We start from the raw sequence: 144,179 nt of genomic DNA on the forward strand, positions 1-144,179 counted from the left end.
CCAACAATGTCCAGTGCCACAAATAGGCAAAGTAAGAACTGAAAATGTCCACTTAAGTGGATAGTTAGGTGGTTATTAGTAATCCTAGCTGAAGCAGATGTGACAGAGATGTGAGAACAGTACAGTTAAAATACAGTAGATGAGGAATGAAAGGGGGTGACAAGGGGAGTTAGTGAATGCAGATGAACCTTAAGAGAGATAGCTTTGAGCTTCCCTGGTGGCGCAGTGGTTGGGAGTCCGCCTGCCGATTCAGGGGACGTGGGTTCGTGCCCCGGTCTGGGAAGATCCCACATGCTGCGGAGCGGCTGGGCCCGTGAGCCATGGCCGCTGAGCCTGCGTGTCCAGAGCCTGTGCTCCACAACGGGAGAGGCCACAGCAGTGAAAGGCCTGCGTACCGCTAAAAAAAAAAAAAAAAAAAAAAAGAGAGAGAGAGAGACAGCTTTGATGACACTTGGTTATGAAGTTATGAAGAGAAGACAGACACTGTAGTATTAAGGGCCTGAAAGAAGATGCCCTTAGTAAGGAAGGAGCAAACAGGATGCAGTGAGAGCAACAGAGGCAACATAGGCAGGATACAAAACCAACACAGCTGGTCCCTTGGCTGGAAGGGAGGGAAGAGGAATCATATAGAATAGTGAAGCTTTTACAGAAAGATGTGCCACATATGGGAGAAGAAATCATTAGAGGAGGAAGGTAATTGAGAAAGCAGGTGATGAGTCTCATTTGAATAAGCTCAACCTTAGGTCCCTTGGAGTCTTATTTTGCAGATGAATGGATTTCTAAAGGGAAGCCCGTGCATCTTAAGAGATTCAGGATACTTGCTGTTCATTTACTGGGCCACCCTGCAGTTTATGTGCACGTGTTGCCAGCAGCTAATTTTATAAAAACTAGAATATTTATAATACTTTGTAATGAAATTGGAGTCACAAAAAATTGTTTTTACTACTCAGAAATACAGAGCTTATCTTGCAATGTAGTAGTTAAAAGAGTGGTAAAAATTAAGATATGTTGCATATTTATCTTTAACAAAAAGATAAATATTCTAAATTTGTTGACCTTTTCTTTATTGAAGCATTTTCTTCCCTCATATGACAGGAGGCCAAGCACAATTGGTTTTCCCCCTGCTTTACTACCCTCTTTTCTTAGCCTTCCTCCCTGGAGTGCCCCCATCTTGTTGATTCCTTAACATTTCTAAGGGCCTCTTCTCTGTTGTTACTTACTCCCTAGGAGGTCTCATCCAATTTTATGACTTAAAATGTCACCCTATATGACTCCCAAATTTGTATTTCTAGCCTGGATTTCTCTCCCCAGACTTGAGTCTTAGATATTCAACTGCTTATTCAACATCTCCACTTTAATCATCCAACAAATATTTTTTGAATATTTATTTTGTACCAGATGCTAGTTTCAGCAGTTGGAATACATTAGTGATCAGGCAAAAATCTCTGCTGTTATGGACCTTCCATTCCAGTGGAGAGAGACTGAAAATAGACAATATGCATAATAACTAAGTAAACTATGCAGAATGTTCAAAAGTGATAAGTCTTAGGTAGTGACAAAATACGATGATGGCTTAGGAGTGCTGGTAGGGCAGATGGCATCAGGTTGCAATTTTAAGTAGACTAGATAGGGTTGGCCTCATTAAGAAGGTGTCATTTGAGCAAAGATTAGAAAGAGTGAGTCCAATAGAAGAAACAGTCAGTGCAAAGGCCCTCAGGTCAAACCATGTCTGGTCAAATCAAGAACAGTCTGGGACTTCCCTGGTGGCACAGTGGTTAAGAATCTGCCTGCCAATGCAGGAGACACAGGTTCAAGCCCTGGTCCATGAAGATCCCACATGGGGAGCAACTAAGCCTGAGTGCCACAACTAATGAGCCCGTGTGCCACAATTACTGAAGCCCAGGCACCTAGAGCCCGTGCTCTGTAACAAGAGACCCACACACCACAATGAAGAGTATCCCCCACTCACCACAATTAGAGAAAGTCCATGTGCAGTAACGAAGACCCAACACAGCCATTAATTAATTAATTAATTAATTTAAAAAAATAGTCTGAATTGTCTGGTAGAGCAAGTGGGGTGAAGAGACATTCATTTTCCACCTCCCTTACCTTCTTTTTCTCCATAGCACTTCTCATCACCTGGCATATTATGTTTATATATTTGTATGTATTTTTTCATTTGTTTATTTTATATCTCTGCTCACCTATTCTGGAAGAGTACGAGCTCTGTGTGGACAGATTTCATTATTTTTGGTTCACTGCTATATTTCTTGTTGCTAAAAAGTGCCTTGCTTCTAGCAGAAATGCAGTAAATATTTGTTGAGTGAATAAATAAATAAGAATATGACAATATGGTAGGCCTATATATGCGCCTACATTTGTGCATTTTGTGATTAAAGACAGCAAATATTTGGGTATTACCGTAGTCACAGGCTATTGAGGCCTGGGAACAAATAAATTGCATATTTTTATAATAACATGAAAGTATAAAGTCTAGGAGGCTAAAAGTAAAATAATGAATGTATAAATATTATTAAGGAGTATTTCTGGATAAAATGATTTTGGTTATTTTAAATTCATTTTTGTTTTTTTCTATAATTTTTTTCTCTCTATATATATATCCTAAAGCTGTGGTATTTGCTGAATTAACTTGAACTTTTGAAATAGAGAGAGGAGGTCTGTGTATATTAAAGCTTCACTTTGGGATCTTATTATAATTTTTGGTTCAATGGACTATAATTGTAGTATAACTCCAAAAGCTACAATTTAATGAACCTGGAGCTTCATTTCTAGGACCAAAGAGAATTGGGAAACCTGGAGCTCGATAATGCTGTTTTGTTTCATTAAATGTTCTCACTGTCTGTGTGGAAATAAATGTGACTCGTCCCTGACAGATGATAAAAGGCAGCAGACATCATTAGTGTCCATCATATGACTCCTGACACCTTCTGGAGAGAGGGCTTCTGTTCGTTCATGATCAGAGGTAAAATCTTTCTACAGATTGATTTGAAATTACTTCTTAACTTTGGTGTTCAGATCTAGCCATGAAGCCAAGAGTAGCTTCCTATTCCAACCTTAGAAACCTTCTTCTGAGGTTTTAAATCATTTTAGCTCTGTATTTCAGGATGTTTCAAGGGGCAACCATGCTCACAAAGGATGAGGGCTCTGTGGAATGCTTTATTAGAATTTCAAAAAAGTGCCATCTCTTGAACTGCTCATTACTAGGAACAACCTGGTACCAAGCAATTTATGATTAAAACATACAATTTGCATTTAAATTAAATGAATTAATAAATAGCAGAGATTACAATAATGTGTTATATTTTCTTATTGTTTGCTGATTTAATTTTTATACATGTTAAAATGAACAAAGTTTATGGGTTTCCTTTTTTTTTTTTTTGCAGAGAAATTATTGAGAAAAATATGAATTGGAGAAACTACTTAGTCTATTATTTCCAGTTTTATAATGAGAACATGTTCTCATATTGGTGCTTCTCTTAAAACGTGGATTCTTTTTAAGAAACTGAACTACATTTTAATGGTTTTAGGAGATACTTCTCAATATTTATCTAAGTATGAAATCTTTTTAAAAAGATATATAAATAACCCAAATATTTTGCTTACAATTTCTTATATAAAAAGTTTTAATAACTAAATAATTAATATGTATTGAGAAACTATTCTGTGTATGTTAGTATACCAGGTACTATGGTGAATATGAAAATTACAAGATCTCTCCCCTCAAAGTGTGGTGTCCATTTAGGGATATACAGATTAAAGACACAAAAACATTTTAAATTTCAAAATATAATAAGGTCTATAGAAGACAAATCCAAAGCAGCTTTATACATTTAACCTAGAAAATAAGCAATTTCAAAATCTATTTAAAAACTGTGGGACTGGAGATAATGATATCCTCCTGAACCTGAGTCTCTAAAGTCCTCCACCCAATGATAATATCAAAATAAGAATGCAAATATAATCACAAATGGCTCAAGTGTTTAGCCTTATTAGGAAGTAGAAAACACCAAAATCAAGTTACTGTAAATAGAGATATAAACACCACATTTCAACAAACATCTTAAGCCTGTAGGTGCCAAAATTAGGAAAGGGGACACTTAAGACACACCATTAAAAGGTGGAACACATCAACAAGTCAAAGACCCCAGAAAAAGGAAGTCCAATACTAAGTGGCAAAATTTGAGGTCTGGTATTTGGCACTTCACAGTACCAGCTATAGGAAAAATGTTTGAAAATGATTAATACTGAGGAAGTCAGCAGCCTCAAAGAGCATTGCTTCTTAGTGAGAATCATAAAAGTAGAGAAAAGATTATGTTCTTGAGAATGTAGCAGAAATGAGAAAAAAAGGTAAGGGAAAAACTGAGGATCTTTCAGAAATGAAAGAGACAAGGCATGCAATATTTTTTGTCTCCCCTACCACTGAAAGCATTCATTAAATAAACTGGCTTCACTAGGCTGTTATAAGGAAGTAATCCTGAACTAGAGACTCAACCCCCAAAATAACTAAGAATAGAAAAAAAATGAAATCAGCTACATACAAAGTTAATGGAAGAAGAAAACAGAAAATTCAAATCAAAATACTTCAGCTGATGAAATGGTCTGTACCAAAAAGCTACAACAAAAACAAACAAAAACAAAAACCACAAACCAGAAGAATATGCTTACACAATTTTTAACTGAATTAAAAATCCTCAAATGAGCATTTGAAAATTAGATATAGATATGTAGAGACACAGATATGGATACAGATATAAACTAGAAACAGAAAATTTAAAATGAAGGCCACAATGGGAAAATAAAAGGGGAGTGATGGAGTAAGAGTTGATTGATCTCAGCAAAGAAACTGTAGAAAAAAACTAGCCCATCTCAGAAATAAAGAATAAATTGAGAGGTACCCAAGGTATAATAGATTCTAGTGAAATTTACTAAGGAACTTTGAAGAAAAGCAGGATAAAAGGATAAAATGAGATAAAGTATTAAGTAAAAGGGTCAAAGAGAAAATGGTTGAAATTGAAGACATGAAAAGAAAATCCAAAATACATATAATTGAAGTCTCTGAAGAAGGAAAACAAAACGTGCTATAACTGATATGTAAATGTATAATCAAAGAAAACTTTTCAGAAGTAAGAAAAACCTTTTTTAACATATTCAAAGGGCCCACTGTGTGCCTAGAAAACTCAAAAATAATCAACTCAGAGGCATGTTCTAGAAAAACAATTAGAATTCAGGGTATACCGGCAATAACATCATGTTGCTTATGCATAGAGGGGGTCTAGGAAAGACTGGCATCAAGATTTTCAAAGGCAACACACAAACAAAAAAAGCAATGGTGGAACAACATTTTGAAGAAATTTGAGGAAAAAAAATTGCAAGTCAAGTGTTCTGTAATCACCCAACTGTCCCTCAAGTGTCAAGACAATAGAAAAACTATTTTAAAGGTTCATGAATCAAGGCAATAGTTTACACATGAGCCCTTCCTAGGTTGGATGACCTTCATTCAACTAGGAGATAATCTGGAAAATTTTGGCAAAATAAATGATGATAAGCATTTTATATATTTTTAATTTTTGAGTTAAATTTAAGTTTAATTTTTGAGTATTTTAAGAGTTAAATACCTAAAAGAAGGGTAGTGGCATAAGTAGAAGAATATACTCTAGAAAAGTAGAAAGAAAACAACTAGAAATGGAAGAAGGGAAAGACAAAGGAGAAAGCAGACTAAGATTATTGACTGTTTTATAGGTAACATAGTATATATAACTAAATATATTTAGTGACTGTAAAATAAAATTATAAAATTATATGCAGAGTTGATACCAATATATCAGCCACATTGGAAAATGTGAATGGGCTTAACTCATCTATTACAAAAAAAATCCAAATTGGCTCATAAAGCAAATCTGAACTCTGTGATTCTAGGTAAGGGACACACCTAACATACAGTGTTTCAAAATGTTGAAATCATAGGTATGGGAAAGGACATATCAAAAAAGTGAAACTATAAGACAGCAGGAATTGTGATATTGATATAAAAAAGGTAGAATCCAGTCCTAAAAGCATCAAGGGCACTCTATAATGCTAAAATCCAAAACTTATAATCAAGATATAATAACTATGAATATCAATACACCAAATAACAAGATACCAGATAACAAAGCAGCCATGTTCAAAATGCAAAAACCACAGAAGATATGAGAAAAAAAAATTACTAATACAAGACTTTAACACACCAATCTCAGTAAAAGGCAAGTCAAATGAATGAAAAATTAGAAAGTAAGAGATGAGTACATCTCTGCACCTGCTGTCAGAATCATAACATTTATATAGAGTCCTTAACAGTCACGTGCACAGTCCAAATGATTTCCACAACACATTGCCCTCCAAAGGTTGTGTCCTTGAAAATGGTTCTCACTGTGGAAAGAGTGGGAAGAATATACATCCCAGGGAAGGGGCAAGGAACCTCCCATTGCCCTGGTCCAACTCATGGGTCAACCAGTTTTCACATCCTCTTGATGACATCCTCCAACAATAACTGGGGCAGGAGGAGGTTCTACTGGCAGCTAGTTGCATACTAGCATCTAAGTATGCTGCTAAGCATCCTCCAATGCACAGGATAGGGACCCACAACAGAATTATCTAGTCCAAGATGTCAATAGTGCCAATGTTGAGAAACCCTGTTCTAGGGAATGAGGTGTAGTATTTATTCACTCAAAATATTTACTGTGGCAAATGCCATGGGTCTAGAGGAGTGCTTGACATTTGAGATACAGCAATGAAACCCAGAGTTCCTTCCTGAAGGACCTCAGAGTCCAGTTGAAGAATTATATAAATGAATAATTGTCATGAAATAAATTCTAGCCTTGGGTTGGAGGTGTTGGTGGCTGGAGCAGGGGAAGTCCAGGAAAATCTGGGAACAGATGGGTCTTAAAGGATAGATATGTAGGCATTTTCCAGATTAGATATAAGGAAATGATTTTAGGCAAAGGAAATAAAGGTGACGATAAGTACAAAGGGACATTAACAAACAACCTTCTCACTCCACTTTACCACATACACTCTGTGTTCCAGCCACTCTTGGCTGCAACAGGCCAAGCACTCAAGCACTAATATGTATTTGTACTCTTTTATTGGTTTTCTCTCACTTCAGAATACCCTTTCCACGCTTTCTTTCTGTTTGATGAAACCATCACCATCTCCATCTCTCAAGATCATATGTCATGAGAGCAAGAGTATTGTTTTTTTGTTTGTTTGTTTTTTAATGTTCATGGATATGTTGCAAGCACAAAAATAGTTCTGGCATGTAGCAAATGTTCAATTAAGTTATTTTTGAATGAACAAATAAATAAACCCAAATACTGTTACTGAGTCTAAGCTCGTACCACTCGCCACGTGACAGGCCAATAATCGAGAGACGAGTTGTTGGCACAAGGAATAATGACTTTATTTAGAAAGCCGGCAAACCAAGAAGATGGTGGGCATGCCCCAAAGAACCATATTGCCTGGGTAAGAATTCAGGCTTCTTTTATACTAAAAAGGGAAGGAGTAAAGTCAAGCATTTTCTGATTCCCATCAGCCTCCAGAGGGGATGTATTAATTTCTTCCTCCCCGCAGTCATTCACAGGTGGGCCTGGTCAGGATGTTTCCTGTGAGCTAAACAATGCTCATTACCTGGGAGGCAGGGTTCCCAGAGATGAGCCATTATGTATAATTTAAGCTCATAGGCAACATGCCTTGAGTTATTAGCTTGTAATAGGATACAAAACTTCTTCCCTATTACAATATCAGTTCTCTTCTGAAGCATTCTTAAATTTCTCACTGTAAAACAAACAAAAAACCCAGAACTGCCTTTTCCCATACTTCTTACATTGCATATAGATGGGTAAATGTAAAAGATGACTTATTATAATACCTAATAGGTGCTTAATGTTGATTAAATGAATGAAAAATAGAATAACATAATGGGAAGAAAAAAAAAAACCCAAACAGATACATCTGCCAGGTGTCTGGACCCATGATGTAGCTCAGTAAAACGTTTCCCTTCTAGTCTTTCCTGAAGAGCAGAGACTGAAGAATTCTCTCAATATAGAGAAGTAAAAATCACTTATAACTTAATATCCAAAGATAAATACTCTTTAGTTCTTGCTAAATATTCTTCCAACAGACTCATATAAACACACACATATACAACACACAGACGTGTATATACATTCGAACAAAAGAGAACTGTATTACATGTAATCCTTTATGACTGCTTTTTCACCTCTCTCCATGTCAGTTAAGTATAAATATGTTATTTTTATAAATACATCACATTTTATGTTATAGATGTAACATGACTCATTTAAAAAGACTCCTACATTGGGCATTTACATTGCTTTCATTTTGTTTGCTTGCTTGTTTGTTTTGATGTTACGAAGAATGCTGTGATTAACTTTGTGTATTTACACACTATAGGCATTATTATCTTGAGATAAATTTCTAAAGTACATAAGAAATTTAAGACTTTTAAAGTACACTGCAAAACTCCCTTCCACAAAGTGTGTAAGATTACCATTCCCCCAAGCAGTATATGAAAGAGACTGTTTTCTCACATCTTTAATTAACACTGGGTACCGGGTTATGTGTTAGATTTTAATTTAATGTGTTATAAACCAACAGTATTTCCTTTATGGTTTCTGACTCATGAATCAATGCCTAGAAATAATTTCCCTACTATAATTTTCTTAAAATGTCTACAATTTCTTCTAATACTTTTTATGGTTTCATTTATTTCCATACAGAAATCAAATTCCATCAGAAATTAATCTTGTTTTACATCATGATAGGCATCTTTTAATTTCAAAATGGACACTCAATTGTTTCAATACATTTAATAAATAACCCATCTTTCCATCTTCATGACTTACAGTATACATTAAATGAATATCTACATTTGAATATATTTCTGGACATTGCACTTTTTCTATTTGTTTGTCTACTTTTCCTTGACAATGATATTATTTTATGTATTATAACTTTATAATACACTTTAATATCTGATAAAGGTTCTCTTTTCTATTTCCAGATTAGAAGAAAATTTATATTTGTACAATACTGAATGATCTCATTCAGGGATATAGTTGGTCCCTTTTTATTAAAGTTTTATTATGTTCCCCTGTAAAGTTATTTTTCCAATGAAGACTCTTCATATTTCTTGCTGATTTTTTTCTACATAATTCTATAGTTTTGATTGTAATTGTAAAAATATTTTTGTTATGATATTTACCTAATTATTGTATAGGTAGATAGATAATGATTTTCACAGATATTTTGCTAAAAGAGCATGTTATATAAAACTTACTATTTTCTTAGTTTTCTAGTCGATCATATAATATGAAAAATATTATACTTTTTCCCATATTTACTACTTATTCCTTTTGTTTTTAAAATCTGATTGGACTGGCTGTCACTTTCAGAATAACTTAAAATAGTGTAAAAGCATAAAACTTTCATGATTTTAAAAATGTAAAGCATGATAATGGAATTCTCCTTTCAGTACTGAAAAGAGCAAAGATTACAAAGGATTGAGCCACACCACATAGGTAAAATCTATGCCTTTATAATGATAATAAAAGAAACAACAGGAACAACCATGACACATCTTCATTGGCCACAGTTAGAGAGTGCTAAGCCATTACTCTGAAATTTGGATTTCAAGTATTTATGCTTCCTTCTTGTTATGAGCTGTGTAAGCTAACCAAATAGTTGATAAAATTGTTTTTAATAATTTCACTTAACATATGGTAAAGGAATGATGGGAAATCACCAGTTTGAAATGCCTAATGAGATAATGAACTGAGGAAACAATTATGAATGGATGCTAAAAGCTTTAGGTAAAATGTTGATGTAAAACCTCATTTTGGAGGGAATCATGTTACTAGCACATGAATCCACTGTTAAATTTCAGCATCACCATAAGTGAGACAACCAGATATCCTGTGTCTCACTATGAAATACTCTTGCCTTAAAAACAAACAAATGACAACAACAAAACTGTCTGGATCTAATCTAACTTAAAAGTTAACTCCTAGTTTACAGAAAATAGGAAAATTAGAGGAATAAAATGAATAACAAAATGAAAAAGCCAAATCTAGAATGTTGAACATCCAAAAGGACAAATAACTTGGTTTCTTCAACAATCAATGGCATGAAAGCAAAAGGTTTGTTGCAGAATACAGTTGACTCCTGAACAACATGGGTTTGAACTGCATGGGTCCACTTATACGTGGATATTTTTCGATAGTAAATACTACAGTACTACTACATGATCGTGGTTGGTTGCATCTGTGGATGTGGAGCGACCAGGGATATGGAGGGCTCACTGAGTTATAAGGAGATTAATTCCCACATTGTTCAAGGGTCAACTTTAAAAGAAATTTAAGAGACATACAACCAAATGCAGCACAGATCTTGATTCAAAACTTATCTTAAATAGGTATCTTGGAGGCGATTAAGGACATCTGAATATTGACTTGGTATTAAGTGATAACAGGAAATAACTAATTCTATTAGCTGTAATAGTAGCTTCTTAGTAACTCAAAAAATAATACCTAACAAATAACAAACAAACAAATATGAAAGTTCCTCCAGGGATGCAAAATGAGATATTTACAGGTAAAATGTAAGCATATTTGAGTTTTGCTATAAAATACCTCAGTTTACAGAAAATGCATGGAGTATATAAAGCAGTGGCAGAATATGGGTAATTGTTGAGACTAGGTGATGGGTAGATTGAGGTCCATTGTACTATTCTCTCTAGTTTTGCGTAATGCCTGTGGTTAGTGACAGATTAAAAAGAAAGCAGGTAAGAAGTAAGAGACAGTAGAAAAAACAGGTGAGGATCAATGATGATTCTAAGTAAAACAGTAGATAGAGACAGTTAATATAGTAAGCACAAAGTTAAGTATTATAAAGTACAAGTGAGGTTCACACAAACAGAGAAGGAATGTTCGAGATTGCTGAGAATTTAGAATTGAGGCACATAGGTGAAGAGTAGGAGAAGTGAGCAAGAGAACTCAAATAAGATGCCTAGAAGGGAACTCACTATCTGCATCACACATGTTTAGGAACTAGTGTAATAAATGAGTTTTTAATGTCTGGATTATTTCTCTTTGGTCCACCAACTTCTCCCACACTCTTGTTTTATGTAAAGCATACTAATAAGGGCTAAGACTATGACCTCCATCTCATGGTCATTATAGCAAGAGTCATTTGGCCATGTTTATTTATAAAATCTTCTTTTAAAAAACTGCAATTTAAGAGACTTTAAAAAATGTTTTTAACCTCATTTTATAAATATGAGAACAACAACGACAAAAAAACTCTGAATTTTGTATTATCCTAGGATGTACAGAGAAGGCAATCCAATAAGACCTGCCTTGTCACATTCAATAGAGCAACTGCAGAAGCAATTTGTTACAAGCAGATGGATAGTTGAACACTGAAAAGGATGATAAACTAGAACAAAATTAGATATTGAAATCAATTTCTTTTAGGCTCACCATGAAACTTCAGATTTACACAAACAATTGTATTTGAAGAAGTCAGAAAAAAATGCCATACTAAGATGGGTGCCCGTGAAAACAGAACTTTACACATGCTATAGCCTTTATAGCCATCATTTACTTGGTTGGTCCAAATATTTATAGTTCATTGTTATGACTGCCAAAACTGGCAACCACAAGGATTGTTGTCTCAATTAGGACAGTAAACAGATTGTCTCTTTTTTTAATGAAAAAATCTAAAATGTAATACTTCACAGTTTAACATGTTTATTCATCTAAACGAGCTAAAAAATAATGGTGCGACATCTGTTCGAGAGGCATTGGTACCTCAAATTTTGGCTGCCTCCCCACCATTTTGGTTGTTGTTTTAAAAAATGAAGAATAGGAGGGGGTACTGTCATCAAAAAATCTTCTGGCATGTAAAGTATCTTATTTTTCTTGAAATAAGGATCTCATGTCTGTTGCTAGGGCTAAAAAAAAAATTGTTTAACAAAGAGGCACAATGCTGAATGCGACAGCAGTTCAATTGTTTTAAATACATTTACTGACCCACTATAGATATTTCCACACTGATATAGTTCTTGAAGTGACTCTCCCAGTTCCCTCTATACTTACCTGTATAGCTAAAACCTATACAAAATAGTAAAGTGTTTCTGTAGGCAGTGAATTCATCTGCTATAATTTTTACTGTAGGTTGCACTGATTTTAGATATGGTGTCAGTTGAACAAAATCTAGAAAACATTCTATCCAGGCTGCATTGGAGCAATTCTAATAAAAGAAGGCAGTGCTGTTAAGGGAAAAGTGGTGAGAATCTCCCCAGAGAAGCCTCAGGTAAGTGTAAAGAAACCTAATTGTTGGTAAGAAAAAAATAAAAGTTTATCTTAGATAGTCTCTGGCTTAATAACTTTATGTTATGGATGAAATACATTAAAATTTAAGTTTAATTTCTAGAAGTTTATTTCTGAAGCTTATCTAAAGCATAACTTATCTACTGAATTATCAATGACCATATAATTTTAGAATCTGGAAAATATAACACTTTAGTTTTCACATAAATATAAGCATTATAATGAAAATTTAGTTTTATTTTTAATGGGAGTGAAGATTTAGACTAAGTTAAATTTAAAACAATGAGTATGATTTTTAATAATACTAAGGTGAAAATAGCATATTTGATTTCCTAGAAAAGAGCAACGTTTCTGTTCTGTAGCAAATTTAATGCTAGTTGTCTTGATCTTAAAGAGAACCAGGATTAAATGTATATGTGTCCCAATACAACCAAAGACCATAAATGCTAAATGCTGAGTTGATCAATATTGTGATTTTTAAGTTTTATTTATTAAATGCAAATAATTTTTGATCATCTGTTACATGCAAGAACTGTGCCAGGATCTGAGAGGACTGAAAGAGATTAACTTAAATTCTAACATGCATTTATTAAAAATGTGCAGACCACTACACTACTGGAATTACAGAAATGAGTAAGAACATATTCTCAGGATTTTGTAATCCTTGGTTGGAGTGGGAGTATTTCACTTACATTTACAAAAAATTGAAAAAGATTGGAAAATCTTCAAGTATTTTGTCACCTTAAAACAACAAGAAACCTCATTCTGGTACTAAAATAGGCTTTTAGCACATTTGTTTTAAAAGAAATTCTAGATGAGGTTATAGTTCTACAACATCGCCTCTCAAATGAATTTACATATTCTGTATTTTTCATGCAATATAAGAAACAGCAACCATTCAAGCTTCATTCAAAGTGTTCTATAGGCTGTATGTTAAGTCCAGCTGCATTAGTTGAAATTTCTTCTGCAGAAAGAGTATGTTAACAGATAGATTCTAACATTCTGAAAAGTCATTAATTTTTTTTGATTTTGTCTTCTGAATTACTCTGAGCAGTGAATTATTGGAGAGGAAAAACCCATGCCTAAAATTTGTATGGTGCAGTCTCAGATTTATGCAAAATACCACTCACTATTTAAAAGTGTAGTCCCCTGAAACTGCAGGCCAGATATTACCTCTCTGTCTTCAAAGATTTAAACCAGACTTCAACTTGGGATTTCTCTACAGAGGATTGGCTGCTTCCCAGTTAATGTGAGTTTGAAAAATGTGCATTTCACGAAAACATTATTTTGTAAACATATATTGTCTCACCTTACCTGCTATTTATTAAAATCAGAGTTTAGCCTTTGGAACTTACCATAAGTTAATCAGTTAAGTTAGTTATGCTGTGTTTAGGTTAATATTCATTACTATCAGAAACAACATTTTTCCTCCAAAGAATACCTCAAGAGTAGAACAGGATAGTAAAGTTGTTTTTTTCTTTTTTTTTCAGGGTAATGAATTTTCAAACATTTCCAAGAGTATAATCATCTTTTTTAAATACTGTAAATTCTGTTATATCTCACTTGGATAGGTATCTAATAGACAATTATTACATATCCTTGCATTTAAATTACCACTGAAATTAGAAATAATCTTTATTTTATATGACTGTATTTAACACCAGATGGGAGGGGAAATAACTAAATGAAGATTGTTCACATAAATGTGATAGGAGTGGGGGAAAGCAGTATTTCTTGACATGTGGCATGTCACTCAGGAAAGTAAAAGACCCATCATATCCAAAATGCCAGCTTGGATATTCTCTTGCCACCCACTTCACAAACAGACATACCACATGGCATTAAATGCTGCAACCTTTCCTAAAAATGCCACTTGGATTTGTCCACTGTGGTGAGTGTATAGGCACTCTTGGTCTGTCTCTTAAGTTTGTGATTTCAAGGGGAAGAATCCAGGAAATAGCACTGGCTAAATTTTGCCCTCAGATGTTTGGCATAAATGATCTGTGAGGATACTGGAACTTTTGGCTGTTTTCACACTGATGAAATAAGTTATGCTACTTGAAAAAATTCTACAGAACATAATGCTACACAACCACATTCAACTATCTGCAAAAGTCTCAAAGACTATCTAGGATATTTATCAATACTTTCTTCTCTTGGAGAGTATGGAAACAATCTTAACATTTTATTTACTCTTTATAAATACAACGTATTTACTATGAAACACCTTATGCATATGTTGCAAGCTATTCATTTTCTATACATATTTATGTAAGGTAGTAACTAACAACTCTGCTGTGGACACATAGTTTTCCATTTTCTAATCTTTACGTATTCATGTGTTATAAAATTATTTAAAAATTCCATACCAGTAAAAAATACTGAATACATTAGTCATTATACTCCAACAAATGTAAAATACCTTGAAAAATCATATAAACAAAAAACTCCATATGTGAGTAATATAAGACATATATTTTCTTCTATTATTTTCATGAAAGGGTTCTAATTGATTTAATTCCCAAGAGACAAAATACAATTTTGTAAAACAGTTTGTATTGTTCAGATATAAGAGACAACCCAAGAAAATGACTCTGAGTAGGTAGGACTTCTGCTATTACCGTTGTGTGAAAAAGACTGCACAATTAGACAACAGGTTGCTACATATCTCCTTAACAAGAGGGGCAAACTGATACTGCAAGCAGCCAGGACAACATAATTAAAATAGAATTCCAAGCTTATATTAATAGAGTAATAAGTTAATTAAAATCAAGATCAACTGAACTTTCTATTTACACCAGTTCAGACAGCCCAAGAGGAAAGCAACTCTATTTTAGAGACATATGTGACTCTTTGAGCTTCTGTCATCCAGGTGCCATTTCTGATGGAGCACATGTGCACTGAACAGTTGGCAAAGAAGGAAAAAGATTACTGTAGATGTATGTGCAGATTGTCTCTCTAATGATATAAACTACGTCTGGAAAGAAAGCAGGGCTTCTCTGTAAAATGAAAAATTTCCCATGACTTTTCATTCCTTCTTAGGCTCTGAATGTGACTAGAGAATGTTTCTATAAATGAGGATATATACTTTTACTTAGAATGTATATGGAACAAAAATAGATTTAGTAATCTGTAAGTGATGGAGTTATACACATAAATTGCCTAAGACATCTGAAGAATTTAGGATCTGTTTTTCACTTTATCTAAATGCACCATGAATAGGTTGCCTGTCAAAGTAGAAAGATTTATAAAAGTATCTGGTAGCACACATACTACATTACTAGGTAAGGTTCTTTTCTTGATATCATATGCAACATTTTAAAAGATATTTCTTCAAACTGAAAATACCAGCAGAAAAAATTCAAGATCTTGCTGTCTCAGTACTTCAGAAAGTATTGGTCCCTAGAGGTGCTTTTATAAAATTATATCCTTTTCATGCATTGATTGCTGCTCGACTAATCTTCATCTGGTTCCAGATCAGGGTCAACATCTGTGGACAGTCTGAGATAAAAGAAAGCATAGAAAGCCAGTAGGAGGGCCAATATAGCTGCAAGTAGAAGGCCAACTTCCTGAGGAAGGAAAAAAAAAGTAGACTTGAAATTCATGAAATGAGCGTGGTTAACGTTATCAGCTTCACGAGATAAAAAAAAACACAGTCTAGAATTAATAATCACATTCTTTTTGTTTAACACTTTCTGTCATTAAGCAAAGAAACTTTTGTGCTTGACAATTCCTAATATAATGGCAGGTACATCAGTGGGTTTAATGATAGATGTGTATTATTAATTTTATTTAAATTTGTATTTTTCTAATAGTAAAATTAGCATTTATAATATATTAAAATAATATATTTTCATAGTTTGGATATCAAACTGTTGGATGAAAGCAATGTAGTTTGTGCCTACACAGTTTATCTTTCTCTATTTGAGAAAGAAACAACATTTGAGAAAGAAATAACATTATTTCTTGCTTCAATACGTTTATTATTAGCTACAGCATTTGGACACAGATTCTTTTTTAAATTACCATTCCTTTTCTAATAGGAAGAAACTATTATAACCATTTTCTGATTATGTCTCTGTAAACATCCTTATTAAATATTATTTTTTAAAACTCATTTTTAAATTCTAAATTCTATAGTTTACAATGTGGCAGAACAAAACTAAGTACTCTTGGCTCATGAAGCATGACATGATATAATTAACACAACTATGAAAGATGGTCCTGGATACTTCATTTGATGATTTGATATGGATTATATTAATCAATTATGTTGAAATAATAGCCCAAAAATTACCACATATACAATGGCAAAAATCATATTATTTTTCAAAAAGTCTATAAACTTATATATATATATATATATATATACATATATATATATATATATATACACACACAAACACACACACACACACACACCATGAAGGAATTTTCTCAATATTAACATATTATTTGGCTAAACAGAAAGAAGAATAAATAATGCCAGTACAGTACCCTAAAGGGCTTAAATATTCCCTTGTAATTCTCACTTGCATATCACACCCCTTCCTGACATTATTTTATGGAGAAGCAATTTATTTGCACTTACACAAATGTAGTTTACATTTCAAAAGAATGCAAAATTAATAATTCAACCTATGCCACCTAATAAACTTTAAAAACATTAAAATAAGTTTGTTTTATAATCAACATGTAATTTTTACCTGGATGTTGAAATAACAAATGGACATTTTATGCAGATTTTTAGCTTTATAATTATATATTTTTAGATTTGCAAACTATAAAAATAAATATTAATAAAAAAACATGGGGTTGAAAGATTTAGTGTCAACTATTTTTGTAAGATTTGATTTCTCAATCTACTCTATCAATATAATGTTAAATTAAAGTGAATTTTTCTCTGTTGCAGTTGGAATACTTTGGCATCTCAAAAGGGCATGGCAGCATCAGACAGGTTTCATTTATTTTCTTGTATCCACAGCTGTGCTCCCAGACCCATCTGGTTACACAGCTACTAATTTTAAGAGGATGTAATAAACAAGTGACACACAACTGCAAACTCCATCTGTTCTGTACAGTGGACAAAAAACTGTTCAACAGCAGTCACCATTCCCATAAGCTTAACACAAGACTAAAGTTTTTACTCTTGATTAGAGTCTGTGATTCTCATCTCATTGATAATCACCTCTAATTGCTGTTTTTCAACTCCTTCTTATCCTTTCAAACAACTCTGTATCATGTTAATTGTACATTTTCAGAATATCCAGAGGCATGAAAAAGGGGTTTAAGGGTAGGAAGCAGAGAACATTCATAGAATACAACTTCAGAAGATACATTAATTCAATTAAGTCTATTCAACATACTATGGTGTGGGGGGTGAGGCTTCTGAAGTATTGGACGAGGAGGTACAGCAAATCATTTGTTTCAGAATGTCCCTATTCTGTTAAGGAGATAAGTATTGTGGGGACTGCATGCTTGGAGGGTTAAAACTATGGTAAAATTTGAAAATACTGCTTTCAGAATTCTGGTCACACTAACCATAACTTAGAGACCTACAGGCATTTATGACTCTCCCCACCCTTGGCCATTTTTAGTTTTAGATCAGGAATAACAAAGAGAACAAAAATAATGCTTCCAGCTAGCTCATCCCAAGGGGTCGTTAGCAGGATCTGGTTGCTATTTGAATATTTTATTTATGTAACAGATAAATCAAATTTCTGATCCTTATTTTTTATTATAATTATTTGTTTCAAATAAACTACTTAATAAACAAATATAGATTATCTTTTTCCTTCTAAATACTAGGAAACACAGGTTATTTGCATTCTAAAAAATTTTTCCCTGATGTTACAACTCTTGAAAAATAATCTTCAAATTGAACAGCAACCAAATAGCAAATAGTAGTTGTGCAAATATTTTTTAGGTGGTACTCATTACTGGGTCATAAATTATGACATTTTGTTTATATTGGTAAAAGACACAAACTAAAAGTAGCTTCTCAATAGAAATAATTCCACATTTTGAAGAAGTGATATTCATATCTTATTCTGAATCATTACTGTTCCCTGAAATTTTCTATCACTAAACATACATTTATAAAAAAAGCACTAGAAATCCCTGAGGGTAAGTACCCTATTGTGTAATTTTTATATCTCTAATCCATGATTTCTCAATCATGTGATTTCTTGTAGCAATTCCTCCAAGACAATTGTGTCTTATTCATCTTTTTTTCCACAGGTTCTACAACATTGTAATGCTCATAGCAATTTCTAAATGAATGAAGGATTGAGTCAGATTTATATAATTCATGTACAGGTATATTAAAATTATGTAATGTTTTGAAAACTTTACAGAAATAATATCCATAATACTATCTTCACAGCAAAACTAAAAACATTTTGTAATATGTAGTATAGTCACACAAAGCAGACTTAGTTGAAGTAGGGGATCTTTAGGCCAATGACAAACATCCAAGGACAGTCTTATTTATGCAAACCAGTAATAGCTAATTCAAAGAAATATTTATGTTAAGTGTATTATTTAACTCTTCTGACTATACTGTGAGGTAAATGGCATAAAATCCATTTTACAAATGTTCCAGTTTAGACTCAGCTAGATCACTGTAACAGTAAGAGGAGTCATGTGATTCTAGGCCTCTTTCGTGTTCAGTTTTATCATTGCTGTTATTTTTCTATTCCTTGCAGCTGTTCATATTTTCTGTAGATTTAAATTATTTAAAAAGCATAGCAATGAGTCATTCTAAAAAATAAGTAGTAAAGTGATAAAATATTACAACATTATGGTCATCCTGTATTAACTGGATAAGAGTCAAACATGTTTGATGTTCATTAATCCTTACTTGCTTCTCTGACATTATCAACATGGATAAAATCACTCACTGGGGAAATTAAATAGCATTAAATGGCAATTGCTGAAAGAAACTTCGTTATTTAAAATACTATGCTAAAATGACAAGGCAATCAAAGTTTGACAGGGCAAACTAATTAGTATGCCAGATTTGAAATGTAAAACACCTCCATGGTTCTGATTCTAAAAAGTTTCCTATTATTTTAATGGGCTCTTTACATAAATTTTCAAGCAAAGTAAACAGTGTTTAAAGATAAGGTTTTTGTTTTTCACAGGTTTACAAATCAAAATGATATGCTAGTTTATTAAAAAGGAGCTGTTTTTGATGTCAGAAACTTTTCTGTACATACTTTAAATCACAAATGAAATCTAAGAACAATTTTTTTCTCATAAAAGATAAACAAATTCTATATTGTTTTTAAAAAGACATTAGATTGCAGTATAAAGTAGACTTATACTAGGAATATGGTTATTTCCTCAAGTTAAAACCATAGCAAAATGATAAGAGCAAACGAAATAGAGGATATATACAGGAAAGTGGTATATATCAATAAATGCATGGCTGCACTATTTTTCAAATTCTAATTTGCAGCTGCTCATTATACTGTGCCACAAGTGGATTGTGCTACCCCAATATTCTTCTAACAAGACAAAAACAAAGCCCTGTATTGTTAAAGATAAAAATAAGTGACATATTGCTTTCCTGGAAAATGACAGACAGTGCTCTCATTACAAGAGACAATCATCAGGTAACTAACTGCAAAATAAGAAACTAACCACTGGTTTTAGAAAGTTTGTGTCATGGAAATAATTTTAAAGATGAATGAAATTTCACATGAAATTAGAAGAAAACTTCAAAAGATTAATCATCTCTCTTTCAAACAAAAAGGCAATTCACTTTTTTTTTTTCCGTTAAAAACTGACACACAGCACTAACTGAGGAGATTGTGCTGTGAAAACATACCGCAGCACACAGCAATGCTTGATCAAAATCAGTAATCAGGAGTAAAAAGAAGGCAGTGTTTCGTGATCATAATAGCAAATTCTGGAAGACAACCAAATATATCATCTGGCAGTTCAACAGCTGTTACAGCTTGGTAGTAACACCTTGGCATTTGCTATAAGCTATAACTTAGAAAAATTGATTTTTCATCTGCCAGATAAAACCCAAAATCTCCTTTTAACATTTTAATATTTAAATAAAATATATGTACTAGTCACTTTACTTTTGCACATTTGACAGTAGAGCCGTCAAATTAATTTTTCTATTTATAGTTTAATTTTACTCTAAACACTTGGCAGAGTTGACATGGGTAATAATGTAAATGTAATTTTGTTGAACTTCATTGTGCTAGCACATTGGATTAACATCTGCTAACATCATTCTCAGTTGCTTTTATCCCTCTTAAGCAGTTAAAACACTGGTTTTCTAAAAGAACAAGTTTGGGAAACATTATTAGAATTTCACCATAGAGAGTACTGACAACAAAAATAATACATGTGTAAAATTACATATATTAACGATCTAAGTATATATAATTAAAAGTTAAACAACCATAAAATGAAACTTATTGCAAGTGAGAAAAGTTTTTGATCCAGGCCACATATATCGCTGAAGTGTTTGAACAATAAATACAGTAGCTAGAGAAAAAGTAAATTGCAACTTTAAGTGTAACTGTTTCTCTTAAGTGACATTAGGTCTTATTCTAAGACCTAATAAAATCTTAGAATGGGAAGGATGTTTCTCATTAAGTAAATTCTCTTTTAAAAGCCGTTAATCCTGGCATTTGACTTAGATTTTGAAATGTCATAAAACATTTAGAATTCAACATTTATGCAATCCAGTTTTAGAAAATAAGATGGCATGCAATATATCAAATTTTAAAGTTATCAAATACAGGTACCTTTATGCCTATTGCTGTTTTCTTTGCTTCTGCTTTTAATTTGGTTGCTCGTAAAATAGGTTTGGTTTTTTTATAATCCTGTTTACCTAGAAAGAAATAATTTCAGACAATGAGCTATAATTTAAGTTTAACAGCCAACTGAAATGTCAAAGAACCTTTAAATGGAGTAAAACTGGGAGACAAAGTCGCAAAGTAATTCCCAGTTATGGAAACCATAAACTGGTCACCCTAAGGTCAAGTTTTCCTTCTCTCTTACTTTTTCAGGAAGAAGATTTGACAGACATCTTTGATTTGGTGTGCAGGGAATATCAACAAAGATAAACAATCTTTTAGAGAATAAGATGTTTAAAGCAAAGAGAGTAAACCTTTAGAAGCATTTGGAGACAAATGTGGAAATAAATGAAATTACATAAGATCCCATTAAACAGGTAAGGTTAACTCTATCTTCATAATTGAAGAATAACAGTTCATTAGAAATTTATTTTATTATGGATATATTAAGTATTCAATAATCAATCTGAGAAGTATCCTCAAAGTAAGATACTAAAGACTGATCTGTAAATAATTAACTTTCAGTTGCTGAATTCTTTAGAAAAAAGTATTTAACTTTTGTTTGCTCTCTGTGGAGGACAGAATAAATATGGCTAGATAAATGATGAAGGATAGCTATATTTAGACATTAGTTTCAATGTTCTTTACCGTATTTAACAACCAAAAATGAGCAAAACTGAGTTAGTATCACCAAATTTGCTTTTTTTGGTGACCCCACTAATGGGTAACAAAAGAGCTATTACACACCCTGTGAGGAAAACAGATTTAACAATAACAACAACAAAAGCATTGACTAGAATAATATACTCTTTTTGTTAACCAAACTGTTAGGTAAGAATTGGGTCAAATGAGTCTCAAATATAATCATATGTCATTCTGAGTGGGAGTTAACATTTGACCATATAATCTCTTCAACTATTTATATTCTCCTATTTGGCCTTATTGTTTCCATTTTATTCCCTTTCCTTTCAAAGATCAATTACTTTCCAAAACTTACCCCTGTAGTCTGTCAAAATAATACAAATGTGAACTTTAATTTCCATATCTTCCTCACACTGAAGTAAATCTGAAAGCAGTTTATCTAAAGTATACCATCAAAATTTAATGTGCAATATATTTTTTAATGTTTGCTAATGATTCAAAAGTACCTTTAAAATTCTATATAGATTTTTAGAATTAGAAATGCCAGGGAGAAGTGAGACAAATGGATGGGAGGATGAAGAAATGCTATATCTGTGTTCATTAGACACAGTATTTATTTGGCTGAAGAGCTTTTTTTTTTTTAAGAAGTGTGTATGCTATTTCCTTAACTGCAATGGTATAGCAATCATTCTGGATCTATGAGCATGCAGCAGCTTAATAAATATTATTTGATGATGGGGTTTAATGATCCAGAAATGAGCAATTGTAAAAATGTGTATCAAATGATCTAAATTTAAATTATGGAATGAACAAATACAGAAAAATATTACCCTGACCCATTTTAAATTAGCAACATTTAATTTTGCTGAAAAAATCTTGACAAGTGTTCACTCAGTTTCACATCTCAACAGTCAAACTATTCATGTCATTATTCCTGCTGAGATATAAACAGTTCAGAGCAATGAAACTGGTGACACATCAAATGTCTCCACTTAGGGTTACAAAGCAAATTTCTAAAAAGAACCTAAAATGAAATTTCAATATTATAGATTTGAAGCCAAGAAGTCATTTCTTATGTTATATATGCCCTATAATAAACTCTGGGTGCAACAGGGACAAAATAAACAAACAAAAAAAGATTATCTTAACCAATCTGCTTTTTGTAGACATATGCAATATTCTGGATGATGTGTCTGTCATAAAGCAGATTCAAATATGCTTAAAAGAGTCAATGTTAAAGTGAGATTTTATCATTCTACTTCACCTGCCATTGGTTAAATGATGTGTTCTATTTCAATTCAAGTCCTATAATCTCTTAAAGAATAATACTTCTACATTTATATTAAGGTTGATATGAACATTGGAAACAGTATTTATAATAAATAGACAGTTTTAAAAATTATTACACACCTCATACTTCTCCAAAAAGTGCATCTGTCATTAAGGTAGCATTCTCCTTGCTGACTATGATATCCAAAATTATATATTGCAAAACGTGGTTTCAGTCTACTAAGTGAAAACGTTTACAGGGGCATTTGTTAAGTTCTTTACAACTAAAACCAGATCTCTCCATTATACACAAAAAGATTTTTAACATTTTAATTTTTTATGGCTTCACGAAAAATACCTATGCCCACATGATTGTAAAAAATATATAAAATAAGAAGCTCCTGCCTTCTGAGTACTTACACCCAGGAAAAAACACATTTATGTAATCTAGATTTTATATGCAGACAGCTTTTTAAATACAATTGGATCTGATTTTGGTTATATCAATAATACAATAACAAAAGTAGCAATTTAGCAATTGCTCATTACATTTTATATGAGAGAAATTCAAGCCTACAAGGCCAATATGGGACCTCAGTCATCTCGTTTCTCTCTTCTCAATTACACCATTCAACACAGTTCTGTATTTTAATTTCCTATGACATAGTTTAAGTAACAAAAGCTTTCTCCCCCATCTCCACACTTTCTGATGGACTGATTTATGCTTCCTCCCTCCAATATGATCCTATTATATTAGTTCATTATATTTTATTTTTTACTTATCATACAGTGAATATAACTTTTTTTTTCCTTTTGGTGTACAGTTCTATGGATTTTAATGCTTATGTATAGATCATGTAATTACTACTATAATCAGGATATAGAAAAGTTATATCATTTCAAAAAACTCCCTGGCACTGAGTTTCTAAACTCACCCTCCTTCCACCATAATTCCTGGCAACCACTGATATACTGTCCATTTCTATAGCTTTGTCTTTTCAATAATGCAGCAATAATGTGACAAGGGCTTCTTTTATTCAGCATAAGGCCTTTAAATTTCACCCAAGTTGTATGTATCAGCATTTTATTCTTCTCTATTGCTGGTTAGTATTCCATTATAGGAAGGTACCAGAACTTGTTTATCCATTCACTCATTGAAGTACATTTGGGTTATGTCCAGTGTTTGGCAAGTATGACAAGAGCTACTATAAACACAGGTATGCAGGTTTTTATGTGAACATAAGTTTTCATTTATCTAGGGTAAGATTGCTGAGTCATATGGTAAGTATATATTTAACTTTGTAAGAAATTGCCAGACCATTTTTCAGAGTGTTTGCATTCTCACCAGCAATGAATAAGAGTTCTGATAGCTTTGCATCATCACTAGCACTTGGTATTATTGTATCTAGGTTATCTAATTTTTTAGTGTACAATTGTTCATAGTGTTCTCTTATAATCCATGTTATATGTGTAAGGTTGATAGTAGTGTACACTGTTTTATTACCGTTATTAATAATTTGTTCTTTTTTTTCCCTTAGTCTTAACTACAGGTTTTTTCAATTTCATTGATCTTTCTAAATAACAAATTTGGGGTTTTGTCGATTTTTTTCTACCATTTTTCTGTTTTGTATTTTGTTTATTTCCACTCTAATCTTTCTTATTTCCTTCCCTCAGATAGCTTTGAGTTTAGTTTGCACTTTTTTTTTCTAATTTTTTAGATAGAAATTTAGGTTATTGATTTGAAACCTTTCTCCTTTATTAATATAGTCATTAACAAGCATAAATCTCCATATAAGTACTGCTTTATCATCATTTCATAAGTCAGCAAGGAGAAGAAGAAAGTTATACACAAAAACACTTGTAGATATATTTACCTATGCAGTTACTTTTACTGGTGTTAACTTATTTTTTCTGTTTGTGGATTCTAGTAACTGCCTTATGTACTTTCATTTTAGCCTGGAGGACTTCTTTTAGTGTTTCTTATAGGGCAGGTGTACTACTGACAAATTTTCTGGTTTTGTTTATCCAAGAACATCTTGATTTCTCGCTTTTTTGAAGGACAGTTGTGCTACATGTAGAATTTTTGGTTGACACTCTTTTGTTTTCATCACATCATATATAATGAATTACTTTTTACTTTCTGCTTTCAAGATTTACTCTCTATGTTTGACTTTCAGCAGTTTGACTATGATGTGGCCAGGTGTGGATCTCTGAGTTTATCCTTCTCAAAATTTTGTGAGGTTCTTAGATATACAAATTAAAGGTTTTCATCATATTTCAAGAAGGTTTTTATATTTTAAATATTCTTTTTGACACTCTCTCTTCCTCTTCTCATTCTGGAACTATTACTATGCATAGACTGGTATGCTATATAGAGTCCTATAGGTATCTATGGCTCCATTCATTTTTTGTCATATCTCAATCATTATTTTTTATTCATGTTCCTCAGACTGAATAATCTCAGTTAACCTCTCTTCATGTTCCCTGTTTCTCCTATAAGTTGAAATCTACTGTGAAGCCCCTCTAGTGAAATTTTAATATTGGTTATTATATTTTTTCAAGTCCAGAATTTCTGTTTTTTATATACATAATTTACATTTATATAATAATATTTTCTATTTGTTGGTACATCATTCTCATACTTTAATTCTTTAGACATGGTTTTCTTTATTTTTTGAACATATTTTAAATGGCTGATTTAAAGTCTTTGTCTAGTAAGTCCAAGGTCTGAACTTGTCTAGAGATGCTTTCTATTCTTTTTCTGTGTATGGACCATAATTTGCTGATTTTTTTGTGTTTCATAATTTTTGTAGAAAACAGTTTTCTACAAAATAATGTTATGTAGCAACAGTTAAATAACGTAATGTGGCAACTCTGACAAACAGATCTCTCAGGATTTATTGTTGCTGCTCTTTGTTCTTCTTTTGTTGGTGTTACTGTTTGTTTGTTTAGTGACTTTTATGGTCTAATTCAGTAGAGTCTGTATTCTTTGTTATATGGAGTCACTTAGCTTAATATTCATCTAATAACTGGACAGGTCTTTTCTTAAATGTCTTTAACCAACAAATCTTCCAGATTTGTTGAACAGGTGTTCCATACTTTGACAGGACTTTATAGTTCTGTGTTAGCTTTCACTTCCTGCTAGCTTCCTCAAGGTCAGCAAAAGTGAGAGCTTATGGCCTTTCCAGGTCTTTACTGGACATGGCATAGTCCTGCACAGGTTCATGACTTTCTAGATTCCCAAGAATCTATGTCAGGGATTTAAAAAGACACTATGAACATATCATTGCCCAGTTTTAAAAACAATTTTAGGTCAGCCTTATGCTAGCCCCAACTAGTAATGCTGCCTCAGGTAGTCATGATGTTAAATGCTTGCCACTGATTGTTTTTGCCTAATGCCATCAGGAAAGGACTCTTCACACAGAATGAGCTCTAAGTCAGGTCAAATAAAGACAACTTCTGAGAATGGGGATTTTCAGTGAGCTCCCAGACACATCAAATAGTGATAGTTCTCAGAGGATGGGATTTGGGGTAGCTCCAAACACATTCTGCCTCTCCAGTGACTGCAGGCTGCTGTTTTTCATGACTACTATTGTTGCAAAGCTGAGGAGAGGAAGATGGGATTAAGGCAAGTTGAACAAAACAAAGCTTGAGGTTCTAACTCAGAGTTAGCTGTTTTTCTCAAATAAACACTCTTTGCACTGTTTTAATTTTTTTGAAAATTTGTAGATTTCTGAAAAAGTTGATTTTGACAATTTTTGTCATTGTTCTTGCTTTTATAGAAGAGCAGACTTTTGAGGTCCTTACTTTCCATTCAAGAAGTGCTTCTCTTCCATCCTTTTACCTTTAATCTCATTATATTTGAAGTTAATTTCTTATCTACAGCCTATATTTACATCAGTTTATAAAATTTCAACCTGAAAATCCTCTGTCCTTTCATTGGTATGTTTAAACATATATATTTAATGAAACTATTAATGTATTTTTATTTAGGTCTACCACTTTATCTTTGTTTTCTTTTTGTTTCCTTTGATTTGTTTCTGTTTCACTTTTCATGCCTTTTTAAGTTATTTGAACATTTTTTAATATTTTGTTTAAATCATATATTGTATTTTGATATATCTCTTAGAATAATGTTTCAATAGTTTCCCAAGAGATTACAAAATATACATTTAACTTTTAAGAGTCTAATTCAAATCAATATTTTATTCAATTTCCTATTTTTAAAGATATTCTACATTTAAAAAAAGTTTAACATGCACAATCCAATACATTTCACATTCTAATATAATGGAAACAAGCAGTACATTGCTTTGCAGTGCTAGTTTTACTAGTTCTTGTTTATCTCTTTTGACTTTGCTATACTTATATTTGATCTTCTTGGACATGTGTCATAGGTTAGGAAAGTTGTTTCTATACAGTTGACTTTTAATAATTCAGGACTTTAAATGTCCACAGACAAAGAATTATACAAGTGAATATACTATTGTAGCACAGATGCATTTTCCTTAAAAATGATAGACAAGACACTGGTGTTCCTATTTGATGCATGTTCTTATTATAGCTTAACTGTTTTGCAATAAAAAGTGAAAGGCACATGCATAGTTAGAAGGACTATTATACTTTGGTTACTGAAACTATATTCATGATAAAAACTGCAGGTTGTCCTTAGATAATACCTGTGTTTTAGTTCTGAAATAAAATTTCTAACTACTCTTCTCTAGAGTTTTGTGTTCAGTTTAGTTGAAGAGTAACCTTAAATTACTATATCTGTACTATTAAAAAGTTACATTAATATTTTAACTATTTGTATTAATATTAAAATTTTCTTGATACTGTAAAACCAAAACAAAGTACAGGAATAAAACAAAGTTCAGGTTGATAAATGATGACAAATGTCACTCTTAATCCTCAATCTCAATTACCTTCATCAAAACAGCCATACGATTCTGTTTGATTTTCTCTAACATAACTACATATTATATCTTAAACTTATGAGACATATTTATAATAATGAAATGTCACCTTTTGTATGTTTAAAATAAAGTTGCAAAATTAATATTCTAGTAAAAATTTCATGATATGGAAAACTGTTTTATGGCTTAGTAAGAATATAGATTCTATTATCCATTAGGTATAGATCTTAATAATAAATATATATTTAGATGACTGCATGATTAATATTGCCAATACAAATAGAAAATTTCTCTGAAATCATGACATTGAAAGTTAAAATTCCTTCAATACAATCTGAGATTCTTAATAGAGACTGTGTGTTTCTGTCAATATCTCATTATAAAGCTTCTCCCTTTGCATGTAAAATCCAATATCATTTTGGGGAAGAAATATAAATGGCCTTCCCCAAATATGCTAATGATACAGCTAGGAATGCACTTGGAACAATAAAACATATTAACTTTTGTGTTAATGCCTGGACTTACCATAACTTATATAAGGGAAAAATACACTTAGAATGTGTGAACTTTGCTATTTATTTTATAATAGAATTTAGTAATTTTTTTTTCAAAATTAATCTGGACTTAATGCTGAAAACTGGGCATTTCAAAATAAGAAACATTACAACTTGCATGTTCACACAGGAAATCTGTACTATAAAATTGCTCTTTGAACAAATATTAGCAACTGATTATCAAACCTCTATGAGTATATACACATAGTTATTGAGTACATTGTGAAATCTCTGACATAAGGTTACTTTGGCTAGCAAGTAACAAAATATTGTTATCCATAAGGAAACAAAAAAGTTATACCTATGTGTTTATACATCTTTATAGATATATTATTACTACTATTATTATTATTATTTTCACCTGTATCCAAGTTCTTAATTGCATGAGGCATTATTTTTTATGGTTAGCAGGTAGAGTGGCTAGAATCTCTGAGAATAGTATTGTAAATAGTGTAACATCAGGACATATCACCAATTATAATTTTTCTTAGTTAAACTTGTGCTTAAGCATAACTGAAAATGTTCACTTATGGTCATAAGAATTCTTATACCTTATTTTCTTAAACAGTGCTTTCATTCATTCATTAAAAATTATTGAGCACGTATACTATATAGAAACAGTGTTCAAGGTACTGAAAATAAAATAGTTTGGCAAAACAGACCAAATGCCTATTATCTTGAACCTTGTAAAAAGATGGATAATAAGCAAACAAAAATAATGGTTCAGTTTGCTAGGTAATGAAAAGCACTAAAAAGAAGAATACATTTGGCAAGCAGCAGAAAACAAAGGAGGGAGATGTATTGTTTCAGATAGAGCGGTTAGGGAAGGCCTTCTTGGTAATATCACTTGACATTATCATTTGATGTCACTTAACCAGATACTTGAATGACGTCAGGGAGGAAGTCATGTGGATAACTGGTGGAAGCAATTCCAAATACTGGGAACATATTAAGTATAAAGATTCAGAAAACACTAACTTCTGGAGGAGGCTAAAATGTCACTGAAGCCTCCCAAGTCAGAAAGAGAGCTTAATAGGTAATAAAAGTAAAAAGTTCAATTTCTGATGTCAGGTTCAGTGGTCCAGAACCAACTGTCAATATCTGAGTATATAGGCTCAAATGATAATCTTGGAAATAGGCAGGATCTTCAGCTTGGTTCCCTGATATGTGATGTGAGAGCTTTTGAAAGTAAGAGTGAAGTAGAAATATTAATCCCCTTGCTTACTAAAATGGTAAATCAAAGGGAATGCATATTCCTGGAGAAGTTTCAGAAACTGAGTAAATCATCAAAAACAAAATATGCAGGCTTCCCTGGTGGCGCAGTGGTTGAGAATCTGCCTGCTAATGCAGGGGACATGGGTTCGAGCCCTGGTCTGGGAAGATCCCACATGCCGTGGAGCAACTAGGCCCATGAGCCGCAACTACTGAGCCTGCGCATCTGGAGCATGTGCTCCACAACAAGAGAGGCTGCGATAGTGAAGAGGCCCATGCACCGTGATGAAGAGTGGCCCCCGCTTGCCGCAATTAGAGAAACCCCTCACACAGAAACGAAGACCCAACACAGCCAAAAATAAATATAAAAATAAATAAATAAAAGATTACTATAAAAAGCAAAAAAACAAAAAATGCAGTTACACTGATTATTTTCGCAGATCTATTTATTTCCTCACTGTGGCTAATTGGTCTTGGAGACTGAGTATAATTAAATATAAACTTATGGTAGAATTTTTTTACTGTACTTACCATAGCAGAATATAAATGTCCTTTGCACGTGGTCACAACTAGCTAAATAATCTAGACAATGCATTTTTCTAAACTCTGATCACAGATACCACAAGAGACTTTCTGCCTTTACTGGAAGGGACAGCAGCATACTTACAAACCTGCTTTTAAACTATATCAACTCTCCATCTAATGCTATAATCTGATTCCAATAGACTAACTGCCTCACCAACCTGAAATATATCACAAGGACAATAAGACATAAGCCCTGGAGAAGATATGAAAACTGCCTGAGATGCCTCATTCATATCTATATCTATATCTATATCTATCTATATCTATCTATATCTATATCTGGTAGAAGAAAGAACATTCTGTCAAAAATACAGAGACTTATCAACTAAATCTGATTCATGGAAGTCCATTGATTTAGAGCATGTCAAGATTATCTCCAAGAAGAAAAGGTCAACTTGCTGCGCTTTGTGCTCTATCTACCATTAAGAAGGGAACATAGGTACAACTTCTTAAGAAATTGGCATTACTTGATAATGTCACATATCCATACCTCTAATCCAACATTTTTCTACTGGGTATATACTGTAGAGAAAAACTCATGCACCTGTGAACCAAAGAACAGACATGTCTGAAAATATTTATAGAATCCTCATAATAGCATTCATAGGAAAAAAAACTGAGAATCATGCAATTGTCAAAATGAGTAGGATAGAAAAATATTGGTATAGTCATATAATGGAATGCTATAATGCATAGAAAATGAATGAACTATATCAACATTCATCAATAAGAATAAAACTCAAAAATATGTTCAATAAGAGCAAGTTACATAACAATATATACAGCATGATTTCATTTATATAAAATTCATAAACTAAAAAATATATTGTTTAACAAATATATAGGTAGAAGATTCATAAATGGAATTAATACAAAATCAAGATAGTGGTTATCTCTCACAGGTATAGAGGCATAGATGGTGTAATAATTGGGAAGGTGCATAAAGAGGCATCTAAGATACTAGTATATGTCTAATATTTAACCTAGATGATGGATACATGGTTGCTCATGTTGTTAATTTTCTTAATCTACATGCATATTTTATATATGTAAAGAACCTAAAAAGCTGCTAAGACATGTTACAATAAAAGGTTCTCCAGTAGATTGCTGTACAAGCTCTTTTAATTCTTAGAACTTATGACATGGCATAGTCAATGGAGCCTGAAGTGCTTTAACCTAACTGAGACATAGAAACAAGTCTTTAGCAGGTCCCAATTAAAAAGAAGTGGCAGTCTCTAGGGTTTTGGAACAACGCCATACATCCTTCAACAGGTAACAGCTGCTAAGAAACAACTCCTGGATTGCTACCAAGCTCTGATGAAGACTGACTACCTGGTCATGAGACTCAGGGACCATCTGGCCGGAGCTACCAGTCATGAATTGGGGGTTATCTAATTCAACAAACCATAAAATTGTGTGTACTGTTTTAGTAGTTAAAAAAATAATGTATGTGGATGGTTCATTATAATATGCTGCACCAGATGGAAGTATACTGATATCTTTGGAGGTGGTCCTAAAACACAATTTATAAGGGAAATCCTCCCACTGCCCAAAGTTTAAGTAGTACATTTTATTGTGTACTTTACCTAGAAAGAGAGGTAACCTAAAAAAATACAGAATATTAGTTTTCCTGAGTTGGAGGCTGAGTCTGCTACCCAGTCAGTTTGGATTATTCATGCCTATGAGTAAACAGTAAAATGGGGACTCACAGTGTTGGCTGGGATAATTGATGCTGGCTATCAAGGAGAAAATGTTTTTTTAATACATAGTGAGGGCCAAAAGGAATACAGAAAGTTGTGAAGGAACTCCTTGGTTAATCCCATGTACTGCCATGACCAATGGTAGAATTTAATGAAATTTATATACAGTCAACTGTAATATAGAAATGATTTAAAGTATACAGGAAGATGTGCGCAGGTTCTACACAAATATAGTTGACCCTTGAAAAATGCAGGGGTTGGGGCACTGACCCTCTACACAGTCAAAAATCTAGTACAAATTTATAGTCAGCCTGCTATATTTCCAGTTCCACATCCATGGATTCAGCTAACCCAGCATCTTGTAGTACTCTAGTATATATTTATTGGGGAAAAAAAGTGTGTGTATAAGTGGGCCCGAGCAGTTCAAACTCATGTTGTTCAAGTGTCAACTGTATTTCACCATTTTACTTACATAAGGGACTTGAGTATTAGGATTTTTGTATCCATGGGTGTCCTGGAACCAATCTCCCATGGATACCAAGGGTCAACTGTGCGGTATGTAAATATACATCTAGAAGAAGCCCCACTTGGAAGATGGCGGAAGAATAAGACATGGAGATCACCTTCCTCCCCACACATACATCAGAAATACATCTACATGTGGAACAACTCCTACAGAACACCTACTGAAGGCCGGCAGAACACCTCAGATGTCCCAAAAGGCAAGAAACTCCCCACGTATCTGAGTAGGGCAAAAGAAAAAAGAAAAAAAAGAGACAAAAGAACAGGGAAGGGACAAGCACCAGTGGGAGGGAGCTGTGAAGGAGGAAAGGTTTCCACACACTAGGAAGGCCCTTCATGGGCAGAGACTACAGGTGGTGGAGGGGGGATGCTTCAGAGCCATGGAGGAGAGCGCAGCAACACGGGTGCAGAGGACGAAGCAGAGAGATTCCCTCATAGAGGATTGGTGCCGACCAGCACTCACCAGCCCGAGAGGCTTGTCTGCTCACCCGCCGGGACGTGTGGGGGCTGGGAGCTGAGTCTCCAGCTTTGGTCGAATCCCAGGGAGAGGACTGGGGTTGGCTGCATGAACACAGCCTGAAGGGGGCTAGTGTCCCACGGCTAGCTGGGAGGGAGTCCGGGAAAAGGTCTGGAACTGCTGAAGAGGCAAGAGACTTCTTCTTGCATCTTTGTTTCTTGGTGCACAAGTAGAGGGGATTAAGAGCTCTGCTTAAAAGAGCTCCAGAGACGGGTGTGAGCCGCGGCTATCAACGTGGACCCCAGAGACAGGCATGAGACACTAAAGCTGCTGCTGCAGCCACCAAGAAGCCTGTGTGCAAGCACAGGTCACTATCCACACCTCCCCATCTGGGAGCCTGTGCAGCCCGCCACTACCAGGGTCCCGTGATCCAAGGACAACTTCCCCAGGAGAACACAGAGCATGCCTCAGGTTGGTGCAACATCATGCTGGCCTCTGCCACTGCAGACTCACCCCAAACTCAGTACCCCTGCCTCACACCCCACACCGGCCTCAGTGAGCCTGAGCCTGTGAAACAGCTGCTCCTTTAACCCCGTCCTGTCTGAGTGAAGAACAGACACCCTCAGGCAATCTACACACAGAGGCAGGGCCAAATGCAAAGCTGAATCCCAGGAGCTGTGTGAACAAAGAAGAGAAAGGGAAATATCTCCCAACAACCTCATTAAATACTAGCAGCGGATTAAATAACCACACTCAACTTGATGTTCCCTGTATCTGAGGAATATCTGAATACACAATGAATCATCCCAAATTGAGGAGGTGGACTTTGGGAGCAACAAAATATAAATATATTTTTCCCATTTTATCATTTTGTGAGTATGTAGGCAAATGCTTCTGTGAGTGATTTTCTCTGTACAGCTTTGCTCTACCATTTGTCCTGGATTCTGTCCGTCCATTTATTTTTGTTTGTTTGTTTTTTTAGTATAGTTTTCAGTGCTTGTTATCATTGGTGGATTTGATTTTGGTTTGGTTCTTTCTTTCTTTCTTTCTTTTTAAGTACTTAAAACATTCAAGAATTAATTTTTGTTTTTATTTTAATAAAATTTTAATTTATTTTACTCTATTTCATATTATTTTATTTTATCTAATTTTATTTATTTTATTTTATCTTTTTCTTACTTTCTTTCTTTTTTTCTCCCTTTTATTCTGAGCCATGTGGAGGACAGGCTCTTGGTGCTCCAGCCAGGTGTCAGGGCTGTGCCTCTGACGTGGGAGAGCCAAGTTCAGGACATTGGTCCACCAGAGACCTCCCAGCTCCACGTAATATCAAATGGTGAAAATTTCCCAGAGATCTCCATCTCAACGTCAAGACCCAGATCCACTCTATGAACAGGAACTTACAGTGCTGGACACCCTATGCCAAACAACTAGTAAGACAGGAACACAACCCCACCCACTAGCAGAAAGGCTGCATAAAATCATAATAAGGTCACAGACAGCCCAAAACACACCACCAGACGTGGACCTGCCCTCCAGAAAGACAAGATCCAGCCTCATCGACCACAATATATGCACTACACCCCTCCACGAGGAAGCCTACACAATCCACTATACCAACCTTAGCCACTGAAGGCAGACATCAAAAACAAAGATAAATACGAACATGAAGCCTGCTAAGGGGAGACCCCAAACACAGTAAGTGAAGCAAAATAAGAAGACAGAAAAACACAGCAGACGAAGGAGCAAGGTAAATACCCACCAGACCAAACAAATGAAGAGGAAATAGGCAGTCTACCTGAAAAAGAATTTAGAATAATGATAGTAAAGATGATCCAAAATCTTGGAAGTAGAATGGAGAAAATATATAAAACATTTAACAATGACTTAGAAGAACTAAACAGCAAAGAAACCTTCATAAACAACACAGTAAATGAAATAAAAAATTATCTAGAAGGGATAAATAGCAGAATAACAGAGGCAGAAGAACGGATAAGTGACCTGAAAGATAAAATAGTGGAAATAACTACTGCAGAGCAGAATAAAGAAAGAAGAATGAAAAGAATTGAGGATAGTCTCAGAGACTTCTGGGACAATATTAAATGCACCAACATTCGAATTAGGGGTCCCAGAAGGAGAAGAGAAAAAGAAAGGGACTGAGAAATATTTAAAGAGATTATAGTTGAAAATTTTCCTAATGTGGGTAAGGAAATAGTTAATCAAGTCCAGGAAGCACAGAGAGTCCTATACAGGATAAATCCAAGGAGAAACACGACAAGACACATATTAATCAAACTATCAAAAATTAAATACAAACAACAAATATTAAAAACAGCAAGGGAAAAACAACAAATAACATACAAAGGAATCCCCATAAGTTTAACAGCTGATCTTTCAGCAGAAACTCTGCAAGCCAGAAGGGAGTGGCAGAACATATTTAAAGTGATGAACGGGAAAAACCTACAACTAAGATTACTCTATCCAGCAAGGATCTCATTAAGATTTGATGGAGAAATTAAAAACTTTCAGACAAGCAAAAGCTAAGAGAATTCAGCACAACCAAACCAGCTTAACAACAAATGCTAAAGGAACTTCAATATGCAGGAAACACAAGAGAAGGAAAAGAACTACAATAACAAACCCAAAACAACATACATATCGTTAGTTACCTTAACTGTAAATGGATTAAATTCTCCAACCAAAAGACATAGAGTGGCTGAATGGATACAAAAACAAGACCCATATATATGCTGTCTACAAGAGACACACATCACACCTAGAGACACATACAGACTGAAAGTGAGGGGATGTGAAAAGATAATCAATGCAAATGGTAATCAACAGAAAGCTGGACTAGCAATTCCCATAGGAGACAAAATAGACTTTAAAATAAAGACTATTACAAGAGACAAAGAAGAACACTACATAATGATCAAGGTATCAATCCAAGCAGAAGATATAACAACTGTAAATATTTATGGACCCAACATAGAAGCACCTAAATACATAAGGAAAATACTAACAGCCATGAAAGGGAAAATTGCCAATAACACAAACATAGTAGGGGACTTGAACACCCCATTTTCACAAATGGAGAGATCATGCAAAATGAAAATGAATAAGGAAACACAAGCTTTAAGTGATACATTAAACAAGATGGACTTAATTTATATTTATAGGACATTCCATCCCAAAACAACAGAATACCCTTTCTTCTCAAGTGCTCATGGAACATTGTCCAGGATAGATAATATCTTGGGTCACAAGACAAGCTTTGGTAAATTTAAGAAAATTGAAATTGTATCAAGTATCTTTTCTGACCAAAATGCTATAAGGCTAGATATCAATTACAGGAAAACATCTGTACAAAATACAAACACATGGAGGCAAAACAATACACTAGTTAATAACCAAGAGATCACTGAAGATACCAAAGAGGAAATCAAAAAATACTTAAAAACAAATGACAAAGAAAACACAAAGACCTAAAACCTATGGGATGCAGCAAAAGCAGTTCTAAGAGGGAAGTTTATAGCAATACAATCCTACATTAAGAAACAAGAAATGTCTCAAACAAACAACCTAATCTTACACCTAAAACAATTAGAAAAAGAAGAACAAGAAAACCCCAAAGTTAGCAGAAGGAAAGAAATCATAAAAATCAGATCAGAAATGAATGAAAAATAAATGAAGGGAACAACAACAAAGATCAATAAAACTAAAAGCTTGTTCTTTGAGAAGATAAACAAAATTGATAAACAAGTAGCCAGACACATTAAGAAAAAGAGAGAGAAGACTCAATATTATCAGAAATGAAAAAGGGGAAGGAACAACTGTCACTGCAGAAATACAAAGGATCATGAGAGATTACTGCAAGCAACTATAGGCCAATAAAATGGACAACCTGGAAGAAATGGACAAATTCTTAGAAATACACCACCTGCCAAGACTGAATCAGGAAGAAATAGAAAACATGAACAGACCAATCACAAGCACTGAAATTGAAAATGTGATAAAAAGTTTTCCAACAAACAAAAGCCCAGGACCAGATGGCTTTACAGGCGAATTCTATCAAACATTTAGAGAAGAGCTAACACCTATCCTTCTCAAACTCTTCCAAAATATAGCAGAGGGAGGAACACTCCCAAACTCATTCTAGGAGGCGACCATCACCTTGATACCAAAACCAGACAAGGATGTCACAAAGAAAGAAAACTACAGGCCAATATCACTGATGAACATACATACAAAAATCCTCAACAAAATACTAGTAAACAGAATCCAACAGTACATAAAAAGGATTATACACCATGATCAAGAGTGGTTGATCCTGGGATGCAAGGATTCTTCAATATATGCAAATCAATCAATGTGATATGCCATATTAACAAATTGAAGGAGAAAAAACATATGATCATCTCAATAGATGCAGAGTAAGTTTTCAACAAAGTTCAACTTCCATTTATGATAAAAACCCTCCAGAAAGTAGGCATAGAGGGAACTTACCTCAACATAATAAAGGCCATATATGACAAACCCACAGCCAACATCATCCTCAATGGTGAAAAACTGAAACTATTTCCACTAAGATCAGCAACAAGACAAGGTTGCCCACTCTCACCACTATTATTCAACATAGTTTAGGAAGTCTTAGCCACAGCAATGAGAGAAGAAAAAGAAATAAAAGGGATCCAAATCAGAAAAGAAGAAGTAAAACTCTCACAGTTTGCAGATGACATGATACGATACACAGAGAATCCTAAAGATGCTACCAGAAAAGTACTAGAGCTCATCTATGAATTTGGTAAAGTAGCAGGATACAAAATTAATTCAGAGAAATCTCTTGCATTCCTCTACACTAAGATGAAAAATCTGAAAGTGAAATTAAGAAAACACTCCCATTTACCATTTCAACAAAAAGAATACCTAGGAATTAACCTACCCAAGGAGACAAAAGACCTGTATGCAGAAAACTATAAGACACTGATGAAAGAAATTAAAGATGATATATAAAGATGGAGAGATATACCATGTCCTTGGATTGGAAGAATCAACATTGTGAAAATGACTATATTACCCAAAGCAGTCTACAGATTCAATGCAATCCCTATCAAACTACCACTGGCATTTTTCACAGAACTAGAACAAAAAAATTCACAATTTGTATGGAAACACAAAAGGCCCCGAATAGCCAAAGCAATCTTGAGAAAGAAAAACGGAGCTGGAGTAATCAGGCTCCCAGACTTCAGAATATATCACAAAGCTACAGTAATCAAGAAAGTGTGGTACTGGCACAAAAACAGAAATATAGATCAATGGAACAGGATAGAAAGCCCAGAGATAAACACATGTGTATACGTTCACCTTATCTTTGATAAAGGAGGCAAGAATATACAATGGAGAAAAGCAGCCTCTTCAATAAGTGGTGCTGGGAAAACCAGACAGCTACATGTAAAAGAATGAAATTAGAACACTCTCTAACACCATACACTAAAATAATCTCAAAATGGATTAAAGACCTAAATATAAGGTCAGACACTATCAAACTCTTAGAGGAAAACCTAGGCAGAAGACTCTATGACATAAATCACAGCAAGAACCATTGTGACCCACCTCCTAGAGAAATGGAAATAAAAAGAAAAATAAACAAATGGGACCTAATGAAACTTCAAAGCTTTTGCACAGCAATGGAAACCATAAACAAGACGAAAAGACAACCCTCAGAATGGGAGAAAATATTTTCAAATGAAGCAACTTACAAAGGATTTATCTCCAATGTATACAAGCAACTCATGCAGCTCAATATCAAAAAAACAAACAACCCAATCCAAAAATGGGCAGAAGACCTAAATAGACATTTTTCCAAAGAAGGTATACAGATTGCCAACAAACACATGAAAGAATGTTCAACATCATTAATCATTAGAGAAATGCAAATCAAAACTACAATGTGATATCATCTGACACCGGTCAGAATGGCCATCATCAAAAAATCTACAAAAAATGAATGTGGGAGAGGGTGTTGAGAAAAGGGAACCCTCATACACTGTTGGTGGGAATGTAAATTGATACAGCCACTATGGAGAACACTATAGAGGTTCCTTAAAAAACTAAAAATAGAACTACCATATGACCCAGCAATCCCATTACTGTGTATACACCCTGAGAAAACCATAATTCAAAAAGAGTCATGTACCACAGTGTTCATTGCAGCTCTATTTACAATAGCCAGGACATAGAAGCAACCTAAGTGTCCATCGACAAATGAATGGATAAAAAAGATGTGTCACATATATACAATGGAATATTACTAGCCATAAAAATAAATGAAATTGAGTTATTTATTGTGAGGTGGATGGACCTAGAGTTTGTCATACAGAGTGAAGTAAGTCAATAGGAGAAAGAACAAATACTGTATGCTAACACATATATATGGAATCTAAAAAAAAAAAAAAAAAAAAGGTCATGAAGAACCTAGGGGCAAGACGGGTATATAGACGCAGACCTACTAGCCTCAAGGGCACGGGGATGGGGAAGGGTAAGCTGGGACAAAGTAAGAGAGTGGTAGTGTATATATGGATATATATACACTACCAAATGTAAAATAGATAGCTAGTGGGAAGCAGTTGCATAGCACAGGGAGATCAGCTCGTTGCTTTGTGATCAGCTAGAAGAGTGGGATAGGGAGTTTAGGAGGGAGGGAGATGCAAGAGGGAAGAGATATGGGGGTATATGTATATGTATAACTGATTCACTTTGTTATAAAGCAGAAACTAACACACCATTGTAAAGTAATTAGACTCCAATAAAAATGTTAAAATAAATAAATATACATATATATCTATAAAAAAAGGATCAACCCTGTGACTTTATAACAAGAAGAACCACTTAGATCCTTCAGGAACGAAGATTTGTGTTACCCACTAATGGCAAAGGGCTCATCAAACTAAGATTCTTGCTAGAGATAAGCAAATCTGGAATGAATATTGGAGAAGGAAGGTCATAAATTATAACTACTATGACCAGCTAGAATACTGACAATGATAACCTGAACCTATAGTTCTTCACTTGTTCCTAGAGTGTACTGCCCATCCTCTCTACACAACCAATTTCTCCTTAAAAGAGCATTATAAAAATTTAAATACTTCTTTCTCATCTTTTAGGCTGGATCACAATAGAAAAAAGAAGAAAGAATAAAAAGACTAAATATTACTTAAGATCCTAGACTTGGAGAGTAACAGTCCCTGGCTTGGTTGGAAAATATCTGGGTAGTTGTTGAGGATCTTCTTAGATACTCTTCAGGATTGTTTTCATGATAAAGGACAGAAAGCCAACTTGAAATAACATGAAAATGAGAGAGAGAGGTTAATTGATTACTTCTTTATTCCAGGAGATAAGAGAAGAATAAGAGTTTATTTCTTGTTTCACTCAGGATTCATGGCTATTTCCAGCCCTAGTTCACACTTTATAAAACTAAGAGCAAAGTGGAATGGATACTTTTGTTTGGGATCATTTTAATCATCCTTATGCCCCAGAAGATTATCTCTCAAGTTACGTCTAATGACAGAAAACTAAGATTCACCTAATAATATGTGTGTAGTTCCCAATTCAAGCAATTTTAACAAAACAAACTAGTCTGTCTCTGATTTCTCCTGTTAAATATAAATTGAAAACATATACTTGACAACTCATTGTACATAATCACCAGAATTTCCTGTTTCAAGTCTTAAACAGGGATTATAAATATCAACTAAGAGCAAAATAATAACTAAAAAGAAAACATTGATGCAAAAGAATTTTTGAATTATGCCTGAATTTTTGATAGCAAAGATAATACCTACATTCTCATCATTTTTATTTATATATACTTTGCAAACAATCTGTGTAGTGTCTGCTTTTTTAGACAGAATACTTTAAAAAGCCATTTTCATTTATAATTTCTAATCAGTAGATATTATATATGTTAAAAAATCCTTTCTTATTCAGTATAATTAAAATATATTTAACTTTAGCATTGGCACTGTTTCTATAAAGAATCATGGGTAGATATAAGAACATATGTTTAATAAAGATCATATTTTGGTACCTCAATATTATCATTTTCCATTCTTCATATTACATTGTTAGGAAAGAATAATTTATATGCTCTATTTAATTCGACATAAAAACCTACATTTATGCCATGAATTATTTTATATTTAAAGTAATAGTCTGTGTTAACTGTGCCACAGTTTTATTGACAGTTTCCTTAGTTTAATAAAAGAATAGATTACTTAACTGCTTTTTGCTTTTTGCTTTTTAATTCCTTAGCTTTGCCCAGAAACAAGACTGAATCTTTGCCCTTTGTTGATATTGTGGCCTAAGCTCATTATCATGTGAATATCTGGTTATTGTTTTATAAATGTTCATTTTCCAGAAGCTCACTTTTTTATTTCTTTCTTAGAACAGTAGACTTTACAGTAGCCACACTCTTTATCATCATGTGGCAGTACTGCTCTTCCTCTGCCTTTGCTGCTTTAAAAATTAATGCACTGTTATTTTCTGAATACTGCATAAGCTGCTTATGAGTACATTATGCTATCAAGCAAGCACATGCAGAAAAGCTTCCTCAACTGTTATTCTTTCAATGAAAATACAGCTGGTTCTGCTTCAAAGGCACATCTTTTCACCTGCAAATGGACTTGCTCCTACACTTATTTCTCAATTCATTGTCTTTTATTTGTGTCTGGAAATCTTTAATTGTCTTTAATTAGAAAAAAGTAAATTCAGTGCTTTAATCTTGCAAACACATTCAATCATAATTCTGTCTGGGATGAATACCAAGTTCTATTCACTGTCTGATCTCTATAACAAAGATATATAATTTATTGTCCATTTATATAGACCACACCAATTAAGATACAATAGAAAAGTGAAGAGATAAGAGTCAAAATATTTGAAAAGAAAAATTTGCAATCTAAATTTAATTACTCAAATGAATTATTGAAAGATGAGTTATTTACAGCATGTCAAAAATACTGACAAATAATAAAATTTGCTAACCAACAATAAAGACTTTTATATTTCCTACATCTTTAGAATAATTTCTCAACTGCTTCAAATCCCTCCTCCATTCCTTAAAAAGCAAAATGCTATTTGAAATCTTACTTTTCTCATATTACCATAATTACACATAAAAGAACAATACTATTTGGCATATAAAGTAATTTTCCAACTACTATGTGAACAAAATTTTTAATTACTAAATTACAAACTACAAATAACTATAGAAAACACTTTGCAAAAGCAAGGATCAATAGCCTTTCTTATGGAACTCTATAGCAAGCTCCAGTAGCTATGCCAGTAAACAAAAAGTCTGCATTCTGATAGCTGCAAGATGAACAAAATCACAAATTGTGTGGTCACAGGCAAAATATAATTAAAAATTTAATCCATCAAGTTGATAAAAAGAAAATTATTACAAAACCAGAAACACAATAAAAAATACAGATCTAATGGATTCTCATCAGCATTGTATATTTTTATACTTAGTTAGTCATATAAAATGATGCCACATATTTACTTTAAAAGGAGGTATCTATAAGAGTAAATTTGAAAAAAAGTATTTTTCTTAAAATTATTGAGGGATATCTGGGCTATAGAGAGGAAGCTGGTAAATTAATCCTCAGAAACAAAAATCTCACACAAACTTTTAAAATTATGTTATAGAGGCAACTCAAACAATGATAATTTTTCAATGCTTGCACAGAACAACTTAACATTCATCATACATTGCAAAGGACACATCACCATTTAACAGCACATTAAGTCATTAAGTACTAAGAAACAAGCACTTTACTTTGGGTTGCTAAAAAGATAATGCAACAAGTTGCTTATGAGATATAAATTAACTTCCCAGAAAAATACATTAAAAATGCTGACCAAGCAACAATTTAATATATGGAGAGCAACTTATACATGTAAGGGAGCAAAATTTGCCACCCCAAAATGTCTCTTTGGCATGCAGATTATTTTGAGCTTAAAACAATCAAGGCCCAAAAAGACTCAGGAAGAAACTTTGACCTTCTCCTGTTTAAAAAATTTAGGTAGAGAGCTTGTTCTAAAAATTGAGCTATCACCAGAGATATCTGCAAGAATAGGGGCTGGGTGTGGTGGGGGAAACTCAGCAGTGCCTACACATCAGAGTGAACTCTGTGTTTAATTATTTCTGCAGGGCCCGGCAAACATTTGCTTACCAAAAGTCTGCTTTCCATCTGCATGTGAATTACCTTCCTTTCCTTTAAAATTCCAAACTACTACTCCCAGGTCCTCCTTTATTTTTAGCTGAAGATGGTATTTAAGGGGAGGGTTTCAGCCATTTTGGTGAGATAATCAGTTTTTCCTGGGTCTCTCCTATGTATACATGTTATTTAAACTTTTGTTTGATTTTTCTCCTATTAATCTGTCTCATATCAATTTAATTCTTAGACCAGCCAGAAGAACCTAGAAGGATAGAGGAAAGTTTCTTCCTCCCCAACAGAGGGAAATGTAGTTAACTAAAAGGTATTATAAAGTATCTCAATCTTTAGTTTTTATTTAAACACCACTCCGCCCCCAACCCCCAAAAAATCAACAAACATTTTTTTAAGTAGCTGCTATGTGTAAAGTGCCCTTGGGGATACAGAGATAAAATTAAAGGAAAACAACAAAAAGTATCACACAGAAGATAAGAAACAAACTCCAGCAAAATTAAATAACAGCATATATCAGTAAGTTTTCAAGTTAGTTAAAGATACTGCTTATTATTTCAAGAGAAATTACAAAACAATAAATAATATAAACAGTAGGTTAAACAAAGGGCATATAGAATTTTAATTACCTAAGAATTAGGGAGATTGTTTTATTATTTTAACAAATAATTATTAAGTACCTTCTATCATTAGGGATGGTCATTAAGGATACAAAAGTTAGATAGAGCTTCTGCCTGCAAAATGTTTAAGTACTAGTAGGTACAAATAAAAATATAAATACTTAAACAAGGTAGAAAGGAAGTGGTATGTGCAAACAGCAAAATTAAATGTTAAAAGGACTTCCAGTTCTGAAAACATGGTAGAGTGGGCTGAGATGGACCCTTCTCTGATATAAGTACATAGAAACAGTAGGAAACAAACAGACAAACATTCTATAAAGGTCTTAATATCAGATGTACACATATTGACATATACACATACATACATATATTTATAATAAAATAAAGGAAATAGAGAAAATGTTCAAATGCCAGAAACAAGGAAAAAACTCAAAGCAAGACAGCTAGTCCCAGCTGATGTCCTAGTGGCCCTGGTTGCAGAAGGCGGGTTGGTCATATTAGTGCCTGTATTAGACGTCAAGAGGCTTGCACATTAGATTTTAAAGGCCCAGGCCTGTATAGTGCCACTGTGAGATATATGGATAAAGTTGAGGTTCTCAAAGCATACAAAACATACAAAAAATAATTCTGTGCTTGTTTGGAGAAATAGCAAGGAATCTTTCTGCTTCCTCTAAGCTCTGGGTGTGGAAGATAGATGTGTCTCCTGTGAGAAATACAAATCTTAATACTGTTAGACCCAAAACAAGGTATGAGGTCCAAATTGTGGGAATCCTAGGCCAAGAAATACGTCCAAAATAATAGTCCAAAATCTATAAAATCCCCATTGTCAATAAATAAATAGAACACTGTTCCATAAGAATATTTCATAATTCAGACTGCTGGGACTCTCACAGAGGGAGAAAACAGAAACAAAAACAAACCTCTGTTGAAACTGAATACATACACACAAACTCAGAACCATAAAGCACAGAGAGATCAAAAAAAAAAAAGAAAGAAAAAGAAGAAAACAGCATGACCTAGAATAAAAAAGCCAATACAACAAATGGGAAAGTTGGTACCATAAGAAGAAGGAATAATTTAAAAAACCCTGAAAGAATATATAAAATTGCTATTTAAAATAATTAAAGAGGAAAAAATTAAGGAACAGAAAAAAAACAGAATGAGTTTTTAAATGATTAAATAGACCTTTTACACAGGACAAAAATAGGTCACTGAAATGATACATCTATGGGTGCAAGTTAAACATAGTAAGAAATAAATGAGAGAGAAAAAGAAAGAATTTGTGAATGCTAGTCAAAGGGAAGGTAGATCTGAGAAGTAACCCAGAGTAGGACAGAGATATAAAATATTAAAGTGATTTTAAGAGATATGGATGTTATAATGTGAAGACTGAACTTATATATAATAGGAATTCCAGGAGAGATTAGAGAGGAGGAAAGTCATTATTAAAAAAAAAATCAGAGATGGAAATCCTTCTGAAACTTAAGAAAGACGAGAATCCCCAGGATGAAGAATCACAGCAATTCTGAAGCCCACCTCCTTTTTTTCTTTTTACCAATAAAAATAAATATTCGCATTAAATTAAAGTTGAAAAATATGTTAAAAACATTCTTAATGACAGGAAAAAACATACACCAAAAAGAAATGACAATTAGACTAATGGATGAGTTCTCATCAGAAACACATGAGACAATAATGCAAGCGTGAGTACAATGTAACAACAATATTGTCTTCTAAGCAGAGACAGAGGAATTTTTCCCTAATAGATATTTGCATTCAGGCAAAAGGAACAAGGAAACTTCACCAGGAGGAAGATGTAAAATATAAGAGGTAGTGGTTAGTAAAGAGAGCAAACACAAAGTTAGATCTAAGTAATTATTGGTGATTAAAAAGTTAAAAATAATAATTATTATCCTGTTAAAAACAAGAGAGAAAGTAATACACACAACAACAAGAACAAATGGAAAATGTAATCAGATATAAAGAGTTAAAAATCTTTATATTGTTTAGGATAAATAAAAGTATTCATACACTTTACTTTTCACTAAGTCAAATATACCAGATAACATTTGATGGAAGACAAAATAAAACAAGCAAATAACAAAAAAGAAAATAGAGAAAGAAATGGAAAGTAAAACGTTAAAATTTGAACGAAAAAAGAAAAAAAGACAATCCAATTTTTTTTGTAAAGAAGATTAGGGTAGAGATTAGCAAGTAAAAACCACCACAGATAAAAACTACAAAATAAAATTGTGGAAATATATTTAGAATTTTTTATTCACAGTAAATAATATATGATTAAATTTGCTTGCCCCAAAACAAAGATTCTTAGGCTGTATCAAAATCATAAAATATAACATTAAAGTCTAAATGAAAGTAAAATAAAAGGGTAGGAACAAAAATGTCAATCAGAATAGTAAACAAAAGAAAGGTCATTACCAACATTAATTTAAGACAAAAAAAAAAGATTCTCTGAAAAAAAATAATAGCACTTTAAAAGGCCAGCATTTAATAGAAAAGGGGGAATAATTATCTGAAATATATACCAATTTAGAAATGCTATGCAACAAAAACATTACATCAAAATATACACAGTAAAAAATGACAGAATTACAAGAATTGAGAGCTTCATGGAATTAGTGAGAATATTTTAATTATTCTTTCTCACAGAATGACAGCTCATACATTCATATTAAGTACAATATAGATTTGAACACCACAATTAATATAAGCAGTACTGCATCCCAATATTAGAGGATACCTATCCCTTGCAAGCACAGAGAGAATGTTAACAAAATTGACCATATATATAGTAAGCAATAGAGAAGAGCTTAATATCAAAAACTAACATTATTCTAAAAGCATTTTCTGAACAGAAAACAATAAGGTTAAAAATCAATTTGAAATGCATATATATATATACACAGTTGACACTTGAACATGGGTTTGAACCATGCAGGTCCACTTTTAGAAAGATTTTTTTCCAGTAAATACAGACAGTACCACACAATTCAAGGTCGGTTGAATCCATAGATGCAAAGCCATTAATACAAAGGTCAATTATGGGACTTGAACATCCATGGATTTTGGTACCTTCAGAGGGTCCTGGAATCAATCCCTGGCAGATACTGAGGGATAACTGTATAGAACTCAAGAAAGCTCTAAAATAATATAACAGAGCCAATAATGTAGTGAAGTAAACTGATCCATTAAATGAATACATTAGTAAAAAAATGTTTGTAAAGCAAATAGCAAAGAATGAAACTCAAATAATTATAAAAGAAAGAGACAAGTTAAAGAATTACAATAAAGGAAATCAGAGACAACAGTAGAATTATGGAAAAGGAAATAATAAAATCTAGTAACAAAAGCTAATTCTTTAAGATGTCTAAAAAATTTAAACAAATCTTGAGTGATGATGAAAAAACAGATAGAGTAAAATTAAATAACATCAATTAAAAATAGAAATTACAGTTATAATTTTAAAATATTAAGAGAATTTTATGCATAATTGTTTATGAATATATTTGATATTTTCCATTCAACTTTATCATTGAATATGTTACCCAAATTGGCGGAAGAAAATATAGATCTATTCTAGATAGAATATCTCTCCCAACAGCTCAGAAGCAGCGGATTAAAGCTCCACAATCAACTTGATGTACCCTGCATCTGTGGAATACATGAATAGACAACACATCATCCCAAATTGAGGAGACGTGTGGATGAAAGGTTCTTGGTGCTGCAGCCAGGGGTCAGGGCTGTGCCTCTGAGGTGGGAGAGCCAACTTCAGGACACGGGTCCACAAGAGACCTCCCAGCTCCACATAATATCAAATGGCAAAAATCTTCCAGAGATCTCCATCTCAACACCAGCACCCAGCTTCACTCAACGACCAGCAAGCTACAGTGTTGGACACCCTATGCCAAGCAACTAGCAAGACAGGAAGACAACACCACCCATTAGAAAAGAGGCTGCCTAAAATCAGAAAAAGTGCACAGACACCACAAAACACAGCAACAAACGTGGACCTGACCACCAGAAAGACAACATCCAGCCTCATACACCAGAACACAGGCACTAGTCCCCTCCAGAAGGAAGCCTAGACAACCCACTGAAACAATCTTAGCCACTGAGGACAGACACCAAAAACAATGGGAACGACGAACCTGCAGCCTGAAAAAAGGAGACTCCAAACACAGTAAGATAAGCAAAATGAGAAGAAAGAAAAACACACAGCAGGAGAAGGAGCAAGATAAAAACGCACCAAACCTAACAAATGAAGAGGAAATAGGCAGTCCACATGAAAAAGAATTCAGAATAATGATAGTAAGGATGATACAAAATCTTGGAAATAGAAGAGACAAAATGCAAGAAACAGTTAACAAGGACCTAGAAGAACTAAAGATGAAACAAGCAACAATGAACACACAATAAATGAAATTAAAAATACTCTACATGGGATCAATAGCAGAATAACTGAGGCAGAATAACGGATAAGTAGGTGGAAGATAAAATCATGGAAATGGCTACTGCACAGCACAAGAAAGAAAAAAGAATGAAAAGAACTGAGGAGAGTCTCAGAGACTTCTGGGACAACATTAAACGCACCAACATTTGAATTATAGCGGTTCCAGAGAAGAAGAGAAAAAGAAAGGGACTGAGAAAATATTTAAAGAGATTATAGTTGAAAACTTCCTTAATATGGGAAAGGAAATAGTTAATCAAGTCCAGGAGGCACAGAGAGTCCCATACAGGATAAATCCAAGGAGAAATATGCCAAGACACATATTAATCACTGTCAAAAATTAAATGCAAAGAAAACATATTAAAAGCAGCAAGGGAAAAACAACAAATAACACACAAGGCAATCCCCATCAGGTTAACAGCTGATCTCTCAGCAGAAACTCTGCAAGCCAGAAGGGACTGACAGGACATATTTAAAGTGATGGAGGAGAAAAACCTGCAACCAAGATTACTGTACCCAGCAAGGATCTCATTCAGATTTCACGGAGAAATTAAAACGTTTACAGACAAGCAAAAGCTGAGAGAGTTCAGCACCACCAAACCAGCTTTACAACAAATGCTAAAAGAACTTCTCTAGGCAAGAAATACAATAGATGGAAAAGACCTACAATTATGAACCCAACACAATTAATAAAATGGGAATAGGAACATGCATATCGATAATTACCTTAAATGTAAATGGACTAAATGCTCCCACCAAAAGACACAGAGTGGCTGAATGGATACAAAAACAAGACCCATATATATGCTGTCTGCAAGAGACCCACTTCAGACCTAGGGACACATACAGACTGAAAGTAAGGGGATGGAAAAAGATATTCCATGCAAATGGAAATCAAAAGAAAGCTGGAGTAGCAATTCTCATATCAGACAAAATAGACTTTAAAATAAAGACTATCGGAAGAGACAAAGAAGGACACTAAATAATGATAAACCGATAGATCAAAGAAGAAGATATAACAATTGTAAATATTTATGCACCCAACATAGGAGCACCTCAATACATAACGCATATACTAACAGCCATAAAAGGGGAAATCGACAGTAACACATTCATAATAGGGGACTTTAACACCCCACTTTCACCAATGGACAGATCATCCAAAATGAAAATAAATAAGGAAACACAAGCTTTAAATGATACATTAAACAAGATGGACTTAATTGATATTTATAGGACATTCTATCCAAAAACAACAGAATACACATTTTTCTCAAGTGCTCATGGAACATTCTCCAGGATAGATCATATCTTGGGTCACAAATCAAGCCTTGGTAAATTTAAGAAAATTGAAATTGTATCAAGTATCTTCTCCGACCACAATGCTATGAGACTAGACATCAATTACAGGAAAAGATCTGTAAAAAATACAAACACATGGAGGCTAAAAAATACACTACTCAATAACGAAGTGATCACTGAAGAAATCAAACAGGAAATAAAAAAATACCTAGAAACAAATGACAAGGGAGACACGACGACGCAAAACCTATGGGACGCAGCAAAAGCAGTTATAAGGGGGAAGTTTATAGCAATACAATCCCACCTTAAGAAACAGGAAACATCTCGAGTAAACAACCTGACCCTGCACCTAATGCAATTAGAGAAAGAAGAACAAAAAAACCCCAAAGTGAGCAGAAGGAAAGAAATCATAAAGATCAGATCAGAAATAAATGAAAAAGAAATGAAGGAAATGATAGCAAACATCAATAAAACTAAAAGCTGGTTCTTTGAGAAGATAAACAAAATTGATAAACCATTAGCCAGACTCATCAAGAAAAAAAGGGAGAAGACTCAAATCAATAGAATTAGAAATGAAAAAGGAGAAGTAACAACTGACACTGCAGAAATACAAAAGATCATGAGAGATTACTACAGGAAACTCTATGCCAATAAAATGGACAACCTGGAAGAAATGGACAAATTCTTAGAAATGCATAACCTGCCAAGACTGAATCAGGAAGAAATAGAAAATATGAATAGACCGATCACAAGCACTGAAATTGAAACTGTGATTAAAAAATCTTCCAACAAACAAAAGCCCAGGACCAGATGGCTTCACAGGCGAATTCTATCAAACATTTAGAGAAGAGCTAACACCTATCCTTCTCAAACTCTTCCAAAATATAGCAGAGGGAGGAAAACTCCCAAACTCATTCTACGAGGCAACAATCACCTTGATACCGAAACCAGGCAAGGATGAAACAAAGAAAGAAAACTACAGGCCAATATCACTGATGAACATAGATGCAAAAATCCTCAGCAAAATACTAGCAAACAGAATCCAACAGCACATTAAAAGGATCATACACCATGATCAAGTGGGGTTTATTCCAGGATGCAAGGATTCTTCAATATATGCAAATCAATCGATGTGATACACCATATTAACAAATTGAAGAAGAAAAACCATATGAATATCTCAATAGATGCAGAGAAAGCTTTTGACAAAATTCAACACCCATTTATGATAAAAAACCTGCAGAAAGTAGGCATAGAGGGAACTTTCCTCAACATAATAAAGGCCATATATGACAAACCCACAGCCAACATTGTCCTAAATGGTGAAAAACTGAAAACATTTCCACTAAGATCAGGAACAAGAGAAGGCTGCCCACTCTCACCACTCTTATTCAACTTAGTTTTGGAAGTTTTAGCCACAGCAATCAGAGAAGAAAAGGAAATAAAAGGAATCCAAATTGGAAAAGAAGAAGTAAAGCTGTCACTGTTTGCAGATGACATGATACTATACATAGAGAATCCTAAAGATGCTACCAGAAAACTACTAGAGCTAACTAATGAATTTGGTAAAGTAGCAGGATACAAAATTAATGCACAGAAATCTCTGGCATTCCTGTACACTAATGATGAAAAATCTGAAAATGAAATCAAGAAAACACTCCCATTTACCATTGCAACAAAAAGAATAAAATATCTAGGAATAAGCCAACCTAAGGAGACAAAAGACCTGTATGCAGAAAATTATAAGACACTGATGAAAGAAATTAAAGATGATACAAATAGATGGAGAGATATACCATGCTCCTGGATTGGAAGAATCAATATTGTGAAAATGACTCTACTACCCAAAGCAATCTACAGATTCAATGCAATCCCTATCAAACTACCACTGGCAGTTTTCACAGAACTAGAACAAAAAATTTCAAAATTTGTTTGGAAAAACAAAAGACCCCGAATAGCCAAAGCAATCTGGAGAATGAAAAATGGAGCTGGAGGAATCAGGCTCCCTGACTTCAGACTATACTACAAAGCTACATTAATCAAGACAGTGTGCTACTGGCACAAAAACGGAAAGATAGATCAATAGAACAGGATAGAAAGCCCAGAGATAAACCCACGCACATATGGTCAACTTATCTTTGATAAAGGAGGCAGGAATGTACAGTGGAGAAAGGACAGCCTCTTCAGTAAGTTGTGCTGGGAAAACTGGACAGGGACATGTAAAAGTATGAGATTAGATCATTCCCTAACACCATACACAAAAATAAGGTCAAAATGGATTAAAGACCTAAATGTAAGGCCAGAAACTATCAAACTCTTAGAGGAAAACATAGGTAGATCACTCTATGACATAAATCACAGCAAGATCCTTTTGGACCCCCCTCCTAGAGAAATGGAAATAAAAGCAAAGATAAACAAATGGGACCTAATGAAACTTCAAAGCTTCTGCACAGCAAAGGAAAACATAAATAAGACCAAAAGGCAACCCTCAGAATGGGAGAAAATATTTGCAAATGAAGCAACTGACAAAGGATTAATCTCCAAAATTTATAAGCAGCTCATGCAGCTCAATAGCAAAAAAACAAACAGCCCAATCCTAAAATGGGCAGAAGACCTAAATAGACATTTCTCCAAAGAAGATATACAGACTGCCAACAAACACATGAAAGAATGCTCAACATCATTAATCATTAGAGAAATGCAAATCCAAACTACAATGAGACATCATCTCACACCAGTCAGAATGGCCATCATCAAGAAATCTAGAAACAATAAATGCTGGAGAGGGTGTGGAGAAAAGGGAACACTCTTGCACTGCTGGTGGGAATGTGAATTGGTACAGCCACTATGGAGAACGGTATGGAGGTTCCTTATAAAACTAAAAATAGAACTACCATATGACCCAGCAATCCCACTACTAGGTATATACCCTGAGAAAACCATAATTCAAAAAGAGACATGTACCACAATATTCATTGCAGCTCTATTCACAATAGCCCAGAGATGGAAACAACCTAAGTGTCCATCATCGGATGAATGGATAAAGAAGATGTTGCACATATATACAATGGAATATTACTCAGCCATAAAAAGAAACGAAACTGAGCTATTTGTAATGAGGTGGATAGACCTAGAGCCTGCCATACAGAGTGAAGTAAGTCAGAAAGAGAAAGGCAAATACCGTATGCTAACACATATATATGGAATTAAAAAAAAAATGTCATGAAGAACCTAGAGGTCAAACAGGAATAAAGACACAGACCTACTTGAGAATGGACTTGAGGATATGGGGAGGGGCAAGGGTAAGCTGTGACAAAGCGAAAGAGAGGCATGGACATATATCCAGTACCAAACGTAAGGTAGATAGCTAGTGGGAAGCAGCCGCATAGCACAGCAAGATCAGCTCGGTGCTTTGTGACTGCCTGGAGGGGTGGGATGGGGAGGGTGGGAGGGAGGGAGACACAAGAGGGAAGGGATGTGGGAACAGATGTATATGTATGACTGATTCACTTTGTTATAAAGCAGAATCTAATCAAAAAATTTAAAAAAAATTTAAAAAAATAATGAAATGAAACAATGCAATGAGAGAAAAGCAACTCAGTAGATTTCATTCAGCTTCATCCCAGGATGTTACACAAATTGGTTCAAGAAAATGTAGATCTATTAACAGATGAAAAAAGAATGAAAGAAAAGAATAGTAGTTAAAAGTCTACTCACACACAAAAATAGAAAAAGAAAAATGGCAGCAATAGATTTGTGAAAGAGAGAAATCAAAAGATCAATAAACATATTAGATGATTAATCTTAGTAAGTAATAAAATGAAAACTAAAATAAGAATGAATAGTTTCATGTGTATGAGATGGGCAAAAATTTTAAGTCTGAAAGTTATCAAAGAATATGGAGAAATAGACAACATTTTACATTGATTTTGTGACTGCAAAATAGTAAGTGCATCCACTTTAGAGAGTAATTTACCAGCATTTAGTAAAGCTGAAAATGCACCTTTCTATTGTACAGCAATAGAATATCTGGTATTTGCCAAAAATTAGAGAAAATGAATGAAACTGGGGTAATATTTTCAGGAAATAATGGATAAGAATTTTCAAGAACATATTTAAGAAAATGAATCTACAACAATAGGAAGCCCAGTAAACCCCAAATAGAATAAATGAAGTCAAACCTATACTTAGACTCATCTTAGTGAAACTGCAGAAATCCAAAGACACAGAAAATCTTAAAAGGAGGTTAAAAAAATTGATTATTTTTAAAGAAGTAACATTTAGATTGAGTTCCTAGGAGTAAAAACAAAAGACAAAATGCAAAGGAGTGATATTTTAATATATTGAAAGAACACACAATGAAATAAAAACAAAACTGTCTAAATACAAATTCAATAGCGAGAGATAACATATTTCAGAAATAATGGTATATCAGTATCATTTTTTTAAAAAAGAAACTGCGAAATTGCCACAAGCTGGCATATATTCTAGGAAATTCTAAAAAATGATGTCTACAAGGCACAAAAGAAAATGATTTTAGATAGAAGGTCTGGGACATAAAATAGAATTAGGAATAGAGGAAATAGTAAATATGTACACCATTATATATGAATTTTTAGTAAATAAACCACAATAATAACATTAGGACTTTTAAAAATATAGAGAATTAAGAAATACCAGAATTTATTTTGGACATTGTATTTCTAAATTATGATCAGAGTTTCCTCAGACAGTCATAATAGCCATAGTGCTATTATACTGCCAATTCCATGAACTTAGATCTTATGACTTAATTATTTTTGCATCTGCCAGTACCTAATATAGTTTTTGGCCCCAGGGAAGCAGTATAGTGAAGGGATTCTGTGGTCAGTTTCTTGGAATGGAGTCCTGGCTCTACCTCTTACCAAATGTAGCACCTTGAGAAAGTTCTTTAACCCATCTGTGCTGTATTTTCCTGATCTGTAAACAATGAAGCTCCTATAGGACTACTATGAGGATGAAATAAGATGTGCGTGGCACAAGATGCCTATAATACTTCTGTTATATAAGAAAATAGGAATTTATAAGTAAATTAGATATAATTTTTGTATGATTTACCTAGCGCATGTATTATTTGGCCTCATTTATTTAATAATATGTATTTATAAAATATCTTAATTATGTTAGAAGTTTTAAAAATGCTATTCTTTTCCAATTTTGAAATAATTTATCTCTAGAATAATGCATGTAATATTAGCCAGTCTCACACTCGCTATTTTTAAAACATTATTTCTGAAGAAATGTAAGGCCCAAACCAATTTATTTCCCCTTGCAGTCAGCAATATTTCAGAATATTCAATTTTTCTTAGTATACTGCCTTGAAAGTGAGAAGGGTATTCCATCTCAGTTCACTACACATTTCAAATAATGATACAGTAATTAATGTAGTGTCCATTTAATGTGAAAATTCTCTATCTACGAGGTGTTTCCAGTCACAGTGTCAGCTCATTTGATTCTTACCTGAGCAAAGACTATTGTAAGAAAGGCTTTTTGTGAAAGCCATTAATCACTGTCATTTACTACATAATTTAAAAGGCAAAACTTTTAGTGGAAGACAAATATTAACCAGTGATATTGAAATCATCATTCAAAACTGGCACTGGTTTTGCCATGTACAGTTACTGACTGACCATACAAAAATTACATAAATAAATGAGATTTAGTAACAAGTGAACACTGCACACATACAACGCCTCTATTTATTGTGAAACTTTATTAGCAATCTAAATGAGCTTACTAACAGCTTGAATACTAAAAAAAAAAACACTGTGGTACTCAGTTTATATGCTATTTGTACTTTGTTTTTTACCACCAATACTGAAATATCTTCTTAAAATAATCCTAGTTGCTTTATTCCCTCCTCACATTTTGGATCATATCTGGGAAAACGTCTGCATAGAACTCCATGTAAGGAAGACAATGTCGGTGATAGATCATCTATCATCATTAGTATGAGTTGAGGCTTCTGGTACTTTCTAACTCTGACACATTAAGTGAGAAAAAAAATCTTTCCTTCAGAAAATTCTCAAATTAGTTAATATCCTAATTAATTAACTAATTAATATATTTTCTATTTTGCTTTTTTCTCTGTCTTTACAAAATCTTACATATTATTATTATTACTTATATAATATTACTAGATTATTCTATATTATATACATGAAAATCTAAACACTGCAGTACATTATCCTTAAAAAGAGTAAACAAAAGTATACTCTCGCTATTTTAATTTTAGTATATTTTGTTTGATCATGATTACTGTATTTGCAAAGTTTACCCAGGATAACTCATGTCCATGCAACACTCTACTTTATAAACTGCTCTAACACTTTTTATGGATCCCACAAGCATTCTGTGAGAAGGGTATATCTTGTGCCTGCTTATATTTTCAAGAGGAAGTTAAACAGGAAAGAGAACTATATATGGGAACATAATGCATAACACAGAATCCTCAGAACAATTTAGTATAAGAAGAGGGCTGAGGGCTTCCCTGGTGGCGCAGTGGTTGGGAGTCCGCCTGCCGATGCAGGGGACGTGGGTTCGTGCCCCTGTCTGGGAAGATCCCACATGCCGCAGAGCGGCTGGGCCCGTGAGCCATGGCCGCTGAGCCTGCACGTCTGGAGCCTGTGCTCCACAACGGGAGAGGCCACAACAGTGAGAGGCCCAAGTACAGCCAAAAAAAAAAAAAAAAAGAAGAGGGATGAGACTTTACAATTATATTACTTTCTCTGTCTTATTCTTTCTTGGCTCTTATATATATGAATGGAACTAAATCAAAGGAAAGATATGCAATGTTTATAGAACAGAATACTTTAGATTTTTAGGGTGTCTATTCTCAACAATTGATCATTAGATACAATTCAATTTCAATAAAAATCTTAGCTGATGCTTTATTTTATTTTTCTGTCATCAGTGATGATAGAAATCAGAACAGTGGTTGCATATGGGGGGTGTGGGTAAGGACTGACTAGAACTATCTGAGAAGATGGAAGTGTTCTATATTTTGATTGGCATATGTGGTTACCTGAATATATACACTTTTCAAAATTCTAAGAATTGTTTATTTAAGAGTTGGATGTGGGGCCTCCCTGGTGGTGCAGTGGTTGAGAGTCCGCCTGCCGATGCAGGGGATACGGGTTCGTGCCCCGGTCTGGGAGGATCCCATATGCCGCGGAGCAGCTGGGCCCGTGAGCCATGGCCGCTGGGCCTGCGCATCCGGAGCCTGTGCTCCGCAATGGGAGAGGCCACAACAGTGAGAGGCCCGCATACCGCAAAAAAAAAAAAGAAAAAAAAAAAAGAGTTGGATGTGGATTGATCCCCAATATGGTTATTCTTTATGTGGTTTAGCACATCCCATTTGATCAAACTTCAATCTGGTAAGTCAGTCCTTCTGTTTAAACACATAAATAATATAACAACCCACACTATTTACTCATGCTGCATCCTATAAGTGGAGGAAGATATATACAAAAGAAATATCATAAACCTTCTCCTAAGAAATAATACAGTCAGAAATACTGTTTTTTAATTTGCATTATCCATCAGTTAGGTGAGTTAAATCGTTCATAAGATTCTTTTGATTGCATTTTTTATTGTAATAGTTGTTTGGTTTTATTTGTGTATTTTGATTTCCTCTTTTATGAATTGTCTGCTCATATGTTTTGTCCATTTTACTATTAGACATCCAGATTATTTTATTTATAGTAGGGCTTTATTTTTCTACATCTAAATTTTTAATTGGTTACATATTTTAAATATTTTTCACTTTGTTTTCATCTCCTTTGTTTTGCACAAACATCTTTTCCCTTATGGAGTGTACCTTATGTATCATATTCATAAAACAGGTATATACTCTATTGTTATCAATTATTTCTACCTATTTTCTGACTTGTATTGTAACTTCTTTGTTTATCTGTCAGTTATTTAGAAGAGGTTTTATTATTAAGATTATTATTATGATTATTATTTTAATTTCCAAAAGAATGGGAACAGGTGGCAACAGGAAGGAACATGTAAGAAGAGAGGGTAGGGGATGGGGAAGGGGAAGTTAACGTTTTGGCTTCCAACTGATTTCTAATTTACTATACTTTGTTCAAAGTTGTGGTTGCAGGATACTGATTCTTTAAAATTGGGGGGACTTGGTTTGTGACGTAGTATGGAGGTAATTTTTTGTAAATACTCCATGCATCCTTGAAAAGATTGGGTAGGAAATCCTGCACCTAGAGCATAGTCTAAAACAGGGAAGCTTCCTGGTATTTTCCTTGCTGTTGACTGGACTTCTCTCTAGTCCACCATTTTACAAAGTTAAAATTTTAATGGAGAATCTTGAGGTTATCACATTATTGCCACTAAGAGTCAAAAGAATTGAAATATTTATAAGGATAAAAATAAATAATTAAACAGATGTTAATATTAAAAATACTGATTATACACAAGCATCTTGCCTTAAGAATAACAATAAAAGTATTTTTGCTTTACCAAATTAATAAAATCTAAAAGAGCCTTGAAAAATCATAACTACAAACAAGGTATTTCTTTAGAGGTAAACAGGGCTGCACTGATTTTTGTTCCTTAAAAATTCTGTGCAGTCCTTTGTTATTCATATTCTGTGTGTCATATGTATTAGGGAAAAGTTATTTTCTTAATATCACACATAATTGCTTTTTTTCTTCATCTGAATTCACAAGAATGCATCAAAGGGAATTCATTGCTTACCAATTTGCTTTCTATACTGATCAACAGGAAGTTTTATAGTGGAGGCATCTTTTCTCCCCATCTTTGATCTCCAAAATGCCTGCTGCAAAGAAAGAAAATAATTATGATGAAGTCAAAAAAAATCAAAAGAACTATCTACAAACTTCAGAAATAATTTACTTCACAAAATCTATTTTTAAAGCAACAGGTAAAAATGCATTTGACTTCTTCCCATTAGATATTAGTAAAGAATATAAAATTCGAGAGACCTTCAAGATGGCAGAGGAGTAAGACGTGGAGATCACCTTCCTCCCAACAAATACATCAGAAATACATCTACATGTGGAACAACTCCTACAGAACACTACTGAACACCGGCAGAAGACCTCAGACGTCCCAAAAGGCAAGAAACTCCTCACGTACCTGAGTAGGGCAAAAGAAAAAAGAAAAAACAGAGACAAAAGAATAGGGATGGGACCTGCACCAGTGGGAGGGAGCTGTGAAGGAGGAAAGGTTTCCACACATTAGGAAGCCCCTTCACAGGCGGAGACTGTGGGTGGTGGAGGGGGGGAGCTTCGGAGCCGTGGAGGAGAGCGCAGCAACATGGGTGCAGAGGACACAGCAGAGAGATTCCCGCACAGAGGATTGGTGTCGACCAGCACTCACCAGCCCCAGAGGCTTGTCTGCTCACCCACAGGGGCAGGTGGCAGAAACCATTTCCTCTAAGATCCGGAACAAGACAAGGGTGTCCACTCTCACCACTACTATTCAACATAGTTTTGGAAGTTTTAGCCACAGCAATCAGACAAGAAAAATAAATAAAAGGAATGCAAATCGGAAAAGAAGAAGTAAAGCTGTCTCTGTTTTCAGATGACATGATACTATGCATAGAGAATCCTAAAGATGCTCCCAGAAAACTACTAGAGATAATCAATGAATTTGGTAAAGTAGTAGGATACAAAATTAATGCACAGAAGTCTTTTGCTTCCTATACACTAATGATGAAAAATCTGAATGAGAAATTAAGGAAACACTCACATTTACCACTGCAACAAAAAGAATAAATTACCTAGGAATAAACCCACCTAAGGAGGCAAGAGACCTGTATACAGAAATTATAAGTCACTGATGAAAGAAATTAAAGATGATACAAACAGATCAAGCGATATACCATGTTTTTTGATTGGAGGAATCAACATAGTGAGAATGACTATACTACCCAAAATAATCTACAGATTCAATGCAATCCTTATCAAACTACCAATGGCATTTTTCACAGAACTAGAACAAAAACTTTCACAATTTGTATGGAATCACTGAAGACCCTGAAGAGCCAAAGCAATCTTGAGAAAGAAATACAGAGCTGGAGGAATCAGGGTCCCTGACGTCAGCCTATATTACAAAGCTACAGTAATCAAGACAGCATGGTACTGGCACAAAAACTGAAATATAGATGAATCGAACAGGATAGAAAGCCCAGAGATAAACCCACGCACCTATGGTCAACTAATCTATGACAAAGGAGGCAAGGATATACTATGGAGAAAAGACAGCCTCTTCAGTAAGTGGTGCTGGGGAAAATGAACAGCTACATGTAAAAGAATGAAATTAGAACATTCCCTAACATCATACACAAAAATAAACTCAAAATGGATTAAAGACCTAAATGTAAGGCCAGACACTACAAAACCCTTAGAGGAAAACATAGGCAGAACACTCTATGACATAAATCACAGCAAGATCCTTTTTGAGAAATGGAAATAAAAATAAACAAATGGGACCTATTGAAATTTAAAACCTTTTGCATAGCAAAGAAAAACATAAAGAAGATGAAAAGACAACCCTCAGGATGGGAGAAAAATTTTGCAAATGAAGCAACTGACAAAGGATTAATCTCCAAAATTTACAAGCAGCTCATGCAGCTCAATATCAAATAAACAAACAACCCAATCCAAAAATAGGCAGAAGACCTAAAGAGACATTTCTCCAAAGAAGATATACAGATTGCCAACAAACTCATGAAAGGATGTCAACATCACTAATCATTAGAGAAATGCAAATCAAAACTACAATGAGGTATCACCTCACACCAATCAGAATGGCCATCATCCAAAAATCGACCAACAATAAATGCTGGAGAGGGTGTGGGAAAACAGAACCCTCTTGCACTGTTGGTGGGAATGTAAATTGATAGAGCCACTATGGAGAACAGTATGGAGGTTCCTTAAAAAACTAAATATAGAGCTACCATATGACCCAGCAATCCCACTACTGGGCATATACTCTGAGAGAACCATAATTCAAAAAGAGTCATGTATTACAATGTTCACTGCAGCTCTATTTACAATAGCCAGGACATGGAAGCAACCTAAGTGTCCATCAACAGATGAATGCATAAAGAAGATATTATATAAAGTAATATTCCACACAATGTAATATTTCTCAGCCATAAAAAGAAATGAAATTGAGTTATTTGTAGTGAGGTGGATGGACCTAGAGTCTGTCATACAGAGTGAAGTAAGTCAGAAAGAGAAAAACAAATACCATATGCCAGCACATATATAAGGAATCAAAAAAAAAATAGTTCTGAAGAACCGAAGAGTATGACAGGAATAAAGATGCAGACATAGATAATGGACTTGAGGACAAGGAAAGGGGGTAGGGTAAGCTGGGACAAAGTGAGAGAGTGGCATGGACATATATACACTACCAAATGTAAAATAGATAGCCAGTCAGAAGCCGCCACATAGCACAGGGAGATCAGCTCAGTGCTTTGTGACCACTTAGAGGGGTGGGATAGGGACCATGGGAGGGAGACACAAGAGGGAGGAGATATGGGGATATATGTATATGTATAGCTGATTCACTTTGTTAGAAAGCAGAAACTAACACACCATTGTAAATCAATTATACTCCAATAAAGATGTAAAGAAAAAAAAAGAATATAAAATTCTTTCAAATAAATTATCAAGGATACAATTGGTACAAATAAATACAATTAAATTTCCCAATTATACATTCTTGGTAACATTCATTTTATCAAGTACTATTAATGCTCAATGAAACCACACTGTTACAGAGCTGGAGATCAGGGTATTTAAGGTGAGGGTTTCAGCCATTTTGATGAGTCACTCTGTTTTCTTGGGTCTCTCCCATGTATACATGTTATTAAAGTTCTGTTTGATTTTCTCCTGTTAATCTGTCTCATGTCAATTTAATTCTTAGACCAGCCAGAAGAACCTAGAAGGGTAGAAGAAAATTTCTTCTCCCCCGTACACTACATTATATGCACTGTTTGTTTTAATCCACAACATATCTTTCAAACCCTATTCTTTTTACTGAATTTAGATATTGTAGCGGACACTGCAACCTACTAACCAAAATCCATATTGTCCTTTTCTTCCTGGCACTATTATTCCTAGCCTGAAATCAAACATTTAATTGAATTCTTGTCAACAGAATATGAATGGAAGTCATGTGTGCCACTTCCAGACCTGAACACTAAAAATCTCCCTTGTTGAATCCTGTGTTCTTTTTCCCCTTCCAATTGGCTAGAATGGAAACAATCTCCAGAGAAACCATAAGGGTATCTTTGTAAGAACACAGAATCTTGATCTGCCTGGGATGGAGGAGGGTATTCTGTAACTTATTTACTATTGTCAACTGTAAAAACTGCACAACCTACAAGTTGAGAGTTATGTTTTATTCAGCAAATATTCTTAGGACTTCAAGCCTGGGAGGAAGCATCTCAGATGACTCTCAGAGACTGCTCAAAGAGGCAAGGGGGGAAGCCAGGATATACAGGAGTTTCTGCAACAAAGACAAGGTAGTTGGAACATCAAAAGATTACTATTAATTAAAGAAAATCAGATAGCTCAGATTAAGGAATTTAGCTCTTTTCTATGTATGGGAAGATGCAAGAGTCTGGGCTCACTAAAATCATTCCTTTGATATGTCCTTCAGCTACCTGGGGCCAGTATCTTGTGTTTTCTCATCCTGAGTTTCCTCTGGTGTACTATCACAGGTGGCTACAGTGGCTGACTGCTAGATGGGCTTGGCAGTGGGCAGCCTGTTTGTCTCCATCCTGAGTTCCCTCAGGGCTCACCATCCAGTGGCTGTAATGTGATGGCTTGATGGCTGCCACATCCTTTGTTTACTGACATGGCAGGCAATATTTTAGTTCAAACTATCATTGTACTCTACTGAAAAAGAAATGAAATTCTATTGTGATTGAATCATATATGTTGGTGGGGTCTATTACAGGCCTAAGTGTTCCCCAGAGGGTGCCTGGAAGCATTCCTCAATGCTTCAAGGAAGGAGCTACAAGATAAAGATGAAGTCAGGCAAGAACTGGCCAGTTCACAAACAAAACTATGAGGGAATAGAGAGCCCAGTAATTTGGGAACAAGATTGGAAAAGCCAACTTCTAAATGACAAAAAGCAGTAAATAAAAGTTAAAGAGAAGCATTAAATCTATAGATTGCTTTGGGTAGTATAGTCATTTTCACAATATTGATTTTTCCAGTCCAAGAACATGGTATATCTCTCCATCTGTGTGTGTCGTCTTTGATTTCTTTCATCAGTATCTTATAGTTTTCTGCATACAGGTATTTTGCCTCCTTAGGTAGGTTTATTCCTAGATATTTTATTATTTTTGTTGCAGTAGTGAGTGGGATTGTTTCCTTAATTTCTCTTTCTGATCTTTCATTGTTAGTGTATGGGAATGCAAGAGATTTCTGTGTATTAATTTTGTATCCTGCAACTTTACTAAATTCATTGATTAGCTCTTGTAGTTTTCTGGTAGCATCTTTAGGATTTTCTACATATAGTACCATGTCATCTGCAAACAGTGACAATTTTACTTCACGTTTGCCAAATTGGATTCCTTTTATTTCTTTTTCTTCTCTGATCACCATGGCTAGGACTTCCATATCTTTGTTGAATAATAGTAGCGAGAGTGGGCACCCTTGCCTTGTTCCTGAATTTTTAGGAAATGCCTTCCAGTTTTCCACCATTGAGAATAATGTTTGCTGTGGGTTTGTCATATATGGCCTTTTTTATGTTGAGGTAGGTTCCCTCTATGCCCACTTTCAATAAAAAATATTATTTAAAAAAATGCAATGAGGTATCACCTAACACCAGTCAGAATGGCCATCATTAAAAAGTCTACAAATAACAGATGTTGGAGAGGATGCGGAGTAAAAGGAAACCTCCTATATGTTGGTGGGAGTGTAAGTTGGTACAGCCACTTTGCAAAACGGTATGGAGCTTCTTCAGAAAACTAAAAATAGAATTACCATATGATCCAGCAATCCCACTCCTGGGCATATACCCAGATAAAACTATAATTCAAAAAGATACATGCACCCCTATGTTCATAGCAACACTATTCACAATAATCAAGACATGTTAACAACCTAAATGTCCATTGATAGATGAATGGATAAAGAAGATGATGAGATATCTATCTATCTATCTATCTATCTATGTATCTATCTATATACACACACGAAGTGGAACATTACCCACCCATAAAAGAAAAATGAAATAATACCATTTGCAGTAACATGGATGCAACTAGAGATAATCACATTAAGGGAAGTCAGAAAGAGAAAGACAAATACCATATGATATCACTTACATGTTGAATCTAGAATATGACACAAATGAACCTATCTACGAAACAGAAACAGACTCAGAGGGGGTTGGGGGAGGGATGGAGTGGGAGGTTGGGGTTAGCAGATGTAAACTATTATATGTAGAATGGCTAAAACAACAAGGTCCTACTGTAGAGTACAGAGAATTATATTCAATATCCTATGATAAACCATAATGGAAAAAATATTTTAAAAAAAGAATGTATATATATGTATAACAGAATCACTTTGCTGTACAGCAGAAATTAACACAGCATTGTAAATCAACTATACTTCAATAAAACGTTTTAAAATTTTCTGAAAACAGTTAAACAGATTTTGAAGAACAAATGCTCATTAAGACATCTCAGTTAAAAAAGAGAGAGAGGGGGGCAAAGAGCAGATCAAGGATGTTCCTTTCTCACCTGAACGTAGTAATGTTCCAGATCACCTAGAGGCATCCACTATAGAAAGAGAGGCGTGGGAGATCTGATATTTATAAAGAAAGCAGACTTGAGAACCATGTCTAGGAAAGAAATCGCAGTGTGATTACTGGCACATGGAACTAACTAGAAATGGTAAAAAGGTTACTAAAATATGAGGGAACTATATTTACAGGGAAAACAGAAATTTTGTTTAAAAAATTCTGTGAATGAAAACCAATCCTTGGGCCTCTAAGCTTAAACCAGCAGAGTGTTGCCCCCAAAGAAGGCAAACTTTGTGGATTTGTAACACTCACTTCATATGTGACCAGGAAGGAGAACCATCCAGAAGGCAGAGCCATGACAAGGGAATTTCTCTAAAAAAGACCATAACTAGGGTCTAAGCAAGAAACTTCTACTGTCAGTATAATGGGCCTTCTCAGCGGTATCCTGCACAGCATGGATCAATGACCCTTTTGTGTTTCCCATTCTTCCCTTTCTAAATGGGAGTGATTATTGGAGCTATGAAGCAGTGGTGAGGCTGGGAAACAGTAGGTAAACTTCATAGTCTGTAAACCTCAAGGAACCACAGACTGTGCACTGGCTTGAGATCCTTGACTTTGTGCGGGATTTAGTAAGTGGGGAACTTTAGGATCTCCCTACTGGGGAGGAAGGAAAAAGGATGTGCATGGCTATATCATGACCAGAAAGGTGGAATGTAGGAAAAGCTGTTTCCTAAATTACATGCTCTCCTTTTTTTTTCCTGGTCACACTCAATTACATTTTCCAGCCTCTTTTGCTGTTAGTTGTGGGAATGTGACTGAGTTTCAATTAATGAAATATGAATAAATTAATGTTTGCTACTTCTATAACTAACCTATAAAAACTTTTCATATGTACTCATTCATCTGGCTGAAATGGAGATAACCTCCAGAATGACCCTGTTAATAATGTGATGAAGATGGCAGAGCCCATGACATCCTGGATCCTGAATGACTGCATGGAGGACAGCTATTCAACCAACTTGTTTTCCCTTTCATACTGCTATGAGCACAAGAAATAAACTTGTAGCATTTGAGCCTCTATACATTTTGCATCTATGTGTCACAATAGGTAGTATCACCCTAACTAAAACAAATAGATGTATAGATGTCTCCATATAAACTGATGCAATTATCAAACTGTAAATGAGCATTATTAACAATGCCAAATGCCAAACACATTTGAAATCTGTTCAGACCAAACTGTATTGTTTATTTATATTTATGGTCACACAGATAGAGCAATGAAAACAATGATCCCACTTTATACAGTAAAAGAAATTTCCAAAGTAATAATTTCTACTTATATATAGGAAAATTATAAATTCAGCTAAAAAATTATTTTTATATTCATAATAATCTTCAGATTTAATATTATGGTAATATCTAGGAATGTACAAAGACAAAAAGTCAAATAAATTGTCTTAATCTCTCATAAACCATATAGTCATTACATCTAAGATAACACATGCTTAAAATTTCAGAATTGAAACCAAGACATCACCTAATCCTATATTCTCACTTGTTGTAATTCAGAATATCAAAAATAATTCTGATAAAGAAGTACCATAAATAATGTCAACATATATATTATAATTTATTCATATAGCAATCCATTTGCATACTGTTTTGCATTTGCTAATTGTAGAGAGGAGTCAAGTTATTTTAATCTTGATTGTGTGGGACTAGAGAAGATATCACTACATTTTAGGAGAGAAGTTAGTTTAAATGAATAAATACACAAGATATTATTCTCTCTTCAATTTAGTTTTTTTTTTTTTTTGCCTTTGTGGAATAGCTTAAATGTTTAAAAAGCAAGTTACTAAGGCGTTCTACCAAAACAGTCACTAACTATGTTTCCCCCAATTCCTTCCTGGTCATTTAAACAAACATCCAAACAGAGATAACACTTTAGAGGCCAGTATTTTATTCATTCATTATCTGTAGTAAGTAAAAAAGTCAGGAACTCATAGAGAAACTTTTCACCAAAGTAAACTGGACTTTATTTACTTTAAAATGTACTTTAAATACACAAAACTATATCAAAAAAAAAAAGCTAAAGGACCTAAAGGTTTATAAGGGCCTACACTCTATAAATGACACATTTTATGTGTATAATAACCTGTGAATATAAAAACTTTAAGAGAATTTCAACCTAGGAGATACATTAAAGAGGAACTAGTTTTAAATGTTTGTTCCTAATTATTTTGGTGATTGATAACCCTTATGCAAAATTTCAAAAATTTAAATTTTATTCTTGTCTTTGAAATTATTATATTCTATTTTTTAGGCAATGTTACATTTTAACAAATGTTGAAACAAACAAAAAAAATGCCTAGAGAACACACACATGCACAAATGACTCACATTTTATTAGTTGCAACAAACACAAGAAGGTGGAAAATATTTTACTTTCCTAATAAGCACATTGGGGCTATTTTAAATGATCTAAAGAGAAACCCATTCATGTGTATGGTGCAAACTGTCAATGCCTCAGACATCTAGAACCCCTAAAATGCTCTGACTTTTCTTTGTTCTTCAAAGCCTTGCAGTAATCATCATTCATTTCTATTGCTTTGATGGTTAGATAGCAAACCCCCAAGAAATCCAGAGAGACATTAGCACATACAGCCACAATTTCTAATAAGACAGCTATTTGCATACAAGATCAGCCACAATTTAAAGTGTGTTGTGATAGATGCAGAAAGGGAATAACAGATTCATATTAGCATGTACAATACCAAGATTGTTTTCACAATTTAATTCCTTGGAGATTACATCTCATCACCTTCTTTTATAAAGAAGACTACATTCCCTGAGGAACTAACTTGCTCTGAGACCTAGCTAAACTAAAATATGGATTAATAAGATATTTATTATTTATGAATTTTGCTGTAAGAATTATTTCAGATTAAATCATCAGAGTTTTTAACATTCTTGAAGCTTGATAACACATTTTTAAGGAAGAAAAAAAGTTAATTTTATTTAATACCTAAATTGCATATTAAAATAACTCATAATTAATTTTTACTCCATTAAAACTGTACGCTCTCTTTAGGACTTTTAAAATTAAAGAGAATACTTTTGTTTTTAATATCCTTTCTTAACCTGAATTTTGCACAGCAATTTGCCATACATATTTTTAAGCATAATATGTGACCTTTAAAAAAAACAAAGGTAGTGTTATATTTAATCACATTCCAACCAACTTATTTTATTGCTCATTTATACCTTTTTTATGAAATCCAGAAAGAACATGTAAAGAATAAGAAACCTGAAGCCTTCACATATGTCTCTGCTTCCAGAAAAAGCATTCAATCCAGACTGTGACATTTAAATACAGATCGAAACACAGGTTATTAAAAAAAATTCAACCCATGACCACAAAAAATTAAACATCTCAGTTTTTAAGGCTACAAGATTGACCCTCACTTAAAAACAAACAACAACAACAAAAAAAAACCCTCTCTTACCTAAGTATTAATTTATAAACAGGCAAAAAAGATGTTTGGCTATGGCTTGATCAGAATTGAGAACCAATCATGAAAATACAATCTTATGCTAGAAGCTGAATTGAAGAAAGTAGTAAATGAAGAAGATAAGGGTCCCTGATCTAACATACCAGAGTAATGTTTTATAAATTCAAAGCTGATCATGTAATTAACATACTTAAGTCATCCAAATGATGGCCTTTTTCCTATATAAAGCAAAATTCCTTGGTATAAAGAAGCATTAATGATCCAAGTTTGTCATTTGTTCCCTACTCATGTTCCAGTGCACTATCAAATTCAGCTTTTAGATCCATGATTTTGAAACTCTGCAACAATTTACTTTAAATGTCACTTCTGTATCCCACCCCCCACTCATGGAATCTATATTTTAATATTTCAAGCAAGGGTACATGATTCAGATCTCCAGAGGTAATTCTCCACACTTGAGGAAATGAAAAATAGGTAATTAAAAGACTATCAAAATGTGACACAGCATCCAAGTAGACAATGTATACCTTGACATAAGTGTAATAGTGAGATAAGTCTGTAATAAGAACAAATTCCTATTGTATAAAACTGGAGAGCTAAACAGTGGTCTTCCTTATATTTTCAAGGATCAAAGTGACCATTTCATCTTTACTTTGACAAATTAATTTCCTTTGTAGCTGCAGAAAGAGTATGTAAAAACTCGAATGTGTGAAAATGTGATTTCCAAAATACTGATCACTTGCCAACATTGATACAAAAATTCATTAGAAAAGTAACTAAGACAGTAATCTGTATGACTCCAAAAAGTCATGTTCCAAAAGAGGAATCTTAGTGATTGGGACTACCCTTCATCTATACTTAGAACTAAAGTAATTACAGTATCAACAAATAGTGCTGGAAAAACTGTATGTCCTTATGGGGGAAAAAAAAAACAAACAGACCCCTATCTCATACCACACACAAAACTCAATTGAGGATAGACCATAGACCTAAACAAAAGAGAAAAACAACAAAACAATGAAGCTGCTAGGAAAAAAGAAGATTATTTTCATGACCTTGGGGTAGGTAAATAACACTTAGAGAGAACACAGATGGTATGCACCATAAAAGCAAAAAGAAAAGCATGTACTGAACTTTATCAAGTAAGAAAATAAGTTAGTGAGTTACCTATAGGAAGTAAATATTCATAATCCTGTATCTGACAAAAAGAACTTACATCCAGAATGTAAAAAGAACTACTCAATAATATAAGACATACAACTCAACAAAAAATGGGTAAAAGACTTGAACAGAAACTTCACCAAAGAAGATATGCAAATAACAAACAAGCACACGAAAAAGTTCTCAACACCATTAGTAATCAGCAAAATGCAAATTAAAATTAGAATTGAAATATCACTATACACCCACTAGAATGATTCAAATAAAGATTTACTCTACAAGATATTGGGAGGGGCTTCCTTGGTGGCACAGTTGTTGAGAGTTCGCCTGCCGATGCAGGGGACACGGGTTCGTGCCCCGGTCCGGGAAGATCCCACATGCCGCAGAGTGGCTGGGCCCGTGAGCCATGGCCACTGAGCCTGCGTGTCCGGAGCCTGTGCTCCTCAATGGGAGAGGCCACAACAGGGAGAGGCCCGTATACGAAAAAAAAAAAAAAAATATATATATATATATATATATATATATATATATTGGGAGGATGTGGAGCAACTGAAACTCTCATGTATGTAAGTTGTAAAATCATACAACCACTTTGGAAAATTGTTTAGCAATTTCTTACAAAACTAACTACCAACAATTCTACTCCTATGTATTTATCTAAGAGAGATAAATACATATGCCTACAAAAAAAGCTTTGTACAAGGATATTCACAGCATTTTTATTCATAGTAGCCAAAAAGTGGAAACAGCTCCAATGTTGATCAATAGAAAAACTGATAAACTGTGGTTTATTCATATAATGAGATATTACCCAGCAAAAAACTACTGATAGTATGCAACAATGGAAATAAATCTCAAAAATAGTATGCTGAGCAAAAGAAGCAATGGCCCCTTTGGACCTAAATTGAATGGGCATTCATCAGTTTCATTATAAGTGGCCTTATGATATGACTTAACAATGGTCATCCCTGCTTCTTCCCTGACACATACACTGAAACACTTAATTCCTATGGTCTAAGGAATATGTACAAGGTGAGAAAGCAGAGATGGAAAGCCTAGACAAATCTGTTACAAAATAAGTAAAAGGAAGGAGAGATATAGCATAGTAAGTAGAGAGGAACTGAGGTTGAGGGAGAATTTTTTGTTATGCTTTGCTTTGTTTTACTCTTGAGGGCATGTTTGTTCTTGAATACAGATGGAAATTTGAGTTGGTCTAAATAGTAAGTAGAAGGAACCAGCACAAAGTGAGGAGGTAAAGACACAGGAAAGAAAAAACAGAAAATGATTGAGGTTTCCAAGTAGCTAGCAAGGGACAGAATTCAGTGTACACTTGAAGGAATCATCAGAGCAGACCACCTATTTCACTTCAGCAGGAAAGAGGAAAAACGATGAGTAAAAATATATGTAAGTTTTGAGGTTTGGCTGCCGAAAGCAGAGGGAGCTCTAAGTGGTAGCTCTCCTTTCACTGTGAATTAGGAAGCAAGGTTATCTCCTAAGAGTGAAACGGAAGGTGGGAAGTTTGGAGATTTGAGAGTGCAGAGGCTGGAATTTCTGTTGTGGAGAAACGGAAAGAGGTGTCTAGGGAAAACCGGATTAATGAGAAACACTAAGAGACTACATTAATTTGGCAACCATGAATCCACGGTAGCAGCAAGCTACATGACTGCAAATAATATATTTCTGAGTGTTCAGCTGTGCATTGCTGGTCTAGGGAAAGGGTAGAGAGCTGGATTAAGCAGTTGCGTTTTTCCCAGACAGGCATAACAGAAGGGCAGTAGGGCAAAAAGATTAGGGTACTATAAAAAGTGGGTGAAATGATGTACCATGGAGTTTAAAGATAGAGAAAGAAGTGGAGACAGTGGTGATTTAAGAGTTAAGCAGAAAATAGATCGATTTTTCGACTTAAAGATTTGTATGAGGTCCAATAACCAAAGTCTTCTTTTACTCTAGAAGAACTAAAGGTTATTAATAGAAAGTGTGAGGTGATTGATGTTATTATCGGGATGAAGCACGTTAGTCAACCATCATGGAGGGTGACTAAAATGATAGGAAAACAATATGGCAGATAAGGAAATGAGAGGCCAGAATAATATATACTTCATACATATGAATAGTGAAGGCATTCAGGAGGGTGGAAAATTTGGGGTAGGATGGAAAGAAAACTCTAAGTTAGGGAGACTCTGTGACCTGAATGTCCACAGATAACAGCAAAGAAGAGAGGTAAAGGGCACTACAGTCTAATGGAATGAACCACAAAGGAGCTGTTTTTTTGTTTGTTTCATTTGTCATTCTATATGCATGGAAAAAGAAATGATCTGGAAGTGGTAATAAGGAAATGAAAAGATAACAACCAAAATCTTAATCCATGCATATGTGGAGGGTTAAAGAAAGAACAGTTTCTCCTGAAGAAAGCTTCAGGGAAATGGTGTCTCTGAGAAGAATACGGTTTCAATTAATGTCAAGAGGCAAAAGTAATAATCAATTGCTTGAAAATGGATGGGGTTCAAGAGGGACATAAAGAAAAATATAGGAACATAAGGGAACAGCAAAAGAGTGGTCCATGAAAAACAAAACCAAAAAACCCCACAAAATAATGGGGAGCATAAGTGTTAAGGGGAGGAAAAATGGCCAAATAGGTCATCTTAAAAAGTGAATGAATATAACATGAATGTGTAATATCTTGAACCAGCTTAACTCATAACTGCATGGAGTACTCAGGCCTCCCTCTCAGGAGGCAGCTGTGGCCTGGGTAAAATGGGGAAATCCCAGTCCCTGTGGAAAGGGTCAGCTGCCCAGAACTGAACATCTCAGTTCCAGAGGAAAAGGCTCGGGTTTCCTGTTTTCAACAGGAAACCATAAAAGGGTATTGCGCAGTGAGGTAACCAAATCAGACACTTTCTAATGATATTAGAAAGACTGGAAGGTTTGAACATAATTAGTAAGTTAAAAAATATTAGTTATGTTCAAAGGTAATCCACTAAGGGATGAATGCAGCAAGTAGAAAGGAAGTGACGTTTTTGTGTTTAACTTTTAGAATTTGGGAACATGCTGGATGGGGGTATGAGGCAAAGGAAGAGCTGAAGATGGCTATGCTTTTAAACTGAGTCATAACTAAAATACAAAGTCCCAGGTCTTACTCTTCAGAGACACCCGGTCAGCAATGTCAGGGTGGGTCCAAGGAAGCTGCATTTTAAACAAGCACCAGCTCCCTGGCGCAGTTTTCAAACTCAGGTGGTTCATGGCCTATACTTGCAAAATACTGGGTTAGCGATATGGTAATGTCATTAACAGAAATAGGTAATATAGCGGGAGAAGAAGGTATGGGCTAGGCTATGAGGATAGAGTAGTACTATAAATCCACACCATAAAATGTTTAAAATTGCTGTAAGAAAACAATGCACTTGTTTTTCCTGAAACCTAATAGAATTAGTTAATCCAAACATAATTGTATCACAAACTCCCAGGTCTTCATAAAAAAAATACCTACAAATATTTTACTTACTTTTATTTTAATGCCTTTTTAATTCACAGACGGTTGTGGCATCTGGACACATGGCATACTTGAAAACAACACATTAAATTTATACTGCCCAGAATAGACAAAAAGCTGCCTGCATGTACCATCAGCAACGCTCATCATTTGGGGGTGGGGGAGTTACATTAGCTGGGTCCCATGGAATTATTTTTTTTTAATTCTGACCTTCGCATAAATATCAAAGGAATAGGCACTTCAAATCTGACAGGGAGAGGATTTCTCTCTCGACCATGTTTTTAAGCAGAAAAATGATCATTATGATTTGCAGGGTTTAAATTCAGCAAAACTGGAAATCCACTTCAGTTAATTTCTCGTATTACATTTGTAAAAGAAGATAGGTTAATTAAGCTAGGATTGGCCTATGATATAACTTTTAATAGTTAATTAAAAAGCCATAAACTACACTCTTTCAAATAAGTTTTTTTTCTTTTATTGTAAACTGTACTTTCAAAAAGTTTTTATAGGTTATAATAATATGGTACCAAATAAATAAAACTCTAGATCCTGTTTTTACTATTACAAAATGCTGATAAAAGAAGAAACACATATCCAACCATGTAAAAAGAGCAAAGACACCTACAGTTGTAGTATAAAATCAGTAAGTCAGGCAACGTGTACACTGCATGCTAAAAGCTACTAACAGTCAAGGAGAATGAGAGGAACCAAGGCTATGTTTGGCTTCAGGGACTCAAGCAGAGAAAAGGCAGTTCCATATCTTTGACCTTTGAACAACACACCTTCAGATCGTTTTTCCTGAAGAGACAAAGAGTAATTAAAAATAGGGTTCTAGCTCTAAAGGTCACAAACTTTGATTTTTCAATACTTATAATCCCTTTAAACGAGGGATTATTTTAAGGGAATTTTATGAAACCCAAGATTGTTTCAATTATCATATCAATAACAAAAACTTTATTCTAACCAGATGCTACCAAAAACTGGTAGCTAAAAGATGAGGGAAAACAATAAGCTCTAGATGCAAACATCTCAGATGGCATCTATTCTTATCTCTGAAATTCCTAAGTAAACAGATGTATATCTATTTTATCATAATTCCTCAATATGAACTCCCTTGCCTTGGTTCTGAAGTAATATTAGAAAATTCTTATTCAGAGCTTTCAATAAGTTAACTGAGACAAAGGTTTACTAGCAAAAAGTATGTTTTTTATGTTTAGCCCAAAATAATATATATCTGTGTAGTGAAGTGTTCTGATTCACTCTTAATCTATCAAAATCACTATTTATAACCAAGTTTGGCTTATTTCAAAGTTAAAATTTTTATTTTTCTTAATTTACATGTATTTTACATTGAAGTAAATGTGAACCAAGTTCCCAAAATGTGGTAGTTTTAGGACAAGTTTTCTGCAAAGCTTTACTGAATCTCCATATGTGTCTTGTCAATCTCTGAGAGGACCTGAAACTATGTTTCCAATGTTACTTGGCCAACTTTTCAAATTTTGCACATTATCATCCCATAAAACCTCTGTTTCATGTAAAGTTTGTTGAATTAAAAGGATTATTGGAAAGCTGATTTAGAAGGATTATAAGGGAAGGGAATAAGCATCTGGTTAATGAATAAAAGATATCAAGAACTGGTTAAGAGACATGTTTATCATTCAGCTCCCCAGCTTCAGATGTGAAAGGAATATTCGAGGAAAAGAAAATCCTTAACAAGCTAGATCAGATATATAATAAGCTATTTTGAAGAATACAAATACATGCTATAAGGACATTATGAGAGTGAAAAATCATAAGCCAATCACAATTATGAAGAGAGATATAAAAATCCTAAATATAATATTATAAACTAAATCCAGTACATATAATCATAATAACAAAATTCACCATGAAGAAGCTAGGCCAGTAACAAAAATGGAAGGATAGTTTAATATTAGATAACACATTAATAATATTCTGCATGTAACTGTTTAAAGAAGAGAAAAAAATGAAAGTCCTCAATCAATAGATGCAAAAATAAAAGTTACATCTACTACCCATTGATTCTTAAAGAGAGAGAGAGAAAATAAAGAAGAGTTGGGTGGGAGCAGGGGCGAAAGGGAGGGAGGAAACAGGAATAGAAAAGAACTTTCTCACTCTGCTTATAAATAGGCAAACAGATAAAGATTATCCTAATAGTGAAAATCATAAACAAGACAAATATAGTCATTGTACTGAGAAATCCAGGTAATATAGTGAGACAAGGGGAGAAAGGATACAGGGTTTGGAAAGAAAAAAAAAAAACTTATTATTCACAAATAATATGACTGGGGAGAGAGAAAGGAAACTACAGGCAAATTATTAGAATGTGTACAACATTCTTTACAAGGGCTCAGCAAGGCTACTGTATATTAAATCTAGGTACAAAGATCATAATTACTATAACAGTAAAATCTATAAAATACCTATAAATACTATGAATACCTCTAAAATGCATGCAAGATCACTTATGGAACTTTTTAAAGAGAATAGATTACTGTAATAAAATAAGAGCAGTAACTAATGAGTATTTTGGGGAGTGATGCAGCAATATGTAGTAAAACTTAAGATATGCATTCACCAGAATCATCAATTCCTCTGCTAGTTATACGAATTAGAAAAGCAATTCTATATTTACATACACAAAAACACTAGAAAGAATGTTCAGTGCAACATTTTTAATAACAGCAAAAAAAGAAAAAAGCCCTGCATGTACATCACAAATTATTAATCAATGAAATATAAGGCAGTAAAACATATGGACAAAATACATGTGTTAATACATTTATATAACATTTTAAGACATTCATATCAATAGCTAATATTATTTAGGTAAAATATATACAATATTATATATATATATGTATATTCATGCTTCCTAATAATAAACACCAAAACACCAAATTCTTTTTTTTTTTTTTTGGCGGTACACGGGCCTCTCACTGTTGTGGCCTCTCCTGCTGTGGAGCACAGGCTCCAGACGCGCAGGCTCAGCGGCCATGGCTCACGGGCCCAGCCGCTCCGCGGCATGTGGGATCTTCCCGGACCGGGGCACGAACCCGTGTCCCCTGCATCGGCAGGTGGACTCTCAACCACTGCACCAACAGGGAAGCCCCATCTATTTGTTCTTAACCTTTATACCTTGGACAGTCCAACAAGCCTTATCAGAGAACCTGGGTTCAATCCTACCCTGATCTTAATAATAATAACAAAAAATAAATAATAACAAAATCTTTGTATAAGAAGACCATGTAAATGTTAATCTGAATTCTGCTGTTACAGTAATGGTGTGAAAATTAGACAATTGGCTTTTGTAAAGAATATTGACCTGGTTGAATACTCATATTTGAAAGGTAACACATCCACAAGATCAATGCCTTTTGGTATAACTCTAGGACTCAATTAACAATGGATATCCAAAGGAATGATATCTATTGCTTCTCACATTAATTATGCTTGATTATTTCCACATTAATTATGCTTGATTATTTCCCCATCTATTAAAAAATAAACTATCTAAATTTTGAAAAGACTATCTGATGACCAAGGAGATGATGTTATCTAAAAATTAAACTTCATAAACATTTAGTGAGTTTTAACTGCGACATAGGTACTATCAAAGGCACATTTACATATTATAAGGAATCTTTAAAGGAATTGACCAGATGCAATCACTACATGTCATTCTATGTTAGACCCAATTTATGTACTTCCGCAGATTCACTGCCTCCTGGATCTTCAGTCACTTGCCCAATAGCACCAGCCATTAACCTAAATTAATCTTCTAATTCCACTGGTTGACTTGGCTTCCTCTGGGGGTGAAGGTGATGGTACAGCTTCCAACACTACCTCCACAGCTAAAGCAATACCTACACCTAGACCCATAGGAAGCTTGGCTCCTCCTGCCACTTCCAAATCCCAAGCCCCATAGCACAACAATCTGAAAAGTACAGGGATAGTAACAAACCATGAGGTGAGCTTTGACCAATGAAAAATAAGAGATAGGAAGTGCTGGCAGATAAATTACTTTCTTCTGCTCAACCCAACTAATTGGTTCTACACAGCTGACCTGGAGAAGTCCCACATGACTACACAAAAGTCTACATTTTCTCTTGCACCTATGGCCAGGTTAGTAACCACCTTGTATTTGTTTTTCCTCCTTATCTAAAGTTTTTCTTTATTCCATTTTTTCACTCACTCTTCTCCCTCTAGTATTGAACTCAAGGTTAAGCTGTGCCTCAGAATCTGTTGTCTGGGGAACCTGTGATAATATATATAATTCATGACTCTATTTCTGCTCCATCAATTCCTAAATACATTACAGCTTTTTGCAGTTGACTGTGTTTTCTCAAAACAGTTTTGAATGTCCAAAAGAGACCCAGAATAACTCTCCCTAGGAATTCATTAGCTGCTTTTTAAAAGTAGAAATCTCAATGTGTGGTCCTATGTCTCACCTGTTCTAAACACAGATAAGAAAACTATGATAATGCAGCAGAGATGTAGGAAGTAAAATGTTAGATGTAAATACAAAAATTTTAAGTGAGCAGAGCATGAAAGACTTGGTATTAGCTACAAAAATAATGAGGTAATCCTAGAGCACACTGTCGATTAAAAGCTATCCATACACACATATTGATAAGTAATGACTACGTCAAATGTGATTGGTAGAATTCTAAGATGACTTCCAATATGGTCTTCTTTGCAAATCTCTTCCCCTCCTGAAGTGTGGGTGTAATCTGTGAATATGATCAAATATAACTCCTGTGATTATGTTACATTAACAGCAAAGGGGTTTCACATATGAGCATTTTAAATCTTGGTCTAGAGGTCAAAGCCAGAGAAGTCAGAGAAATTCAAAGTCAAAGGAATTCTGTGTATAAGAATTTCTCCATTGATGGAAGGGGCTATGTGGCAAAACATAAGGCTGGCCTGAAATAGATCAGTTAGCTGAGAAGGAAATGAGGACTTCAGTCCTACAACCAGAAGAAACTAAATCCTGCCAAGAACATATAAGAGGTTAGAAGTGGATTCTTTCACAGAGCCTTGAACAGCCTTGTTGGCATTTGATTTCAGGTTTGTAAGACCCTGAGCAAAAAATCCATTCAGGCCATGCTGGACTTCTGACCCACAAAATTATGAGCTAATAAATGGTTGTTGTTGCAAGCTACTAAGTTTATGGTAATTTGTTATGCATCAATAGAAAACTAATACATACCTGGAAATTAATTATCTAATATCTAGTTTATTGAATCAGTTAAACATAGCCATGTTGGTTATTATTAGTAATTATTATTTTATTTATTGTTTGTTTGTTTTTTGTTTTTATGGCTGTGCCACACAGCTTACAGGATCTTAGTTCCCCAACTGGTGGTTGAACCTGGTCCCCACAGTAAAAATGCCAAGTCCTAACCATTGGACCACCAGGGAATTCCCAGTAATTATTTTTAAAGATAAAAGAATGTGTAACGCTTGTTAGATCCTTCCTAAACTACATTCTTATTAAGAAATTAAAGTGTCATTATATTTAGAATCAATTTTTATTCACTATAAAATGGCATTACTACTCTACAAGTTTTCTCTCTCTCCCACTGGTCAATTTTCAAGTGTTAATTAAATCCTTCTTCACATAAGCTAACATTTTACCTTGGAATCAGGTCCTCTAGAAGGGTATTTCAAAAAAAGAGGGTGATTATTGTGAGCAGTTTGCTATTTTCCCCATGAACTAATAGAATAATGATCACTGATGTTCAAAATGAAAGGCTGCAAGCCTGGGAAACACATAAATCCTTTCTGAATTAAAATTTCAATTATTTTAATATAGTTTATAAATATATTTTATTTCACTTTTTTAATACACTATTACTTCTAAATGACTAAACACAATGTCTCCTTCAGCCATATCATATAATAAAAGAATGTATTTTATTTCTGCCCTAGCTCTTTGTATTTGAACTTATGTGAGATTTAGATGTATAAGGAACTGATTGAAAGAACACCCTTTTATCTTTATTATTTTTATTATTTTCAAAGAATTTGAGAAATATATACTTTGGATCTCCTGGCTAAAGAAGTAGAAAATGAATATAGACAACCCCAGGTCACAGGATCCTTAAATGCTCACTCATACAGTATCCATTGGGAACATGCAGCAATAATAATAAAACCAGGAATAATAAGGTGAAAGACTTTTGTTTGCAGTTTCATACCTTTTGTAGAATCACTTGCTTTGTTACATGGTGAGAGTATAGAATAATAGAATGCTGGCAGCTTTCACTAAGTGTTTCAAGTCAATTTGTTTATTTTGAGAATTCCATTTAAATTTTTACTAAACCCACATTAGGTAAACACTCATGCAAGGAAAAAATGGCATTTGTACAATGAACCAACATACTAGAGTGAAAAGCATTCCTTACAAAAAGATAGGAAGAGAGGTGACACACCAACAAAGAGTTCACATATTCTTCACTTAACATTTTTAACTGTGATTATCATTATAAAGAATAAACGGAGGTGTGGAATAAACTGAACTGATAAAATCTACTAAAGTTATTCATGTTCTATGTGATTAAAGAGAGAGATTATTTTATGAATCAAAGATTGAAGTTTAAAGGGTTTATTCAGAAAACAGCCAGAAACTCTCTGGAAATAAACTGTTTACTACTAATAATGGTTAGGGTTTTGTAAATTTAAGCAATATGCTGGCTTTCATGATATTAAATTAAATAGTTTAATTGTGAGTGCTGATAAACACTAAAAACTTTTAAATAAAAGTTTCAGCTTTAATTATTAAAAAGGAAAAATATATGCCTGACATAATCATAATTTGCATAATATTTCATATTCAAGAAGGTAATCTTTATGAAAATAGTGGGGTTTGCTTTAACTTGACAAGCAAGCTGTGTAAGTTATGTCCACTTAAATCAATAATCATATTTATTCACAATAAATCAATATATCTATTGATAAAATATCCTTCTTTATGGAAAATTTTGTACATGTGTGTACATAATAAGAACACATATGAACAAAGATTATGTGTGTTTATAAGCTTAGATATTCATTCTAGTGTCATCATATGCCCAAAAAGATAGTTCCATGTATTAAGTATAGAGTATAAAATATAATTAATTTTCTATTAAATTATAAAAGAAAGTTTCTAAAATATGTTCAGAGAAAAATAGCAGCATTTATAATTGAAAATAGAAACAAAGAATAGAAAATAAGAAAGAAAAACATATCTTACAAAAAATAATATAACTAAAAAAAGAACAGAAAAAGTTGATTTCCCAGTGAAAGATATACTCACTGTGGGCAGAAAAAAAATGACTAACATATCAAAATGGACAGTTAGAAAATAGTTTGTTTAATAATAAAGGCTAACTCAGTGAAAACCTACTACACTTCCTAGAATACTTTGATGATAGGAAAAAGATGAGTAAATTATTTCTCAAGTGTGATGTATCTAGGAAATAGATCAGTGAAACAAAAAGAGTAATATCATCACAGCATACAAACAGAAAATTCACATATAGAAGCAAAAAATCACAGTTTACATTGCATTCATGTTTAAAATCAAACATCACTTTTTCACATTCTGAAGATCCCCCCCCCCAAAATATGGAAAGAAAAACAAGCCAGGGCTTTAATATAATATGTTTTTCAACCTGGAACAGCTGCAAAAAACAAATCTTGCTGGAGATAAGCTTGGTTATAAATATCAACATTCCCTTTAAATAAGGGAGTCCAGTTTTCATACCATCTGCCTCTTTCTAAAAGGGAAAAAGATATGAAAATCATAAACCAGGGCATTCTCTTTCAAATAAGGCATTTAGAAATGAATGTAGTGAAAAGGCTGTGAACTGTTCTGAGCCCCTGCCTTTAAACTTGCCTTGTTTAGCTCAGATCAGAAAATGGAATTTTATGAAAGTAAACAACTCTTAGTGTATGAATAAACTGATGAAGCAATTAATAAAGAAAAATATAGTTTTCCAAATTTTTCACATTATTGGCCACAATCATAATCTCTGGTTGGTCCAAAATTCTCCCTAATGAATCATATTCCTTACTGCTTATTTTTTAACTACATTTTTGTCACTTTTGTTACCTTTACTTTTTCCAAAACTTTTTTACAGCCTGTTCCAAAGACTTTCATGTTATCTCATTCAGTACAAAAGTCTAGTTCCTAACAGAACTGGACTCTTAATACAGATTATATCCTCTGCAAAAATCTTTCCTATGCTTCTCTCAACACAGTGGTCTTTTCATACTTGAGTTTTGATTTTATCTTAAAACCTTTTTTCATCTTTTGCCCTTAATTATTTTTCATTCTTTGTTAATGACCTTGTGATAGAACATTTTAATTTTTCACTGTACCACATCATTATTACTTTAATAATGAAGTTCATAACTATATCCATTTTTTAACTCCTTAAAGCATACACAACAAAGAATAGATGTAAGGTGGTCTACCAAGTAGTTACAGAGTGGTATACTAGAGACAGCTACATAAAAGAATATCCAGTACAGTAATACTGAGACCACTTGAGAGAAAATAGAAGAAACATAGAACAGAGTAAATGGCATCCTTTACTTTAACAATATATGTAAATGTTTAGTCAACTCCCTGAATTATAGAGGTAGAATTCTGAGAAGCTACTAAAACAAAAGCACCTAGGGAGCTTTGGCATTATTCATTCTCATTCTCATGTTTATTCTTTCCCTTCCTCTTTTTCTCATACACACATAAACATACCCTATATATTGCAAACAAAAAGACGACGACTGAACCTTTAATCATGAGCATCTGCAGTTATTTTGGTGCTAAAATGCACTTAAATGTGTCCTTCATAGGAAAAATATGTCCTAAGACTTTTCACTTTCATTCTGTTTAAGCCATGGAGCATTTAGTTCTGTAATTATATAAAATAAAGTTATTTTACAAATGACATTTAATTGTTTTCTTGGAATGCTGCATCTTCAGTGTGTAAGGAGGGAGGAAAGGGAGAGATTTCTTCAAAGTAATGGTCAATAATATTTAAAATAAATAACCATATTATAGCAATCAATATTTCACCTTTTTCATGATTTGATGTAGGCATATAAAATAGGAACAATTAGATGATCAGTGTTACAACAGAAAAGTTATTTTTACCTTAGACCTATCAACTATTACTTTTAAAGTGTTAAAAAGCTCTTTTCATATTATATTTAGTCTATTGCTTATTTTCTCACTTCCCTCCACTAGAATGTAGTACCACAATTGTTTGTACACTAAATAATCTCAAACAATTAGAACACTGTGGACATAGTAGACACTCAGTATATTTTTGAGTAGATATTTTTCAGAAGACTGTTACGTTAACTTAAAACATCCACATTTTATGCTTAATTATTATAAACTTAATTTAAAAATGCTTTGAGTTTTAAAATATTACTATAAGTTCTCTATCTTTTATAAGATTATGAGCCTGATAAAGTATGGGTTAACTCTTCCCTGCTTTAACTCGTTTCCTTTCTGGTTCTGTTACTTTTTAGTTGTTTACGAAGCTAAGCTCATTTATCATTTTTTTAAATCAGTATAGTAAGAATTCCTATCCCATGTGGCTGCTGTAAGCATTAAATTAAATAGCTAGTTCACTTAAAGTACTTGACATGGTGCTTCTCACATAGTAAGTGCTCAATAAATGTTGTTAGTATCATTACATCATTCTGGCTTAATCAGTTACTCACTGTTGAGGCACCATACAGTCCAAATAGGTTTTTTTAGACAAAATAATAATAATAATAACCTGAACTTGATGACCTCACATTCATTTAAAAAGTCAATGAGATACAAAAATAAAAGAATTGTCTCATAATATGTATCTTATGTGTAACTTAATTACATATAAATTGTACCCTTTCTGCTATTATTTGGTCTCCTAACCATCTTCTATCATCAGCTAAGTGGTTTCAGCAAAAGTATCTCTGGATAACTTTTAAAATGCCAAATTACATATGTTGTCTTCTTGTTAGTGTGTTGAAAACTTTGAATAAATAGATTATCACTTATATGTTTACAGTATATGTACATAATCAGTATGCAAAAATACTTTCTAAAATGGAAGGCTTCTGAACAACAACAAACATCTTAAACATTAGCCCCCATTTTTTAAACTAACAAATGAATCTCTTATCTTTATCAGAAATCTCCAATTATTCTCCAGTCTAAGAAAAGAATCTTCTCAGTTCAACACTTCCATGACTTCTTTGATATTCTCTTATCAGGAGTTCAGGAGTTGTAAACTTTTGATGTTATTTCTAAGTCGATATGTCACAATTTCTCTCATATATCCACCACGTGAATTGGGCAGGTCGGTATGGTTCTTTCTACTAGAGCAGTAGTCTGACATTAGATAAAACTGGTTCTGTCAATGACCAAACTTGAATTTGCAGTAATAAAGTTAGCAGCCCAAATATTTAAAATGACCATGGGTCTAACATACAATGGCAAACAAGAAATACAATTTCAGAATATCTTTAAATTATAGTACATTCCAATGTCTTCCAAAAAACTTTAAGAAAAATATAAGTATTCTAATCACTTCTTTACTTTCTTTTTGAAAATTAAACTTCACTATAACATTATAGTATTTTATTTAAGTCTATCATAAAAAATGATTTTATAAAAGCACTGGATAACTACCTCACTCATTTTAGAAAAGTTTCCTCTATTATAAAATGATTGGGTCTTCATTATCACATTAACCAAAATTTGGGAGCAGGGAATAGGTTATATATCATGGACCCCTCTAATGGAAATAGCATACACAAATTCATTTAAAATGTTTATTTTCAAATTATTGCTGAACTCTAAACAATTTAAAGAAAAAAGCCACTGAACTTCTCAAAGCAGTTTTTGCTGTAAAATGTGTAATCTGATATTTTACAAGTACAGAACACTACCCAGCAACTTCTCAGCCCCAAGGTGATCCCATCTCCCATTTGACTCAGTAGCCATTCCAGCTTGCAGGGCTCTCCTGAAACCCATCTTCCTTTCAGTCTGGGCACATGAGCTTGTTTACCAAATCACAAAGAAAACATAGATCTTCAGGTAATGCCAACTGACTTTGCAAGCTTACTCTCACTCTCTCACACACACCAACATACACATTTACACACACACTAAACAAAAATCCACATACACATGCTCAGGCACAAACACTGCCAGTGTAAGAAGTATCCTACTTCCTCTGTGTCCTGGAGTCCACCCCATAAACACTTTCCTGCCTTTTTACCTTTTGTTCCCCTCCTTTTCATCTCCTCTGTCATTGTCTTTATCCAGGGTCTCACCAGCATCACTGCATTAGTATCATAGTTGGTCTTACTGTCTCCAGTTTTTCCTCCCCTCAAAGCCATCCCCCACACTGATTCCAGAATAATATCTCACATGAAAACTCTAATTCAAAAAGATACCTGCACCCCAATGTTCATAGCAGCACTATTTACAATAGCCAAGACATGGAAGCAACCTAAATGTCCATCGACACATGAATAGATAAAGAAGATGTAGTATACATATACAATGGAATAATACTTAGACATAAAAAGAATGAAATAATGTCATTTGTAGCAACATGGACGGAACTAGAGATTACCATACTAAGTGAAGCAAGTCAGACAGAGAAAGACAAATATCATATGATATCACTTACATGTGGAATCTAATAAAAATGATACAAATATGGGATTAACATATATTATACTACTACATATATATACTACTATATATAAAATAAACAACAAGGACCTACTGTATAGCACAGGGAACTATATTAATATCTTGTTATAATCTTTAATGGAAAAAATCTGAAAAAGTATATATATATATATATATATATATATATATATATATATATATACACACACACATATATATATGTATATATACATATATATATAATCACTTTGCTGTACACCTGAAACTAACACATTGTAAATCAACTATACTTCAATACAAAAAATAGAAATAATCTCTCACAAATTAAATTTAATCAAGAAATTCTTCTGAGGTATATTATATCATTCAATGCTCCCTAAGTCCTTTAGGATAGAGTTCTAATTCCATAGTGTGTTATAATCTAAACCCTGTTTTCCCACTAATCTCTTTATCTGTCTTTATCCCATGCATGCACTATGCCCCAACTACTTTTAACTACATGTAGTTTTCTGAAATGATCATAATATGTAACAGCTTGCTGGCTTTGCCCATGCCCTTCTTTTCTCTGAAAATGCTTTCAAATACTTCTTTACTTGGGTATCTTATACTCCTTTAAAACAGTAGAAAGGCATGGTAGTCATTAATTCTGTTCACATATCTTCCAATTTTCCTTTCCCTTTGTGTAGAGGCCAGTATTGTACTTCACAGTCCCCCATTTGAAATAAAGCAATTTGCTTTGACCAGTGAAACTCTATATGCCAGTGCATAACTAGCCACTCTTTCTTCTCACTTCTGCAGTGATCATGGAAGTACATTCAGATGAAGTCTTCAATGTCTTTGGTCACTGTGAGTCCCTACCAATCTAATTTGGATATGCAGTCTGTGTGAGAAATAAATATTTATTGTGTTAAGATTGGGAGAGGGGCTTCCCTGGTGGCGCAGTGGTTGAGAGTCCGCCTGCCGATGCAGGGGACACGGGTTCGTGCCCCGGTCCAGGAAGATCCCACATGCCGCGGAGCAGCTAGGCCCATGAGCCATGGCCGCTGAGCCTGCACGTCCGGAGCCTGTGCTCCACAACGGAAGAGGCCACAACAGTGAGAGGCCCACGTACAGCAAAAAAAAAAGAAAAAAAAAAGATTGGGAGAATGGGATTGATGTGTACACTGCTATAGTAAAAATAGATAACCAACAAGGACCTACTGTATAGTGGAAGGGAACTCTGCTCAGTATTCTGTAATAACCTAAATGGGAAAAGAATTTGAAAAAGAATAGATACATGTACATGTATAACTGAAGCACTTTGCTGTACACCTGAAACTAACACAACATTATTAATCAACTATGCTCCAATAGAAAATAAAAATTAAAAAACGAAAGATACTGAGCTTTGGGCTTCTTTGTTCCTACAGCATAACCTAGGCTATTTGAGTGATTCAAAGGGTTACATTTTTCAGGATGACTTTCATGAGCCCAACACAGTCTGATTAAATGTTGCTTCCCCAATAATGATAATGTTCTATTCATACTGCTGCAATTTCTACCTCCCTTCAAAGTGTACTTCTGAGGGCAGGAACTGTGTATTTCATTCCTTATCCTCACCAACTAGCACTGTTCATGGTAAGTCCTTAAAAAATATTTGCTAAATTAAGCATTCATTCATTCACTCATCAAAGGCCAGGGACTACTCTGGTGACTAGAATAAAACCAGAGCAAACAAAACCCCTTGCCCTCATAGGAATAACTAATATTCTTGCAAATGATAATGACAGTAAGCAAGACAAATAAGTATAAAATACATAGTTTATTAGATAAGATAAATGCTAAGTAGAAAACACAGAGCAGGGATATTTTGGATGGTGACCACGTAAGACCTCATTTAGAAAATGACCTTTTAATAACAACCCAAAAGAAAGTAAATAAATGGGTCATGCAGATATCAGGAAGAAAGCAATTCAGTAGAGAAAATAATGGAAAAACCCTGAGATGGGAACACGCCTGTCATGTTCAAATAACAACAAGGGAGACAGTATGGCTGAGCAAGTGAGTAGTTAGGGATGAGATTAGAGAGGTAACAAGGAGCCAGGTCTTTCAGACACATACAGGCCAGTTTCAAAGCTTTAGCTTTTGTCTTGAGTGACATAGGCAGCTATTAAAGAGTTCTAATTAGAATGAGGGGTGGAAGAAGAGAGTAGAAGATAGGGTCACAGATATAATGGGGGCCCATTTTCTTCCATTTTATAACATATTTCCTCTCTCCACAAAACATGTGAGATATAGATGTACCAATTAATCAAGAAAGATTTAAAATAATGTTGAATAATAGATATTTTATGATGATCTTAATTTGTTCATTACTTACTATGCAGGGACATTGATTTTAACCAATATATAATTATCAACATATAGTTATGTATCAAAGTATCATAGTGTATCAAACATCAAGAGAGATCAAATATTTAATGTGGCAACAAATTCTCATAGACAATAATACTAAATGATTTAACAAATTAATCAGATAAAAATTTATAGTTTTATGGATCTTGCTTCATTTTCTTGAATTTACCCAAAATCATAAAATAAATCCAAGTAAAAACATTTCCCCATTGTAATCCTGCCTCCATAAAAAAGAACTAATTCCAAACTCAAGTTCATTGCCAAAAACAAACAAACCAAAACAAGAAAAACAAAGTGAAAGAAAACAAACCACAAGTCAAAACACCTTTTGCCAAATGTTAAATCAAATAAACACACCTTGTGTTGTGTCCTTGAGGCTGCCAAGTCTTAACTCTGGAGAGATGTCAAGGGGTAAGATGTTTCCAAAGGCAAGATGTTTATTGAGGAAGCTGTGCTCGCATTCCTGGCAAATTCAACTCCACATACCAATAATAATACTCTTGGTTGCTTTTTCTTACTGGAATTCAAAACAGAGTATATGGAAATATTAAATGGATGATGTCCAGTTCCTTAACATCCACAAAATAAAATCACTGTGGTAGCATTTTCCAAGTTGTGGTTTGTGGTTTGCTAACTCTGTTATATGTTCATTCAAATTAAGTTCCTATGGCCAGGTATACTTGAAAAACATTGCATACTATTTCCCCTTTACACAAGGTACACTTTTATAAAAAAGCTCTGAGAAGTCCTGTAATAGGAAAGCCTATTTAAATTTACTTGACCCAATGTGTCCAAATTTATTTAAGTAAAGACCCCCTTCCACTGTAATAAACAGCAACATTATTTCTGCAGATCACACTTGAAGAATGATTCATTGTACCGTGATTATCTGAAAAGTAGTAAGAGATGTTTCCACTATATTTTAGACTTAAATATGAATGTAGAGACTAATTTGAATTTATTTTCTGTTATTGCAATTTGTAGAGTTGACCTATAAATATATTCATTCAACCATAATTGTTAAGTACATGTTACTTTCTAAACCAAATGCCAATTAAAAAGCAACAAGGAAAATATTCAAATAATGTATGGTTTATTCATTTTTGTTCAATGAATATTTATTAAATACTTATTATGTGCCAGGCACTGAACTTATCTCTACCTTTATGCCACAATTGCTCTCACATAGATAAGAGTATCAAATTTAAGTGGTTCCAAACTGCTGTCTAACAATAATAATCAACACCAAATTTAACTCAAAGTATTTGAGAATACAAGTTTTACTAATCATAATTATATCTTTAAAAATAGCTTGCAGAGGTGGCCAAGATGGTGGAGTAGGAAGACCATGAACTCACCTGGAGTTCAACGGACACACCAAAATTACAACTACTTACAGAGCAATCCTCCGTTAGAACAACATGAAGACTAGCATATAGGATTTTTCACAACTAAACATATAAAGAAGGGACCACAAGAAGGTGAATAGGAGAGGCAGAGATGTGGTATAGTCAGAGCACACTGCCTCAGGTTGTCAAACCATAAATGAAAAGAATATCAAAATCTTAGAGTTCCTCCCCAAGGAATAAGAGGCCTGAGCCCCACACTAAGCTCCCCAGCCTAGGGGTCCTGCACCAGGAAGACAAATCCTCAGAATGTCTGGCTTTGAAAACCAGCAGGTCCTATGTTTGGGAGAGCCAGACACCTATAGGAAACAAATTTTCTGCTCTCAAAGGATATGTACAAAACTTCACATGTTCTGAATCCCATCACAGAAGCAGTAGTCTGAGAGGAACCTGGGTCAGACCCACTTGCTGATCTTGGAGAGCCTCCCAGAGAGGCAGGAGGTAACTGGGACTCCCCATGGGGATGGAGAAGTTGGCAACAACCATTTCTGGGAGCTCATTCTACAGCAATACCACCAGCATTGTCAATCCCCATTTTGGAATCCTCCCTCAAGCCATCAGTGGGATAGCAACAGACCCATGCCTCCCTGGACTGTGTGGACAGCCGCCCAGAGACTTGGCCATGCTCTCTAGCAGGCCAGTGCCAGCTCAGTGCCCACCTGGACCAGGCAAACAGCCATGCTAGGACTCAGCCCCACACACCAGCAGGCGAGCAGCAGTCCTATTTCCCCCAGGCTGTACAACCAACTGCATGGGGGGCTCATTCCATCCCCTAGCAGGCCTGCAGCTACCACACAACATGTGGCTTCACAGCCAACCGGGTTGGGGCCAGCCTCACCTACCAGCACGACCATGGTAGTCAGCCCTGCCACAACAGAGGGCACATGCAGCCCATGTATGGGACACCCCTAAGACATATAGTTCTGGTGACCAGAAGGGAACATGATGCTGGGCTACATAGGATATCTCTTACATAAGGCCACTTCTCGGAGAAGAAGAAACATAATTGACTGATCTAACATGTAGAAATAAACACAGAGAACTGGGAAAAATGAGGCAACAGAGAAATATGTCCCAAATGAAGGAACAAGTCAAATCTCAGAAAAAGACCTAAACAAGGTAATCTACCCTAAATAAGTAATCTACCCAATAAAGAGTTCAAGGTAATGATTATAAAGATGCTCACCAAATGCAGGAGAATGGATGAACACAGTGAGAAGTTCAACAAAGAGCTAGAAAATATAAAACAGAAACAAAGAGAGCAAAGATTACAATAACTGCAATAAAAAAAATTACTAGAAGAAATCAGTAGTAGATTAGATACAGAGGAACAGATCAGCAATCTGGAAGATGGACTACTGGAAATTACCCAAGCTGAACAGAAAAAAAAAAAAAAGAATTTTTTAAAATTAGGATAGTCTAACAGATCTCTTGGACAACATCAAGCAAACTGACATTCACATTATAGGAGTCACAGAATAAAGAGAAGAAAGAGCAGATAACCTATTTAAAGAAATAATAGCTGAAAAGTCCCTAACTTGGGGAAGGAAGCAGACGTCCAAGTCCAGGAAGCACAGAGATTCCAAAACAAGATGAACACAAGAACGTTCATGCCAAGACACTTTATAAATAAAAGAGCAAAAATTAATGATAACAGAGGATATTAAAAGCAGCAAGTTAAAAGCAGCAAGTTATGTATAAGGGAACTCCCATAAGGCTATCAGCTGACTTTTAACAGAAACTCTAAAGGCAAGAAGGTACTGGCACAATATATTTAAAATGATGAAAGGGAAAAACCTACAACCAAAAATACTCTACCTGGCATGGCTTTCATTTGGATTTCATAGAGAGATAAAAAGTTTTACAGACAAGCAAAAGCTAAAAGACTTCAGCACTAGCAAACCAGGTCTAAAAGATATATTAAAGGGACTCCTTTAATCAGAAAAGAAAAGGCCACAACTAGAAATATGAAACTTATGAAAGGAAAAAAATCTCACTGATAAAGGCAAACATACAGTAAATCAACCACTTATAAAGTAGGAAGATTAAAAGACAATAGTAGTAAAATCATCTATAAACACAATAAATAGTTAAGGGACACAAAAACAAAAATATAATATCAAAAACATTAAACGTGGTGGTGGGGGAGTAAAAATATAAGGAGGTTAGAATGCCTTCAAACTTAAGAGATCATCAACTTAAAATAATCACACACATACACACACATACACAATACATATGTGTATATATATATATATATGTATATAGGTTGTTATATATGAACCACAGGGTAACCACAAATCAAAAACCTAAAATAGATACAGACACAAAAAAAGAGAAAGGAATCTAAACATAACACTAAGATAGCCATCAAATCAACAGGGAAGCAAAAGAAGAAAGGAGAAAAAAAAACTATAGAAACAACCCAAAAACAATTAACAAAATGACAATAAGTACATGCATATCAAGAATTACTTTAAATTTAAATGGACTTAATGCTCCAATCAAAAGACACAGAGTGGCTGAATGGATTAAAAAAATAAGATTCATACATATGCTTTCTACGAGAGTCATTACAGTTCTAAAGACACACAAAGACTGAAAGTAAGGAAATGAAAAAAAGTACTCTATGAAAATTGAAACAAAAAAGACTGAGGTAGCACTGACATATAAAATATATTTTAAAACAAAAACTATAAAAAGAAACAAAGTATGATATGACATAATGATAATGGGATCAACCCAACAAGAAGATATAACAATTGTAAATATAAATGCACCAAATATGGGAGCACCTAAATAAATAAAGCAAATATTAACCACTATGAACGGTGAAACAGTAATACAGTAGTAGAAGACTTTAACACCCCACTTATATCAAAGGACAGATCAGTCAGACAGAAAATTAGTAAAAAAAACACTGGCCTTAAATGACACATTAGAGCAGATGAAATTAATAGATACATATAAAATATTCCATCCCCAAACAGCAGAATACACATTTTTTTTCAAGTGCACTTGGGTCATTCTCCATAATAGATCACATCCTAGGCCACAAAATAAGTCTTCATAAATTTAAGAAGATTAAAATCATACCAAGCATCTTTTTTCCATCAAAATGCTATGAGACTAGAAATAAATTACAAGAAAAAAAAATACTACAGAAAACACAAACATGGTGGAAGCTAAACAATACGCTACTTAAAAGACCAATCAGTAATAGAGGAAATCAAATGAAGTAAAAAAAATACTTGAAGACAAACGAAAATGGAAACATAGCAATCCAAAATCTGTGGGATGCAGAAAAAGTAGTTCTAAGATGGAAGTTGACAGTGATGCAAGCCTACCTCAGGAAACAAAAAAAAAATCTGAAAGAAACCATCTGGTCTTGCACCTAAAGTGACAGAAAATAAAGAACTAACAAAATCCAAAGTTAGTAGAAGGAAAGAAATAACAAAGATCAGAGCAGACATAAATAAAACAGAGACTTAAAAAAAAAAAGAGGGAGATAGAGAAAAGCTCAATAAAACTAAGAGTTGATTTTTTGAAAAGATAAATGAAATGGATGAACCATTAGATAGACTCATCAAGGAAAACAGAGAGGGCCCAAATAAATAAAATGAAAAAGGAGATGTTACAACTGACACCACAGAAATACAAAGGCTCATAAGAGATTACTACAACCAAATATGTGCCAACCTAGAAGAAATGAATAAATTTCTAGAAATGTACAATCTCCCAAGACTTGATCAGGAAGAATTTAGAAAATATTGGGTTGGCCAAAAAGTTCATTTGGGTTTTTCTGTAAGACATATGGGAAAACATACATCTTTTACTGCAAGATGTAATGGAAAAACCCGAATGAACTTTTTGGCCAACCGAATATGAAGAGCCCAATTACAAGTAATGAAATTTAGTCATTAATAAATAAATTAATATTAATTTACTCAATCATTAATTAACAAATTCAATCAGTAATAAAAAATATTCTTAACAAAGTCCAGGCCCAGATGGCTTCATAGATGAATTCTACCAAATATTTAAAGAGTTAACATCGATCCTCCTCAAACTATTTGGAAAATTGAAGAGGAAGGAACACTTCCAAACTCATCTTACATGGCTAACATCACCCTGAATACCAAAACCAGAAAAAGAGACCACAAAAAATGAAAATTACAGGCCAACACCACTGATAAACCTATATGTAAAAATCCTCAACAAAATATTAACAAATCAAAAAATACATTAAAAGAATCATACACCATGATCAAGTGGGATTTATCGCAGTGACACAAGATGATTCAATACTCACAAATCAATCAGTGTGATACATTATCAAATTTAAAAAAAAAGATCATCTCAATAGATGTAGAAAAAGCTTTTGACAAAATTCAACATCTGTTTGTGATAAAAACTCTCAACAAAATGGGTATAGAGGGAATGTACCTCAACATAATAAAGCCTATGTATAACAAACCTATAGCCAATATTATACTCAATGGTGAAAAGCTGAAAGCACTTACTCTGAGACCAGGAACAAGATAAAGATGCCCACTCTTGCCACTTTTATTCAACCTAGTATCAGAAGTCATAGCCACAGCAATGAGACAAGAAAAAGAAATAAAAGAAATCCAAATTGGACAGGAGGAAGTAAAACTGTCCCTGTTTACAGATGACATGAATATATATATAAAAATATATATATACATATATATAAAATATGTATATACTATATAATTTATATACATATATAAATACATAGAAAATCCTAAAGACACCACCACAAAACTATTAGAACTCACCAATGAATTCAATAAAGTTAATATACAAAAACTGTTGCATAGCTATACACTAACAATGAACTATCAAAAAGAGAAATTAAGAAAACAATCCCATTTATAATTGCATTTAAAAGAATAAAATACCTAGAAATAAATCTAACCAAGGTGGTAAAAGTCCTGTACTCAGAAAACTATAAGACATTGATGAAAGAAATTGAAGCCACACAAACAATTGAAAAAAATATACTGTGCTCATGGATTGAAATAATTAATATTGTTGAAATGACCATACTACTCAAGGCAATCAACAGAGTCAATGCAATTCCTATCAAATCCCAAAGGATTCTATACCAAATGAGAACAAGCAATTCTAAAGTTTGTATGGAAACACAAAAAGACCCAGAATAGTCAAAGCAATCTTGAGAAAGAAGAACAAACCTGGAGATATCACCCTCCCTAATTTCAAACTATACTACAAAGCTACAGTAATCAAAACAATATGATACTGGCACAAAAAAAGACACACAGATCAATGGAACAGAACAGAGTCCAGAAAGAAATGCACACTTATACAATCAATAAATCTATGACAAAAGAGGTAAAAGAGGTAAGAATATGTAATGAAGAAAAGACAGCCTCTTCAATAAATGGTGTTGGGGAAACTGGATAGCTACATGCAAAAGAATCAAGAGGGTATTATGCTAAGTTAAATAAATCAGGTGTAGAAAAAGACCAGTACTGCATGATCTCACTTACATGTAGAATCTAAGAAAACAAACAAAACAAAATGAAAAGAGACTCATAGATGCAAAGAACGAATGGGTGGTTACTAGAAGGGAGAGAGGTGGGGAGGTGGGTGAAATAGGTGAAGGGTATTAAGAGATACAAACTCCAGTTATACAATAAATAATTTACAGCATAAGGAATACAGTCAATAATATTTTTGTATGGGGACAGATGGTTACTAGACTTATTGTGGTGATCATTTCATAATGTATGCAAATGTCAAATCACTATACAGTACACCTGAAACTAATATAATATTGTAGGCCAACTGTATTTCAATAAAAAAATAGCTTGCAATTTTTAGACTATTTGAAAATAATGAGGATAATTCAGGTCAAGAGTCACAATATGAAAGCATAGTCTTTTAAAAAAATGATGCTGCAAAAGAATAAAGTTGAACTCCTACTTTATACCATACACAAAAATTAACTCAAACCAAGTCATAGACCTAAATGCAAAGGCTGAAATTATAAAATGCTTGGAAGAAAACACAGAAGTAAAACTTCATGACCTTGTGTTAGGCAATAGTTTCTTAGAAACAACATGAAAAGCACAAGCAACAAAATAAAAGATAGGTAAATTGGACTTCATCAGAATAATACAACTTTTGTATTCCAAAAGACATGATCAAGAAAATGAAAAGACAACCCACAGAATGGAAGAAAATATTTGCAAATTGTATAACTGATAAGGGTCATATACAGAGAATATATGAAGAACGCTTACAACAGTAAAAACACAAATAACAATTTTAAAATGTGCAAGGGATTTGAATAGATATTTCCTCAAAGAATAAATACAAATTGCCAATAAGCACATGAAAAGATACCCAGTATCATCAGTTATTAGGGAAATTCAAATCAAAATCACAATTCAAATCATACCCACTAGGATGGCTATACCAAAAGACAGATAATAAGAAGTGTTGCTGTGGATGTGGAGAAACTAGAACCTTCATACATTGTTTGTGGGAAAGCAAAATGGTGCAGCCATTTTGGAAAACAGTTTGGTTGTTCCTAAAAAAACTAAACAGAATGGCCATGTGACCCAGTAATTCCACTCCCAGGTATATATGTGAGAGAAATAAAAGTGTATGTTCACATTAAAATGTGTACACAAATGTAAATAGCAGCATTATCCTTATAGCCAGAAAGTGAAAAAAATCCATGATAAATAGATAAACAAAATGCGGTATAAGCATACAATTGAATATTATTTCAACATAAAAAGTAATGAAATATTGATACATGGTACAACATGGATGAACTTTGAAAACATTATGCTAAGTGAAAGAAGCCATTCACAAAAGTCCAATTAATGCATCATTCCTATTGTTCTCTTTATATTAAATGTTCAGAATGAGAAAATCTATAGAGACAGAAAAAGTTTGATTAACAGTGAAGGTGAGAGCTGAACAGATGGGGAGTGACTGATAGTGGGTACTTTCTGAGGTGACGAAAATATTCTAAAATTAGATAGTAGTGATTGCACACCTCTGTGAATATGCTAAAACCCACTGAATTGTACACTTTAAAATGATAAATTTTATGATTGTGAATCATATCTCAATGAAGCTTTTATTAAAATAAAAGAATCACAATAATATAGATCTGTAGTCCTTATCTAAAATGTTTGAGGGACTTCCCTGGTGATCCAGTGGTTAAGACTTCGCCTTCCAATGCAGGGGGTGCGGGTTCGATCCCTGGTCAGGGAGCTAAGATCCCACATGCCTCGCAGCCAAAAAACCAAAACGTAAAACAGAAGCAATATTGTAACAAATTCAATAAAGACTTTAAGAATTGTCCAGGTTTTTTAAAGAATTTTTAAAGTCTTTTTAAAAGACTTTAAAATGTTTTCTTAATTAAAAAAAATTTTTTTAATTATAAAAAATAAATAAATAATAAAATAAATAATAAAATAAAATGGGAGAGATGTGTTTTGGAAACTATAGGAAGGTAATATGTCCCATATCTACCATAATTACATGACACTCTTAGAGGAGTATAGGGGCAGCACATCAATACTTCACAGCAAAATCTTATCAATGTTGACACTGACTAGAAAAATAAATACTATATAAGTAGTACCTTGTCATTTCAAAGATGGTTTGCCTGAAATGAGTTTGTGAAAACTTGGAAAAAAATAATTTTTCAAAACTTTTGTGTTTTGAAAATGTGAATAATGGGTATTGAAGCCTTATAATGATGATGATTAATATTAGTAATAATATCAGCAGTTTCCATTTACTTTGTTAAGCATGTCACGTGCATTATCAGAAATTCTCATAATATTCCTGTGGGATAAGTACAATTAACCCCAACTGGGAAAACTTGGTTTTCTAATGATTAGGTGACTTTTCCAAGCATGCAGTTAACAAGGTAAGGGTAGAGATTTGAAATCAAATCTGTCTAATCACAGAGCACACTCACTTTCCTCTACAAGGAAGAGTGTGTTCAGATCATTTATCTGAGGTATAGACTTTACATCTGTAAAATAGAGAAAAGAAATTGGGGGATTGTTTATATATCCCCCTCAGAGGAAAAACTGTTATAAATATAACATAAATGGGTATATCCCAAGGCAACTTTTGCTTCATGAAGGTATAAGTCATAACATTAAAGAATTTTAGGGAGTGCTGTACTTGAAAATTTTAAGAACAATTATTCTAAATACTAATCTGATCATGTTGCTCTACAGTTCAAAAATCTGAAATGGATCCTCATTGCCCACAAGATGAGAATTGCTTTGCATGACATATAATAGCCTTCTTGGCCTGGGCTAGCAGGTCTTATTGCCTCAACTGCAGCCACTTTTTTTTTTTCCAAATTCTGTTCCAGCTACTGAATTTCTTACATTTCCCAATCACATGACCCTACTGACAGCTTACTGGCTTTACAAATCTTGTTCTCCATGTTACCTTAGCCCCAGCCTTAACCACCTTGAATTTACAAATATCCTTCAAAACCTTGTTTCAATGTCACTTCTTCTGAAATAATTCACCTATACTTGCTGAACAAATCTTTGATTATTAAATGATTGACATACAACCTACTTATTAAATGTAGTACATGCTTATCTATCTCTATAAGCACATGGACATTTTGGCATACAATAGTAAAGTATTCAGTTTTTCTTCTTACAGTATTGCAGTATTAACTGATTTTTGTCTTTGGAAGTGATATTCTAAAATCTTTACATGAATTTTGTTTCTAAAGCACAGAGATGAAAAAGAGAAAATTTGGATTATTAAATATAAATAATAATAGATTCTTGGTTTTAACCCAAGTCCATATAAGACCAAAGAGTTGCTAGGGTAAGTAGAACATTGAAGGGCAATAACTGAGTAAATCTGGGTACTGTGAATTGAAAAGAAAGTTTCAGTCTTACACACTAAAGTCCATATATGTAGTTTAGGTTAGGAGTTGCAAAGTTTTTCTGTAAAGGGCCAGATCATAAATATTTTAGGCTCTGCAGGTCAAGAGACAAAATTAAGTTATAACTCAATTTTGTCACTGATTTGTAGTGCTCTGAGAAGCAATGCAAAGCTATGAGAGCACCACATTTACATCTCTGTTGCAATTACTCAACACTGCTGTTTTAAAACAAAAGCAGCTATAGACAATATGTAAACAAATGAGTGTAGCTGTGTTCCAATAAAACTTTAATTATAAACAATAAAGTTGGAATTTCATATAATTTTCACATTGCAAAATATCATTGTTTTGATCTTTTTCAACCATTTATAAACATAAAAACTATTCTTGGTTCATGGGTCCTACAAAAACAAGCCAGATGTGGGTGGGCTCCAGGTCATAGTTTGCTGAGCTATGGTTTATTTTTTAATCTATTCATACTCTTGAATTACCAGGTTTCATCTCTGGCATAAAAAAATCAGAAAATCACAATGTTTTATTTAAATTTACATTGCTGTTGCTGAATTAATTTTTACGTTATATATCTTCTCATGCAGTTTTTTTGTTAATTTGAATTTTTAACTAGACTTAATGTAATTATTAAAGCCACCTCTATATTCTAGGGCTCTGAGATATATCATGTTTTGTTTATTAATATACCATCGCTTTTGTATTTATATTGTATCAGCTTCTTATAAATTATTGTCCTTTTTCCCCCCAAAGCAAAAAGTATGTAGTTTAGAGTTCTTTATATACTTAAGAGTGGTTTTCTGTTGCTGTGTGTGAACAAGACAGATTGCATGGAATTTTGTTTTAAACTCTAAAAATGTTGCTCTGTTGTCATTTGGTATTTAATACTACAGAAAAGAAGTCTGAGACCAGCTTAATTTTTGTTTCCTGATAATAATATGCTGTTTTTTCTCTCTCTTTCTATACATATGCAAAATTTTTTTCCTTTATCATTATAATTTGAAAAAAATCTTGATATTGTGTCTCTGAGTTGTTACATCTCATATAAGAAATATCCTTTCTGCATACATTGGTCATTTTTTAATTCATAAAACTTTTATTTCCTGTTATCCCTTTGTTTATTATTTTTTTTCAAGTGTTCTGTTCTCTTGTTTAGGAACAAGTATCTATTTTCTAGTCTCTCCTTCAGAAATTCCAAATGTTCATATAATGGACTTTATCTTTCTCTCTTTTCATGCATTCAGTATTTCAGCTAGGACATTTTTTCAAGTCTATTCTCCACACATTAGATTTTCTACCATAACATCAGTTCTGCTCTTTACTGCCTTAAATATGAACTTTTAATATGTTATTGTGATAGGCAGAAATGTCCCTCCTCAAAGATGTCCATGTCCTAATTCTTAGAACTTGTGAATATGTTACCTTACATTGCAAAAGGAACTTTGCAGATGTGATTAAATGAAGAATCTCCTGGATTATCCAGCTGAGTCTTTAAATGTTGTTAAGTTTTCCTAGTTGTGGTCATAATGTATTTGACTACAGAAGAATAGTCAGAGAGATGCAAAGTTGCTGGCTTCGAAGACGGAGGAAGGGAGCCATAAATCAAAGAATGTGGGCAGCCTCCAGAAGCTGGAAAAGGCAAGGAAACAGTCTCTCCCAGAGCCCCCAGAAAGGAATGCATCCCCGCCAATACCTTGATTTCAGCCCAGTAAAACCTATATCAGACTTTGAAATACAGAAATTATACAGCATGAATATAAAACTAATACAGTCCTCACATTTTTCAGTTTCTTTGTCCTCTTTTTGTTTTATCTTACTCTCTTCCTTGTGTCACTTAATCGTTGCTCTTTTTATATGAAGTTCTCCTATCCATAGAGGTTATGCATTCTTGCATGTGTTAGATATCAAAAAATTCCCTCAAATATTCTTCCTTAGCTTAAAATTCTTCTCAGATTTTCACAGGTATGTCTATGAGTATTCTGCCAATTTCCTTTTCCCTGGTTTTGTGGGATTTTTTTGTTCCACTTTATTCATTTCAACTGCTGAATTTATCAAGAAAGTCCTGGCATTGAAAGAGCCTGTATAGATCATTTCTACATAGCCCAGTGTTTTCCAAGTGTGTGAATGTGTGGAGGGTGAGGGGGACGTTGAGGGAAGGAGAAGAGACAGAGAATAGACCTCTATGAACAGACAAAATGAAATCAGGAACTGGGATATTCTTCTTAAAATTATACCTAAAAAATATCTAATACACTCCTGCCCAGAAAGATTCAGTGCTATAAACTGCTATAAGTGAATCACTGTGAATAATGAGAATTTTCATAATACTCAAGCATATTCTTCAGAAAAAAAAAACTGGTAGAAAACAATAAATCTTCAACTCTTTCTATTCACAAATAAGGAACTTGATGCCTGGAGACATTATAAAACCCAATAAATGATGTATCTACTGATGGAGCCAGGTCTAAAACTTTCAGTCCAGTGCACTTTCTAGCTGGTGTAGGTTATAAACTGTAATCTACAATTAGGATATTGTCACAGGTATCCATATAATTTCTTATTCTATATCTTGCAATATTTGAATATTTTAAAATTCAAAGTATGTAAAAAATGCTTTTTATATTAAACTATCTTCCCTTTGTCTTCCCCAAAATTTTAAGTTGTTCAATCTAATTGGTCTGCTGTTTTTTCACTTTGTCCTACATAATACTACTATAGAAGAACTAAGCTACTTTATTCCTGCTTCATTCTCCATGTTCAATGGCTTGAAAACCATGAAATTGAAAAGATCCTCTCATTTACAGAACTGTCTCCACCTTCTGATTCAACCCAACAGTTTGTTAAACCACTGAGTACAGAGTATTTATCTTTCTATTGTTGTTAACATTTCAAAACTAAAAAGTAAGCTAAGAAGTCATCTTTTCTTTTTGATGAAAATATATACCTACTCACTCTATTGTTACAAAGATACTTAACATTTGTACCATATAAGAAAGAATTAAATGTACATAATAGGGGTGAAAAAAATTTAGCTCTAGGAGTCTATGATTCTTATATGTTCAGTAAGGATATATTCAGTGTTAAGGATATTAAATATGATGAACTATGTATCGCTTTTTTCCCTTAATGTAATTTTAGTTATTCTGAGAGAATACCAAAAAATAACTACATTCTAAGCAGTGTTTTTATTAAGACCTTCACATTTAGAGTCAAATCTATTGATATCAAAAGCATGGTAGATACTCAATAGATGAATGGATAAAGAAGATGTGGTGTGTATATATACCATGGAATATTACTCAGCCATAAAAAGAATGAAATCTTTCCATTTGTGACAACATGAATGGGCCTAGAGGGTATTATGCTTAGTGAAATAAGTCAGACAGAGAAAGACAAATACTGTATATTATCACTTACATGTGGAGTCAAAAAATAAAACAAACAAATGAATATAATGAAACAGAAACAGATTCACAGAGAACAAACTAGTGGTTACCAGTGGGGAGGTTGGATGAGGTAGGGGCATGATAGGGATAGAGGACTAAGTGACATAAACTACTATGTATAAAATAAATATGCCACAAGGATATATTGTACAGCACAGGAAATATAGCTAATATTTTATAATAACATTAAATGGAGTATAATGTATAAAAATTTTGAATCACTCTGTTGTAAACCTAAAACTAATACAATATTGTAAATCAACTACACTTCAATTAAAAAAAAATAAAAAGAAGGAAATAAAAAACATGGTACATATGAACAAAGACTAGGGGGAAATTTGGCCTAGTTTCATGTTTCTATATGGAGGAACTTCCACTGGAATAGTCTGGAGATGATTTTGGCGTTGGAGTAGGGGAAGGAAAGCTTTCATTGAGCTGGTGGACCTCTACATTATACAATATTCAGCATCCTTAAATGTCAGGGTCCTAAAAGCCAGTAGCTTTTAAAGATATCATAATAATTTAATAACACCTCCACATATTTCAAATGGCCCAGAGGTACCATCCAGGATGAAAAACCAGAGCACTAGATTAACAGTTCTGGCCTCAGATCCCACTCTGTATTCACAGCTTCCCAACAGGGGAGTTAAATGATCCGTAGCTGAAATCCTTTGGTCCATATTATCCCAATGGGTAGAGATAACCTGTTATAAACCTGTAAACACTAGGGGTTTATCTTCTTTTTCTTCCCTCTCTGCCCTGGATCATACAGACCAGCAATTCTGAGTAAGTGCATCTGTTCTTTAAACTGAAATTTTCTCTCATTGGACTAAAGCCTAGGTTCCGAGAAAGGGAGTGGAGCTAAAAAGGGGAAGGAAGTTCTAGTACTCATTTTTCGTCTCCCACTGAAAGCACTATGTCCAATCAGCTCTGTAGTAAGGAAGCAGACCTTGCCAACTCCACCTGTCTGTTTACAAATTCAAGAGAAGAGCTATTATTTATTGAGGCCCTAAAACTTTAATTCCATTAGAATTCTTGCTGTAATCAGTTTGTCTTTATTCTAGTTTCTCCACTAGAAATGAAGTGAGTTGAGTAAACAAAGGAATAAATATTAAACAGTTCGAATAAAATTATAAGTGCTAAAGAAACAATCAGTGCTCCTAAATACACTTATGTTTATTACAAAATCTATATATTTTTCCTTTTCATTGTTTTCTCTATCTAATGATAGTATCTACTACTGATGCCCACTTTTACTGATAAAGCTAGATAAAGGTATGTTAACAAACAAAATATCTCTCTTTCTAGCCTTCCATTTAATACAGAAATCAGGAAAAGAGCCAAAGTGAAGTCAAACACAATATTTTTTTAGACACGGGAAATTATAATGTTATAAAAGATCATTCATTTATATTAAATAATTCTAGTAGCATACACTAAAAGTAATCAGCTTTTCTTTGTCCAAAATGGACTTTGATAGAAGAGAGAATTACAAAAATACAATTTAACATTTTCCCAAAATATTTGACAATAATTTCTCTTTTACTTGCTTAAATATAAGAATATTCTTTAAGAGGATGATCAAAGGGCATTTGGAATAAAATATAATTTACATGTTTTTGAAAGACAGCAACAGTTTATTGATCATTGGTAGCCCATGTTTGTTAAACACTAAAAACAGAAAAGAAAAGAAAAAGGATTCATTGAAGACCATGAACTAAGGTAAGCTACAGTGAGATGCATTGCGTAAGAAAGGAAAGAGACTCAATTCTGCTCCCAGCCAAGTAGTTTTGGATATAAATTACTCACTCTTTGGAGTGAGGTAAGGTGGGAGAGTAATTTCCTTAACCCTCAAGAAGTTGATCAAAAACAGATGTTCTTTATCCAAGGTCCACTTATGCTTGTAATTGTGTTTTTTTCTAAGGGGAGAGTCAATATCTTCCCTTGGCTTCTTACAATGGTATATGACACCAGAAAGGTCACTCATTGTTGAATTAGAAAGTACTCTTTACCAATTCTTTCAGGCTATGAATATACTTGAAAAAAATCTAGTGGTGTCAATGGAAAAAAAAATGTCATGCAAGACATTTCAGGTACTAACAAGAACTAATACAGAGTCAACAACAGAGATCATAGAGACAAAAAGATAGATTAAAAATGTAATCAATAACAGTTTACATCCGTGTAGATCGTTACTTTAATAACACTTTCACAACCAATTATTCCTCCTTTTTAGAAATAAAGGGCACATAAGTATCTCCACTTTCCAGATGAGAAAACAGTTATGAGGGTTACTGACCAAGGGCAAATATTTCCAAACTCTGCTACATTCCTGACTTTTAGGCCAGTCTTCTTCCCAGTGGTAACAAGTAGTACAAGCTTCCTTCTTGGGGATTTATACAGTAAACCTAGCAGAAGGAAGTAAAAGCAGACTTTTAGCTCCTTGTGTTTTCTCTCTGGAAATGTCTGTTCTGCTGAATCATTTGGTGCCAGCTGATTGGGGCAAAGAAGAGATTTGAAATGGTTATCTATCGTTACCACCTCATAGTTAATCATTAAATATGGGACAGTGAAGCAAAAGAGGGCTTTATAGGCTTAGTACCACCCTTCTCCATAAAAGGGTCTGAAAGGGAGATCATATATTAGGGCACGTCCAATAATGAATTGCCTCAACTTCCTGAGAAGCTCATTGAGCTCAAACAGCAGCACCGATTAAAAAGAATTCCAGGTGGAAGAAATCAGATCTTCTATCTCCCTTTTCCTAGTCATCCACATGGACACCATGTGGGTTCAGGGATTCACCAAACACCAGGAAAAGACCCAATCCCGCCCCACCATCCTGGCAATAAAGCCACCTCAGGCTGCCTGAAGCCCTTCTCTGCACATGTTTTGGTCTGCAGATACTTGTTCATTTTTAGAAGGGGAGGCGAGAAAAAATGTTGAGAAGAGTAACATGAGAGAGGGAGGCCCGAGCGGGAACTATAGACGCAGAGATCAGGACAGTGAAATTAACGGACGCGAATTAACTGACAGCACAGGGGAGCCAGCCCCTACCCTAGTGGAAGGCCTTAGGAGGTGGGTGGGGCTACGGTTTCTAGGTCCCAGCAGCCAGCGCCAGACACGCTGGCAGGGCGGGAACCGCGCGTTCCTTAGCAACCACGGCGGCCACGCCCACCCACCGCATGAATCCCGCGCCTGCCATCCCCACCCCCACCGCGATCTCCCTGCTCGCCGGGAAGGGTCCTTAAGTCATTACCGTACCCACTGGGTTTCCCGGGCTCTGGGTTCTTCCTCTTCCAGAGCCCCCCTCCGCCCAGCCGGCCCAAGTGCCGCTCCCAGGGGCGGATCGAACGTCTCCTAAACGCATTGGGGGCCCACTAAGGAGGTGCGCCTGCTTTCAGTCCCCGACCCCGAGCTTCCCGGGCAGGGCCTCCCCAATCCCCTCGCCCTAGCGGGACACACACACCTCAGCTCAGCCAACGCAAGGGCCAACAAACTATGTGTCCGGCTGGAAATGTTGCTGTCCACGGTCCTGTCACTCAGAGGAGGGGGCGGGACGAGGCTGCTGCACACCCCTACTCCCAGAGGGCGGTACGGAAAAGAGGCGGGGCTCGACGGAAAGCAGCGGGAGTAGCCTAAACTTGCGCTCCGATTGGTCATTCTCTCTCCCGCCTCTGCGCGGATCCTGGAAGGAAATGCGCGGAACCTGTGGCATTTCCTTTTGACGCAATTCCCAAGCTCTGATACTTGTCTCACAAAGTAGCCGTGGAAACTGAAAATAAGGACTGCGACTTGTTTTTCAATATAAAGCACAGAAATACGTTCTTTTGATTATTGAACTTTTCTCACGTAAGACACATACACACACACACACATCCCCATCCACACTCTCTGGGGGGGCGTCCCTGGAAGGAAGAATGAACTGTCTGAAAACAATGTTGTTGGCAGATTCAAGCTTTTAACAGATTAATCAGTTTAGGAAAGGTGATTCCTGAAATCTGACCAACAACTAAGATTTGGATATGTGTCCAGGTACCCATTCTTCACACCTACAAAATTGGAATGAAATATTGTTATTAGTTATTATTTGCAAAGCATCTGACAATTGAATGATTTATATCTTATATAATCCTCAAAACACCCATTGCAAGATGTTATTATCCACAGCTTAAGAAGGAAGAAACTGAGGCTGTGAGTGACGTTTATTCAGTCGTTCAACACATGAAAAAGTGCCCGCAGTCATTATTTTTATACTGTGGTAAATTGAACTCAAATTTCTTTAAAAAAAAAATATGTGACTTCCAATTTAATTTTTCTCTTGCTGAAATATAAGTCACTTTTCTCTAGGACAGCCCATCAAATCTTTAAAAACAAACGAACAAACAAAAGAAAACCTTGAGAAAGGAAATAGCATACAAAAGAACTGGACAAGTATAAACAGACTACCTGGAAGATTCTCTGAAATCTCCCAAGATATAAGGGCCAGAAATTGAGTCTAAAAATGCACTTTTATTTTCTGTCCTTCTAAATCCTTTGTCTCCAGTTCTTCTTCCAGAAATAAAGGTAGAGTTAAATGAGATTATCTAATACTCTTGACCAGATTTGTATGTGTGCAGCTTTAAAATAATAAAATTCTTTTTCGTTCTATATTATACCAGTACCCAGAAGTGTTTGTCTTGTCAGATAAGGTAGTAAGAAAGAAAATAAAAACAAAGAAACAATGCATCTGGATAAGTGCTTTGAGATTCAATTAAAATGGCCACTATACTATGATAAAATTGTTAGAATAAAAGAAACACATTCCAATTGCAAATGCTTTTATTCTCTTGTCCTTCTGAATTTCCAAATTCTTCTGAAAGTTTGCTAGCTATGAATACCTCTGTACAAAAAATTTCTTCATTTGTATGACTCATGATCCCGATTGTTACTTTAATCTTTTAAAAATATTTGGTTTTACACTAAAAAGTGCTCTGATTGTATATTAATAAGTACGTTATACAAATAAATACTGTAAGATTTAAATTAAAATGGTGAATTATTTATTTGAATCTTTTTTCAATTGCATATTCAAATAAGTACAGCAAATGTGTTTGAAAGTTCTCACATATATAAGAAATTATACATTTAAATAAATGTATTGTATGCATGTAAATGTGTAATCATTGAAATAAACACAGCTGTATACTCCCCATATGTATAACTCCAGATGTTTGAAGCATATATTCAAATTTCTGGAACTCTACACCTTGGTATCTATTTAAACATCTCATAGAAAATAGTGTGTTACATATACACAGGAATAAATTTTCAAACTGTATCCACAGTGAGGAAATAAGGTTAGAACAGTGAGTAGTGAGTCTCTGTCAATGAATTTCTTATCTTGAACATATCCTTATGAGATAGCTTTTCCTTGCAAATTGTCTGCAAGTAGTTTACTGATATATAAGATGGGAACTAGTCAACTTACCTTCCATGAATATGGTTATTGCAAAGTAGTCTTGCAAGCATCTTTTAAAATAATTAAACTCCAAAAAATAATGTTTCAAATTAACTTTTAATACTTTACACTTTTGGTGTGGGAGAGTCTCATGTTATCCAGGTCTCAATTATTTATTTTTCAACTTATGCTTGTTCGCCAATACTGGGCACATGTATAATTTAAAATTCCCTCCTAGGCACAAATATATATTAGAAGAATTTATGAGGAATACACTAACCAAATATCAAATAAAATATATCTAAGGACATTGAACAAGAAATAAATGGCTTTACATAAAATTAAATGCCCAGATATATGTTATGAATATGCCTATTTCTTTATTATATAGTGGCAGATATGTCATTTAGCTAAATTTGTGGTAAGTTGAATTGTAAACTAGAATCTAATAATTATATGTGCCATCATCTTTCGTCTAGATAAAAGTGCATATAGATTGAAATTTGGGAGAATCATTTTGAATCAATTTGCAGAAATTATAATCCTGTCAAAATGTATGAAATTCATTGAATATATTAAAATAAGAAATATCATATCAAATTACTTAGTCTTGTTAAGCAGTCTTTTGCCTTAGATTTTAAAAGTTAAATTATCCAAATTTGCTTTCTCAGTAGCTGGAATCGGTTACTTACTAGGTCAAACACACATATTATTATTTCTGTGGGATTGTCCTAGAACAACATCAGGGAGGTGTTTAGGGTGAATTTTGTTTAAAAATTTAAACGAATGATTTTTCATGTAAGTTCATGTAAAAACTCTGTGATCCTCTAAGTCTGTACTTGAAAGTCGTGGTTTTAATCTATTGTACTATATTTAAATCACTTAACAAAACCTGGAAAATGGGTATATTTTCTTAAAGAAAGCCTTCCTAGGGCTTCCCTGGTGGCGCAGTGGTTGAGAGTCCGCCTGCCGATGCAGGGGACACGGGTTCATGCCCCGGTCCGGGAAGATCCCAAATGCCGCAGAGCGGCTGGGTCCGTGAGCCATGACCGCTGAGCCTGCGCGTCCGGAGCCTGTGCTCTGCAACGGGAGAGGCCGCAACAGTGAGAGGCCCGCGTACCGCAAAAAAAAAAAAAAAAAAAAAAAAAGCCTTCCTTTTCAAAACTCAGAAAATTAATAAACTTTAAAAATCATTTTATTGATTTCTATATTTGAAATTACAGTTATATAGCACATATATAGAATGAACTCCATGAAGATAACTGACATATTATTAAACATATATTTCAGTGTTTGTTTGCTTTTTGAATAATTGACTGCAATATTGTCTCTGAAATCTAGAAGAAAATTATCTCAAAAAATTCTTCAGATGATTAATAGTGAGAACATATAGAGAGAATTATTTTATGTACACAGAAGAAATATGGACCATATATTACAAATATTTTGAGGATATAATTTCAAATGTAGAGTTGCCAGCTATTTCTTTAATCATCAAATGACATACATAAAAAGCATAACTTGTAGGGGGCTGAAAATGTTCACATTTACTTCTTTTTTTCTGCTTATTGAGCATTTAACCCAAAATATCAATGACATATTTCACAAACATTTCTCACATCATGATACAGCTCATAAATAATTCCCTGATAGCATTTTCCCCTTCTTAGTGGTACACATAATATTGATAATATGCTCCCCTTGTGTATTACCTCCTCAGTTTCTCCAACTCAAATTCAAGTGTCCCCTTACCATGATTTACTGGTTCCTTTGTTAATAGTCATTCATCACTTTTTAGTATAATTTATACATAATTTACTTATATATTATGTAAATTGTTTATTATCTTTCTTCACCTCAGAATGTAAGTTGCTTGAGAGTAGAGTTCTATTCTGTCAGTTTTATTAATTGACGTATCCCAGGTGCCTAACACCTAATAGGTACACAAGAAAAGTTTTAATTAAATTAATTGCGTAATCGATTTGTTTTAATTCCTTATACTATTCTAACTCATGAATATGCCACAATTCCTGTATCTATTGTCCTGTGATAGTGCTTTAGGGCTGTTTCTAGGTTTGCTCTATAACAGGGTGCTTATAAATATTTTTATATGATTTTCCTGGTGTAGATTCGCAAGAGTTTCTCTTTGGTTTATAACCTGGAGTAAAATAACAGATTTCTAGAGCATGTGCACATTCTAGATGAAAATATAACACCAAAGTGTTTTTTCAAGGTGCTGTACTATTTTGCCCTCCTAACAGAAGTACTTCTGAGATTCAAATGTATTTCTTTTCAGAAAGCCAAATTTTGTCTTTGTTAATTTTCTCTAATGTCTGTTTAATATTTCATTGATTTCTGCTCTTTGTTATTTCTTTTTTTCTATTTAATTTTCTTATTTGTCTATGTCTTTAAGGTGGAAACTAAAAAAAATGATTTAAACTTTTATTCTTTAATAATATAAGCATTTAAAACTAGAAAATTACCTCTAAGAACTGCTTTATTAATATCTCATAAATTTTGGTATGTTGGGTTTTAACTAGAAGTCATTTGGAATTATTTTTAAATTTCTCTTTCTGTGAGTTTTTCTTTTATCACTGTTATTTGTTTAGAATTCTGTTGTTTAGTTTTCAAGTATTTGGGTGTCTTATAAATATCTTATTGTTACTGACTTTTCATTTCATTACAATTTGTTAGACAATATACTCCATAAGATTTCAAACTTTTGAAAATTATTGAGACTCATTTTATAGCCCAGCATATGGTTTATCTCAATGATTGCTCTCAGTGTACTAGAAAAGAATGTGTATTCTGCAACTGTTAGATGTAGTGTTCTACATTCTAGGATTAATAGTATACATACTTAAATAATTGCTAAGATTCATCAATATTATATCCATTAATATTACATATTTAGGAGGGATCCCCCTATGCTCTTCTTTCATACTACCCTCAGTTTTCTCCCCAACTCCAGCATTCCAGAGCTGGAGTTCACGGTTTCACATTTCACACACAGTACTTCACACCTCCTTTTCATAAATGATACTTCACAAATGTATAAACCTTGTAAGAGTGTAATTCTATTTTTCACACTCCCACCCTATCTTTTGTATTATTGTTGTCATGTATGTTTCTTTTAAATGCATTGTAAAACCTCAACTTAAAATTTTTACTCTAATATTTACCATTTCTGGTGTTTCGTTCTTTCCTACATCTCCAATGGAACCGATTCCCTTCATATTGCAGAATTAGCAACACCAAGTGTGTTGGTGATACTTTCTCTCAGCTTTATTTATCTGAAAAGGTCTTTCTTCCCTCTCTTTTTTGACGGTTATTTAGAATTCTGGATCTTCTTGCCTCCATGTTTCTGATGTGAGGTTTGCCATTATTTACCTAACTAGTTAGTCCTCTGTTGCAATCTATCTTTTTTTTTCCAACTCACACTGCTTTCCACGTGTTACCTTTGGTTTTCAGCAGTGTGACTATCACGTATCTAGGTGTGTAGGTGTGCTTCTCTTTGTATTTACCCTACTTTGATTTTGTTGAACTTCTTGGATTTATAAGCCAATACTTTACATCACTTGGAAAGCTTTGGATATATTTTTTAAAATAATTTTTCTGGCCCATCATAAGTGTTCTTTCATTCTGGGATTCCAGTTCTATGGTGATAATTGTGTCACCCTAAATCCCTGAGGCTCTGTTAGTTTCCAAGCTTTTATCCTCTGTTCTTCAGATTGGATTCCCACTTAAACTGTCTTTATTCTACCCTGAAGCTTATTCAGTAATTTTTAAAAGTCATTTACTGTAGAATCACTAAATTTCCATTTAAGTGTTATATTTCTATTTCACTACTGAGATTCCTTAACTCTTCACTCATTATGGCCATATTTCCCATTAAGTCCTTGAACATATTTATAATAGCTGTTTTAAACACTTCACCTTGAAATTAAACATTTACACCTCCTCAACAACTATTTCTATTGACTGCTAATTTTCTTTGTTGTTGGTCGTATTTGCCTGTTTCTTTGCAGATATGGTAACTTTTCATTGTGTACTGGATGCTGTGGGTGATATGCTGTAAGGACACTGACTTCTGTTATATTCCTCTGAAAAGTGTTGTTGTATTTTTTCTTGCAGTCAGTTCAATATATCCAATCAACTTGTATTTATGTAGGCTTGGCTCTATACTCTGTTACAGTGGATCAGTGAACATTCTAAAATGTTTTCCAAGACCCTCTACATTGGCTATCTTCAAATTCCCTCCTGTTCTTGTCCAGGCTTGATTTTGAGCTTTGTTAGTATAGGTTTTCAGTAAGCCTTAGTGGTCATTGCACCTAAGCTATGGCCTTTCTGGTGTCTCAGTTTTATCCCTGAGTGTTTCTGAGTTTTCCTCACTCTACTTGGATGGGAATTTCATTTCCCATTTCTGGCCAACCTCTAATATCTTTATTACTCTCTCAATCTCACAACAACTAGTCTTTAGTAAGCCTTGTACAGTTTTTCATTGTATATGCACAGCCTAATCCTTGAGTAAGGACTTATAGGGAACCCCCAAAGAGATTTTTGGTTCCTGTCTTATGTGCAACTTTCTTCTTTCCCACCTGCCCTGCAGATTCCAGCTAATTTGACAGCCCCAAATTCTGAAATCTCTCTCCACAGGCAAGTGGAACTGATGTGCTTTGCTTGTTTTCCAGCTTCATAAGCTGTGATCAGGAAATTGACCTCAGACAGAGAGCTGCAGTGAACATGGGACTTTATATCATGTTTTTTACTTCTCTCAGGGATGACAGCTATATGCTGACTATGTCCAAGGCCTGAAATCTTGCCTCACATATCTTGTCCAGTTATTTAAGTAGAAAGGCTAGTCTGGTACTAACTACTCTGCCATGGTTTAAAGCATAAGTCTACATTGACATTTGTATTTTATTTCTGTATCTTGCAATTCTGCTAAATTTCTTTTTAAATTATCTGTATTATTTTTTTCTACATAATTATGCCACCAGTAAATAATAACTATTTTATTTTTCTTTTTAAATAATTTTAATGTATTTTTCATGCTAAAATGTTGAATAGAAGTGATGATGGCAGGCATTCTTACATATTCTGTATTCTCAAAGGGAAAGTTTTAAATATTTTATCACTGAATGTTTGTTGGCTGTAATTTTTTTTTTTTTTTTTTTTTTTTTTTTTTTTTTTTTTTGTGGTATGCGGGCCTCTCACTGTTGTGGCCTCTCCCGTTGCGGAGCACAGGCTCTGGACGCGCAGGCTCAGCGGCCATGGCTCACGGGCCCAGCCGCTCCACGGCATGTGGGATCCTCCCAGACCGGGGCACAAACCCGTATCCCCTGCATCGGCAGGCGGACTCTCAACCACTGCGCCACCAGGGAAGCCCCGGCTGTAATTTTTTTAATATTCTTTATTAGGTTAAGGAAGTTCCCTTTTATATATAGATTTCAAAGACTTTTTTAAAAAAATCACAAGTGGATGTTAGTTTTATCAAATCTTTTTCTGTGCATTTTGAAATGATCATAAAGATTTTCAAATTTTCCTATTGGTGTTATGACTTAAATTAATACTTTTCAATGTTGACTTTAACCCCAGTGGCTCTCCCACCATCCTACTAGGTATAGGTGAAACCCTGACTGGTGGCCCAGGTGAACAGCTGCCACTACCCAGGGCTTCAGTGGGTCATTGGAAACCAGAAACTTTCTACATCTTTTGGCATCATGTTACATGGGATAACAAAACCAGGAGGGTGAAAACACTACCTCTGTACCTGGGCAAGGTATCAGGGAAGTGAACAGAAAAAGAGGCAATAAGGCCAATCCCACCAAGTGGAAGGCCAACCAGTGCTCAGTCCTTAACATAAACCAAGACTTTCACTCGATCTTTACTGGGTTCCAGGATGTATCGCACAGGGCCAGATTTATGGCATGAGAACTGTGCAGGCACACAGAACCTGCAGAAGGGCCTCCTGTTTGGTTAATGCTGTCCTATTGCCTTCATGAAATTCTTAATAATAATTTTATCTTTGAACTTGTCCTTCTTTAAGGAAGTTGAATTGGATACAGGAACATGTGCATGAGCAGAGGCACCTTTCCTGGGCATCTCATGTGCATACAGTTCTGGATGCCCCAGGAGCACAGAATTCTGGTGGGTTCCAGATGTGTGGTAGTTCAACAACACTAAAAATACAAGTAAGACAGACAGAAGGCACTGCTTCTTCCTACAGAAGCTGAGAGGGAAACAAAAAAGTCTTTGGTTTTGGGGTTCTATCCTCCTTTGAATCTACCTCTACTGGGCTATTACTAGCAAGCCTGACCCTTACAGACATCCACCCTCCATTGTATGTCCCCCTTCCCCAGTCAGCACCAGTGAGCATGAAAGGAACTCCCACAAAGAAGGATACCTGGTGTATAAGATGTGTCACCCAGGTGGCTTGCACCTTTGGCCACCTCAGTTTCTGCTGGTAAGAAATGAACGATAGCATATCATTTCACATACAGTAAAAGAGCCTTAAAACTCTGTACTTCCATTTATTCGGCCTTTGTGATACTGTTATCATGCATTTTATTTCTTCATTCGTCATGGCCTTGATAATATATGTTATTATTTTTCCTTTAACAATTTAATTTTCCTTCAGAAAGGTTTTAAAAATAAGCAGAGTTTTTTTTATATTCGCCCACATATTTATCATTTGCAGTGTTCTTTATTTCTTTGTGTAGATGCATGTTTCCTTCTGGTATTATTTTCTTGCTGCCTGAAGGACTTCCCTGAACATAACTTATGGTGTTAATGATGAATTATTTTACCTTTTGTATGCCTGAATAAGTCTTATTTTGCCTTAATTTTTGAAAGATATTGTTGCTGGGTTTAGAATTCCAGGTTGGCATTTTTCATTTCAGTATTTTATTTTATTTTATTTTATTTTATTTTATTTTATTTTATTTATTTATTTTTTGTTTTGTTTTGTTTTGCGGTACGCGGGCCTCTCACTCCTGTGGCCTCTCCCATTGCGGAGCACAGGCTCTGGATGCGCAGGTTCAGCGGCCATGGCTCACGGGCCTAGCCACTCTGCGGCATGTAGGATCCTCCTGGACTGGGGCACAAACCCGTGTCCCCTGCATCGGCAGGCGGACTCCCAAGCACTGCGCCACCAGGGAAGCCCTCAGTATTTTAAATGTTACACCACATTCTTCTGCCTTGCACTGATTGCAAAAAGAAGTTTTCTATCTGCAATCATCTTATATTTGTTCTTCTTTAAGTAATGATTCTTTTTTCTTTGGCTGTTTTTTTTTTAAATTTCCCTTTAGCAGTTACTTTAAGAAATTTGATTGTATGTCATGGTATAGACTTCTTCATGTTTCTTCTGTTTGAAGTGTGTTTAGTTTCTTGGGTTCTTGGTTTTATAATTTTCATCAGATTTGTAAAATTGTCAGTCACTATTGCTCCAAATATTTTTTCTATTCCTCATTCTTCTGTCTCCTTTAAGTACTCCAGACACATACATTGGACTACTTGATCTGTTAGTATGTTTTAATATTTTTTTCTCTATATATATAATTTTGGATAGTTTTTATTGTTTTAGGATAGTTTTATTGTTTATTGCTTTATACTTCAAGTTCATTTATATCTTCTGCTGTTAATTCCACCCAGTGTATATTTTTAATATCAGACTTATTTATGTAACTAGAAATTCAATTTGATACTTTTTTGATATCATTCATCACTTTTATTAATATATTCATCCTTCCCTCTACCTTATTGCACATTTGGAAGATAATTATATTAACTGTTTTATTATCCTTCTCTACTAATTCTATCATCTGTCACTTCTGAGTCTGTTACTGCTGATTGAGTATTTTTTTCATTATATGGGTGATTTCTTTGTACGTCTGGCAATTTTTTTATTGAATGCCAGATATTTTGAACTTTACCTTGTTGGATGCTAGATATTTTTATGTTCCTAAAATATACCTGAGGTTTTTTTTGTGGAATGCAGGTGTTACTAGAAACAATTGAATCCTTTTCAGGGTTAAGTTTGGTAGGACGAAGCAGAGGAGAATTTGGTCTAGTAATATTTCTCCACCACTCAACTAATACTCTTGTGTTTATTCTAACCCTTTGAATTATGATGTTACTACTATTGAATTACTACTTTGACTGGTAAGGACACGAACATTTCCTGATCCTGTGTTAACCCCGTAGATTTTTCTCTCTATTTCTTCCAAATAGTACTCTTTAAAAATTCAGGTTGTTTCCTGACACTGATTCACTGATCAGTATTCAGTTGAAATTCAAGAAGTAATTGCTATATCTATGCAGAGCTCTCACTCTATAGGACTATGCTGTCTGGTATTTGACCCTGTGAACTGCAGCGGCCTTGGCCTCACCATTTCTCAACTTCATTATCTCAACTGAGCAACACCACCAGGCTCCAACTAGGTGTCTTCTCCCTGAAATATGGGCTGGAAACCCTATCCAGGGTGTAAGTAGAGCAGTCATAGCCCTCAGTTAATTTTTTTTTCTCCCTCAGAGATTACTGTCCTGCTGCATAATGCCTAGTTTTAAAACCATTATTTGAGACCAGGAAGAAATAGAAACATGAACAGACCAATCACAATCACTGAAATTGAAACTGTGATTAAAAATCTTCCAACAAACCAAAGCCCAGGACCAGATGGTTTCACAGGCGAAAGCTATCAAACATTTAGAGAAAAGCTAACACCTATCCTTCTCAAACTCTTCCAAAATATAGCAGAGGGAAGAGCACTCCGAAACTCATTCTATGAAGCCACCATCACCTTGATACCAAAACCAGACAAGGATGTCACAAAGAAAGGAAACTACAGGCCAATATCACTGATGAACATAGATGCAGAAATCCTCAACAAAATACTAGAAAACAGAATCCAACAGCACATTAAAAAGATCATACACCATGATCAAGTGGGGTTTATTCCAGGAATGCAAGGATTCTTCAATATATGCAAATCAATCAAGGTGACACACCATATTAACAAATTGAAGGAGAAAAACCATATGATCATCTCAATAGATGCAGAGAAAGCTTTTGACAAAATTCAACATCCATTTATGATAAAAACCATGCAGAAAGTAGGCATAGAGGGAACTTTACTCAACATAATAAAGGCCATATACCCACAGCCAACATCATCCTCAATGGTGAAAAACTGAAACCATTTCCACTAAGATCAGACACAAGACAAGGTTGCCCACTCTCAACACTATTATTCAACATAGTTTTGGAAGTTTGAGCTACAGTAATCAGAGAAGAAAAAGAAATAAAAGGAATACAAATAGGTAAAGAAGAAGTAAAGCTGTCACTGTTTGCAGATGACATGATACTATACATAGAGAATCCTAAAGATGTTACCAGAAAGCTACTATAGTTAATCAATGAATTTGGTAAAGTAGCAGGATACAAAATTAATGCACGGAAATCTCTGGCATTCCTATATACTAATGATGAAAAATCTGAAAGTGAAATTAGGAAAACACACCCATTTACAATTGCAACAAAAAGAATAAAATATCTAGGAATAAACCTACCTAAGGAGACAAAAGACCTGTATGCAGAAAATTATAAGACACTGATGAAAGAAATTAAATATGATACAAATAGATGGAGAGATATACCATGTTCTTAGATTGGAAGAATCAACATTGTGAAAATGACTCTACTACCCAAAACAATCTACAGGTTCAATGCAAGCCCTAACGAACTACCACTGTCATTTTTCACAGAACTAGAACAAAAAATTTCACAATTTGTATGGAAACACAAAAGACTCCGAATAGCCAAAACAACCTTGAGAACGAAAAATGGAGCTGGAGGAATCAGGCTCCCTGACTTCAGATTATACTACAAAGCTACAGTAATCAAGACAGCATGGTACTGGCACAAAAACAGAAATATAGATCAATGGAACAGGATAGAAATCTCAGAGATAAGCCCATGCCCATATGGTCACCTTATCTTTGATAAAGGAGGCAAGAATATGCAGTGGAGAAAAGACAACCTCTTCAATAAGTGGTGCTGAGAAAACTGGACAGGTACATGTAAAAGTATGAAATTAGAACACTCCCTAATACCATACACAAAAATAAACTCAAAATGGATTAAAGACCTAAATGTAAGGCCAGACACCATCAAACTCTTAGAGGAAAACATAGGCAGAACACTGTATGACATAAATCACAGCAATATCCTTTTTGACCTACCTCCTAGAGAAATGGAAATAGAAACAAAAATAAACAAATGGGACCTAATGAAACTTAAAAGCTTTTGCACAGCAAAGGAAACCATAAAGAAGACCAAAAGACAACCCTCAGAATGGGAGAACATATTTGCAAATGAAGCAACTGACAAAGGATTAACCTCTAAATTTACAAGCAGCTCATACAGCTCAATAATAAAAAAAAAAAAACCAAACAACCCAATCCAAAAATGGGCAGAAGAGCTAAATAGACATTTCTCCAAAGAAGATATACAGATTGCCAACAAACACATGAAAGAATGCTCAACATCATTAATCATTACAGAAATGCAAGTCAAACTACGATGAGATATCATCCTACATCCGTCAGAATGGCCACCATCAAAAATCTAGAAGCAATACATGATAGAGAGGGTATGGAGAAAAGGGAACACTCTTGCACTGTTGGTGGGAATGTAAATTGATACAGCCACTATGAAGAACAGTATGGAGTTTCCTTTAAAAACTAAAAATAGAACTACCATATGACCCAGCAATCCCACTACTGGGCATATACCCTGAGAAAACCATAATTCAAAATGAGTCACGTACCAAAATCTTCATTGCAGCTCTATTTACAATAGCCAGGACATGGAAGCAACCCAAGTGTACATTATAGGATAAATGGATAAAGAAGTTGTGGCACATATATACAATGGAATATTACTCAGCCATAAAAAGAAACGAAATTGAGTTATTTGTAGTGAGGTGGATGGGCCTACAGTCTGTCATACAGAGTGAAGTAAGTCAGAAAGAGAAAAACAAATACCATTTTCTAACACATATATATGGAATCTAAGAATAAGTGGTCATGAAGAACCTAGGGGCAAGACGGGATTAAAGACACAGACCTACTAGGGAATGGACTTGAGGACATGGGGAGGGGGAAGGGTAAACTGTGACAAAGTGAGAGAATGGCATGGACATATATACACTACTAAACGTAAAATAGTTAGCTCGTGGGAAGCAGCTGCATAGCACAGGGAGATCAGCTCGGTGGTTTTTGACCACCTAGAGGGGTGGGTTAGGGAGGGTGGGAGGCAGGGAGATGCAAGAGGGAAGAGATATGGGAACATATGTATACATATAACTGATTCACTTTGTTATAAAGCAGAAACTAACACACAATTGTAAAGCAATTATACTCCAATAAAGATGTTAAAAAATAAAATTAAACCATTATTTGAGATGTCCAATTTTTGGTGAGAAAATGGCCACCTCCAGGAGAGCTCACACCTATGAGTACTCCCCAAAACTACCACCACCAGTGTCTTTGTCCTCACAATGAGACACTGCTCCCCCCGCCCCGCCCACTGGAGACCCTCCAATACTAGCAGGTAGGTCTGACCCAGGATCTTATGAGGTCACCGCTTTTTCCCCTGGGTCCTGGTGTGCCTGAGACTTTGCATGCACCCTCCAAGAGTGGAGTCTCTGTTTCCCCCAGTCCTGTGGAATTCCTGCTATCAAACCCCACTGGCCTTCAAAGCCAGATCGTCTGGGGACTCCTTCTCCCAATGCCAGACCCCCAGGCTGGGGAGTCTGACGTGAGGCTCAGAACTTTCACTCTTGTAGGAGAACCTCTGTGATATAGTTATTTTCCAGTTTGTTGGTCACCCAACTGGCAGGTATAGAATTTCATTTTATCATGATTGCACTCCTCCTACCATTTCGTTGTGGCTTCTTCTTTGTCTTGGGATGTAGAATATCTTTTCTGGTAGGTTCCAGCATTTTTTTGTTGATGGTTGTTCAGCAGTTTGCCGTGATTTTGGTGTTTTTGTGAGGGGGGTAAGCTCAAGAGTTTCTACTCCACCAAGTTTGTAGTTGTTTTAGGTGAAGATTAGATCTGATCTTTATTACTTAATCATAGCTGGGAACAGAAGTTTTGTGCTACTCTATTTTATTTGAAAATTAATTATCAGAATTGTTGAGTGTAGGAGGAAGGAGTATTATTCCAGAGAAGATTTGTATTACCACTGTAAGCAGTTTAGGGCAGTAAGGATGTAGAATAATTTAAAACTTAATTGAAGCATAAGAGTCTCAACTTTTGACTGCAAATATATTCAAAGTCCACCTTGTGGGTACAACTTCCCAGGGATTTTTTTTTTTTCCTTTCTCTGCTCAGAGTCGGGACAACCATAGTCCTTTGAGAATAGAGGCATGCGTATGTTTACTTTTGCTTCTTCCTTGCATCGACGTTCCCAACTCAGTGTTTGAGTGGTTTTTTAAATTAGATTCCCTACCTTGGGTGCTCCCTGACTCATGAAGGCTGTGAAAACCACTGAAGTTTCCAGCTTCTGCATACACATTCAGGGCAAAAGCAGTTTCTGTATTCCTGTTACTTGCTGAAATACAGCTGTTTCAATTAACTGTTATTATAAAACACACCACCAAAAATCTAGTGATATAAAACAAAAGTAATTTTATTATGATCAAAAATCCTATGGGTCAGGAATTTGGACAGGACTCAACAGGAAGCACTTGTCTGTTCCACAATGTCTGGGGTCTCAGCAGGGAAACCTAAACTCCTGGAGAATGACTCAAAGGGCTGGCAATTGGAATCAATCATATTTAAGCTCCTCTACACAAATGTCTGCTACCTGGGTTAGGTTGTCTTGAAAACTGTATTGCACTTAGCTGGGACTATTGACAAGAGGACCTGTACATAGCATTTCAGTGGCTTGGAATTCTCACAGCAGTTTAAGGTCACCTTGCAGATCTGTGAGACGGAAAAAATTGTGCCCATCTTTGGAAAATACAACTTATCATAACTTCTATTATATCTGTGATTGAAAAATGTTTTTGTTTCATTAGGTCTTTGGAGATATGTCATATCTATATCTATATCTATATCTAGTCTTCAGCATTTTTATTTGTTTTCAGCATGAAGAATTCCAGAGGTCAATCTGGACATTTAGGTTCAATAAAATATCACTAGATATGGAACTCTCAAGTTTCATATATACTTGAGCATCATTTTTTCAAGTTCCACAAAAATATTATTGGTGTTTTGGTGGGTATTTCACTGATACTCATTACAGGCATATTTTGGATATACTGTGGGTTTGGTTCCAGAATGCCACAATATAGTGAGTATCACAGTAAAGTGAGTCACACAAATTTTTGGTTTCTCAGTGGATAAAAAAGTTACATTTATACTACAGTTTCTTAAGTGTGCAATAGCATTATGTCTAAAAAAACAATATGCATACCTTAATTTAAAAATACTTTATTTTTAAAAAATGCTAACCATCATGTGAGCCTTCAGTGAATCATATTATTTTTGTTGATGGAGGGTCTGCCTTGATGTTGATGGCTGCTGACTGATCAGGATGGTGGTTGCTGAAGGCTGGTGTGGCTCTAGAAATTTTTTTAAACAAGACAGTAATAAAGTTTGCTGCACTGATTGACTCTTCCTTTCATGGATGATTTCCCTGTAAGACGCAATGCTTTTTGATAACATTTTACCCACAGAAGAACCTCTTTCAGAACTGGAGTCTTAACCTCTTGAATCCTGCCCCTGCTTATCAATTAAGTTTATGTAATGTTCTAAATCCTTTGTTGTCATTTCAACAGTGTTCACATCTTCACCAAGAGTAGATTTCAGCCCAAGAAACCACTTTCTTTGCTCATCCATAAGAAGCAACTCCTCGTTCATTAAAGTTTTATCATGAGATTGCAGCATTTCAGTCACATCTTCAGGCTCCACTTCTAATTCTACTTCTCTTGCTATTTCCACCACATCTGCAGTTACATTAGTAACATCAAAGATCACTGATCACAGATCATCCTAACAAATATAATAATAATATTAAAGTTTGAAATATTGCAAGAATTACCAATGTGACTCAGGGGCATGAGATGAGCAAATGCTGTTGGAAAAATGGTACCAGTAGACTTGCTCAATGCAGGGTTGCCACATACCTTAAATTTATAAAAAACACAGTATCTGCAAAGTGCAATAAAGTGAAGTGCAATAAAATGAGGTATGCCTATATTGATTTTTAGATGCCTTTATAATATTGAGTGTTCTTATTCTTGAACATACATAGTATGTCTTTTTTTAGATCTCATTAACCGAAGTTGCATACTTTTTTCCACTCAGGTCATGCATATTTATTTTTAGATTTTTTTGGAATATTGTATTTTTTGTGGTTTTATGAATTGCATTTATTACATGCACTATATTTTCTAATTGCTTACTACTGGTTTGTGGGAAACTATTGATTTTTGCAAACTGATCATGTATATAGCCATTCAACTTGGTTTAATTTCTTAGCTGATACAAAAGTTTGTCTGTTGATTCTCTTGAAATTTAGAATCATGTACAAATAATGATAAACTGTCTTGGAATTTGGAATCATGTATGACTGATAAGAGCTTTTTCTCCTTTCCAATGTATATACCACTTTATTTTTATTATTCCCTTAGCTAGGACTTCCAAAATGATGTTGAAGAATAGCAACAATAAAGAGAATCTTCATCTTGGGTATCAACTCTAATTTGAAATATTTCTAATGTTTCAGCATTGTGACATGGCGTTCACTTAAATCTCTGGTACTTTATTAAGTATGTTCTAGTCTAGATTTGTTTTGTTAAATATTTTTATTAGGAATGAATATTTGCTTCTATTTAATGTTTATCATTACCCATTGAAATAAACAACAGCATTTTACAGTTATTACATCAGTAGATATTCTAATGTGAGAATATATTTTCTCATGGAGAAACACTACTGAGCCATGCCTTTTTTTTTCTTTTTACCATGCTGCCTAATTTGGCTGCTTAATACTTTATATGTTTTTTTGTACCTATTTAGGAAGTGTAATTGGCATATTGTGGGGCATGTATGTGTGTGTGGGTGTGTTTGCTATCACTTCCCAGTTTTGGTAACTGTTGAATATATTAGGTTAATAAAATGAGGTAGGTAGCTTCACCTAATTTTCTTTGCTATGGGAATCTTTTGCAGAAGTTGGAAAATTGTTTATTTAGTAAAGTCTTACCAGAACTCGCTATCTAGGGAAAAATCTTCTGGTATTGATACTGCTTCAGTTTACTCTGGGGTTAAAGGTTTAAATCAATTGTTCTACTTTCTCTTGAACACACTTAAAAATTCATTTTACCAAAAGCATATACATGTTATGTAGGCTTAAAAATGTATGGCCTAGAATTCTACATTCTCTTATAGTATCTTAAATAACTTGTAAAGTTATTTCAATAACTTTGTCAGTTTGAGTTTCTAATGTGTTCTCCCCTTTTTCATGACCATAATTTCCAGTTTTTTTTTTAATTGGAGTATAATTGTTTTACGATGCTGTGTTAGTTTCTGCTGTACAGAAACTAACAGAAAGTGAATCAGCTATACGTATACATATATCTTCATATCACCTCCCTCTTAAGCCTCCCTCCCAACTCCCATCCCACCCATCTAGGTCGTCACAAAGCATCAAGCTGATCTCCCTGTGCTATGCAGCAGCTTCCCACTAGCCATCCATTTTACATTTCGTAGTGTATATATGTCAATGCTACTCTCTCACTTCGTCCCAGCTTCCCCTTCCCCCACTGTGTGTTCAAGTCCTTTCTCTACATCTGCGTCTTTAATCCTGCCCTGTCACTAGGTTCATCAGTACTGTTTTTCTAGATTCCATGTATGTGTGTTAGCATATGGTATTTGTTTTTCTCTTTCTGACTTACTTCACTCTGTATGACAGACTCTAGGTCAGTCCAAATCATTACAAATAACTCAATTCTGTTCCTTTTTATGGCTAAGTAATATTACATTGTATATATGTGCCATATCTTCTTTATCCATTCCTCTGTCGATGGACGTTTAGGTTGTTTTCATGTCCTGGTTACTGTAAATAGTGCTGCAATGAACATCGTGCTACACGTATCTTTTTGAATTATGATTTTCTCAGGGTATATGCTAAGTAGTGGGACAACTGGGTCATATGGTAATTCTATTTTTAGTTTTTTTTTTTGGTTGCTGTTGTTGCAATATCTTCTATGTATTTATTTATTTTTAAACACTTTTATTGGAGTATAATTACTTTACAATGTTGTGTTAGTTTCTGCTGTATAACAAGTGAATCAGTTATATGTATACATATATACCCATATGCGCTCCCTCTTGTGTCTCCCTCCGACCCTCACTATCCCACCCCTCTAGGTGGTCACAAAACATGGAGCTGATCTCCCTGTGCTATGGAGCTCCTTCTCACTAGTTGTCTACTTTACATCTGGTAGTGTATATATGTCAATGCTACTCTTTCACTTCATCCCAGCTTACCCTTCTCCCACCCCGTGTTCTCAGGTCCATTTTCTACCTCTGCATCTTTATTCCTGTCCTGCCCCTAGATTCATCAGAACCTTTTTTTTTTTTTTAGATTCCATGTATATGTATTAGCATATGGTATTTGTTTTTCTCTTTGTGACATACTTCACTCTGTATGACAGACTCTAGGTCCATCCACCTCACTACAAATAACTCAGTTTTTTTTTTCTTTTTATGGCTGAGCAATATTCCATTGTATATATGTACCACATCCTCTTTATCCATTCATCTGTCAATGGATACTTAGGTTGCATCCATGTCCTGGCTATTGTAAATAGTGCTGCAATGAACATGTTGGTACCTGTCTCTATTGAATTATGGTTTTCTCAGGGTATATGCCCAGTGGTGGGATTGCTGGGTCATATGGTAGTTCTATTTTTAGTGTTTGAAGGAACCTCCATGCTGTTCTCCATAGTGGCTGTATCAATATACATTCCCACGAACAGTGCATTTTCTCCACACCTTCTCCAGCATTTATTGTTTTTTAGATTTTTTTGATGATGGTCATTCTGACCAGTGTTAGGTGTTACCTCATTGTAGTTTTGATTTGTATTTATCTAATGATTGGTAATGTTCAGCATCTTTTTATGTGTATAATGGCAATCTGTATGTCTACTTTGGAGAAATGTGTACTTAGGTCTTCCACCCATTTTTGGATTTGGTTGTGTTTTTTTTTTATATTGAGCTGCATAAGCTACTTGTTTATTTTGGAGATTAATCCTTTTTCTGTTGCTTCGTTTGCAAATATTTCCCTCATTCTGGGGGTTATCTTTTCATCTTGTTTATGGTTTCCTTTGCTGTGCAGAAATTTTAACTTTCATTAGGTCACATTTGTTTTTATCTTTCATTTCCATTACTCTACGAGGTGGGTCAAAAAGGATCTTGCTGTGATTTTTTTTTTATTTATTTAATTAATTAATTTATTTTATTTTTATTTTTGGCTTCGTTGGGTCTTTGTTGCTTCATGTGGGATTTTCTCTAGTTGTGATGAGCAGAAGCTACTCTTCATTGGAGTGCTCAGGCTTCTCACTGGGTGGCTTCTCTTGTTTCAGAGCACGGGCTCTAGGTGCATGTGCTTCAGTAGTTGTGGCACTTGGGCTCAGTAGTTGTGGCTCACAGGATCTAGAGCGCAAGCTCAGTAGTTGTGACTCACGGGCTTAGTTGCTCTGCAGCATGTGGGATATTCCCAGACCAGGGCTTGAACCCGTGTCCTTAACATTGGCAGGCAGATTCTTAACTGCTGTGTCACCAGGGAAACCCATTGTTGTGATTTTCGTCATAGAGTGTTCTGCCTATGTTTTCCTCTAAGAGTTTTATAATGTCTCACCTTACATTTAGGTTTTTAATCCATTTTGAGTTTATTTTTGTGTATGGTGTTAGGAAGTGTTCTAATTTCATTCTTTTACATGTAGCTGTCCAGCTTTCTGAGTACCACTTATTGAAGAGCTTCTCTTTTCTCCATTGTATATTCTTGCCTCCTTTGTCAAAGATAAAGTGACCATATGTGCGTGGCTTTATCTCTGGGCTTTGTATCCTGTTCCATTGATCTATATTTATTTTTTTGTGCCAGTACCATAGTGTCTTGATTACTGTAGCTTTGTAGTATAGTCTGAAGTTGGGGAGCCTGATTCCTCCAGCTCTGTTTTTCTTTCTCAAGATTGCTTTAGCTATTCTGGATCTTTTGTGTTTCCATACAAATTGTAAATTTTTTTGTTCTACTTCTGTGAAAAATGCCATTGGTAATTTGATAGGGATTGCATTGAATCTGTAGATTACTTTAGGTAGTACAGTCGTTTTCACAATGTTGATTCTTCCAATCCAAGAACAAGATATATCTTTCCATCTGTTTGTATTACCATTAATTTTTTTCATTAGTGTCTTATAGTTTTCTGCATACAAGTCTTTTTTCCCCTTAGGTAGGTTTATTCCTAGGTATTTTATTCTTTTTGTGGCAATGGTAAATGGGAGTGTTTCCTTAATTTCTCTTTCTGATTTTTCATCATTAATGTATAGGAATGCAAGAGATTTCTGTGCATTAATTTTGTATCCTGCTACTTTATGAAATTCATTGATTAGCTCTAGTAGTTTTCTAGTGGCGTCTTGAGGATTTTCTATGTATAATATCATGTCATCTTCAGACAGTGACAGTTTAGTTCTTTTCCTATTTGGATTCTTTTTATTTCTTTTTCTTTGATTGCCATGGCTAAACTTCCACAACTATGTTGAATAATAGTAGTGAGAGTGGGCACCCTTGTCTTGTTCCTGATCTTAAAGGAAATACTTTCAGTGTTCTACCATTGAGAATGACATTGGCTGTGTGTTTGCCATATTCCGCTTTAATTATGTTGAGGTAGGTTCCCTCTATGCTCACTTTCTAGAGAGTTTTTATCATAAATGGATGTTAAATTTTGTTGAAAGCTTTTTCTGCATCTATTGAGATGATCATATGGTTTTTTTCCTTCAGTTTGTTGATAGGGTGTATCACATAGATTGATTTGCAGATATTATGGAATCTTTGCATTCCTGGGATAAACCCCACTTGATCATGGTGTATGATCCTTTTAATGTGCTGTTCAATTCTGTTTACTAGTATTTTGTTGAGGATTTTTGCATCTATATTCATCAGTGATATTGGTCTGTAATTTTCTTTTTTTTTTGGAGATCTTTGGATTTGACATCAGGGTGATGGTGGACTCGCAGAATGAGTTTGGGAGTGTTCCTCTCTGCTATATTTTGGAAGAATTTAAGGAAGACAGGTGTTATCTCTTCTCTAAATGTTTGATAGAATTCACCTGCGAAGCCATCTGCACTGGGCTTTTGTTTGTTGGAAGATTTTTAATCACAGTTTCAATTTCAGTGCTTGTGATTTGTTTGTTTATGTTTTCTATTTCTTCCTGGTTCAATCTTGGAAGGTTGAACTTTTCTAAGAATTTGTCCATGTCTTCCAGGTTGTCCATTTTATTGGCATATAGTTGATTGTAGTAGTCTCTCATGATCCTTTGAATTTCTGTGGTGTCAGTTGTTACTTCTCCTTTTTCATTTCTAATTCTGTTAATTTGAGTCTTCCCTTCTTTTCCTGATGAGTCTGTCTAATGATTTATCATTATTTTTTATCTTCTCAAAGAACCACCTTTTAGTTTTATTGATCTTTGCTATTGTTTCCTTAATTGATATTTATAAGACATTCCATCCAAAAACAACAGGGTCCACTTTCTCCTCAAGTGCACATGGAACATTCTCCAGGATAGATCATGTCTTGGATCACAAATCAAGCCTCAGTAAATTTAAGAAAATTGAAATTGTACCAAGTATCTTTTTTGACAACAATGCTATGAAACTAGATATCAATTACAGGAAAAAACTGTAAAAAATACAAACATATGGAGGCTAAACAATACACTAGTAAACAACCAAGAGATCACTGAAGAAATCAAAGAGTAAATAAAAAAATACCTAGAAACAAAAGACAATGAAAATACGATCACCCAAAACCATGGAATTCAGCAAAAGCAGTTCTAACAGGGAAGTTTATAGCAATACCATCCTACCTCAAGAAACAAGAAAACTCTCAAATAAACAACCTAACCTTACACCTAAAGTAATTAGAGGTAGAATAACAAAAAGAAACAACAACAACAACAACTGCAAAAAAAAAACAAAATAAATTAGCAGAAGGAAAGAAATCATAAACATCAGATCAGAAATATATTTTTTAAAATGCAATTTTTTTAATATTAATCTCTCTAAAAATCTTGCTTTTATTTTCTGTTGATCAGCTTTAGAAATTTTTTTTAATTTTATTAATATATATTTAATTCTATTGACTTTTTTTTCTGTTTGTTGTTTTTATGTATTTTTAGTCTATTGTTTTCTAATAGTGCATTTGGTTCTATAAATTTTTCTCTGAGTCCTATCATGGACATAGAGTATACACTTTCATAAATAGTGCTTTTTATCCTTTAAAAGTTTATCATTAATATTTCTTTTCCTCTTAGAGTTATTTAGAAGCATTTTCTTTAATCAATAGGTTTGTATATTCGGAGGGAGCCTGAAGAAGTGTTATGATTTTGTGATTGATTTCTTATTTTCTTGCAACATTCATAGTAAATATGGCCTGTATGATAACATTTTTTGGTAGCCTTTTTAGATTCCTTTTGTGATTAGTACATAGTCACTTGATTTCTGTTTTCTTTTGGTGTTCCGTTTGTGTTTATATCCTTTGCTGAGTACAATCTTATATAAAATTCTACATATACCTACTACATCATTAGTTAATTTTGTCATACAAGTATTTTACATCCTAGCCTATTTTCACATTGCCAGTTCAACAAATCAAAAATCTCTAAAGTTTGTCACTATGATTATGGATTTATTACTTTTTTGTGTGTATTTATCAGTGTCATTTTATATATTTTGTAGCTCTGTTCATTGGTACATAAAGAACCATTACTACTATATACTGCTAAAATTCCTACATTATATTTAACCAGTATGAACTATCCCTTTCACCTCCTTTAATGTTGCTTACCTTAAATTGTATTTTGTCTAATATTAATGTTGCTATTCATTTTTTTCTTAACAAGTTTCTGGCTTATCAGTTTCTCTTTATTTTTTAATTCCAATATTTCTGTGTCATTTTGTTCCAGGTGAGGTTTCCTACTTCCATTGAATTCAATCTTCTTTGAATATTTTAAATTTCCAATAGTTTCTAGACCAAAATGGGATATCCTTTTTGTTTTCCAGTGCAATAATGAATATTTAAAATATATTTTTAATACCAAATCCAATAAATTGAAACAGAGGGAGAGGATGTAACATTTACCTAGTGTGCTATTTTGATCTTAGTGCATTATAGTATTTTTAAGTTCTGCAGCATTTCATGACATCTTAAGAGCATTATTTTCCTTATGAAAATATAACTTTCATTGTACACTTCAGAACATACAATAAAGCTTCATTTTCATGCTGTACAGAAAAGAGTAAATAAGGTTTTCTATTTTTGTAAGAACCTTAGAAAAAGGAATTAATAGAGACAAAACAGAAATACTTAAATTAGCAATCACTAGTAAAAGACATTCTGTTTTGGAAATTTGGCTACTCTTTGGTCACCTTTTATTTGAAATCTGCCAAATTAGCAATTTCATAATTTGCAGTACTACCTTATTTTAATTGTTTTATGGAAAACATAATTTTGAGTTTCAATTAGACTTAAAAAAGGAAAACATAGTTTGGTCCACGTTAATTTCAGTCATGTACATTCCCTGTATGTTAATGGAAATAAAGATTTTATGTATGATATATGTGTTACAGAAAATTAAAACCTAGCATAGATTTAGCACTGTTCCACACAAAACACTGAAGGACCCACATATGTAGCAAATTCCATGACAGTTTTAAAGTTGAGCTGCTATAGTAAATAACTGGATGTTCTTGATATTGAACATGGAATATGTGTACAAAGAAAGGAAATAACTTTGCACTTTATAAGCAGTGTGTTGTAAGTGGAAAATGCAATGTCTTAAATAAAACTGTATTTTAAATAAATAAATAAATAATGTGGTTTTTTTGTCAGTCAGCCAAATGCATGGATACTGGACAAAAAAAAAAAAGAATCCTTTAGCAACCTGACATTCACTAAATTAACCATATATTCTTTACTAGTGGGGAATATCCAGGATGAGGGATGGATCATGACTGACTGCTTTCTAGGCAATTTTCTCATGCTGTAATGTCTACCAGAACTGATGCAAAAATCAGAGATAGGGTTTCCCTGGTGGCACAGTGGTTGAGAGTCCACCTGCCGATGCAGGGGACACGGGTTTGTGCCCTGGTTGGGGAAGATCCCATATGCCGTGGAGCAGCTAGGCCTGTGAGCCATGGCTGCTGAGCCTGAGCATCTGGAGCCTGTGTTCAGAGATAAATAATTGTTTTTATTTTTCAAATAGTTGAGTAGATTAAAGATATGTTGTTCTTTTAGGTGTTCCTGTAGAATCAGATGCCCCAATATCAATGGGAACTATTATATTATCTTTTTCATGTAGCCAGCTGTCTTCTGTTATGCTTCCTGAAGAGGGTCACATTATAAGCCCAGAAGTAGGATGAAGTTGTGATGTGATATTGAAGTTCTTCTTCCTCCTCCTAGGTAGGGGTTGTGGTGCCTTAATACTAAAAGGCATTTTAAGAGAAAATTGGACCCTGCTGCAATCCATTTTGAAGAGCTTTGGGGCCTTTCAGAATTTAATTTAAATGCTAGGTCTATCTAATCTATATGTGACAGATTGCAAAAGGTATTTAATGTCTCTGTGCCTTAGAGTTCTCATCCATTAAATTAGCCTAATAATATCCAGTTCACAGTGCTGCTGTAAAAATTATTATAAAATAGTGTTTGAAAGGTTATAAATACAATAAGGCCCAAGGTATGAATGATATGGTTTCTTAAATTTAACTTTACAATAAATTACTTTTATTTACCCTAGAAGTGCTGGACAAAGGAGAGAAACAGGGTTGCTACCTATCCCATCATACAGATACTAGTCCTATCGGACAGCTCCCTTGGAAGCCACAGGAGACACACAGTAGAAGAAGACAGGAGATGAAAGATCTTAACTTCAGGTCAAATCAAGACAAAATATTTTGTGATTGTTTATAAGCACAGAGTAGATTAACTGATGAAAGAAACATGTGCCAAATTCCAGTGGTTTAACACAGTAAATTTTATTTCTTGCTGACTTTCAAATTTCTTTGACTCCTATATAGGAAGACAGTGAGACCTCTGCTCCATGAAGTCACCCAGGGAATGAAGCTTCTTTTATCTAGAGGTTCCACTATTACTAGAGTCTTGAAGATCACATGTGAATCTATTGCATCTAGCAAGAAAGAGAAGTAAAAAAGAGTAAGAATAGAGAATAACATGGGTGTATCTTTAGGGAACATGAATAAAATTAGTATGTGTTAATTCCAAGTTTTTCATGTTGCATTGGCTAGAACTTAAGTCATATGGTCCCATCAACTAGGTGAGGGGAGGTTTAGAGATATAATCTGTGTGTCCAAAGTCAGAAAGAAAATAGAGTTTGGTAAATATGTAGCATTGTTTCTGCCTGCCAGAGATGTCATTTGGTCAGATGCCAGAAAAAGGGCAAGGAGTCAACTGAATTTTTCTTTTGAATTTCCTCACCTAAGTTTTTTTCACACTCCTTTCTTACAGTCTTAAAAGTAAACATCCAATTTTTTTTATTAAACTTAAGAATAAATGCAGGAATAGTTTATAATTTGCTAATCAGTTTAGCTCAGCAGACCTTGATTCAATGCTGGATTCTTATACCTAGCTCTTTGTAAAGTTCAAGACATTCAACCTCTTCCAGTTTTGGTTATCTGAAAAATGTCTATCTAAATTACAGAAATGGAAAGTTAAATTGAGATATACATAAAAATATGTTTATAAATTAGGAAGCATGAGGCATTATTTTTTACTAATGAAAAGATGGCTGAAAAATTACTATAATAATGACTTGGCATCCCATTCCACTCTGCCCTGTCTTCATCAAGTCCATTAGCAAATCTGTGCAAATCATGCTGTTTAAATGTCAGAAGTATATTTGAATTTCACCTGTATTATACAGCTGGAATCTATGTTTAGTTAACACTTTTTTATACTGACATGTTTTGAATAAACTATGATATAAAAAAAATGAAGTCATCACAGAGAACATCATACCATTACATATGAGCCAAGGGTGTGGAAGACAACGATTCAGAAGGAGATAAGAAAGGAGTTTTTAAAGGTCAAGTTGGTCTGGGCTCTGAAAAGTGGAGAATTCAGTTGGTCATCAACATTATATTAGATATTGGAATAATAGAGAAACCTAAGTAGGGTTGGTTTTGTTTGTTGTTATTTTTTTAACCTCTTGAATTTATCCTCTAATTTTGTTTTATTTTTTTATTGAGGTAACATTGGTTTATAACATTATGTAAGTTCAATACATACATTATATTTCTACTTCCATATACACTACAGCATGTTCACCACCAAAAATTTAGTTTCCACCTTAAGCTAATTCTTCATCAAAGAATTGAAAAGAGGAACTTAATTCTTTAGTTCCCCTTTTATTCTATTATAGGCATTAGTCTAACTTTCAAAACATATTTCCTTTCCAATAAGTTTTTGCTTATTTAACATTCACAACCCTGTCCTTAATCATCTAAATTGCAACTTAAGATTAAGTTGTTTTTCATGCAAATTAGAAGGTATGCCAGTTCTATGAAGGCCCACATTATAATTTTTAGATAGACTAAAAAACAATTCTTTCTTTTCTCTTTCCTCTCTTACTTTCCATTTTGCCTTTCCCTCTCTTTTTCCTACATTTTGTTCATGATTTTTCCACAAATTTTCTTGATTTTGTATATTATGTCTTTATAAAATCTGGAAATCATGAAAAGGATATTCAACAATTATGTATAATGCAGCCCTTGTTACCTCTAACTAAACTAAATTCCATGTAAGAATAAAATAGTCCTTCTGTCAGTTATCATGAAAAAGTTCTCTCAACCTATCATATGTCCAAAGGTTAGTAAACACATTATCTTAATTTCTTTCCTAGACTCAAGTCAGATACTACTATATATTTGTTTCATTTAGTTTTCTTTTCCAAATTTGACTGACACTGTGATTGACTTTGGATGACCATTATTGATCTCCAAAATTGTATGATATCATTTCTTAAACACATAACATTTTTTACTAAAAAGTGAACTGAAATGTGCATGTGTATTTGTGTATGCAAAAGAGAGAGGGAATGTCTGTAGAGTAAATGCTCATTGAAAATTTTGCTAAGGACCATGAAATTCTCATCCCTTGTGACCACATCATAGCTTCTAGACTCCATCCCCTATTTCTTCTTCCACTTTCTTTTTGATTTCCTAACAATTCCCATTGTATAAGTGGTAGGTGAAATCAATGGACCAATCTTTTCCTACAAGAAATGGGGGAATAGCTTAATTTAGAGATGTTAGAAGAGATTTGGCTTCACCCTACTTTCAGTTTCCATTTGCTGTGGGAAGCCAAAGGCTAATATTTAATTTCATATATTTATTTTTTTGTCCATGTCTGACATGTCTTAAAGCCTCCAAGTTTTCTTTTCATTCTTTATTCTCTTTATTGTCACAAAAGGAAGGAGAGAGGAAGAAATGTGTGTTTGTATAAGTATGTGAGTTTTTAAATTCCATGCCACCTTTTCTGGAATTTAAATCAAAAAGGGCACTAGATTGATGGGGTATACTTATTTTTTACTTTCATATCACAAAACATAAAGTCAATTTTATTTTCAAACATTATATTTGTCTAGTAATTTAACTTTTCTAAAATTATTTTATTTCAGATTGTCTCTGTTCTACCTAATCTCCAACATTTACTTGAGTAAAATTAACCCTTAACAGATTGGTCATCTCAAACACCATCTGTCCCCAAAAGCTTTCCAAGATCCCCGTTTGGCCCATATATCAGTTCTCTGTGTTCTCATTATACCAGAAGACTCTTTTCCAAACACTTAGCTAATTTTATTGACCATAAATTTCTGAAAATCGGGGATTATATCTCATTCAACTTCTTATAACTTTGGATGCTATATGATGAATGCAAATTAAAGTGAATATTATAAAAATTTCTACCCCTTTCCCCCAATTTGTAATTTGAGTTCCACTCCAACAGCAGTGACTTATTCACTTTTCACAGTGGACATGCAAAAACTATTTTAAATTTTATCTGGAAAAGTAATGAATAAGAAGAGCTAAGAAAATTAGTGCATTACAGATGCAAAAATATGTGGACAAATCAGTAAAATAGAACAGACAATCAATAAACAACATTTTTAGCCATGAGGATTTAATTTAACATGTTATAAATATAATATTACATGTCAGGAATGAAAAGATTAGTAAGTAAAAGATGTTCCTATTTTAAAATAATAAATTTAGAGCTACAGTTCAACCAAAAAATAAAAATAAATTCCAGGTGTATCAAAAGTTAAAACTAAAACATAGAAGAAATTATGACTAGAATAAAATATGGCATAATATCTGGATAATCAGAACCATTTAAGTATAAAAGTAAGTGAGCAAATGATCAAGGAATTTACAGAAACATTTGACTACGTAAGAGTATTTTTTGAAAAAAACTCGTTTGTCAAAAAAAAAAAAAAAATCAGGCAAACAAATAATGGGAAGATTGCCCCAAGTTTAATGACTTTCATATTTTAAAAAATACTAATACCTCAATAACTACGGTCATTAAAAACAGATTAAAAATATAGTATTGGTATAACAATATTCAATACTGATCAGAATGTGATAAGATTGAAACATAACACTGGAATCACCAAAGAAATTTTATATTATGCTCTTTACATTCCTTATTAAAACAATAAAATGAATAAATATATTTCATAAAGATTTTCTCAAGTGTTGGGAGCTTTTTTATCAATTAATAAGAAAACTAAATTAACCAGAACACCTGCTTCTCTAAGAATTTCAGTCAATTTGGTGCTAATATTGAGGCTATTTTTCTGTGATGATCCTTCTGTTTTATTTTCTATGATTTCTCTTTGTGCTTTCTCTGTATTTTTTTTATTAGACTTGCCAAGGATCTGTTTATACTTTTGACCTTTAAATTAAAGGAAAAAATCAAGTTTTACCTATTGTACCAGGTAGTGAAACCAGGTAGGATTATTGATATCAAGTGACAAAAACTGACTAACTTGAGCCAGAAAAAAGTAAATTTACTGCTGGGTCAGAGAATTGAGAACCATGAATTAGAGGAGCTTCAGAGATGTCAGGAGCAAGGGCCCAGGAACTGTGTATTAGGATACAGTTAACAGAATGACTCAATTCCAGTAGTAGCTACCATGGTGAAGATTTAGGTACCAGTTCAGATTTAAATTACTGGAAGAAAGATTCCACCTCCTACCAAACAGTTCATTAGTTTTAGTAGCTATAAAAATTTTAATTTTTGTCCTTAGGTTTTCTTTATGTATGCAATTGTCAAAACAAAGAAGTAATTTTGTCTTTTTTAACACAATTTTCTTATCTTATTGCATTAGTTATTACCTCAAAAGTAAAATGGAAAAAAATACTTATTTCTTATTTTTTTAAATTCTTCTTTTAACTAACTTCTTATGGCAGGCACTGTTCAAGGATCAGAGGATATAGCAGAGAAAAAAAACAGACCAAAACTCTGTCCTCATGGACTTGATCAAAGTCAGTATGACACAGACAATAAACCAGAAAAATAAGCCAAATATACAGTATGTTATACAGTTGACTTTTTAAATTTTTATTGGAGTATAGTTGATTTGCAAAGTTGTGTTAGATTGAGGTGTACAGTAAAGTGAATCAGTTATACATATACATATATCCACAAATTTTTTTAGATTATTTTCCCATATAGGCCATTACAGAGTATAAAGTTCACTGTGCTATACAGTAGGTCCTTATTAGTTAACTATTTTATATATAGTAGTGTGAATATGTCAATCCCAATCTCCCAATTTATGCTCCCACCCTTCTTCCCTGGTAAACATAGGTTTGTTTTCTTTTTTTTTCTTTTTAACATCTTTATTGGAGTATAATTGCTTTACAATGGTGTATTAGTTTCTGCCGTATAACAAAGTGAATCAGCGATACATATACATATATCACCATACCTCCTCCCTCTTGCATCTCCCTCCCACCCTCCCTATCCCACCCCTCTAGATGGTCAAAAAGCACAGAGCTGATCTCCTTGTGCTATGCAGCTGCTTCTCACTATCTACCTACTTTACATTTGGCAGTATATATAAGCCCATGCCACTCTCTCACTTTGTCCCAGCTTAAACTTCCCCCTCCTCATGTCCTCAAGTTCATTCTCTACATCTGCATCTTTATTCCTGTCCTGCCCCTAGGTTCTTCAGAAACTTTTTTTTTTTAGATTCCATTTTTTTGTGTTAGCATACAGTATTTGTTTTTCTCTTTCTGACTTACTTCACTCTGTATGACAGACCCTAGGTCAATCCACCTCACTACAAATAACTCAATTTTGTTTCTTATTTTGGCTGAGTACTATTCCACTGTATATATGTCCCACATTTTCTTCTTCTTCTTTTTTTTTTTTTTTTTTTTTTTTTGCTGTACTCAGGCTTCTCACTGTTGTGGCCTCTCCTGTTGTGGAGCACAGTCTCAGCGGCCATAGCTCACAGGCCCAGCTGCTCCATGGCATTTGGGATCTTCCCAGACTGGGGCACGAACCCGTGTCCCCTGCATCGGCAGGCGGACTCTCAACCACTGCGCCACCAGGGAAGCTCACCACACCTTCTTTATTCATTCCTCTGCTGATGGACACTTAGGTTGCTTCCATGTCCTGGCTATTGTAAATAGAGCTGCAACGAACATTGTGGTATGTGACTCTTTTTGAATTATGGTTTTCTCAGGGTATATGCCCAGTAGTGGGATTGATGGGTCATATGGTAGCTCTATTTTTAGATTTTTAAGAAGCCTCCATACTGTTCTGCATAGTGGCTGTATTAATTTACATTCCCACCAACAGTGCAAGAGGGTTCCCTTCTCTGCACAGCCTCTCCAGCATTTATTATTTGTAGATTTTTTGATGATGATCATTCTGAACAGTGTGAGGTGATACCTCATTGTACATTTTTTTTTTTTTTTTTTTTTTTTTGGCAGTACATGGGCCTCTCACTGTTGTGGCCTCTCCCGTTTCGGAGCACAGGCTCCAGATGCGCCGGCTCAGTGGCCATGGCTCACAGGCCCAGCCGGTCCGTGGCATGTGGGACCTTCCCGGACCAGGGCACGAACCCATGTCCCCTGCATCGGCAAGGGGACTCTCAACCACTGCGCCACCAGGGAAGTGCACCTCATTGTACTTTAGATTTGCATTTCTCTAATGATTAGTGATGTTGAGCATCCTTTCATGTGTTTGTTGGCAATCTGTAGATTTGGAGAAATGTCCACTTAGGTCTTCTGCCCATTTTTGTATTGGTTTGTTTGTTTTTTTGATATTGAGCTACATGAGCTTCTTGTAAATTTTGGAGATTAATCCTTTGTCAGTTTCTTCATTTGCAAATATTTTCTCCCATTCTGAAGGTTGTCTTTTTGTATTGTTTATGGTTTCATTTGTTGTGCAGAAGCTTTTAAGTTTCATTATGTCCCATTTGTTTATTTTTGTTTTCATATCCATTTCTGTAGGAGTTGGGTCAAAAAGGATCTTGCTGTGATTTATGTCATAGAGTGTTCTGCATATGTTTTCCTCTAAGAGTTTTATAGTATCTGGCCTTACATTTAGGTCTTGAATCTATTTTAAGTTTATTTTTGTGTATAGTGTTAAGGAGTGTTCTAATTTCAGTATTTTATATGTAGAAGTCCAGTTTTCCCAGCACCACTTATTGAAGGGGCCATCTTTTCTCCATTTTCTCCATTGTATATTCTTGCTTCCTTTATCAAAGATAAGGTGAATATATGCATGTGTGTTTATCTCCGGACTTTCTATCCTGTTCCGTTGATCTATATTTTTGGTTTTGTGCCAGTACCATACTGTCTTGATTACTGTAGCTTTGTAGTACAGTCTGAAGCCTGGGTGCCTGATTCCTCCAGCTCCATTGTTCTTTCTCAAGATTGCTTTGGCTATTTGGGGTCTTTTGTGTTTTTATACAAATTGTAAAATTTTGTGTTCTATTTCTGTGAAAAATGCCATTGGTTGTTTGATAGGGATTGCATTGAATCTGTAGATTGCTTTGGATAGTATAGTCATTTTCACAGTGTTCATTCTTCCAATCCAAGAACATGGTATATCTCTCCATCTGTTTGTATCATCTTTGATTTCTTTCAACAATGTCTTATAGTTTTTTGTATAGAGGTCTTTTGCCTCCTTAGGTAGGTTTATTCCTAGGTATTTTATTCTTTTTGTTGCAGTGGTAAATGGGAGTGTTTCCTTAATATCTCTTTCAGATTTTTCATCATTAGTGTATAGGAATGCAAGAGACTTCTGTGCATTAATTTGGTATCCTATTACTTTACCAAATTCATTGATTAGCTCCAGTACTTTTCTGGTAACATCTTTAGGATTCTCTATGTATAGTATCATGTCATCTGCAAACAGTGACAGTTTTACATCTTATTTTCTTATCTGAATTCCTTTTATTTCTTTTTCATCTCTGATTGCTGTGGCTAAAACTCCCAAAAATATGTTGAACTATGTTAAGTGGACAACCTTGTCTTGCTCCTGATCTAAGTGGAAATGGCGTCAGTTTTTCACCATTGAGAATGATGTTTGCTGTGGGTTTGTCATATATGGCCTTTATTATGTTCAGGTAAGTTCCCTCTATGCCTAATTTCTGGACTTTTTTCATAAATAGGTGTGGAATTTTGTCAAAAGCTTTTTCTGTATCTATTGAGATGATCATATAGATTTTATCCTTCAATTTGTTAATATGGTTTATCACATTGATTGATTTGTGTATACTGAAGAATCCTTGCATTTCCGGGATTAACCCCACTTGTTCATTGTGTATGATCCTTTTAATGTGCTGTTGGATTCTGTTTGCTAATATTTTGTTGAGGATTTTTGCATCTATGTTCATCAGTGATATTGGCCTGTAGTTTTCTTTCTTTGTGACATCTTTGTTTGGTTTGTGGTATCAGGGTTATGGTGGCCTCGTAGAACAAGTTTGGGAGTGTTCCTCCATCTGCTATATTTTGGAAGAGTTTGAGAAGGATAGGTGTTAGCTCTTCTCTAAATGTTTGATAGAATTTACCTGTGAAACCATTTAGTCCTGGGCTTTTGTTTATTAGAAGATTTTTAATCAGAGTCTCAATTTCGGTGCTTTGATTGGTCTGTTTATATTTTCTATTTCTTCCTGGTTCAGTCTCAGAAGTTTGTGCTTTGCTAAAAATTTGTCCATGTCTTCCAGGTTGTCCATTTTATTGGCATATAGTTGCTTATCATAATCTCTCATGATCCTTTGTATTTCTGCAGTATCAGTTGTTACTTCTCCTTTCTCATTTCTAATTCAATTGATTTGAATCTTCTCCCTTTTGTTTTCTTGATGAGTCTGGCTACTGGTTTATCAATTCTGTTTAGCTTCTCAAAGAACAAGTTTTTACTTTTATTGATCTTTGCTATTTCTCCTTCAATTCTTTTTCACTTATTTCTGATCTGAACTGTATGATTTCTTTTCTTCTGCTAACTTTGAGGTTTTTTCTTCTTTCTCTAACTGCTTTAGGTGTAATGTTATGTTGTTTATTTGAGATGTTTCTTGTTTCTTGAAATAGGATTGTATTGCTATAAATTTCTATCTTAGAACTGCCTTTGTTGCATCCCAGAGGATTTGGGTCATTGTGTTTTCATTGTCAGTTGTTTCTAGGTATATTTTTGTTTTCCTCTTTGATTTTTTCAGGGATCTGTCGATTGCTTAGTAGTGTATTGGTAGCCTCCATGTGTTTATATTGTTTACAAATTTTTTCCTGTAATTGATATCTAGTCTCAAAGCGTTGTGGTCAGAAAAGATACTTGATATGATTTCAATTTTCTTAAATTTACCAAAACTTTATTTGTGACCCAAGCTATGATCTATCCTGGAGAATGTTCCATGAGCACTTGAGAAGTGTAATCAGTTGTTTTTGGATGGAATGTCCCATAAATATCAATTAAGTCCATCTTGTTTAATGTGTCATTTAAAGCTTGCATTTCCTTACTTATTTTCATTTTGGATGATCTGTCCATTGGTGAAAGTGGGGTGTTAAATCCCACTACTATTGGTGAAAGTGGGGTGTTAAATCCTCTACTATGAATGTGTTACTGTCGATTTCCCTTTTAACGGCTGTTAGCATTCGTCTTATGTACTGAGGTGCTCCTGTGTTGGGTGCATAAATATTTATGATTGTTATGTCTTCTTCTTGGGTTGATCCCTTGATCATTATGTAGTGTCCTTCTTTGTCTCGTGTAATAGTCTTCATTTTAAAGTCTATTTTGCCTGATATGAGAATTGCTACTCCAGGTTTCTTTTGATTTCCATTTTCATGGAATATCTTTTTCCATCCCCCCTCTCACTCTCAGTCTGCCCCTAAGTCTGAAGTGGGTGTCTTGTAGACAGCATATATATGGGTCTTAATTCTGTATCCATTCAGCCAGTCTATATCTTTTGGTTGGAGCATTTAATTCATTTACATTTAAGGTAATTATCAATATGTATGTTCCTATTACCATGTTCTTAATTGTTTGGGGTTTATTATTGTAGGTCTTTTCCTTCTTTTGTGTTTCCTGACTAGAGAAGTTCCTTTAGCATTTGTTGTAAATCTGGTTTGGTGGTGCTGAATTCTCTTAGCTTTGCTTTTCTGTAAAGATTTTAATTTCTCTGTTGAATCTGAATGAGATTCTTGTTGGGTTTATCTTTGTTGTAGGTTTTTCCCTTTCATCACTTTAAATATGTCCTGCCACTCCCTTCTGGCTCTCAGAATTTCTGCTGAAAGATCAGCTGTTAACCTTATGGGGATTTCCTTTAATGTTGTTTGTTGTTTTTCCCTTTCTGCTTTTATTATTTTGTCTTTTATTTAATTTTTGATAGTTTTATTAATATGTGTCTTGGCATAATTCTCCTTGGATTTATCCTGTATGGGACTCTCTGTGCTTCCTGCATTTGATTGACTATTTCCTTCCCATGTGAGGGAAGTTTTCAACTATAATCTCTTGAAATATTTTCTCAGTCCCTTTTTTTTTTTTCTCTTCTTCTTATGCCAACCCTATCTTTAGAATATTGGTGTGTTTAATGTTGTCCCAGACGTCTCTAAGACTGTTCTCAATCCTTTTCATTCTTTTTTCTTTATTCTGCTCCTCAGTAGTTATTTCCACTATTTTATCTTCCAGGTCACTTATCCGTTCTTCTGCCTCAGTTATTCTGCTATTGTTTCCTTCTAGAGAATTTTAAATTTTGCTTATTGTGTTGTTCATCATTGTTTATTTGCTCTTAGTTCTTTAGGTCCTTGTTAAATGTTTCTTGTATTTTCTCCATTCTATTTCCAAGATTTTGGATCATCTTTACTATCATTACTCTGAATTCTTTTTTGGGTAGACTGCCTATTTCTTCTGCATTTGTTTGATACAGTGGGGTTTTACCTTGCTCCTTCATCTGCTGTGTGTTTCTCTGTCTTCTCATTTTACTTCACTTACTGTGTTTGGGGTCTCAGTTTCGCAGGCTGCAGGATCGTATTTCCCATTGTTTTTGGTGTCTGCCCCCAGTGGCTAAATTGTTTCAGTGGGTTGTGTAGGCTTCCTGGTGGATGGAACTGATGCCTGTGTTTTGTGGATGAGGCTAGGTCTTGTCTTTCTGGTGGGCAGAACCATGTCCTGTGGTCTGTTTTGGGGTGGCTGTAACCTTAGTATGATTTAAGGCAGCCTCTCTGCTAATGGGTGGGATTGTGTTCCTGTCTTGCCTGTTGTTTTGTATAGGATGTCCAACACTGTAGCTTCCTGGTAGTTGAGTGGAGCTAGGTCTTAGCATTGAGATGGAGATCTCTGGTAAAGCTTTTGCCTGTAGATATTATATGGAGCTGGGAGGTCTCTGGTGGGCCAACGTCCTGAACTCAACTCTCCCACCTCAGAGGTACAGGGCTTACACCTGGCAGGAGCACAAAGACCCTGTCAGCCCCACGGTCATGTACGTAGGGAGTTTCTTGCCTTTTGGGAAGTCTACAGTGTTCAGTAGGTGTTCTGTAGGAGTTGTTCCACATGTAGATGTATTTCTGATGTATTTTTGGGGAGGAAGTTGATCTCCACGTCTTGCTCCTCCACAATCTTGAAGGTCTCTAGAGGTATTCTTAAGAGATCTACCATCATCCAGTTGTGCAAGCCTGTATAATCCTGTCTCTCTCTTTTCTTTCAGAACACACCCATGGTGTCACCAGCAAATCCCACTGGGGTCCCTGGAAAAAGTATGATGGAATCCAGGTGATAAGGTCTACCTTCATTTGTGCTTAGTCTAGTTTCACTTGTCTATAGAAGCTGCGTGCAGAAGTCTTGCACCCAACACTTTGGATTAGTCTTCCCACCATAGAAACACTGTGCCGGACACTTTGGCAGCTGTGTGCAGAAGCCCATAAGTTTGTTTTCTATATCCTTGACTCTACTTCTGTTTTGTAAATAAGTTCATTTATATCCTTTTTTAGTATCCACATATAAGTGATATCGTATGATATTTGTCTTTCTGTGCCTGACTTACTTTACTTAGTATGCCAGTCCATCCATGTTGTTGCAAATGGCATTTTTTGGTTCTTTTATATGGCTGTGTAATATTCCATTGTATATATGTACCACATCTTTAGCCATTCCTCTGTTGGTGGACATTTAGGTTGCTTCCATGTCCTAGCTATTGTAAATAGTGCTGCAATTAACATGGTGGTACCTGTCTCAATTGAATTATGGTTTTCTCAGGGTATATGCCAAGGAGTGGGATTGCTGGGTCATATGGTAGCTCCATTTTTAGTTTTTTAAGGCACTCCCATACTGTTCTTGTTAGTAGTTATACCAATTTACATTCTCACCAACAGTGTAGAAGGGTTCCCTTTGCTCCACATGCTCTCTAGCATTTATTGTTTGTAGATATTTTATGATGGCCATCCTGTGAGGTGATACCTCATTGTAGTTTTTTTAAATTTTTTTATTGTGGTACGCGGACCTCTCACTGTTGTGGCACCTCCCGTTGCAGAGCACAGGCTCTGAATGCGCAGGCTCAGCAGCCATTGTTCACGGGCCCAGCCACTCCGCAGCATGTGGGATCTTCCCAGACCAGGGCATGAACCCATGTCCCCTGCATTGGCAGGTGGACTTTCAACCACTGCGCCACCAGGGAAGCCCCCTCATTGTAGTTTTGATTTGCATTTCTGTAATAATTAGTGATGTTATGCGATTTTAAGTGTTGATGATTAAAATGAAACATGGAAGATCATGAACAATGTTGCAGGTGGGCTGAAAATAATGGCAACAGGAAGAATCACTATCTTTTATAGTGATTTATCTTTTATAGAGTCTCATGGTTTAGAATAAATGTTATTTGTTGCTATGAACTTATTCTTTTTTATATTTAATTAGTTTCTTTCAAATTCAGTTTTTAAAAATTTAGAATGGCAGCTAAATTTGATCACATTTTCTTAAACACTACTGATGTATTCATAAAGATTTCCTCCTTTAATTCATTGGTGATATTAATTATATTTAGGGATTTAAGATCTTCCTGGTCTTCCTAAAATAAATCACATTTTGTAATAATGTACAACTATTTTTAATATGCTAGATTAAATTTTCTAATATTATACTTTTAGAGTTTTGCAGCTTTATTTATAAGTAAAATCTGTCTACAATTTTCTATTCTGTCTTATCATAATCAAATTTATGAATTATTTCCATGAAGAATTTTTCATCTTTTTTCTACAAGCTGAATCATTTAAATAGCAATACAAAAGCTAATATTTTTATGGAACAACATAATACAGACTATTTTAAGCACTTTATTTAGATAAATGTAGTTAATCATCCCAGCAACTCTATAATGTAGGCATTATTGTCCATATTTTACAGATAGGAAAACTTAAGCACAGAGAGATTACACAGAATATCTAAGTTCATTTGGTGGTTATGCTTTTTTTAATGGTTGATATTCAATATACTTTCCAGTTTATTTTATGATCATTTGATCTATTCATGCTTTCTACTTCTTGGCTTGATTTTACTAACTTACATTTTGCTAGAAAAACATCCATTTCCTCGAATTTTTCAGATTTGTTGTCAAACATTGCAATTTTTTCCTTTCAGAAATATTTTATTGTTAAGATATCTCTGATTATGTTTCTATCTTATTCAAATCATATGTATTTTCTTTTTGTCTCATAACTGTGTCTTCAATCAGGCTCATTAGGGGATTTAACTATTTTATTGGTCTTTCCAAACACCTCACTTTTTAAAAAAATTTATTTATCTCAGCCTATGTTTTTCTAATGCCATTTTCCTACTATTAAAAAAATTAATATACCAATATGAATGTTGTGTTCATTTATTTTTATCTTTTTAAAATTGATATTAAAGAGTTTTTAAAGCAATAAGGTTTCTTTTTTTTTTTTTCTTTCCCATCCTTTCACCTTCAACCTGTTTGTGTCTTTGGATCTCAAGTGGATCTCTTGTAGCTGTGACTGCTCTCTTTTATCTACAGATCCCTGGAATATATTTGCTCACTCCTTTGTTTGTTTTTTTTTCCTTTTTTTATCCCTTTGTTTCAATTGTGTTTTGTAAAAATTAATCACAAAACAGGTTTCCCCCACGCCCCAGGCTGGCAACTGCTCTCTTCAAGAGGGAGAACTCATATTTAGAGGAACAACTGATATATTTACTTTTACTCTTTCCATTTTAATTTATCTTTACTCTTTATTTTATTGTGTTGCATCCCTCAATTCATCTACTAAGATTTGTTTAATTTCAAAATCATTTACATTTGTTGCAGAAAGTCATCTTTAAGTTATAATTTATTCTACTTAAAAGGACTTATTATCCTTTTGGTTGAAGTTGTTTAACATTGTTTGGTGTATATCTTGCAATTCTAGTTCATAGGGACCATCAATACTAAAGGTTCTTCTTGGTTCCTTTAGGAGAACCAGTATTTTCCTTCACTTACTCATGTCTTTAATCCTAGTGGCTAGATCAGGTTTCCTGAATTATTTATGTGATGGAAAATCTAAGAGTAATAGAAGGCATACAGATTGGCTTCCTGTGAGCAGGTGATGTATGACTTATCACCTGTCAGGTCTCTGTTGAGGCACCAGGAGGAGGCTTCACTGACCCATGTTCTCTTATGCATACCAAGTCTTAATGCATACTAGTCTCAGGCATAAGAATTATTCAAGTCTATCTCTGTGGATTCCCTGCAGTCCTTCTGGGTCCTGGAATATCCTGAATTTCAGTGCCCCCCACCCCCATGACTAGGATAATATATTCTCCTTTTTTTTCCTCCTTCAAATATTTTGGCAAACCCTTGAACACGTACAAATTGTTACAGGTCTGTCAAGCTACCTGTCCTATTTCCTGCATTTCAAAGGAGATGTTGTTGATAGGAAATGGGGAACGTGGGTGTCCTGGGCTTGAATTCAGAATGCCCTTTTCCAAGAACCTCGTTGAGTGAGTTTATAACAATGTAAATCAGATCATATCCTATCCCCTGATTAAAATACTTCAATGACTTTCCCTTGTACTTGAAATTAAATCTGAACTCCTTTCCATGGTCTACAAGGTTTGCATGATCTAGGTGTTGTCTATGTCCCCAGCTTCAGCATGCACCACACTAGACCTTGTCCTTCTCTTATGTTTTCTATTCTCCCCCAATTCTTTTAAATTTCTGGTCTATTGATTGTTTCCTTCATTATTTTATAAAGTTATCATGGCATTTTTATTATATATATATATATATTTTGTTATTTCAACATATTTGAGAAGGTAAATTAATGTGTTTAGCCTACTGCCTTGAATCAGAAATCAAG

The 144,179-nt window shown here is 34.3% G+C and overlaps 1 protein-coding gene across 5 annotated transcripts; it reads right to left on the minus strand.

Moving 5' to 3' along the window:
- Positions 1-12,864: 12,864 nt before the first annotated feature.
- TRIQK (triple QxxK/R motif containing) lies at positions 12,865-104,143 on the minus strand. Of its 5 annotated transcripts, none has more exons than XM_081259029.1 (6): positions 104,049-104,143; positions 89,373-89,418; positions 87,138-87,297; positions 58,463-58,544; positions 21,185-21,270; positions 12,865-15,979 (listed from the first exon to the last, which is right to left on the minus strand). In XM_081259029.1, exons 4-6 carry the CDS (start codon positions 58,521-58,523, stop codon positions 15,866-15,868), a joined length of 261 nt encoding a protein of 86 aa, XP_081115155.1. In that variant the 5' UTR covers positions 58,524-58,544; positions 87,138-87,297; positions 89,373-89,418; positions 104,049-104,143; the 3' UTR covers positions 12,865-15,865. The 5 variants fall into 5 exon arrangements, with proteins under 5 accessions (XP_081115155.1, XP_081115154.1, XP_081115158.1 ...); XM_081259028.1 differs by lacking the exon at positions 89,373-89,418 and adding an exon at positions 102,882-102,990; XM_081259032.1 differs by lacking the exon at positions 89,373-89,418 and having other exon boundaries at positions 58,463-58,541.
- Between the last annotated feature and the right edge of the window lie 40,036 nt (positions 104,144-144,179).

The sequence above is a fragment of the Mesoplodon bidens genome (genome assembly GCF_964165515.1).
Source record: "Mesoplodon bidens genome assembly, chromosome: 16".
NCBI classification, from domain to species: Eukaryota; Metazoa; Chordata; class Mammalia; order Artiodactyla; family Ziphiidae; genus Mesoplodon; species Mesoplodon bidens.

Bases quoted from the DNA above. Each gene is read 5' to 3' on its own strand.
- TRIQK (XM_081259032.1), bottom strand. From the start codon at position 58,523: ATGGGGAGAAAAGATGCCTCCACTATAAAACTTCCTGTTGATCAGTAT. The intron at 21,271-58,462 runs GTAAGCAATGAA...ATTTCTTTCTAG, and splicing joins TCAGTATAGAAAGCAAATTG to GTAAACAGGATTATAAAAAA. The intron at 15,980-21,184 runs GTACCTGTATTT...TTCCTTCCTCAG, and splicing joins AAACAGCAATAGGCATAAAG to GAAGTTGGCCTTCTACTTGC.